A 121,896-nucleotide genomic window follows, 5' to 3' on the forward strand; every position below is an offset into this window, starting at 1 on the left:
CTGCTGAGGAAGAAAACTGAATAGTGGCTGAATGTAAAGGAAAATGTGGTCAGTGTATACATCAGAAGCCTCATAGCAACTGCAGGTATCATTACAGAGAACAAGTTTGTTACCTTGGAAATGGCAGTATTCCTACCAGCTGCACTTCGGTGCCTTGAAGAGCTAATTATTATTCTCTTATTTATTTGGGGAACAAATGTGAGAGGAGTCATGAGAGTTACTTGTTTGAATCAAATCTGTTCAGTGGCCGGAAATTAAATGGTCAACTTGTCAGAAGTGAAACTATTCAATTTTTGGTTCAGTGACCAAAATGAAAAGAAAAAGAAAGAAAAAGAGATCAGCTAACATGAAAGGAGAAGTACTGGGGGGTTTAACAGACGCCAAAAATTAAAATATCAATTCGATCAATATGAAAATCTTCAGTGAACACAGAAAAATTAGATAAAGAATATTGTTCAAGCAGGAAGGTCTCATTCCATTTTCTGATTATTCAGTTAACTTCTTTTTTTCCCTTTTCATAGTCAGTTTCAAAATTGAAATACTTTTCCAAAGCGAAAATCAGAAATTTGCATTGAAACTGCAAAGTATTTCACATTCTTCACCAGTTTCTACTCAGAGACATTGTCCATTTTTGTCCTCCTCACAAACCAATTATAAATGAATTTCTTACTCATTACAAACACGGCAATTCTAGATGAACAAATTATATAGTCCTGTCGGGGAACAACGCTATCATCTAAAAACCCTTCTGATGGGCTATCAGGAATGAGCAAATCAACAGTAGCAATTGGAAAACAGAAAAATATTTGCCAGAAGGTTTTGTTCTTGATACCATCCAGAACAATGCTCTTCATGCTGCCATCTCTGGGGGCTAGAGACAGAATTATCACTCTACAAAGATATCTAATGTTGGCGTTTAAGCAGACACCCTTTCTTTCAAAAATACTAGAAAGGTGTTTTCACAGAACTTGATAGTAATGACTCTGTGACCTGACACCCCACAGAGAAGCCTGCTTGCTGCAGCACTTGCTGGGCAGTGCTTTGTAAGACCTAGATCTTTGTATGGGTCAGTGGTGCTGTCTGGTTTCTTTCTGCAGTTCACGGTATTGAAAATCATTTCACCCTTTGTCCAGATGAATGTGTCTAATTCTGGAAGGAGGCTTGTTTTCTCTAGCAGCATATTTCCCCTGTGAGATAGGAACGCTGGAAGGTTATTCTGGCCTGGAAACTGCCACTTGTTTAGTCAGAAAGATAAATATTATCTATATTTCTTGTTCTTTCCTATCTATTGTATTGTCCTGGAGAGCAGTGGGAAAAGTGGAACCAAATGGCAGAGACCTTGCCAAGCCCTGTGACGTGATGAATGACTTCTCACATCCCAGGGCCTGACACGGGGAGAGGCTACAGAGGGTTGTGCTGCTGTTTTCGGATGTTAAAAGGCTGATCACCTGCTCATTGCTCACATTTATCACACAGAGAAAGCTCTCAGGGACAGGACACACACAGCAAACCCAGTGCTGCCATGAAGTATTCCTTTTCAATAGTATGGCCAATATACATAGAAAACTGGTTTTCAGCCTGCATCAGCTAATTGTGTCCTTGGTGACTCACTTATGATTTTTGTACCAGACGTGTTGAATGCTGAGGCCAGAACGTCTCTCTCAATTATGGAAAGATAATCCCAGGTTTCTCTAAGCTTTCTGAACAGTGAGTGTTATGCATTCTTTTTCCCCTCTTCCTTCCTTCCCCTCCACTATGATGCAAATGTTCAAGGTCTCCCCATATTTCCAGAGAGCATCCAACATCTGCTGCCTGTGGGCAACCACCACAAAAATCTCTTCCAACCCAAGCTGAGGCTGGGAACTGGAGAGGAATGAAGGATGTGTGGCTACAAGGAATAATGTGTCAGAGCTGGTGAGCAGATCTCCTTCATGTTTGCGCATCCTAATGCTTCTGCAAAAGAAGTGAGTGTGGCAATAGCTTCCCCTAGACCTGGAAGGCTGGAATTGTTAATAAGACTTCTCATTGCCAGGTATACCCCGAGGTACTTGTCACCCTGGGGCATGAATGGACAGGTGTGGGGCACCAAAGCAATGGTGCAGTTCAGAGAAACCTGCAGTACACATCATATTATGAAGGAGGCCAATGTAGAAGTCTAGAGGGGTGGAGATTTTTTTATTTCTATTTTTATAGAAGGTAAAGGGTGAAGCTTGCACCTGAGTGGAGATGGATTTGATGCCTGCTGTCACTTCAGGCTCTCACAGATAACAGACATGAGCTGGAAAAGCTCCACTGATTTTTTGCCCTGAGATGATGCTTGTGAAAATCCCACAACCAATATTAGTATCAAAGTGCCTAGTCAGAAGGTGGGAACCGCCTGCTTTGTTCCCAGGTCCCCACCAGGATGGAAAGTCTGCCAAGAGAAACTTTACAAAGACCTTGGTAAAACAGCCTCTGCTTTGCAGTAAGCCATTGGAAGTTTATGAGTTCCTCACCTGCCACACAGCCTTTACAGACCCCTCTTGTTTTCCATGTTAATGCACAGAATCATAGAATCATAGAATAGCTCGAGTTGGAAGGCACACACAAGGATCAGAGCCCAACTCCTGGCTCCACACAGGACCGTCCAGAATTCAAACCCTACGTCTGAGGGTGTTGTCCAAATGCTCCCTGAACTCCAGCAGCTCGGGACTGTGACCTCTGTCCTATGGGATGGGTCAGAGGGGTTTCTGCCCATGGAATGCCATCACCTTTTGATTTGGCACAGCCCAAATTGCACTAACGGTGTGATGCACTCTTGGGCTTTCATTTTCCAGCGAAGGGTGAATGGATACGACAGCAGGCTTGACAAGAAGGAATCAGGAAAGAACATCCCAAGGCCTCTTCCACAAGCAATCTATTCTTGGGCCTTGACGGATGTTAAAAGTTGCATTGTAAGAGTTTGTGTTTATCCCAATGGCCACTCACAACTTGGGAAAAAAAAAAAAAAGAAGGGAATGACACAAATATTCCAGAAACACGTTTGCACTCTATGCACTTTTTATGCCAGATGAAAAGGCAGGAAATGTTAACACAAAGAAAGGAAGCATGTTAAAAAGACTGAAACTTTCATCACAGACTATTGAAATTCTCAAACCAAGGACTACTAGGAAAGGTTGCTTGTTCTCAGAGGTAAGACAGTGCTGTTTCCTTTCCTCTTTATGCAGCAAAGATTCATGACAAATCCAAACCACAGCTGTAGAGCAGGAGGCAAAAAGCTAATGAAGCTTGTGCCAGAACACATCTCTGTTGTATCATCAGGTCTGTCATCAGATGGAAAATCATACCTCCATTAGTCCATGTTCAAATACTGTGTTATTGCGCTGTATTGAAGTGTGACATTATGTCACAGGCAGCGGTCTTTAAAAATCCAGATCAACAGAGCAGTGAGGAAAATTAGAAATGTTGACGGTCAACAGTCATACTCTGTTCTACCTGATGAACCAGCATGGCTTGGGTAAAATGCTCATTGCAAAAAGATTAGAGGAAGGAGCTACATGTCATCACAACACAGTAATCTACTTACACACTGCTTACTGGTCCACTTAGGTCCTGAAGTTTTATATCTTGCTACATGTACAAATATACACGTAATATAAATGTGTGATATAATGTAATGTACATATGCATATATAAAATTACAGCTACTTGTTATTTATAGAAAAAGTAGCTTTTAAAAATAATCTACTTAAAAGCTGTTGTCACAGACAAATTTTAGCAATGTATTCCATAGATGAACTGTATGTATTCAAAATCACATCCTTCAAACTTGAAGAAAGTACATGCAATATTCCCAGATTGATTTTTAATGCACAGTCTGCCCCATGCAGACCAATAACACCAGCAATGCCATTTCTGTCCTGCAGTCAGATGTCACCTGGCAAATGTGGGTCAGGCCAGCACACTGTGCTGACTGCAATTGCTGTTATTTGGGGCAATCAACTCTCCTTTGCAGGGATAGCAGCCCCCCGATGGGGGCAGAAAGGGTTTAAGCAGAGATTACATCTCCTGTGAATTTGCAAGAAGGATTCATGGAGGCCTTTGTGGGCCATTACCTCCATTTATAAATCCCATGTCTGACCGTATCTATGGTTGAGCCATCTGCTGGCTGCTTATCTGGCCCAGGAATGAGAATGATGGCAGCTGATCCCATTAAAATGTAACGTCTTCCCCAGGAAAATACCTCGATTTTGTCTCCCTTTTTCTTTCAAGGTTCCCATCCCTCATCAACTTGTGGTCAAGAGATCTTCAGAGCAGAACTCTATAAAACTTTCGTGTTCATGTCACTTTAACTCTGGGACTGGACAAGAGCTTCGGAAATAGAACCTATTGTCTGAGGTCAAGATTTAAATAAATAAGGTTCAGATCTGACATATTCAAACTGCAGACTGTAGAGAACAGACCGCGTTATTCAGAAGTCATTCCTGCTTCTACAAACTCCGGTTTGAGCAAGAAGATCCTAAACAGAATGGAAAGCAGCTGGGATGAACTCTTTGGGCACTGGGGGATGAAGGTTTTTCTCTGAGTGCCCCAGAAGAAAAATTTGATGGGTTACGAAACCTTTACACCACTGCAGAATTTTGCTAAAGACCCAGTAGGAAAGAATGGACTTGAACGCCCAGCATCTGTCCCATTCTTGATAACTCCCTTGCTGTTGTTATCAATTGCTAGCCTCAGGGTTTTAATTTAAGCATCCTTTAAGAGTTAACTGTACTCCTATGAACAGAACTTTCTACACAGCTCAGTAATTTGGAACAAAATATTAATGAAAGTATCCATTCTTACAAACATGATTGCAAGGTGTAAGTAGATGAGACCAATGTTTTTTGAGGTAATATCCAGCAGAAGTTTCTAAGAACTGACATAATTCACAGAATGATGCTGGAAAGCCTTCACCAAAACATGCTCTTCCCTTACCAGTGCACATCACATTCTCCACACATTTTACTACTAGTGGCTGACAGAAAAGCTTTGTACACTGTGGCATAACTGATAGAGAAGATACCATAACAAAGTGCCTGGACCTTCCTGACAATCCTATTTCTCTGTTCCTCAAGCAGCATCACTTTTACTCTCCTGTTATTTGCTCTCACCCCCTCCCTCATCTCAGATTCCAACACATGCTTTTTATTTTTTCCTAGTCTGAACAGTCAGATTTTACCATGCAGATACCCACCAGACCAAGCTGGTACCAGGAATAACGATACTCCCAATGAAAACAGGCATTGAGTCACAACCTGTATTTCTTAAATACAGGGCTAAGTAACAAAGGTGCACTTGGCTACACTTTAAACAATTTCTTATCAGTGCTGGACGAGTGTGTAATTACCACTCAAAATAGTTGAAAACTTCTTTTCTTTTTTTGCAACCTATCAAAGCAGTGGTTCCACACAATATACAGTGTGTCCAAGAATAGTAACAGCCATTGATGGGAACTGATAACATTTGGGGACTGAAGGTTAATCAGTTCTGGAAAAAAAAAAAAGGAACAATGGAGAGTGAAATAGGAACTGAAGTCTCATTAAAGAAAACTATTTTAAGGCTAGAATTATGAGTGTTGACATCAATCATGGGAAAAGAGTTCAAAGTTGTTCCTAAAAGATCTAAATAAGAAGCCTTGAGAAAAAAAGCTTGTTTTCTGCCCTGTTTGCAGTGACAGCAAAACCTTTCTTTTTGAGAGAGAGATAAGGAAAAATACTGTGTGAAGGATCTCTTTGCACTGTTTTAAACCCTACCAATATGAACGTTTATTTTAAGTTATCTGTGATGGAGGGCAGTGAGGATTCAGTGTTCAGTCAGGCTGATCCTTCTGCATGTGTTTCCTTTGTGTATTTCCAAGGCACAAATCTGCCTGCAAACTGTGGGATGCGCTCACAGCACCGAGGGCAAATTGGTGTGAGTAACCAAAACTGAGCACAGATTGAAAAGAAACACACACACAAAAAAGAAACTTGCAGGAAGATTTTGGACTTGTAATTATTATTATTATTATTATTTTCTTAAAGGAATGGCATTCTGCTCTGTAGATTGCAGTGGGAAGCCGGGGAGAAAGTGGGATCACTTCAGAACTATGAGCAAGCCCTGATGCAGCCCAGATCTGAGCACACCAACACCACTTGGCTGGAAGGGAGCTGAGCAGGTGCCTGAGTTAAACAAGTGCACAGTTTGTCAGTTTGGATTTGAGCAAGTGCATAAGTGCTTCACCAGCTCAAGCACTTAATTAGATTTGGGGGAAAAAAGCCAATTCAAAGTATAAAAGGCTGTCGAAAGCAATAAAACTGTTTACCAATTTCAAATTGGCCCTGTATGTAAAGAGCATATTTATGTGCAGCATAGTTCTGTTCCCATTCAGTCAGTGTGTGTTTAAATATTTAGTGACCGCGGGAAGAGGGCCAAACTGGGAGCAGTTTTAGGGGTTAGGGGTGAAGTGCTAAATCCCAAAGTATCCAATTTACCAATGCAAAGTAGGGAATACCATTGTCCTCACTTTACTTATGAGGTTCAGTGTCACAGGGAAGTGAAGTGCTGGAGCCAGCGTGCCAGAGAAGCAGCTTGGAGAAGCTCCGTTCTCAGCCGATGCCCACATGTCCCCACGGGGAGCTTTCCTCTCATGGGCACAGGGCAGCACGAGGGACTGCTGGGCAGACGGATGTGAGCCAGTGTCACAGCTCTGTGTGCAAACACATTAACAGAACGCTGTGAGCTGATTTGCGTTTGGTATTTCTTCTTCTCCAGCCCTTGAGATAAGGTTTCACCCAATTCACTCATCTCTGAATTCGGTGCTCGTGGGTTCTGCTGTTACCGAGGGAAGAAGCAGCCAGTGCAGAACAGCCCTGCTGGATCCTGTGCTCGGAATGTGCTCTCTGCACAGGTGGGTTTCCATTGCACATCTGTACATCTCCCTTTGTCCTGTGCTCCCTTACTGCGTTCGCAACTCCACCTCACAAGTCTGCCTTTAAAGCCTGGTGTTTCGAACAGTAAATGCTGAAGCAGTGCAGAGTGGGATTTGCCAGTAACATTACGCTGCATGACAAACAGCCCAGATTACGCCGGATTGTTTTTTCGGGTTATAATTTCATTTATTTTATTGGTGCTACTTTTAACACCGATAATTGTTTCGAGATATTCAGACGAGACGTTTCAAAGTATCTACCGGAATAGGTGTGCTTGCTCAAGGGTGCATCACCGCGCCGCACGGAGCCAGCGGGCACTGCCTCTGCCTTTGTTTTGGCACAGCCAAGTGTTCCATCAATGCACGGGATGACAAAACAAGCTCCCATGACAGGCTGTGAGCAGGGCGGGCTCAGGGCAGGGTATACCCACACATTGTGATGCACGAAAGCATTAGCGCCAAGTTCAGCCCGAGCTCTGCGTGCCCAGGATGGGGCCGTTCCCCCGCGCCGGGCTTCGGCTTGTCTCCCGGCGCAGCGCGGTTCTGTCGCTTAAGCCTCTGAGCCGCGGTATGAAAAATGCAGAGCTTAAAGCTGAGGGAAATTCGGGACTGTTTTGTTTTTTTTCGCTCTCGAGTCGGGGGCGGGCGGGTTGGATGCAGTGCGATCGGTCCGAGAGAGGATACGGGGCTCTGAGGGGAAACCGAGCGCGACGGTCACGGAATTTACGTACGGGAATCGTTAAAAAAAAAAGATAGCGACACTTTTATAAAAAGTTTCATATGGATTTTGTAAGAACTGCGTTGTTAAAGGCTACACAAACACTTCAGCGCTCCTAATCCGGTGAGGGGTGTGTGACGTTCGTTCTCCCGTCCTTACAATAGGAACGAAATCCATCAGAACATCCGCATCCCTCCAAGATTCTCTGATTTGCTTTAAACTTAAATTCTAAGTCGGAACGCATCAAAGGCAGCAGTTCGACTCCATCCATAGCCAGGGACCGCCTAAGGTGTCTTAACTCTGAGCAGGACGCTTTCAATAAATATTTACTTTTTTTTCTGGCTTTTTATTGTTTATTACAAATCAGCGCTTATTACGTAGCATCGCAAAACCTCGAGCGGACGCAAAGAGGGGAGAAGGATCCGCCAGTACACCTTGAAGCGGCCATGAATTAGAAACGTTCCTCACCCGAAAGTTTGCCTTACGAAGAGGCGGCGGTGGGGCTCTGTCGTTTCTCCTCACCTCGGGGTGCCCACAGAGAGCGGCTGTCGCGGCGTTACCCGCCCGACCCTCTCTCCCCCTCCCCCCCGCCGCCACCTGTGAGCGCGGCTTCCGCATCCCCCGGGCACGGCCAACTCCGGGCATCGCGGGCGGCACCGCGCACCCCATCGGGACGCGTTCCTCGGCTCCCGAAGCGGGGACGGACGGGCACCAACTTCGGAGCGTCGGGATCCGCCGCCGGCTACGCAGACCGGAGGACGGAGGGAGCTGCGGACGCCGCGGGTGTCCCCCGGGGGATGCTCGCAAGCTTTCAACGCGCGGCCGCCACTTACCGTGGTACTCCTGGCCGGGCACGTAGGCGGCGGGGTTGCCGGCGATGTGGAGGGCGATGAGCACCTCGCCCTGCTCGCCGTCCCCCTCCAGCTCGCCGTGGTGGGTGCAGAGGAAGAAGAAGGGCGAGAAGCGGGCTCGGGGGGTGGCCGCACGTCCCGCCGCCAGCAGGGCTCCCAGCGCGGCCAGCAGGCAGGGCCAGCCCCCGGGGACGCCCCGCCGCCGCTCCATGCTGCTGCCGCCGGCGCCGCTGGGGCATCCAGGGCACGGCGGGGCCGCCGCGCCGCTCCGCTCCTCTCCGCTCCCCGCGGGACGGGACGAGACGCGACGGGACGGGACGGGACGCAGGGCGGGACGGACGGGACGGGGCGGGACGGGGCGGGCGCTGCCCCCCGCCGAGCCCGCGGAAGTTCGGGGAGCGCGGAGCGGCGCGGAGAGGAGCGGAGCGAGGTAAGGGCGACCGCGGCCCTTCCGCGCCCGCAGAAGGCTGCGTTGCCCCGAGCGGCTCCGCCGTCCCCGTCTACCGCTGCCGGGGTGCGGGGCTCGGAGCCGGGAGCGCGAGGGTTGGGAATAATTTATTTCCCCCGGTGTCGGGGTGGGAGGGAGGGGAAGGTCCCTCCTCCTCCTCCACCTCTTTCTCCTCCTCCGCCGCCGCCGCCCGCTCCTCCCGCTCCTCGCTCTGCGCGCCGGGGTGCGGTGATGCCTCTGCGGAGCCGTGGGCTGCCGACCCAGCGCTGTCGCTGCCCTTTGTCTGTCGCCCGTCCCTGCCTCCGGGTCCCCGCTCCGGCCCCTGGCGCTGCTCTCGGGTCCCTGCTCTGCTCCTGCCGCCGATCCTGCCCCAGTTGCCGCCCCGGCACCTGAGTCCCTGTGCCCCCGTCCCGCTTCTCCAACCTGTGTCTCTCTGCCTCTATCCCTGTCCAGCATCCCCAGTCCCCGTCCTACAGCCCAGTCCGTGTGCACACAGCCCAGCTCTCTTCCTTTTGCCCCTAGCCCTCCTCCCTAGTCCCTGCCCCTCTCTCTGCCTCTGCCCCTCTCCCTGCCCCAGCCCTGTCCGTGATAGATGTGCGCCCAGTTGGTTTGTCCTTAGACGTTCTTCCCACACATACACAGAGTTCTTCAGGTCAGGAGGGGCAGTGTGAGGGCCCACAGGGAGGGCAGGTTCCCAGGAGAGCAGTTCAGCCCCCAGGGAGGTGTGCCCAGGCCCCACACCTCAGGAAGAGGAGCGAACACAGGGCGGACTGCAGGGGGAATGAGCAGCTGGACACGAAATGCTGGCAAGAGGAATAATTCATACAAATGTACATTTTTAATTGAGCAGGGCTAGCAGAGGGACTGCAGTATGAGGAGACAGGAGCAGACCTACCAGTCTGTAAGGTGTGTGCCACACTGCTGCTGGATGCCAACTGGTGTCCAGGACAGCGCAGGCAAGCACCAGTGACATGATGCAAGTGGAAAGCAGAGCGTACCTGCCAGCATTTTGTCAAGTGCAGAACTGGCACGGGCCAGGGGCTCCCTCCTGGATCCGTGTTAGTGCCAGAGGGAAAGGTTCCCTCCGCAGAGGCGTGAGCCACATGGCAGCTGCCCTTCATTGGTGCAGCCTGCCAGGCTGGCCCATCTCCACGCCGCTGATGGGAGCCCGCGTGGGGCCCTGGGGACATCCTCACCATCTGTCCGAGCTGTCTCTGCCACTGGCTGTGCACCAAGCTGAGCTCAACACCACCGTCAGAACTTCGCTGCAGTTTTCCTTCTCAGTCTTTGGTGGGGATGGAGCGAGGCCGTGTCCCGCATTGTCCTGGATGGGGGAAGCACGGGGACAGACTCCCCGTGAAGACGCAGAGGCACAGCGGTGCAGGGGGCATCCAGCTCCAGCTGGCGGCTGTCCCAGGCCACTGCCTTGGAAACAGAGCTGCTCGTCAGTCTGGCTCCGACTTTTCCCTTTTAGCTCCTTTATTTATTTTTCAGCTTCGGGCATTTGTTTGTTTTGGATATATATTTTTTTTAACATTTGTGCCTCCTTCATAAATTTTAGTGCTAATAGAAGTGATGGACTAACATAATTTGCTCACGCCAGAATCTCAAACAGGCATAAGCTGTTCAGGCTCCCTCCAGAACTGCCCTGGGGGAATGTTTGCCCCATGCTTTCCCACCCCCCCACCTCTCCCACTAAGTGCCCACTCGCCATCCACAGAGCTCGGGGTCTGCAGGCACAGCCAGCCCCATTATTTCATAATGAAGGAAGTGGCAGGGGAAGGGGCGATTGCCTCCCACCACTGCCAGAGTGCTCCCCAGCTGCCAGCAATGCCTTCATTTATTTTTCCTCCAAGAGATAACTCTCTAAGTAAGTTTGGGAGCATGGGAGTATCTAATCAGCCAGGGGATTTCTCTGGAAATCTCACTGAAGTTGTTGGGGTTTGGATATGCCCTGTGGTGATGAATTGTAGGCTTTTTTTCTTTGTTTCCAATGGTTTAGTAGACAGTATTGTCAGTGCAGCTGGGCACTAAAAGCTGTGTTTGTTGCTTACAAGCAAAGGGGAAACTCAGCAAAGCAATGTGGGCAAGGCAAGGTCTCTGCTTGGAAGCCTCATGTTCTGCCTTAATCACCTCCCTCCTCCACTTCTGTACCTTAGCACCTTTCTCTCTCTGTCCTTTCTCCTTTGTTTTTACTGTTCCTGCAGACATCTCACCTCTTCTTTGAAGGTCACAGCCTGTGCCCAGTCTGTGGAGAGACCCCGGAGTGCTAATACTGAAGGGGACAGGACACAAATGGCTATCTGGGTCCTCCAGCCACCGGCAGCAGTGTGACTGATACATAGACCAGCCATGATCCCTGCCTTCCTGAACCCTCGTCATCAAAGAGTGCTTCCGAAAACTGCCCTGTAAGTTTCAGGTTCATTTTCATCTAGAATAGTGGTGCCCATCAACAAAACATGGGGATGAGGAGCATTGCAAGAACTGCAACATTACAATTACACGTTCCTACAACAGCAGGGACACCCTTGCTGAATAAACTTTCAGGTAAGCCAAGGCTGTGCCCAACCCCTGTGCTCCAGAGGAAAGGAAGGAAAAGAAACACCATGAGCCCAGTTCTCCCAAAACGCCTCCAAAATGTCCCTTGCATGGAGCTCTTGAGCCCTTCAGCAAATCCCCTCAGGGGATTCTGTCCCCTGCACTGGGTCAGTGTGGTACCTGCCTACTGAAGATAAGGCATTCATGCAATGCCTTTGGCCAATATTTCCCATTCATCCTTCTCCTGATGACACAAGATTAAAATATTATTATTGTTCATAATAGTACAGTCTCTTTAAGAAAAGCGATTTTCTTAAATTTCTTAAGCTCACTTCATTCAGAGAGAGAGCTTGCACCCCAAAAGCAGAATGGCAAAGCTAACGGCAGAGAAGCTGCTTTATTAGTAGGGCCACAAGCAGTCCCTTTGCAAGGGTCAGGATAGGCTCAGGAATAGTTCAGCAACACTCAGCAATAAGGAGTTCTGTCAGAGCTCTCTGTATCTGGAAAAGTTTTCATGGGAGAACATAGAAGAACACTTGTCACTGCTGTGTGGAAAGTCCTGATACAACACTCCAGCTTTTAAAAACAACTTTCTATGACTGCCCAAGGTTTCTTCATGATTGGCTTAGAATGGCAGAGACCACTAGGCTGCAAGTGGCACTTGTTCACTGTGGTACAGCATGTAACATTTAAGAACAACAAGTTGAGGCATCGTTGTTTTTGTTTTTTTTTTTTTAATGCTAATAAAGATGGTCAGGTGGAATTTTCAAAGTGAGAGCTTTCCACCAAATGCTTTTCCTTTGCACTCATCCAAGCAAGCAGCTGTCTTGCTGTGTGCCTCTCCTCCTGGCCATTGGGCAGACTCAGAGAGCTGACCTGCTCTTTTTGCTGCTTGGAAGGTTTTGCTGAAGAAAGGAGTACTGATTGCTGAAGGAGCATGATGTGATGGATGTGCAGAAGAAAGCCTTGTAGCTGATACAGTTGATGATCTGTTCACAAGCACTTTTCTTTGAAGAAGTACTGTTGTGTTACTGGAGGCAGTGGTTCCCTTGGGCCGGCTGGCCCCACAGCGCTTGTTCCCGACCTTATGGAGCACAGGGCTGAGCCTGGCTGTGCAGCAGCGACTCCTCTGGACATGGGAAATGCGACGTGTTCAGCAAATGCATGCAGCCAGATTGAGCCACTGGCTCTGTGTCTCATCCCACTCCTCTTGTCTCAAGTATAGGCAGGAAAATTGTGAACCACTGATCCAAGAGATGGAACACTTCCCCTACAAGGACAGTTGGGAGCTGGAGTTGTTCAGCCTGGAGAAGAAAAGTCTCTGGGGAGACCTGAGAGTGGCCTTTCATTATCCATAGGGAGACTGTAAGAAAGAAGGGACCACAGTCTTCAGTCGGGTTGGTTGTGACAGGACAAGGAGAAATGGTTTCAAATCAGAAGAGGGCAGATTTAGATTGGATGTAAGGAAGAAGTATTTTACAGTAAGAGTGATGAGGCAATGGAACAGGTTGCCCAGAGAGGTTGTGGATGCCCTGTCCTTGGAGAATTCAAGATCAGGCTGGGCAGGGCTATGAGCACCTGCTGTAGCTGTAGGTGTCCCTGATCATTGCAGGGGGGTTGAATCAGTTGATCTTTAATGGCCCCTTCAAACTAAACCGATTCCATGGTTCCATGATTCTTGGATTAAACCATCAAAACAGTCTGGGAAGTTCTTCCCCAATCACCCCAAGGGTCCCTGTATCAGGGAACTCAAGTGGGAGGATGAATCCAACAGTGCCAAAACCAAAACCCAAACCCTTCTCTTCCGTCAGAAGTGTTGAAGCTTCAGTGAAGTTGGGCCTCAGTGCATCTGCCTCATGAACGCTGGACAGAAGCATTAGAAGTAATTAGTAGCTAATTGATCTTGTCCCTTCTTTCAAAACAAAGTCTTCTGTTCATGAAGTCTCCTCATTTTCTCCTATTTATGCAGGCACTGCCACAGTGACTTACCAGAGGAGCCTGGAGCTTTGGACTTGGCCATGCCACGTAACCCCTTGGGATGAATTCCTTTTTTGTGCACACTGCTGGTCATAGCTGCGTAATAATGCAGCCTTGCCTCGCCACTTGCATGAACTTTGCTCTTAAGTAGAGCCCAAGCCATTTCTAAACAAAGGCCTAAATGTGAAATTACAGTCAACTTCCATGCCTATGTTATTACGAGATTTTCATTTTTCTAGGGTATGAACAATAGCAGCTATTTGGCTGCGCTGTTTTCCCGGGTGCTGGCACAATATGCATCTTCTGTAAACTGACATCTCATGATTTTGTCTGAAAATAGAATATTTAACTGCACATTTTATTCTCTCATAGTGAGTTTCATTCAAATGGTCTTAAACTTGTATTTCTTCATTGCTTATTAACTTTAATGAGGTATGAATATAAAAGAGAATATTAAAAGGGTTTTCTTTTTCAAAAAGGCATTTCTTTACCAACAGTGTTGACGTTATCGAGTAGGTGTGTCTAAGCCCTTAAATTTATTATTGATCTTATAGTCATTAAATAAAGAATGAGATTAAAAAAACCTTAGGCAACTAGGATTAACAGCTTTCTATTGTTTGGATTAATAACACAATTTAAGTGTGAATACTTTAGAAGTGTAGGAAGCCTTTATGCTTCCACACCTTACGCATTTTATTTATTTATATGAAATTAAAGATTTAAATCTCCTACAGCAAATAAACTACGCCCATGCTTAGAAAACAAGATACTGTGAGGGATTGTGAGCTTGGGATTATTCTGAGTATCTATTATGCAGAAAAATAAAAATTTCTGAAGGCAAATACACAGCAGTCATTACAAGTCTTGTTTTTATATATTCCTAACGTTGGTGTATTTTCTTTTAATGAATTATTTTGGGTGCAACACAAGCACAGGAATATCCTTCTTTCTGTGTCTGATCCACTGAACCAATGTGCCTTATTAACAATGCATGAGGAGCTTACCTAAATATATTTAAGGAAATTCAACTTGACTCTCGTTATTTACAATTCTAATGTTCAATCTTGCTTTGGAAATCTGATTTTCAGTGTACATTAAATAAACGTGTTTTATATGAAGAGGCATCTCCTTCAACAAACATTCATGGCTATTGTTTCCTACTGTATGTTTGCTGATCTGGATTTCTGTGAAGAAATGCTGGATATTTACATGTGTTACTGAAGTTTCCAAGGCTTTCATTAACTTGCAAATATTTATCGTGGGTAGTCTTTATCTGAAGAATTTTTTAAATGTCAGTGGCCACAAAAGAAACCCTCAGTCCATTTTACAACCTGATTTATGTCTCTGCTTTTCTCTTCTAACCTGAATAACCCCAAAGGCCCAAGGTACACATGGCTAACAGAGCAGGTCAAATTTAACCGTTTGCTTTGCAAAGGAAAGCAGTAAATCCTAAGGAAGTCCATAAAAGATACTCCTTCTGCTTTATCAAATGATCACCAAACTTGCAAAGACCTGGAAACACCCAATACTGTTGGTTTTGAGGATTTGCTCTTATCACTTCTGCATTTAAAACTTATCTAAAATACACAGTGCACATGGTTAAATGTCAGTGTAGCTGTGCATGGAAATCCAACATCCAACACTTTTATCTAGGAGACACCACTGCAGTTTGTGAGCCCACAGACGCACTGCAAGAATGAACTTTGTTTGCCAAGTGTCGACCACAAAACTTTCTAGGCTGCAGGTGCAAATACAATCCAAGCAAAATATAAACTATGATTTGCATCAAAGCCATTTAAAATGCCCACAGATTTACGGAAAACCAGAGAATAAGTAGGCAGTCCCAGTGATAGGGTGGTGCAGGAGTAGAGTGCTCCCAGGCAGCAGTTTGGGTGCAGGTTGCATCCCGCTGCCCATCACCTCCATGCTCCCTGACCTGCAGGACTGCATGGGATATGCATCAAGATGTCAAACCTCTGCTCCTTATGTGGGACCTGGTCACCAGAACCATCAAGTGCTCTCATTCGTTTTTTTCAGCACACTGAGCCAGTGTGAGCAGGACAACTGGAGAGGAGTTAATGTGATGGATGCCCTCAGTGATTGCGTTACTGCATTCATGCACCAAAAACAGTCTCAGTTTTGGTTAAAGAGCATCTTTTGTTGATGAGATGAGATAAAGGCAGCAGAGCTACAAAATACTATTTGGGCTGGGGTACATCCCCACAGGATGGCTGAGGAACTTGGGGCAGCTGAGCACCCCCATCAATGAGCTCAATGAGCCTGACCTATGAATGGGACTACCGGGCAAAAAGCCACCTCTGTCACAGCTTCAGGCACCTCTGCAAACCAGGCACACGTGAGTCCATGCCCAAAGGTCACAATACGCAGGTGTAATAACACATGGGAAGTGAGGAGACTGAAATGGGGGTGAACAAATGGGAATAGAAAGAAATTGGGTGCTAATGTCTTTTTTCTTCCTGGCACTCTTCACTTGTGGAAAAAAATCTTGTCAGAATTGCACTGCTTTCACTTACTTGTAAATTGTCAGATTTCTTGTTTTTCAGAGTGAGCCATATCCAATATATATGGCAATACTGTAAAATATGGGGCCTGAACTCAATGTCAACATGAATGCAGTTAAGATGTTAGGAATGGTATCTCCACTTCAGTTTTGACCCACAAAATGATTTTTTCAATCAAAATAAGACTTAAAAAATCAGACTTGGTGGTTAATTTTAAAAAAGGTTTTAATTTGTATTAGCAGCAAAGCATTAAGATAAGCCAGAATATTATACAATAAGCAGATATTTTTTTATTATTCCAAATCCTTCACTAGAAGTCTAAAATTCATCACTTATGAGTCAAATATTCCTCCCAGCTCCCTGTAAGAAGGTCACAGAGAGATTGCTTAGAGTGGTTGTCAACAAGAATCTGTTGTATAATAAGAAGTAGAAATGAGACCATAGGATTTTCTTCGTCAAGAGGGATCATTCTACAGCTGAGGAACAGTCTGGTCACTGGGAGGAAAGTATTGGGCTCCTATCCCTGCCCCTTGCTTTTCTTAGGGAGGTTGGTCCCTCCACATCTCAATGTCCCTACATTGATCATATCAACTGGCCCACAACTTTATTAAGTTAGGTATTAAGCTCCCTTTACAGTAAACACTATTATATGATCCCAGTAAAACCATGAGTCTACTTTACCAGCTTTTAAGCCCAAAGGTGCTTCTGGCATCATCTCAGTGTCTCATGCCATGGATCATAGGGCTCCACCAGGGAAGTTTTTTGCAGCTCAAACCTTTCAGCCAAGGCATAACCTCATTTTACAAGGTCTTGAAGATTTCCAGTGCCAGAAAATCCATTGCTCTTTATTCAGCATGATGTAATGGCATTTTTAAAACCACTTGACCCAAATAAAATATTTTCATTTTTCATACAATTGTATTTCCCTTCTCTTTGTTGGACTCTGTTCCACCAATTTAGGTATTAGATTCAAGTCAAGGCAGAGGAAATGTCCCTCTGAAGGCACATGATCTATCAAGTTTCCTATCACCTCTCGCTTCAGTAAGCTGAATAAACCAACTTCTGTGAGCTCACTGCACGGTAGTAGAAGCACTCCACAGAGAGTGACATCGCCAGCAGACATGAGTCCTCCTTGCTCTCGTATGAGATGATGCACAACGGTGTGAAAAGGTGCCAGGTTCCTAAAACTGAGTAGGCTTTCGGAGGGCTGCCATGGAGAGGAGGGGATGAATCTGAGAAACCTACAAATTAAAACATCTTGCTGGGTCACCATGTATGGACTTACAGCATGTTTGAAGATTTCTGATGGGTGTTCATGAAGACTGAACAAATACTAGTTTGTACATGCAAAGGTTTACTTGTGTTTACTGACCGGGACATTTCTTCTTCTTCCTCAGAATTCATCTGAAACCCCCAGGATGCCCCAGCCCTGCACAGGGGACCTCAGTGTCTCCAGTTCTGCCCCACTGCTCGTGTGCTCTCTTAGGAACTTCTGCAAATCGATGTGCCAGTCCCAGATTGCTTTTTTCCATGGTAATTCCTTCTACAATAAAAACACACAAGTACCTATGAGTGTGTGTAGAGTCTCTGCATTAAAGCACAAGGCCCAATGAGAAGGAAGCATCTGACCAAACTGTACCCAGGAACATCCGTACACAAAGAACATGAATGAAAACACCCAGTGGGCTTTCAGATCCATTTAGGGTCTTCAAGGCAATGAGAGAAGAATCTGAGGCATCTCTCAGCTTCCAGGTGAGGTGAATGGAGGAGTTTTTCCTGACAAAATATCAGTGCTCCAAAACCTGTGCTTCCTGCCCCTTGGGAAAAGGGAGCCTGAGTGACCTGAGGCAAAGCTTGATGTCATTCTGCCCTGGCTCATGTGACTGTACTGTCATGTTGGCTGCTGTAACCATGATCGTCCCTCCTAACACTTCAGCTGTTTAGAAGTAGTTCTCAGATTTAGTCGTTTTTCTCTTCAGAATCCTGTCTGGAAAGACATGGGATACAAGAGCCTGTGCCACCAGCGTCTGCCTCCAGAGGGACCAGAGCCTTTATCAGCTGATGGAAGGGGCTTGGGGCACAATGCCTAGCAACACCTGGCATCCCTATAATCTGTCTAATTCCTCAGCCTTCCCCTCACTCATCCTTCCGAGGAGATAACAGGATGGGTGTTATCTCTGTGAGCTGTGCACACATGCTGATGGCAGTGCTGGAAATCCCAGGTTTCCAGGCAGGCTCTCCCTCCCTGCCGCAGGCTGTGCCACCCTCCTCACGCCAGGCCCAGCTTTGTGCTTTGCAGGCAAACCTCACAGACCCACCTGTTCCTCACAGACCCGCCTGTACCTCGGGCCACCTCTGCCTCCCAGCCATCCCAGGAGAAGGTATGGGAGTGTGTGCTCTGCAGGCCCCAGGCAGCCCTGTTGGCCATCAGCAGCCTGGCATGAAATCAAAGGATGTTTGTCCAGTGTTCTGAGAGCCTCAACTGGAAGAAGATGTAGAAATGCAAAGTGCAGGATTCTTTTTTCCTTGGCAAATAGCCTAGAAAAGTAACAAAAAGAGGCAGAAATGCCAAAAAGCAAACCACCTACTGTTGTCTCCTGGAGATAAAGCAGAACATTGTTCCAAGGAGCAGAATGCTGCTGTCATTTCTTGTGGAAGTGGAGATAGCGTCACCGGGTCCTGGGCAGGGGGAGGAGGGAGAAAAATGAACAGCTCAAGTGAACCTCTTGCAGGGAAGTTAAGGTAGTGCATTTACTGCAGAATTATGTGACATCGTGCATTTAGAGAAATCACGGCTGTGTGGAGTGAACACAGACATGGAGACATTTGCGACATTCACTGGGTACAATAGTTTGTTGTAGATTATTACTCCCACTCCTGAGGAGAGTTCTTCTCCACATGAGTCATAAGGACCATGCCCATCTATGTTGCTATGGCCCATAGCACCCTACTGTCCATTATCTATTATTGTCTATTATCTTCCCCCACACAAAAAATGCCGACTTTCCAGTGTATGATTTCTGACATTCAGCAAATGCAACGAGGACAGAACACCAAGCACAGGGCTCGGTCACTGCACTGCTTCCACTCTGCCAGTCTTTGCTGCTAAGAGTCCTTGGAGTACAATGGTAGCTTTTAAGCTAGATCCCTCTGTTTGATTTAGTATCAGTCTGTGTTTGCTAAAGCCAAGCCCCTTCTCTAATGAAATTAACACCAGGCTCAGAAAACGTGACTTTTTGTGTGGATAATTGCATGCGTACAACGCTCTGTTTCTCCCTGTTCTGTAGATTATTGGGAAACAAGACATAATCTTGTGGCAAGAAGTGTAAAAATTTCCTCCGGGCTCTACCAGAGCTGCTGACACAAACCTGACAGAGGCACCTGCAGTGGCTCTGCCCCATCCGTCCACACACCAATGCTCCAACTTCCCTCCAAAGTCTGAAGCAGAAGCAATTCAGCACCCGCCTCTTTGCTGCTCCACTCTTGTGCCTCAGCTCGAGCTGACTGGGGCACACATTTCATTCTGCTTACACTATTAGAGCGGCAGTAACCTCTGGCAGGCAGGTGGGAGACAGCTCTATCTGAAACCGCTGCAGCTCTTTGCTTCACTGCGCACAAACTGAAGCCCTGAGGAGCTGAAGCTCCATTTGCAACCATAGGAAGCTCGGGAAAGTCAGCAGTTCACCTTTCTGTGGTTCTTTGGGGAAAGAACAAAGAAAACAACAGATGTAATACAGCAGTGTTCTTAGGGAACTGTATCTTGGAGATCACATACGCAATAACTCACTGGTCAGTAATGGAAACTATCAGTGGTATCTTTATTCACCAGTCAGCAGTCAAATCCCCTTAATGGCTGCTTCCCAGACACAACCAACACTTTATTTCTTCACATTTTCACTCATTTCACCCACTGAGAGCACATTACCCAGCCGCCTCCATGCTGCTGGGTAGAGGGTGCTCCCAGGTGGCAGAGGAGCACTGCATTTCATTTCTGCCCTCTGTTACAGTGACACACAAAAAGAAACCATTGACAAATTGTATTTTTCCTACAGGCTACTAGCTGTGCGAAGGATCAAAGGCAAAGTGCCTTTTCACAACTCTAGGTGCTTTAGAAAAGTAATAAATAACAGCAGTGTTGAGGCTGTGTACAGACTCTGTATCCAGAGACAAAGCATTTTGCAAGCGCAGGTAAAAATGCTTGTCATATTTTATACAAAGGGGAACATAGAATCCAACTAATAGGTAATATTTTCCCTTCTATGTGCACAATATGTTGGAACAAAATCTGTTTTAACAATATTGCATTTAGCTCAGCTCTGCACCATGCACTCAGATGTGTGGTTCCAAAGCTTTTTGCCACTGCAAGCAGGAGGGAGGCATGGTGCTGCCTGCTGCAAGCAGGATGCCTGGGCTTGGGGCTATGACTTCAGACACACTGAAGCACTCATACATTGATCAACCATGTCCTACCAAAAGCATTCACTGTTTGATGCATCCAACCTCTGTAAGCCACAATTTAGGCTGAAACACTGGGGCTACACACCTGGAGCAGGATTGCACATCTTGGGCATGGATTGCAGCAGCATGGCAGCTTTTCCTTCCCATTTTGCACTGACCAAAATATATGGATGAGTGGGAATGTGGCAGGGAGCATCAGCCTCTGTAAATATGTGTGTCAGAGGTGCTCCCAACGGGCCTCACATACAGGGTGGTGACACTGGAACTGGTACAGAGAACTTGAGGCTGTGGGAGAAATCAGAGGTGCTGACTTTGTTCTTTGTTTGAAATTGCATTTTTGCCACTCTGATTAGATTAAACTGCACTGCATCTCATTAACAATTCAGGTGTTGTCTGTGTCTTCAGAGAAGGAAACGTGAGATGACAGACTATTTAACAAGTTCATTTTGAGCACAAAGTGTGTTTAAGGCAGGAAAAAAATAATACTTCATGCAAAACTTGGGTTCGTGTAATTGCAGCTCTGACTGCTTCTAAGATGAAAAGCCCCTTTCTTAATTCAAGGCAAATGTAGCAGAAATAATGTTTAGAAAAGAGGTGCAGGTAGGTACACACCAGGGAGTACAATTTTAATATCCTGAGTACGAGATTTCTTAAATCTGTGTCTGACCCTGCATTAACACACTTGGTTACATTTCATCTGCCACATTTATCTTTGTCAGTTTCTTTTTCCCCTACTAGTTGTCTGCCTGTGCTCATGTTAAACTTTCTGGCTGATGCTCCTGTCCATTTCAAGACATTGTGGAATCTCAGCACCGACCCATTGGGTGAGGTCTGGTTATGTCCTTCTTCGGCAGATCCTCCTTAGCAGCTGGTGGCACAGATTCCAGATATTTGCCCTGAAAATAAGCAATGCAATCAGCAGTTCAGCAGTTCATTAATCAAGAGCACAGGAGGTAATTCTGGAAGTTCTGAATGTGTGCTCAGTGCAGATTTACACCTGATGCTATGGCTGTGTCTCAGTGTGGAGTCAGAAAGATCCAGATCATTCCCAGTCTGTAGGCTGGGTGGCGGGGATGTTCGTCAGCCCTTCCAATGCAACCTAAAACTTTTGTTTGAAGGGCAATATGCATAGAAGATCTTATAGAAACATAGAATCTTTGGGGTTCAGAGGGAGCTTTAAAGGTCATCTCGTCCAACTCCCCTGCTAGTGATCAGGGACACCTACAGCTGGATCAGGTTGCTCAGAGCCCTGTCCATCCTGATGATGAATGTCTCCAAGGACCCCTGTCCCAGGATCCTTGGGCATCCACCACCTCTCTGGGCAACCTGTTCCAGTGCCTTACCACCCTTAATGTAAAAACTTCTTCAAATCCAATCTAAATCTAAGTTATGATGGGATGTAACTGAAAGGAACATGGGATAAGGCTCCCAAGCATCTTGTTCTGAAATACTTGTGTGAATATCCATTAGTGCAGCTCCATGGGCACCCACCTCTCTACTGAGACTTGGAGCTGGTGGGAAAGCCCCAGCTTGCCTGACCTTTCCTGAGCGTTGATTTATCCAAAATAGAAGGTGCTGTCAGAAAGGATGGACATCAGGAAGGAAATGAGGAGAAGTGGCACGGTGTCAGGCTGGAGCTTTCATTCAAAAGTCCCCAAAACACCCCAGACTGCATCCCAACAGTGTGGCCAAACCAAGAGTTCATTGCCCAGGCCACCTCTTGGAGGTCTGAGGGGTCCACCATGTCTGGCACCCTTGGTTGCGTCCATGCCTCCTCCAAGTCTGGAGGCCCTGGCAGAAACTTCTTGGAAAGCTGAACAACAGCTGACTGGCCACTGTGTTTCCTGAGGGTCAAGGGTTCTGTGCTGTTTGCTGTCTTACCTACCTCCTGATTCAATGTTTTGTAAATTTAGCTCTCTCCCTCTTCAGTGTGTGGATGAAGACACTTATAGATGTTATTTATTCCAATAGCGAGAAATGACTTGATAATTTATGGGTTGTAAACCCAAAGTTGTACAGGTTTTTACCTCAGGAGAGAATAAATCCACGTCTCATTTCAACACATTTTAGACAATGTGCTCCTTTTTAATGGCTTCCTTTGATTTTACTCTGAGATATGTAGACACTTCCTCACAGGATTTTCATAGGGGAGCTTCATGCTGTTCTGTCAGGTTGCATATTTTCCCCCTGAATTTCTTACAGAAGATCACGCTTATTTGAATTACAAAGATGTTAACATTGTGTTGTCAATGTGAATAAGGAGTTTAGGCAAAGATTTTATTTTGATTAAGAAACAGAAGTGTTGGAGAATAATGATTGCAATAGCAATAAGAAATGCATGGATGTTTAAAATGAATCAGAACATATTTATTTATTTACACATGTTGAAATTAGAGTACGATTCTAGCCCCAGATAAAAGAATTTTTGCATACAGCTGCTAAGTCTGGTTGAGATGATGTGCGTGCAGTTTTGTGCCCTGAGAGGAATATGTAACTATAACAGATACATATTGGTATGTGGCATGAGGAATTTTTAGGCAATCACATTTGACGTTACAGTTCAAGGATGGAAAAGATTTATTGATCTGTGAGTTAAACAGTGACCTTGGTTTTACCTCTTGTTAGTGCTTTGTAGGTTGCATTCAAAAATTGTACAGTAGTGAATCCTTAGGCTCAGATAAATGTAAATCGTCCCCTTGATATGTCACAAAGGAGAAAAAACACTGCAGGAGATGCTCAGTTCTACAAGCTGTTTAATTTAGAGGACATTTTCGTGTCTTCTGCACAGATGGGGATCAGTTTTGTGGGATTCCTCCATCTCCTCTTTTCTGATGATTTTCATCTATCGTGACCTCCCTGGCCAATATTTGTAAGCAGTGACTGAAGTCGTGAGCTAATGCCACCTAAATACACAGTATGGCAAATGGGACAGGACAGGCTTTTGTGTCCCTGGGCCCAGCCTCACACCCCTGAGGTAACTATTAAACTCGTGGCAAACAGAACTTTGATCCCGTCTGTATTTTCAAACGATTGGCAACTGCAGATCTTTTCAAGTAAGACACTTGAAAAGTGACACAGGCATTCGTTGTGTCAACACAGAAGGTGTCCAGTGCAAGGTTTAGAGGAGCAAACAGCAGTGAGGAGCGGCACCAGAAGCCGTGGGGCCTCTGCCTGGCACGTCGAAACCTTCATTTTGCAAACGAACAGGACATTCACTCAGCATCAGTGCTACTGCCTAGCAAGAGAAGGCAGCTGTGGTCAGGGAAAAAGTGGATGTGTAAAAGGATAAAAACATGCACTGCTGATAGCGCAGCAGGATCTTCAGAAGGTGAGCGGCTCCTGCTGCTGTCTCGCAGACCCAGCAGCACAGCTCCTTATGAGACACGGCTGAAGGGAATGCCGCCGTGTGGTGTCCAGGAGGCCTCAGAACAGGGAGGCCCTGATGGGGGCCACTCTGCAGGACAGAGGCCTAACCTGGGGATGGGCCAACGTGGCACCAGGATGGGGTCAGAGCACTCTGGCTTCTCCCTGGCAGGGGGTCCATCTGCAGGAGACAAGGCAAGATGAGAAATGCCAGAGGATAAGCAGCCTAAAAGCAGCTTAGAGGCTGAGCACTCACCAACAAATAGACCTCCAGCTCATCTCAGCTTCAGCAGCTCGGCTTAAAGTACTGTTAGAAAAACAAAACAAAATAACACCAAAAAGAGCCTTTGTAGCACAGCTCAGAACCCATTTATTCCTTCATTTGCAAAATACTTCTCCCTGGTTTACATATGTTGGCTTATCAGCTTCTCTGGATGCTAAGAGCATTGGGGTGGACCAGGAAATTGTTTCCTCACTGAGCTGCTGCTAGGAGCTATGTCCTGAGATTCCTGCACCAGATGCTGTGAAACTAATGGTAAGAGACCAGTTGGTAAGAGACCAACTCTCTGATGTTTGCTTAACATAAGCCAGCAGTGTGCACTTGCAGCCCTGAACGCCAGCAGTATCCTGGGCTGCAAAAAAAGAGGGGTGGCCAGCAGGGACAGGGAGGTGATTGTCTCCCCCTACTCTGCCCTTGTGAAGTCCCATCTGGAGTACTGCGTCCACGCTTAGGGTCCCCACAGAAAAGATGTAGAGCTGTTGGAGAGGGTCCAGAGGAGGGCCATAAAGATGACTGGAAGGCTGGAGCAACTCCCCTATGAAAATAGGCTTAAGGAGCCAGGCTTGTTCATTCTGGAGAAGAGCAGGCTGTAGGGACACCCTATTATGACCTTCCAATACTGAATGGGAGATTATAAACACGAGGAAAATCAATTTCTAACATGGGTAGATAGTAATAGGACAAGAGGGAATTGTTTAAAACTTTAAAAAAGGAGATTTAGATTAGGTGTCAGAGGAAATTTTTCAATGAGGGAATGGTGAGATGCTGGCACAGGTTGCCCAGAGAGGCTGTGGATGCCCCATCCCTGAAGGTGTTTAAGGCCAGACTGGATGCAGCGCTGGGCAGCCTGATCTAGTGCTTGATCTAGCAGCTGACAACCCTCCCTGTGGCAGATTAGCTGAAACCTGATGATCCTTGAGGTCCCTTCCAACTTAAACCATTCTATCATTCTATGATTCTCACGCATATGTGAATGTGGGGAAATTTGGGGAAAATGAGCAAAGTGCAAGAGCCCACCTGCCACGAAGAAAGCTCCTGCTCACAGCAACTTTTCACCAAAACAAAAAATAGATGGGGTGGTTTGGTGAACATCCCATCTTGCTTTCTGATCTGTACCTGTTGTGTGCCCCTGTGCTTCCACGCAGCTGCCTGGGGCTGAGGGCTGTGAAGTGTCCTGAGCAACCAAGAAATGCCATTCAGGTAATGAACATTGTTATTCAGCAGCAGAACCTTAGGCTGCTCCTAAAGGACTGAAGTGAGCAAGTATGGATAAATATAAGGTATGGATGGGCAGGGAGATGAGCAGCAGAATCAAGGCTTTCCCTCAATCTGTCTTGCTGAGTTAACCTATGTTCTGAGGCTGGGGAGGTGAACAGCCTGGATGTGCACAACTGCAGTCCCAGCATGTGCAGCCCGAGTGGTTCATTCATTTGCAGTTGTACCTAATTAAAGAAATTCTTCCTCTATTTTCATTATAGAAATAATTCCTAACCACGTGCTGGAATAAAATTACATTTCTTCCACTAATACAATTTTGCAGTGTGTAATCATACAGCTCTTGTATTTTCAGTGTAAGATGTACCACACAGGGACGTGTCTCACGACTGCATAAATTCAGAGCTCTAAATATTTCATGCAAGTTGTAAAATAACATAGTGCAATCAAAATGTATACCATATCGGGAAGGGTTGGGCTAAGGTGTGAAGATGATGAAAACTCATCTGTTTGCTTGGAACTGTCAGCTGGGAGTTACTTGTCTACAGTTCCAGAGACCGCTCCAATAATTTATGAGTGCTTTTCCTTGCCACCCCCCCACCCTACCAGAGATGCGGTCATTTTTGCACCTACAACACTGGGCTGGATTTCTGCCTCTGGGGTGTCTCAGAGCAGAGACCAGCACCCTGCAGAAGATGGCCCCAAGACCTGACAGGGGATGCCCCGATCACTGCTGAAGTACAACCAGTGGCTGGAAATAATAACCAAGTCACCACGAAGTAAGAACCCTCTTATTTGTAGTGATAAAAAAATATCTGCGGATGGGCAGGTATCTGTAGAGGCAATCTGCAAAGAAATAGCAGGTGAAAGCTCAGCATGCTGGCTAGGCGGCTTCCTAATAGCTTCTGTGTATCACCTAGCAAACGGATATCTACAGCAGTGTCGCTTATTGGCGATGGCTGATAATGGGATTACTGCTCCCACATCCAAGAAGCGTGGCATCCCAAATAGCATCATTTCATGCTGATGGAAAGACATTATTATCGTGTCCTGACTTCGTGTACTGCTCAACCGGTTATCTATGCAGGACTCAGTGTGGAGCTCTGAGACTTTATAGGGTATTATCATGTTATATGAAATTCATGCTGCCGCAGCTATAAATCAAGAGGATGCCTCGTTTGGTGGCTGGTTCTCCTTGGAACACTATCTCTAAGCAGAGGCTCTGTTCTCTGAAAGATTAGAGTGTGATTTTAAAAAAAAAAATGTTGTCAATTAATTTAATGCTCATGAAAAGGGCAGGTTTAATATCTTTGGCATTTGCACAGCACTGTTTGTTACAGCCTAAGCTTCTGCACAGCACCTTAAGAAAATACCCCAAGCCTGACCAGAGAGTGCCCCCTTTCCATGGATAAGAGGATAGTTATGTCACACTTTTAAAATAGTATTTCCACCTACTGACACTATCCAGGAGAGCACAAACTGTGGCAGAGGCCAAGTGCAAGGAATATCAGTCTACAAGGGGCTGCATATATTCAGGATGGGGTTTTAAGGGTGGTCAGGCTGATCCAATGGCTCGTAGGTACCAAAGAACACTCTGCCAGTCCTCACCCTGCTCCCCTGTCCTTGCTCAAAGGCAGATCAGAGAACTCCTCTCCGCTTTTGTCAGTCATGGTGCTCATCAGCCCTTCTTGCCTTGGGGGAAGGTAAATAGCTCCCCAGATCTTTAGCTGGGTTAGCTTTTGGCTCCCAGAGGGTAAGACCTACTATGAAAGTGGTAGAAAGCAAATGAGGGAAATGTATATCCTAGGGAGAGGGAACCCACTAGCAAGAGGAGATGACTCACCACGTCTCACGGAGTTGAGCCCTTTCCTGGTGGATTAGCTTGGAAATGCTCACGTGGGGTTCTCTCTTCAGCCCTGCACAGCCCACATACACCAGGACTGCTAAGTCCACAGGTGCCCAGAAGAGTTGATATTCCCAGGCACAGTGTACTTATTAGGGTGGCTCTTGTCTGAGACCTTCTCAAGCATTTTCTCACCAGCAAGAGTAACTACTGCATTTGTTGGGCACAAGAGTGTTGGCTTACCCTTGATGGAACAACAGTAGCTGGAAGAAAAATGTCACCTTGGGAACAAAGAGTTGTTAAAACACTGCTAGGTTCAAAAGCAGGAGTAATGGAAGCTGAATAGCAAAGCTGAAAACCAGAGCTTTGGTCAGCTTTGTGCAGCTGATCTGAGCCCTCCAGTCAGCCCCATTTAGAGCCCCAGCTTGAGCCATCTCTGCTGGGCTGCTGACAACGGATATTTCAACAAATCTCTCGCCTCCTTTTGCTGACAGGAAGCTGTATTTCTTACAGGACCAACTGAACCAGGGCACACAAAGCAGATTGGGGTCAAACATTAAGACATATCTTTATAAATTCATCCCTAATTAAGCTGCAAAAAGGTCAAATTTGAAGATCAAGCTACAGAGGGGAGCTCTTGTATCATTAAAATTAGGTGTATATATGAACCCCTCCTAAACCACCAGAGTCAGATGAACCCTTTGGATCTGCCCCTCAAGCGCTGCTAATTCTCATCATTCCAGAAACTTATAATGAGAAATCAAAGCTAAAATCCCAGCAACAAGAACTAATTCATACAATGACCAAACACGCTTAGTAGCCAACCCTACTAGGCCTGAGTTAGGCTGCAGCAGCAGGTTTTTCTACAGTCTTTTCACCTGTGCTGCTGGTTCATTTCTTCATGAAGAAATGGTATTAAATTGATGAGGTAAACTTCTGCATCTCCTCAGGCTCTCCATTTTACCTGCATTTTAAAAAATAAACAAGAGGGAAAGTAGCATGTTTGACTTGAAAACTTAGCATCCATCCTTCATGTGCTTTTTCTTGGGACTCCCAGCAAATAAAAAGAGAAGGAGCAGTGAGATGCACTGGGGAGAATGTTAAGGGCACTGTAAGTTAACAAGCATGCAGCTTGTGAGAAAAAAGCAGCCGTCAGACTGGCAGAGTTTATCATTTAGGATTCACTTTGTGCACGCAGGGAGAAGGAAAAGTTCTCCAGCACCTATAACAGAAGGATGGTACTTTATCATCCTTTGGAAAATCACAGAGAGCTTTGAAGGTGTACAAAAAAGTAATGATTTAACAACAAAGTTCTGTTGGTTGCCCATTGCGTCTTTTAAATGCCCACTGACTATAAAGGCTTGTAATATTTCAGTAGGTTATTGCCTCTGAGAGGTGTTGCCACTTCAGTATACATTTTTTAATTGTTCAAAAGCCTATGATGCTAAAGATTTGCTTTCTTCTTCCTGAAATAATGCCTGAGACTCCAGTGAGGGAGGGAACATACAGCGCATGCTGCTTATGAATAAAAGATGTTTGCAGCTAGGCAATCTAGAGTGTTCTTCTCTTAGGGGATTAATGCTATTCATCAGAAATTATTTTAAAGAATAGTTTTTAGAAGAGAAATATTCTTGCTTGAGTGATGGTGAGGATGCTGCAGAGGGGAGAAGGGGAGGGAACCGGGGCATTGAGCATCACCATGGCTATGGGAGGGCTCAGTGCTGCTCCTCACCTTGGGGCAACTCTTCGGATCACAGCATCCTTCTGGTGGTTTCCACCAGCTCTGTGCCCTGCACAATCCAATGGTTATCCCTGCTCCCACTTTTAGACACTTCCTCCTTGCTCCAAACCTAAACCATGGCTACCAGGCTCCTGTTGGGCAAATCATCATCCGTGCCCTCAACCTTGTCACCGTCATTGTGCTGCCAGCTCTCCAGGTCACCATGACCATGGGCACCATCTATGCCTGGAACAGACTGAAGAAACACAGCATCTTCTGCATCAGGTTGAATATTATGGAAGATTTCTCCCCAGAAAGAGCGGTGGAGCATTGGGACAGGCTGCCCAAGGAGGTGCTGGAGTCACCGTCCTTAGAGGTGTTCAAGAAAAGAGTAGTTATCACACTTAGGAACAGGGGTTAGAAGGCATGGTGGGTGAAGGCTGCACTAGATGACCTAAGTGGTCTTTTCCAACCCCAACTTGTACAAAGTTTGACACTCTGGGTGTGAGAGAGTGTCTCCCTGAGGCCTGCCAAGCCCTGGGATTTGTCCTCCTCACTGCCCAGCTCCACGTGCAGCCTCAGTCACTGTCTCTGATTCTTAGCACCAATTGCAAGGCAAGCAGTGAGCCAGGTGTCATGAGAGATGTCTTACGGGACTCATGGGTGATGGTCTTGTGCAGATCAGAGGTAGAGAAGTGTGAAATTGCTCTGCTGAAGTGTAAGCCTGTGACTGGCACCCAGAGTGCTTCTGCACACGCATCTGAAATAGTGGCAGTCAAGACGCTGAGAAGGGGAACGTGGTGCATATGCTGCAGAGGAGCTGTGAGCAGCATAGCCACTGCTTCTGACCACCTGCAGGACCATGCCACACCTGCAGCCACGCCATCATATCTGCACCCATGCTGTTGTCACATTATAGAAGCCACAAGCTCTCTAAGCGTGGCAGGACTGCATCACTCAGGCTGGGCGCCTGCAGGAAGAACAAAGGCTGAGCCACGTTCCAGGAAGCACCAACACATACGTGCTCTGCCCTTGAGCATGGCTACGTCTGTAAAGGACAGACACTATCTCTGTCCCTCTTCTCAGAGCCACAGCCTTGGTAGCACAACCAGGTGCAACCTATTAAAAGGTTTCTCCTTCCTGGAGAGTGTTTGCGAGTGATCAACCAGGAATTGCTCTGTACGCAGTGAGAAGACAGGGAGATCCCTGTGTGCCCATGAGTTTTAAGGATAAAACTCCAGGCATTGCCTCCTTATCCTACAGTCCTCATAACAAAACATTTTTTTTTCTTTCAAGAATGTATGTACATGGGTTGCTCCAAAAGTAATGCCTCCTATTTATTTCCATAGAAACTACAACAAAGACCACAATAATTCTATTTGATAGAGCAAATTCTTAGCTACAAAACACTATTTGTCAACATAGTCATCACCATCAGCTGTGCATTTTCACTAGTGATAAACAAGAGCCTGCATGTCATGCATGCCACTGTCACTGCTGCTGAAAGGCACCAGCCACCATCTCACTATGCTCAAATCCACCGGTTGGTCTTCATAAAAGATCAGCAAGAGCCACTGAATGTCAGCGAGGCATTCAACGACATACCTTTGCTCCATCTGCACTTCCATGTCAGACTCCATTCTGTCAGACTGCCCCTCTGCTGCCATCTGTCACACGGCAACAAGATGCAGTGGAATATTGGTGAGAAGGCTCAGCCTCTCCTGCCATATCATGAACATCTGCCTCTGACATCGTGGGCCAATGTAACAAAGTAGAAGGCATTACTTTCAGAGCAGCCCCTATGCATATAAGTAAATGCATATGTAATTTTATAGGATATTTGGATCTCAGGCCGCTGTGAACAAATGCAGCTTGTGAAGAGTCACAAAGTCCATCAGTATAAAAAGCACAGCCCCAAAATGAGAGGGAAAATGAAAAATGCTCCCATTTCTTTAATGCTGTGGCTCTGCCTGTGGTGTTCGTAAGCAGGGGACTGCAATTACAGTTTAAGCATTTTATTGCAGGAAAAGCATCAACACGTGTGCTGTATTTTCTGGCTCCTAAACAGCGAAGTAAACGTACATAAAATTGTGAGGTGATGTATAATACATGAAATGAAGACATTTTGATTCATGCAGCAAAATGAAACACATGCAAATTATTGGTAGTCTATATGGAATGAAGTTTCATTCCACATAACTTTATGTGCCTGCACAGAGAATCTGTAATCCCACAAAGGAGCACTTCGTCACCTGTAATGAATGAGGGGTTTTAAAATGAGAAACCTGTTAAGGTTTAAGCCAATATGTATCTAATACCTCTAATATATGGAGACTAAAAATAACACCAGAATACACGTGGTATCCAAATGAAAGCATCACATTTGTGCTTAAGGAATTAAGCATCCAGCAAACACTTAACTTCCCCAGAAATACCTTGCTTTAAATTCCATATTTTCCTCTGCCACATTTTTCATTCAAAAGCCTGTGTGAGCTTTTGTACTGTTGCCAGGCTTATTCTGTGTGTATGTACAGGTTCTTGCCATGGAGATGTGTCCCTGACATGGAGGCATCCAGTATAGGAAATGACACGCAATGCCTTATTCTTCTGGTTTAATTAATGCTCTGACAACTTGGCAATGTGGCTGCAGCAAAGAAAAGGTCTCTGCAGGAAACTGCAGGTTCTGAGCAATAAGAAAACTGTCAGAATTTTACTATATATCTATAGTAACATATCAAACATCCAAAGATTTCTGGAAGGCATCTGTAGAAAAGAATTTGAAAGAGAAAAGGTTAGCAGAAAAATGATGCTCCTTAACCTACTAAAAATAAAAGAGTTACTTTCCCAGCAGCTGAAGTTGGAGCTCTTAAAGCAGCCTACATGGACTTACTCATTCCATGCAGAAATTCCCATTTGTAATGAGCGAGGACCGTTAGGTGCAGCCTACAAAGGGTTATCCCGAACCCCACTGAAGCAATTTTCTCCCGCCATTTAAACAAGCTGAACGAAGAATGGGTCTGTCTCACAGTGATCCGGATCCCCACGACCTGCTGGATTCACTATGTTGGGCAGCAACTGAGACGCCAGCCTGAAGGAGGCTGCAACAGCAGCCACAACTCTGGATCATCATGGCTCCATGCCTCACCAAGAGCATGATTCAAAATTCACGGCCTTACCATCCTCTGTCAGCTCCCTCTCTTTCCCAGGATAGAATATTGCAAAGGAAATAGCACACCAGGCACAGCACCACCCGACTTCCTCCAGTATCCCCATCTCTTTGGCTGTGCATGCACAGACACAGGGCTCTGTTCTGATGGATGTGCTGTTCTCAGTCGCTGACGGACAACAGCTGTCCGTGCTCATGCACTTAATTGCCTTCAGCACCAAAGATTCATGAAGTTGTGCTGCACACTTAAGTAGCTTTCTGTAATTGGGACTTAGGGGACTTTTATTTTAGTGAACAGATTAATTTATTTCTGCGAATGCTTCCCAAGTGAACCAGGCAGGCTTGTCTCCTCACAGGTCTGACTTCTGAAGAAGGGGCGTAGGAGAAAGTAAAAGGCTGCCACCAAAAGTATTCATTCTGCATGAAAAATATCTACAGGAGAGGACGTGGATGCTATTCAGTGTTACAGCTGCCACGAGCAGCAGTGGCTATAATGAAGATTACCTGATTTTTTTCCATATAATAAACTCACTACCTTCTCAGAATTTTTCAAAAGATTAACAGTTTTTCCTATAATGGGTGTGACAGCCTGAGCAGAATGTCTATCTCAAGGGTAAAGGAACTTCAGCAAGACTTGGCTAATTGTATGATGGAAAACTAAACCTGGTGTCTTCTTTTTTGATACTGATACAAAAAATGTTGTGATTGTTTCACTGAAAACCTCTGCATTCCCATACTTTGGAGAAGGTATTGGAGATGAGACTGGGAGGAGCAAAAAGAATTGAGTCTACAGCTGGGTTATGCACGGACCATCTAGACAGAAACACAAATGAGTCTGTGCTCATTTTAAATGTGGGTGGTGAGTGGTGGAGGGATGGCTGAGGAGAACACTTTGCAGAAAACTGACAAGCTTTTTTCTTTTTTTTTTTTTAATGCATCCTTAGGGAATAATCAAAAATTGCATGGGAAACATTGCTGTGGGATAATGGGATGGGCATTCCTCCAGGTGTCTGCAATTCAGAACTGCTGGAGCTGCAGGGGAGTATCATCATAGGTCCCCTTTGAAGATCATAGAACCATGGAATCAGTTCAGTGGGAAGGGATCTTTAAATTTCATCCAGACCAACTCCCCTGCAATGAACAGGGACCCCTACAGCTAGAGCAGGTGCTCAGAGACCCATGAAGCCAACCTTCAGTGTCTCCAGAGATGGGGCATCCACCACCTCTCTGGACAACCTGTTCCGGAGCCTCACCACTGATGAATGAAAGGTTACTCCTTGCTAAGCTCTTTCCAGCCAGGATTTAGAAATATCTGTATGAAAACTCTCATTGCCTGTCTGAAGGCAGATGAAGTGCACAGCCGTTGCACTCCCAGTTCATGAGCACCAGAAAAGCCAGCTAGCAAAGCTCTGTTATCCAGCCCTACTGGTCCTACCTTATTCCCAGTACCTTCATCTGAACTCAAATATCTAAACATCTTCTGAATTTATATACTTACATACTTCCCTGAGCAAGAATCAAAAGCAAAGGAAGTATTTGTGCATTAAAAATCCTATTCTGCTGAAAATCCATGTGTGCCAGGAAAGCAGAACATATGTACTGAATGCATTTCTGAGTGCATTCAGAGAGAAGTGCACTTTTGCTTTGCTGCTCATGACAAATCACATTCTACACTAGGCTGGGTCTTGTTGCCATTTTTCATCAACATTTCATCAAAATCCAACAAACTTGTAAAACAAACATCAACAAGACAACCAGCTGCATAGTCATCATGGCACGATGTGCTTAATCAAATTTTGGAAAAAACAACATTGCTGAAGCCAAACACCTGCTCTAGTCAACTCTAGTTGTCTCTAGTCAACACTCGTGAACACCCACACAAGTGTTGGCAGGACAAGGGACATTATGAGACAACAGGATGCTCCAACAACGTGCACCCACGGCACAGACAGCCCACTGCAGGCTGCCCACTTTGCTAGCTCAGTGGATGCTTTGAACCAAGTGGAAGAAGAGTTAGGGACACTTTCTGGTACTCTGGACTGCCCTTTTCTCTGTTCTACTCTTCCACTGGTTCCTCTGATCAGCTCTAAGAAAGCTGCTCTCTTGCTCAGTTCGAGGGAAAAGGGGTTATTTATTTACAGAGGAGGAGGCAACAAAGTACAATCCATTACAACATCTCAAACATTAAATCCACCTATGCTACTTTGGGCATGAAGCTGTTTCTCAAAGATGACCTTGCTATTGGACAGTGAATTACTTGCTTAACCTAAACAGCATGGAAACAGGAATGGGCACAGGCTGACTCAACAAATCACCTTGGTCTTACTTGTAAGCTTCTTAATACTAGAAGCCCAAATATTTACAAATACGTGGCTTTTCAAATGTATAGCTGATATATTGCCAATGTCCAACAACAAGCAGTATGATATGCAACTTCTTGTTCCAGCAGAAACTGCCACTGACGTTGAGAAACCAGAAGGTACCGTCACATCAGCAGCATTAAATCCTGGATGGAAGAAATCTTCTGTTTCCAAACCGGGCAGACTGAAGCACATAGCATGCCTAACTCCAGGCAATCCCTAGCAACCTGCTGTTCCTTGCTCTTCTGTGCTACCTCTGCCAATGGAGGTGCAGAGGGAATATCTAATCCTGCGATATTCAACCGTCCGCGTGTTGCTTACAGGTCACAGACATGTAATATCTCCTACGTTCCTGCTGGGAATCCCATCCTTCACACTATTTTCCTGGCATGGCTGTCTGCTCCAGTTAGAAGGAAGCAAGGAGCGCCTGAATGGGCTTGGCAAATCTACTTGGATACTGGAAAAATTTCACCAAGGAAAAAATGGATCTATGCTCACATATGTAAATCATGGTGTATAGCAGCACCAGATGTCAGAAAATGTTCAAGTAACCAATTCACTTCTTTTAACTAACAAAAAATCAGAGAACAGCCACAGGGATTATTATGGTCAGCGCAGGGAGCTCTGGGAGAAGCAGAACAAATTTCCTTCATACTAAATGAGGATGCACTCTTACAAGACTCTTTTAAAAAGAAAATCTCTATTCTATTGGTATGAAAATGCAGCTGTTGATGAAGTCGGGTATTTAAGGGCACGAATACCTCTGCAGCTTTGTGATAGGTACAATTCTTTCCCCATTACTTTCTTCTTCTAAAAATAAGACGCAGCTCCAGTGGATGTGTGGACCAGGCACTACATATAGGTACTCTGAATTTATAATCTTTGAAGTATTTTAATACTTTTTGAATGGCAAACTATTAAAAAAAATCCTGGTATTCTTTAAATAAATTCTCCTGCACTGAAGTACTGAGGATTTCTCTTGCTCTGCATCTTTTGCAAGCTCTCAAATTCACTCGTAGGACCAGTGCAATTCTAGTCCTGGGGAGGCTGAAGCCCAAGACTTCACCCGTGAAAAGGTCTTAAACTGAAATATTGCTAGGGTACATAACAGGACACTCAGCAGTAATTTATAAACTCATTGATATGGATATATAGAGGTATTTCTAGTTTGTTAGAACAAATTCCACTATCCATCATCAGCATAGTTATAGCCCACATCCATCATCCACACCTCAGTCACCTTGCTCATTCTCATTCTGCTGATTCAGTTTTAAGTTTTATATCACTTGATAGAAATCTTTCAAAAAGGTCACAAAATTGCATTTAGTGAAAGGACAGCAGTTCCAGGTAAGGGATCCCCAGTAACTACTCCTTCTCCAGGTAACTGTTTAGTCCAATTAACTACACCCCACAGCTATCTGTAGCCTCAGCCTCCAGATTTACACTGGTAATGATCATCATGCTAGCGAGGAAGAAATCGCACTACAAAACATATCTGCAGCATTACATTTCCTCAGCGCCCATTTTCTAAGGCCCATACTTTGTGTCACCCATTCTCTGTGTCCCAAAAAAGGGGTTTAGTAGTTCTGACTGTCTGATCTTCTATCTGGGATTAATGGGATTGCAGATAAGGTTGGACAACCAAATGAACACACTCGCTGCAATGCTAATGGAACATCTTTCCAGCAGCAACCCAAACCAGAACTTACTGTGATCGGTTTTGTTCCACACTCAAACATCTGCAAAGGCACATCAGTTCTGAAACAGCATGTTTAGTACTTTCCATGTACATTGCCTGTGTGTTGCCTAGCACCTAGAAATTAAGTCCTCAACTGGTTCTGCTCTTGATCTCTTTTTAAAAAAGATATGGGAACAATGAAGAAGAAACATCACTTACCTATACATGTGGGCTGATTTATAACATCCAACTGAATTTTAACATCAAAACAATGCTGTGCATTTCATTAAGTGCTATTACAAGCACTTACATGTGTTTATGGATTCACATAGTTAAAAATACTAAGATTTTGGAATTGATTTAACCATACAACATTGACTTGGGGTCAACTTGCTTTTATATCAGAGCAAAAGACCATTATGTTTGTTTTTTCTTTTTTGTTTGAAGCCTTTGACTTTTGCGTCTTCTATCAATGTACATCATCAACAGCATTAAAAACATTCCTGAAATGATCAGGCATTAGTCCAAGTGGTAAAAATCCTTCTGGTGGGATATTAGATATAAACATTGCACGACTCCGAGATGACAAAGCTTTTTTATGCATCCTTATACTCACCCAGGATGCATTCCATGTTCTCCTTGTATTCTGTTTGCACGCATTCTCTAGAACTATTTGATTATTTCTGATATTTTTATGCAGGGTAGTTTGAAGTGTTATACTATTCAGAACTTGCTGTTGGTAGTAAAACTTTCCAAAGAAGTGCTTCTTAGAAGACTGACTTGGTAGGTGCTTTGGTTTTCAGCCGTGCTGGCGACCATTGAGCAGGACCTTCATAAGCTGGCACTGTCCTTCTCCAGCAGTACAGCCCCATCTCCCTTTGTTGAAAGCTGTAAAAAAAGGTCAGTTGCAGAATTTTCAAAATGTTGTGACTTGAGTGTTGTAGGACTTCATAAATTAGTATCAATCACATTATGTTTCACATATCCAAGTGTAATCCACATCAGATATCTGGAAAAGCTATGATGCATGGCTGTTTCTCTGCGTGGGCTAGTGTAGATGTAACAGCTCAAACTTCCTTCGTCAATTTTCAGCCCTTGGTAGTCAGGCCAAGCACAAGCACAAGAGCTGAGCTGAGACCATCACAAGCTCCAAAAAAAGAAGGAGCTGTAAAGTTTAGTCCCAAGAACAATTTGCATACATTTTTATTAGTAAAAATAAAAGTAGGCAATAAACATTTTGAAACAGGTCATGTATTTGCATCCATTTATTTCAGCAAGGGTGACAAATGTTGCCACCTCATGGACAGGTGCAGGGTTTGAAGTAGCTCAGCAGTCGGAAGGAAAACGGATCACACAGATGACTCATTGCTGCCCTTTCACATTCTCCCGAGGAGGGAAATGACAGCTTGGCCAGAAGGATGCTTCTGTTGCTTAGATTCACCTGGAACTCCTTCATCTGAGTCCAAATCCAGAAGCAGAAGCCTGGCTATACATTCACAATTGGAAAAAAAAAAATAAATAGAAAGAGCTACACACGTTCAGGGTATTTGACCATCTCCAATATCAAGACAAACATGTAGTTTTCTTTTTAGAAATCCATAGTGGTCAACACACGACGTAGCTGGTCTTAAACTATTAAAGAGTCAAAGGCAAGCATTAAGGAACAAAATTCCCAAATAACAGGCTGTGGGGCCCTGAGTCTTCGAGATGGTGAAAAAAGCTTTAGATTTATGAAGACAATAATCCTTAAGAGGGCCAGTGGATTTCAGTACTCTACAGAGGTAACACCAGCTGGGACTCCTCTGCTTGTAAATTGGAGACAAATATAGTTTCACTATATGTTTCCAAAATCAAAGCTTTATGCTGTTACAGAATTACATTGATTATTCTTTATTACACCTTGCTTGGGCAACCACTACAGGAATACTTTGTCAACTGCTGAACCTCTCCCTTTCCGATGGAACGGCAGCTGTGCCACACTTCTCTATAGGACAGGCAGTGTTACAAAAACCACCACAGTGTGCATCTTAAATTATATTCTTTAAAACAGTATTATAATTAGCACTCCACAGAATTGGAGCTTAAAGGGAATGTAAAATGTTGAAGAAAAAAAAAACCTTTCAAGTTCAACATCACGTTAGAATTTCATGAATCAACGAGTTTTTAAAAGCAAGTATCATAAAAATAGATTCATAGTCAACATTTATGAGTGGTCTGAAAAAGGACAGTATGATGATTAATTGGGAGTTCCCAATCACTGTGATCTCCGTATAACAGTGTAACACTCTGCCTACGAATGACTGAAGAGAAAGCATTTATACCAGCTTGATTTTAAATATTTTGCTTTTATTTATTGTATTTCACTGCTCCACTCTTCTAAAATGGTAGCCTCAGGAAAAGCTACTTTGGCAGGCAATTGGAAAGATTCCTGTGGAGAGGAAGTGAAAAGACTGGGCATACAAACAAGGGCTGCTGCCATGTTCAAAGCACTGGGGAGAGTTCATAGAGCAAAATGCAGTCCTAAGTAAATGGGTTTCAGGCAATTTCAGTGTTAAGATAACATCATTAAGAGTAGAACAGATTGTGCTCAAACCCTGCTGTTTATAATTAACACATTGCTTCCAAATACTCCAGGGTCCCCGGTAAATAGTCTTCTGCTCAGATCTACCCAGACCAATCAGAATATTTTCATCAGAATCCATGCTGGGCCAGCACCTGTTTGGACAAATCCAAGAGAGCCAAAATACTCCTCATTCTGGCCAGCTAAGTAGAGAGATGAACACAGCTTGCCTTAGTCATTGTCACAGTGTCCATATGGCTGTGAAGCTTGTTTTCACAAGAAATCGTACAAGTACTTTATTATGTCGAAGTTCACAGTCCTATAAACAAAAACACAGTATATTTGAGCAAGCATCGTAACAGTGCTAAGACTTCAACCTGCTTGGAGACAGATATGTGAGACACAGCACTATCAAAATCAAGGAATATCTCCAAATAAAAGCCATTGAGATTTAATTTTTAACTTAATTTTTAATTAAGTTCCTAGCTTCTATTTATTCAAGTTTTGTTAAGTTTGAAAAAAATAAAGCAGCTTTCTAGCAACAACTGATTCTTATTCCAGTCATTAAGCAGCAAAAATATCTAAGTAAATGCATTTTCATATGGTAAATATGATATTCCTGTTGGCGATGCAAAGTTGCAGCCTTTTATGCTATTGAATGTTTTGTTCATTTTCCAAACCACCTGTTTTACCATGTACTACATAACTCCTTCATCTCCACTCATTTGCAGTCTGTGTTCTTTCAGTCTTGACACTAGTTGACCCATATTGGTAGCTAAATTTGAAAAATCCGAGAACACTACTCAATAGGATAGAAGATTTTAATGTATACTTTTATACTTCAATAGCAGGCAGAATGAACAGCAGTAAAATAAAACATATAATTATTTTTTTTGTCTTCAAACTCATTCTGTCATGCATCTAACACTCAGACTTTGAGATTTACTGCCTGAACAAATAACACAAATTACTGCATATAATGGCAAGGATAAAATTAAAAGTTTTTTTGGTTTTTGTGTTTTTAAGTATTCAACGATTCAAAAATAACTGTTCTCAATGCTAAGTGAGATTAACTGTCTGAATGTCTTATTTTCTAGGCTGCAATCATTTAATATTCTCTACTCACACACTGTTCTGTAACCCACTTTTCAAGAAGTTTTTATAGAACAACACGTTGAGAAGAGAAAAAGTTCAGAAATCCCCATGATACCTAATAAGATATAAGGTGTTGGAGTCTACCTAATAATCCAATGGCAAAACTGAAGGAAATTAAATGCCACTGTTAGATTCATATTACCTTATGTTGCTCAATAAAAATGCTAGTTATAAAGCAGAAACAAACTGCATTGTAACAAACATCAACCTTATTAGCTAACTGGAACTCAGCCACTGTCATAAGAACAAGATCATTAGAGACTATATGAAAAGCTTCATGACGTTCTATGAACATTAAGTCATTCTTACTTCAGCTACAGAAAGATTATGAACTTGAGTTTGAGATCTGTTTATCAGAAATGAAAAGTTTCTTAAAAAGAAATGCCTCAACTGACTTGAACTGAAAATGTAAATACTACATAGTAAAAAGCATGGGAATTTATCTGCAAAGGCTGAACGTATGTAACAGAACAGAGAGAGACATGGAGCTCTATAGTATTAAACTGAAAGACCCTGGATTGGAAGAGGTTACCACACTAAAAGCCACCTGAAAGTCAACTAAGTTTGCTACTCTTTTTCAAAAGCAGGTGTGTTTTGGCTTAAAAAAAAAAAAAAAAAAGCTGACTCCATTCTTGCTCTAGATAAATAAATAGATAAATAAATAAATGCTGAATACCTTGAATAGGGGTGGGGAGAGGAAGAAGAGAGCACAATTGCCTGCCCTACTCTCTTGCAGAAATAAGTTTGTCCAGCAGCAACATTGAAATGCTAACAAGGATGAGATCTTTGAGGGTTTTGATGACTAAAGTTATTTTAGTGCTACTGTAGTAACGGAGATGAAAGAATCAGGAGACAGTCTGCTTACTCAAACTGTACTGTGGTTGAAATGCCAAAGTAGTTCCATTTCTTCCACTTCTTCCATTTGTGGTTAAAAACTACAGGCAGCTGCAACGTTAGAGCACAGCTAGCCAATGATCATACATTCAGCCTTTAGCAAGTCTCATCAAGACAAGGGAGAAACCCATTTATTGTGGCTTCATGAAACTTTTAATCTCAACTATGTCTTTTTTAAGGATATAATAAAGACAGTGGGTTGGAAAAAAACTCAAAAATGTGTAACAAAGGAATAATCACAGAAAAAAACAAAACAGGATTAAAGAAAAGTCCAACTTTAAAATGTCAGATCACTTAAATGGACCTATTTGTGCAGCTTATACACATTCCCAAATTACTTGGGGGTGGGGAGGGAATTGCTGACTTCTTCATAACTTGTATGAAGAATCAGTCAGGATACATGCATGCACATCTGACCTAAAGGCCAGAGCAATGTGCTGTGCACTGAGGTTTGAAGTGACAACTTCTCTATCAACTTTCTCTGTTAAACATGAGCTGCATAGCCCAAGTTTTGGTCCTGTTTTCTCTCCACCTGTACTGTATGGCAACTCTAATGGAGTCCACAAATGTTCAAAGGATGTTGAAGTTGTAGGCGAAGGCCATCGTTTCAAGTGTCTGAATTTGAGAACTCATAGTACAGAGTTTAGAACTGGTTTCTGTACTCATAGTAAGTCAGAGCAGAAGCAAGAGCATGGGGATGTCTGCACACAGTGATCCATGTTGCTAAACAGATGGTCTGCTGTACTTGGTACCAGTGGGAGCTTTTTCAGGGCATCATTCACATGTGACTTTATTGCGGGGAACAGCAAATTGATGTAGCAAAGCCCTGGAGATGCTAGCAGTTATGGCCCAGCCAGGTCTGAACAAGATGAAGTTTTGCTTCACTGTGCCTGTGTGGTTCACTGACCGGACTATCAGACATTTCGTAGCTCAAGGAATCAACTTGTGTACTGAGGATAGGGGATATAGTCTGAAACACAGATTCCTCTGAAGTCCCATATTACAGAGGAGAGGTGGCCTTCATAACCTTTTCCTTTTTGCCACGTCATTCCTGGGCTCTGGTCTGGCTACATATTCTTTTACCAAGACCTGCTAATTGAGCTGGCTGCAGCAACATGTGTGAGGTAATACTGTTTGGATTTCATGTCAGTGAGACATCAGTTGGATCGCTGCCTATATATTGCATGCAGTTTTGTCTGTAATTTATCACCATCTCTCCTGATGCATCTGGAACTGCTCTCCAACTCCCAGACTGAAGGCTTTGAAGGAACAGGTAATTACTACCTTTGACGTATTTACACTGAATTACTGAATTAGTCTGTATTAACTACAGAAGACAGACAACATGGAAGATTTCTTATAAAGTAGGCAGCTTTTGTATAAGTTGTAAAATAACACTTCTGAGAATTAAATATCAGTTTGGACTTTAATACCATAACGTGTCTCTGGTAATAAAATGGATTGCTGTTTTAGATCAGTATATTCACAGGAAGTTCCTGACTTTCATTAAACACAGAGACAGTATGTTACTATGACACACTAAAGCAGTTCCCTGGCCTACTCCTGTCACTCTAAGATAGCTGTTTTTCAAAACAGGATTGAAACTTATCTCAAGTTCAACACCTCCTGTAGATAAGACTCATTCACTCATTCTTCAAAGATATCCACAGATACCCATTCTGATCTGCAGAGAGCTAACATAAAGACTGGGAAAAATACAGGTTTTAAGTCCCATTCAGACTGGCACATATAACACTAAGGGTCTCTAGAAGGCTCACCGGGCAATAGCTCTGATGAAGTCCAGAGATACGGTACATTTGTATCGGGGTCCATCAAGCTGGTCATTGTTGCCAACCACGGACAACAACTGGAGAGTCACAAGGGAGGTGATCTGCAAACAAGAAACATCAGTAATATTAATCATTTTTGCTAACATGAAGAGCAGTGGCAATCTTTTTTTTTCCTATTTGTCATCAGTGTGTCTTCCCAAGTTACAATATTCTCATACTTCAGAAAGTTACTCTTAGTTTCTCACTGATTTTCACATAGTCCTGGAACTAGAAAACTCAGGAATGTTTGTACATTTTCTCTATGACATTTTCAGCACAGGCAGTGAGGCATACAAGCTAAATCCTTCAAATCAAAGTTATTCTGGAGTTCCGATCAGAGAGAGGAAGATCTTGGGGGAGAATAACAGGCATGAAGTGAACATCTTCCAAATCTCTGCCTGACAGCCAGGACAGACTTTGATTCTCTTTCCTTTGTATCTGAAGACCTCCTCATCAATTTTCACACTCGAAGTTGAATTTTCTTGTTCCAGCTCATACCACATTTTGAACAGATGGTTAGTATCACTCTATTCCAGCTAAAAGAAAGGAATTCAAAGGTCAGAAAGAAAATGCCTGAAGACCACGTGCTTAAAATAAGTAATGCCTGAAAGGACAGAAATTTGCCTATAACAACTCATGCAGTGCCTTGGCAGAGCTGCCGATTATTGCAGCGGTACAGCAATGTACCAGCATATTTGTCACTGTCTTCTTCTTCCCAGGGATGACTGCAGTATCACCGAAGTGCAGTCAAAGGACGTCAGCACTGAATGCAGTCAGGCTATTCTGCCTCAGGAAAGAATCCTGCAGTGATTCTGCTGCCGCCCTGCCACCACCCCTGGGAAAGAAATAGGTAAAAGCAGAGAACGAGAAAATATTTCCCTAGCCTTTGCAAAAGATGCTGCTGACAACTCAGTGCAACAAGAATTGGTATCTCAGCACAGCCCTACTTTTCAGAAAACAAACAAGCAATCACCACCACAAAACAAAAGGCTATGATCTGCTTCTGTGTAAAGATAATACAGTAAGGAATATCTGAAGCATGAACGTATTGAGAAAGAGCATCAATTCAAAACTTTAAGGAAGCATGTGCTATAAAAGATAGCAAGTATCAGAATCAATTAAAAAAAACCCAAACTCAGTAATAACCCCACTTTTCCACTGGAAGTGAACTTTGTCTTCAAAAGTGTGCCAAAACTTGCAGGAGGTACAAATTTCCCTCATGTGGACATGATATGAAAAAATGACACTTGTGGAGAATAGAAAAAAATACAAGCATCAAGAGTGAGGCAATCTTTTACATGAGTTTGTGCTTAACTTTCTTTATATGGCATTAGGCAACAGTAATTAGGATGTCATCTTTCTGTAAGGTATTTGGAGTCTGGTTAAGGAACACAGGCCTCTCTCTGCTCACCAAGACAAAGACTTAATTCAGCTCAGTAAATCACATTAAAGAGAAGCAGATGATTTACAAATTATTAGTGCTGAAAGCTTAAGAAAACTGAACTTGCTATAGTGTACATGGCTCAAAACACAGATCATTAATCATTTTGGACTTGTCGTTGAATAGTAACCTATCTCAAACTTGTTATGTGTTTGTTTTCTTAGAATACTCATGAGTTTGAAAGCATATTTTTCTACACTCTTCATCCAACAAAGTCTTTATTAGCTAGTGAAGAAACACAATGTAGTAGTCTGCTGTTGCAATTACTGTTTTACATCCCAGTGCCCTATTACTGCCTAATCACTTCTGTGATATGCACTTGCAGCTGGCCTCATGTTCAGGAATTACCAGTGAAGGAACTGCAGAAGGCCCCTCAAAGCTTCCAGTGAGCCCAGCAAAAGCCTAGAGATAGCTTGGAGCTATTGCAGTTTTGTGAGATGCAATAGTGACTTTGCTGCTGCATTGCAAATGTTCCAGCCATGATTTAATAGCAAATCATAATTGATTTTTTTCCAACTATCACCAAATGCCACATATGTAACATAAGGTCAGCAGTATAAAATTCCTCACTGAAGGCTGACACTAGAAATCCAAAAGCGTCAGACTACAGGAGAAGTTTCATTAATGTTTCAGACCCAATACTACCAGACACAAGGTTTTTGATCATGTCAGAATTAGTTAGTAAGCAAGCCACATTCTACTCATTTCTTTGAAAAGTCCTCCACTTATTTAGCTTAATAAAAATGTCATCATAGTGAATGTCTGAACACTGAGCTCCGTAGTTGAGACTGCTTAAAAAGGAAGAAGTAGACAGAATTGCTGTTTTCAATTCATGCATGTTTTTAATTAATTCAGGTAGGAAACAGCTCTCTCCCTGAAGGGGCTCAGAACTGACAAAAACAGAGTCCATATCTCAGGGAAGCAGCCCTGGGATCAGGCCACCTACAGAAAGTCAAAGGTTACATTCCAGAATTCCTAACTTGCGAGTCTTCAGAGTAGAATTCAAGACCTAGCTAGATATCTGCTCCGTACATGGAGACAGGCAGAGATCTCAGGAGGACACATGCAAGAGCCTCCATGTGGTTCTGTGGGCAGCAGCCCAGAGCTCTGTTTGCACAGCTTTCTCAACAGGTTCAGGAAAAATCAAAACCAAGGGTTTTATGAGGGTTCTGTCACACAGCAATAACTTTTTTTGGTTTGCTTGTTTCCTGTTTTATACAAATACAACACAACACCTCCATGGATAGGCCAGCGACAGAACGGGGTGATGCACACTTCTGGCAGTAAGCTGTTTTGTCAGAAGATTCAGTTTTGCTACAACTGGAATTAAGTCCCTGAAGCATTTTGCACTCAACCCATCTATCTAGATCTGATTCATAGGAAAGATGACTTTCTTCATCAGTTATTATATCATCTAGGTCACAGAAGGCTCGATTTTCCCTCACATTAGGGATTTGGGCTCCCTTAGCTGAGCATCTGGAACTTACCTGGGGCATGGGTAACTTCAGAGGTAATCTATTCTTAAATGAAGAAATGTCATCATATTTGGAAAAAATAAAAGAGTAATTATACTTCTTAGCACAAAGAAGTGTTCAAAGCTTTTTTTTTTTTTTTTCCCTCCTTAAACACTGTGCATTCAGTGGCTGCATTTCATTGTCACAAAAGCTGGAAAAAAACATCTGGCAAGAAGAGCCTAGCAACTAGCCAGAAGAATTGTGTGGGTGACATAAAAGAAGAATATTTACTGAGAATCTTCTGAACAAAGGAAATTACAGTTGGGAGAAATATTTTAAAGCTATTCATAAAATTAAAGTTCTATGTGGCAATAATTTAACACCAGCAAAAGCTAATAAGTAAATGGAATTTTCTACAAGAGGAACAAGAAAATTTAAAGAAAAGTTAACGGAAAGAGAAAAAAGAATAGGTGTCATTTTTATGTTCTAAAATAAACCAGGACCGAGCTTTCTTCGGAATGCATTTATGTGAGAAACCTGCTGCTGAAAGCCTGGCTGCAAGGTGGGAATACCCACACATACATGGCCAGTTGTTGCTGCAGTGACCCCTCAGAATGCTTCTGAAGATTCGCTGGTCAGAGACAGACATGGAGAAACCTCTGGAAAAAACACAGAGTCACCCACCAGCCATCCTTAAAGGCTGCCTTTTTCCTATCAGCCTGAGCTAACAGACGGCCTTGCATCATTCCCCCAGAGAAACAAAGGCAGGCTTTGTTAGCATGCTGCTGCGAGGGGGCAAGAAGAATTCCAGAAGTGAAAGCTGTCCATGGGGAAAGGCCAGGCTCTTCCCATCGACACGGCATGCCTGAAAGCACTGACAGAGGTGCAGAACACAACTGAATTCAGAACAGAGGTACAGGCACACAAAGGTTTGGTTTGGTTCCGTAACAACAGACTACCTCAGGAAGAAGTCTGGATAAATCGTGTGGCATATCTTGAAGTTAATGGATAAAACTAAAGTGAGAAAATGATGTTGACTGCTATAAGAGATGTGACTGAAGTATCACCAAGTGGAACACTCTAAACTGGACTAGACAAAATTCTATTGAAAAATACTGCTTTAGGAACCAATCTCAAACTGGCAGAGATGTACTGGATGATCTACAGGGTATTTTTCATCTCCACAGTCTACAATTTCTAATTACCTTGCTGTACTATTAACCACAACTCTTAAGTCTCGGTTACTTTCTGAAACTGACAGCTTTAACCTATTTTATGATTCTGAACCTCAAACCAGTCAAGGTATTAAGAACTTCCATAATTTAAGCTATAATACTCAAACAAGAGTACTGTATTATTTCACAATCATTAAAATCTATATGCACCCATGTACTCTGCAGTACCGCCACCACACAGCTCTCAAAGCACAAATCAGCTTGTGCACTTGTTCAAACCCCACTGCTGCTTGTAGTTCAACTCAGGCACACGATAAAGCTGCAGCTGCTCAGCAAGACAGTCTGAAAACCAGATGCTATTTAGAAAGCACCTTTCAGTCAGCATGACTGCAGAACCAGTCTCCTGGAGCTGAATTCAATGACCCCAGCACGAATTACGTGAGCAGAAAAAACAACCACTCAAAATGATTTCAATTAAAATTATATCCAGAGTATGTTCAGTGTGCCAGCCCTGGTAGGAAAGCCAACAAAAGGGAAGTTAACGATAGAAATAGCAATTAGATATATTTAAGCCAGCAACTGATCAAAACTGTTGTTATAAAAATTATTAAAAGTAAATCAATATTTTTCTGAATGCTTACACTTTAACAGACAGTTAAATACTTTGTAAAGTATTTTGTCAAATTTTCCATTGGTAGCGAGTCAAAGTTTCCATTCTCAGTAGCACTCCAATATTTCTAACTACACCATACCATTCTTGCCTTATTCTTTACCCTGTCAAACTTCTTACAGCCTTTAAGTGTACAGTTAAAGGTTCACTACTATAAGCTTCGGTTGTCATCTTTGTCTCAGCTTAAATTATTCCTTCTCTCTTTCAACCATCTTCTGAATGTAACCCTAATGTTTCTGGCCAAAGCCAGAGAGATATCCCAGACATGGCTCCAGGGGAGGAACACTGTTGTCTTCCCACTGGTAACACACAGGGTGTCTCAACAAGATGCTGCAGTGCATGGCAGATATATTTGTCCCTGCTGTGCAACTGTAAGGTATCCAATCCCCTTTAGAAGCCCTTTTTTTCTTTTTTTCTACGAATACTTGTGCTGTTAAGTTCCCCCCCCCCATATCAGTTATTTTTGCATTGCTTTTCATATTCTTCTGTTGACTCTATACATCACACCACATACATTTTAAGTAATCTCTGCACATATCATCAATGGGTTGACAGTACTTTACAGAAGACTTTCTCAGATGGAGCAATCAGATCACTGGCACTGATAATTAACCTGAACAAGACAAAAATGGTGGCAAATTCCAGATGTGACAGCACAATTGTCACTAAATGTTCAACAAGTGAGCTCAGACCACTTTGTTACTTCTAAAATCTTATGCTGCTTAGGCTTGCTGTTTTTTTTTGTGGTTTTTTTTTTTAACTTTTTATTTTTATACCCATTTAAGAATTGTAAAATATTTGCTTTCTCAATATGCTTAGCTGTTACCAGGTTGCACTTTTGACAGCATGGCAGGCAGGGAGATTTGCATCATATTCTCTTTTAAAAACTATCACGCAATCTCCCTACAATTCTACTTTCAGCTTTCAATCTTAAGTATTTCCTGGATCATGATCATGCTGTGTTATTGAAACCATTAGGTCACAGCATTTTTTTCATGAGTGCACTATGTTTTATCATAAAAGCAAGAAACATTTTCTCTCTAACACAATGACTCCCATAGAAGACTTTTCCAGAATCCTAGGAAATTTGCTTCGGGTTCTTAACTCATTTCATTCAGGACCAATTTACATGAGCACAGTGCTTTTAGTCAAATCTTTGGCACTTGTTATTCTGCATCTCTGTATTATGGTCATCTCTGACTTCATTTATAGATTTAAACAAGTTACACTTTTGGCTCTTTCTTTGGCCATTGTCCCATTGGTAGCTCAGTCCTTCACTAAGACAGACAAAACTTTCAACAGTTCTTACACTTTTAAAAAGATGATCCTTCTGTTTTCAGCAAAAATGTTTACTTACTCTTGAATTTTATGCTGCTCAGCCCACTAGTTTGTACCATACCATCTTAAACGTCTTTCAGGAACATCTTCAAGTAGAAAACTTTCTTAAGCCCATGGTGTAGAATCTTGAATGTTTACATTACAAAATTCCTTCAGTTTCCGTTATATGGGTCATAACCACCATTCCCATATGGTATTTTTCCCACTGTATAAACAATGTGTATCACTTGCCTTGTTGTACTCTGTCTAACTTTGCGTCCCACTTACGCTAAATATTTGACAAAACGTGCTGCTGATCTCATAGGCTGATTCAAGGCGTAAGTGTGAATCTTTCACTTTTTTTCCTTCTCCCCTCCTCCCGTCCTGTAAATCACTCACCTTTCAGACCATTTCAGCATACTAGAAGCTTTCTATTTCTACTACACTCCTGTAAATCAGCTTCCTTGATGGCTTTTCTCTTCAATCACAAGTAAAGCCTATGTATTTTTTTCCTTCAAGAAGACATCCTTACCTTTCCCTAGAATTTATATTCTTTTTTATAATCAATTCTCTTCAAATCTGTCATCTACATCTTTTTGTTTGGTGACTATTTAATTTATAGAATCACAGAATGGCTCAGATACCTGCAAATCTTGAGTCATCAGCGCAGCATCCTTTCATCTCTCCTTTACCATATTCCCACCCGTACTTTCTCATTATCTCTAGCCTTCACATCTTCACTTTCAAAAATCATTAAAAAAAAATCCACAACTTTTTAAAATGCAGTGAAAACAAGGCTCCTGTTTAATGGATACTGAAACAAGGTTCAGTAAACACCCCAGGAAAATAAAAAGGCAAGATAAAAAAGTAAGCAACAAAAGCACAGGAGGTGGCATTTCTTCAAATATGCAGTTAGTCTGTGGCACACCTGGCCACTGGAAGTTCAGTGAGGTGATACAGGGTTTTATGAAGTTAAGAAAGTAGCTTAATACAATCCATACAACCATGGGCTGTTAAACACAAAGACTGTCAAATCTGCAGCAAACAGCTGAGCCACACAGAGTGAGAAGCTGTAATGTATGCCAGACAAATTCATCCTATGTTTGCCAGTTGTATATTCTTCCCTACATGTCTGATATGAACTAGTAGCTGTTAAGACACATTCACCAGAGGTTATATAATAAATCAATAAATATCAACAAAATCTGATCTTCTACATCCTATTACTCTGTATTTCCCCTTCACCCTTCTCTTGGGTCTCCACATGAACTTTCTCAATATTAATCACCCTATTTTCTCCACAGCCTGCAGTCTGGGGAAAAAAGTAAAAATAAAATTTGCTTCTTCCTACCAGCTTCCAGAGAAGTGTCAGATATCTCAAAAGCAGTGAGAGCATTTGTCTTGCCCACTATAATTGTCACAATAACAGAACTTTCTGAAAGCAATTCAATGATTCATTTATTCATTTTTGAACTATTCTTAGATGGTTCTCCAGAATTATAAATGAATTTATTCTCCATTATTTTTACTTGGTAGATAAATTTGGAGAAAGATCCTTTTTCTCTTAGAACATTTACTTTAGCATTAATTCAGTGTGCAGAAGGAGAAAGAGAACAATAGAAGGCAATTCACAACGATGTTAAAGTACTTTGTCATCTACCCCGAGAGGCACGCTAAAAATTTGCTTAAATAATTTTATCTCAAAATACATTTCTGTACCCGAGGATATATGTAAATTTCTTTAGAAATTTGCTAGTCTTGGAACAGACTGCAGTTTATTTTGATCCTCCAAAATGCTGAAAAACAAGAGTTGAATGTACTTAAAATCTGCTGGATGCACACACGTTTGAATCATTCCATAACAACCTGGGGAAAGTAGTCCTAACCACAGGGTCTACAGAGACAAGTTGTAGACAGATGATTCAAAAGTACTTGCCTTTCTCTTTTGAATTTTAAAATCAGAGCAAACCAAGATGGTAAAGGGTCAAAAGAACACTTGGGGAATGATGCTTACAGTTCTTTTAATTACTTAAGTCAGGCAGCTTCACAACATGGACGCCAAGCAAAGGCTGGCTATTTTTCAAGGCACAGGCAATGTGGAAGTATCTGTCTGCCTCTCTGTAACCCCACCATCCCAGATTCATTTCCGCAGAGCTCTTACATTCCAAGTGTTTTTCCAGAAGCATTTAAAAAGCTATATTTACAAACATAAGTATGTACACACACACACACACACACACACAGACTGTTTCCCTGAAGAGAACTTTTAATGAAAAAGATACTGAGCACACAATCTTAAATCCTAAACTCCAGTGACTTTTCACCTAGTTGTTAAAATCCCTTATTTACAGCACCTCTGTCCAACAATGGCAGCTGTCTAGATAATGCAAGACAAGTTGGATCCAGAACAGAAGAGACTAACCTTAAACATGTTGTCAAATATGTGTGATAGTGACATGACGTGATACTCATGTTTTAGAAGGCCCCTAAATTTTTAATACTGCCTTCTCAGCAAAATGTAGAGCTGTGTACAACTGCTGACCTTTTACTGCTGTTGGCTTTGAAAAAATAACAGAAGCAATGAGGATTTCTGACTTGAACCAAAAATCAGCACTCACTGATTCACAATGCTGTGAACAGAACTCATGAAATTAAAGGGTAATTCCCATAATGAGATATTTGGGGGCATCTTCTGAGACAAAATTACCTTGCTTTCTCTAAGAAAAAGATTTTCAAAGCCTGTTAACTGCAGTCTATTTTTTTTATGATTATGATAATTAAGTGTTAAAAGAATATTGATCCAAAGCTTATATAAGGAAAAAAGATTTTAAGAATTTTTAATTAAAACAACTGCTCCAGGAAGATTTGACCTAAATACTTCTGAAATACAAAAAACAGACATTTTATCCACAAGGCTAGATAAATGGTAACGTTTACAGTTGTCTGAAGTAGGAGTTTGCTCTGAAAAAATGACAATTTAAAGAAATTTATTTTGTATCTTGGGATTACTAAAATCAAATCTAAAATTGTGTTTACTGGTAAAAATCATAGAATGGACCCAAGATCATCAAGTTCCAACACCACTGCCACCTCCAGATCTGGTACTAGACCAGGCTGCTCATGGCCCCGTCCAACCTTGAAAAAATGTTTCTCCTTGGTTTCTTTCTCATATATGGTTTGTTTCTAACAAGCCCCTCTCCCTTGTCTGCAACCTGCCCTCAAATACATACCACGTGTAAGAGCTCAGTGTCTTTAAAGAACTGCCCACAATAACCTATTGTATCCCAACTACTCAAGAGAAGCACTGCATACACTCGAAATTAACAGTACATACATCTCCACACATTTCAGTGGTTCTATAATAGAAACAGATAGCAATAGAAATAAAAATAGAAATAAATTGTATCACTGAAGTATACAAATACCTCATCCTGGTAAAAATGATCTCTTCTGTTGCAGTGTGCTGTCTCTTGAAAGGAGCAGCAATGCATGCTTAGGAAAGTGTACAATACAACTGTAAGCAAGAGAAATTCTACAACATACACTCCTGGGTAATCTCCATTTCGAGGACGTAAGTAATTACATACAAAATTATTCACACATACGGATCTGATCTGTTGAAATACGGCACTTCATTTTGTTCTCGCATTGTAGAACTGAAGCTAAAAAGATTGCTAAACTGGGAAATTAATGAACCTAATCAACACATTGCAGGAGAAAATGATGATAAGGTTGCATATACTAGGATGAAGACCATCACTCAGTAAGTCAATCATCCTAATTGCTTGAAAAATAACGAAACCCTACTGTAACAGCACAGAAACTAATGGCTGTAATCAACAATAAGAAAATTTTGCTTTGTTTTTTATAAAAATTGATAAGTATGCAGCAAATTTACACTACAATAGTGACTGTGATTTTGTAACATCCATTTGTATTCATCATCCTACAGAAAGTAAAGCTTCCAGTCATCCATGAATTGATGTCATGAAATATTAAAAATTTAACTTCAGTGATCCTTTAAATACCTTTCAGATACAATTGCAAAATATATCTATAAATATCCTTAAGCTTCTTGGATAGAGAACCCTTAAAAGTGGGCACAAGTACTAGCGTTGCATCTTTTATTCAGTTGTACTGTTTCATCAGATAAAGAGCATGAAACATCACCTGTCAGCACAGCGCATCATCTCTTAGCAATTAATTTGAAAGGAAATAGACTGTTCTGCAAACACAACACTGTTTTTGTATGCAGTTTCCATCACAACTGTTAAATTTGCTAGTTACACAGTGTATCACTTAGCTTTCCCAACCTGGGAAAAAATAGCTTCTAACACATTTGGCAAGCACACATGTCAGGTAGAGAAGTTCACAGTCAACCAAGAAAACAGATGAAGTAGTATGCTGTAAATCTGCTAACTATACAGGGTAAAGAATTTAACTCAGTTTTATCTACAGACAAGTAATAAAATGGGAAGAAAATATCCAGGTTGGGATAGAAGAAGAGACAAACTTTGTATCAAGTACTGTTACACTTCAAGTAATCTCTTGAAATTGCTCTTTGAATTGCTCTTGGGAGCAGTGTGTGCATTCCATCTAAATACTGCAAAAGGAAAGTATGGTGTAAGGGCAGTATGCAGCTAATTAGTATTTGTCCTGCCCTTCCAGGATACAAAGATGATACTATTTAGACTGACAGAAACACTCAAAGATACAACCCTCCTTCATAACTTAAAGCATCTTGCTATAAAGTTTGGATTAAAATTGGTGTAGCTAGTGAACACTGACTATATGGCTCCTATATCATTTTATCATCATTTACGGAGCACTGATGTGATGCACAATGCAATTTCTATATGTAGACCAGAAAAGGATTAATGCACAGAAAAACCAGCACAGGACATCCCACTTTAGTTTCAGAGGAATAAAACGCAATCAAAAAAAATGCAAGTCTCAAGTTTCCATGACTAATTAACATTGATTTTTTCAGTTGATGGCTGTGCCACTCATGGTGGTTTTTTATTAATCATTGTGTCAAGACTTTTTTGTAACGTTCAGTGATAGTAAATATGATTTTTGAATGTTATCACCATAAAGAAGGTTATACCCCAGAAAGTATCACGTTGATCACTAAACCAAAAAAAATCCATGCAAGAGATTAATGAAAAGATGGACGCAAAAGTGCAGGAAAGAATCAAACAGTGAGTGAAATCTTTCCATTTTATGGATGAAAGTCACTCTCCCCCTATCTACAGAGGGAGATATAGACTTTATCTACACATATAGCCTATCTCTCTCTATTCTGTCTACTGCAACGAGAAAAACAGGAGAAAAATGAAACCAAAGCAATAAGAGGGGAAGCTGGTATGATTTGGTAAAGGCAATATAAGTGTCTGATGAAAAGTTCCTTGTTGTTCCATTGACTGTGCTATATCTTGAAGACTTTTCCACTCCTTGAAGGTTTTTCACAGAAGCTTTACATAATGGATAAATAAGTCCCAAAGCTATCTTCTGGAATCTCTTTAGTGAGAAGAAATAACTATCCCTCCTGTACCTTTTAACCTGTCCATACAAGAACTACCACTGCAGTCAACAAATGTTTGTAACAAAGAATGGTATCAAAGAATCGGTGGATCAGGGAGCTTTTAGCCTGGTTTTAGCCTGCTGCTTTTCAGTAGGGGAAACTCAAGCAGCAGAGATGAATTGTCGTCTAGGGCTGAAAGCACTCAACTCGAAGGCCTTCCCCTCTGTCACTGAAAACTCAGACTTGCTCTGCCTGAAGTTCTTGACATGCCCAAGATGATTCATTAAAACAGACCACTGGTGGGAACTCGTTATCAGATCGGGACAACCAAACTGTTCCTTCCGAGGTGCCTGGCAGGCTGCACCCTCTTTAATGGTTATACTTGATTTTACTACAAGAAGTAGCAACCTGAGAAGTGACAGTGGAGACTTCCTTCAAAGTCAACAAGTTACTGTTAAAACTACATCCCCAGTATGCAAGGACATCTTTGTGCCTGCATATCTGGTCTGGCAGAGGCACTACACATCATTAACATGGCTGATTTTATCTGCAAAGCGTACTGAGACCTCCTCACCCCAAGAATAATTTAAAGCTACCAACTTCGGAAACTGCACTTCAAAGAATTTCGCACTAAAAAATAAAACAGAATTAATGTTCATAAAAGAAAGACTTTTCTGTCCCTAAAATGATTCCCAATTTATTTTATAACAGAGAAATTATGCAATACGAATGCTACCATGGTAACGACTCACTTTATTCAACAAGAGAAAAAATAATTATCCCAAACCTGTGCATCATGCAAGCACATGCAGTAAATTTAGTGCTGTCCTTTCCCTCCTTGCTATTTTTCCTCTTGCAAAGAGAGACAGATTTTGAATTTATACATTATAGCAAGCCAGGCACCATTTTACTTGTTCCTCCCACTTCTTTGTATATTTTACACCTCTTGAGGGCACGATGTGAAGGACCCACTTACTTACAAAAAGAAAAAGGGATTAATGAATCAGAAATGCTCTTCCCCCTCCTGAGTTAAGTACAGAAGACTCCTATGTAAATGCTTCATGCATTTAAGAAAAAGTGAAGCCCTAAGGCTAGCACAGCACATGCTTAGTATTCACTCAGTATACCGAAACAGGAACCTTACATTTATAGTAAACCAAAAGTTATTAATCTCCAAACATAAATACAATCTGATTTTACTGTTTGGTTCAAATATTCTTTGTGATATTATGGTCTTGACCACATTGTTACATTTTATATACAAGGGGCCATAATATTTTCAGAAGAACAGCATGGATAGAAGCCATACAAATCCAATTACTCTCAATAGAAGTTGTATAGCTAAATCCCTGTGCTTGCCTTTGACATTTTGGAAGCAGTGGGGGAGGTTTTACAAGCAGCGAATGTATTATCCAAAACTCAGTTTTCTCTAAAGAAAAATAAAATAGATAGATGTAGGCATATTCAGATATCAACAAATATTTATGTGACTGTCAGTAAAACCACATTTCCAGCAAAGCAAATGATTTCCTCAGAACTCTACCAAAAATAACAGCATTATCCTGCAACCTGCACAATAAAGCTAAACGCATGTGTGTATTAGTTGGATAAATTATTCTTATTTTACCTCCAGTTTTGATCTTTTTATTTCATTTGCAGTGGATCTGCCTAACAAAATGCTCAGGAATTAATTGAATCTTGTGCTCACAATTAGATGACAACCAAAACAAAGTGTTTGGGATGTATTCAATTTATGTTTTCAAATGTTACCTTAAAGAAGAGACTTGGAAGTGCTGTTCAAAAAAATGATCTTGTTTGCCATGGACCTTCATCACCTTATTTTTCTTAACCATTCCAACAAACTTAACAGTAAAAACAAAAGTACTCTCACCCAACTTCAGCAATTGGTAGATTTCTTCCATTACTGGGGACAATTCATGTTTAAGCACATTCACACACACATGCTGAGAAAAATTTTATTTTAATATGCTGCCTTCATGGAGCTGGAGCTCTCCAAACCATCCAAATACAACTTATTTTGATACACTGAAATGTAAGCTGTCATGGTATATCTTTTGTAAATACACACACACACAACTAAATGTGATTAACACTCCTTATGAAGTTCTTAAGGAAAGGAAAATTCCAATAGTTCTACTAGTAGAACTCACAATTTCATGTAAAAGAGACCACTCTTAGCTACAGACAAATGCCTCCTCTCTTCCCCAAATCTCTCCAGATTAGTAAAAGGATCTCACGTGGTGAGTATAGTATGTAGGTGCTTTTTCCACCTTAAAAGACATTAAAACAAAACCAGTAAGTGTGCATGTTTTAAATGTAATTTAACAATTAAATCACAAGAACGTTATAACTTGAAAAGAAGTACAAATGCTTCATTTTACAGTAACGTAATTTCTGGTACTTTTTGTATGGATACATTTTCCTGTTCAAAAATAATTCACACAAGCACAGCGGAGATGACTTCTTCTTCTGTTAAGTAGGAGCATTAAAACAAACAGACAAAAACAAAACAAACCTCACAGGAAGGTTCAGCCTGCGCAGCCCACGCTACGCAGCGTTTAGAAGTTTTAAATAAAACTTGTTCTATTTCAAGTTAATTATAACTATAGAAATCCTCAAAGACTGGAATAATAACCATGTTTTTTTTTGTTTTAACCTGCAATGGATGACAAAGCTGATACTTCATACTAAACTACTGCCAATAGAAGACATTGCTAGATATAGCAATATTCTGCAGCAGGATGTTGAAAGCCTTACAATCTGTCTAAAAAGACGTCTACAAAAACATTAGCATGTTTTAAAAATACACATAATCTACTGGGACAATATCTGAAACGGTAGCTTCTCTGGACAGATGCTCTCCACAAAGCTGCCTTTGAATTTTGCAGCTATACAAAGCTGTGATTTCTAGGCTACAGAACTTCAGTGTATTAAAACGCTTAACGTAATAAAATATAAGTGATACAATGTTTCATGTTTGAACTGAATTAAATAAGAAACTGTTCTTCAAAGATAAAAACTTATATCCATAAGCCTTCGCCAACGCACAAGGCTCAAATTTCACTCCCCAGACCATGGCACTTACAACTTCAGCTACTTCTATCCCCTCACAACCCCTTCCTGTTTCTCATTACAGCACTTGGCACACCACACACCTTCTGTTCCCCAGATGCACATGGGTGAAAACATTCCACACCGCATGGCTGAGTCTGGGTTAGCTCCTGGTGGATGGCCAGCACCAGCTCAAACTGGAAAACCACTGAACAGAAGGCAGTGGTCACCACCCTTCATTACATTTGTTGGACTTTAATGCCTTTGAAACATTCAACTTTCCATCCGTTTTAGTCAGAACCAGATAAGCTAAAAAAGGCGTGGAGGATGTAAACAGACTGAAAGATGTGTCAGATATGCAATGGATGCTACTCAGGAAACCAGGCTAGGAGAAGCTTAAGAAATAAGCAGCCCTCTGAAAAGCTGATACTGTGAAGATATGGAGTAGACACTGGTACGTAATCACATTCAAACATACTACAGACTTCTGGTGGGGGTGGAAAGGAACACGGCCAGAGTTTTATCTTCAACAGCTTAGGAAGTACTTCAGTTTTACAGATAAAACAAAAACAGTTGGAAGTAGAAGTACAGCAATTCATTAATGAAACACGTATATCCTTTATTTTAAAAATAAATAAATTCAGATATAAACCAAAACCTTCTTCCAAAGAAAAAAAAAATTTGGAAAACTGGAACAAGTACAAGATTCCTAAGCAGTTTCCTCCAACCAAACCTTCCCGGTGGTCCCCACAAGCAGTTGCTCTTTGAGGGGATCATGGATGAAGCACGGGCAGTAGATGTTAATGTATGCAGGATGACCCACTTCACAAATCAACTGTTAGTTGTTCATTCAGAAATGTAATTTCCATTCAGTTGTCTGATGAAAGAATACCTGACAGTAAGATCTTTCATAGGCTAGGTTATAACCATTATCTAGGCTCAGGGCTTAGATTTTAGTCTCTAAGTGGCAATTTTTTCCATGTGGTAAGCCCTGCCCAAGGGGAATCCCCCGTCCCCCTGCTTGGGGGCTGGCCCATCACCAACTGCAGCCTAGGCTACAATTACCAGTGGCAGAATGCAGCCGATTCAAGCTAGCATGATTAATTTAACCAAAAAGAAAACCACAAGCAGAGAGAAATGGATTAAAAACCAACAAAACCCTACACACTCATGGTCTTATCTTAGACTTGCCTTGTTAACATTCCCCTTTTTTGAGCCACAGTATTTGAAGCACTCCCTGGGCACTGCCCAATGCTGACACTATAACCTAGTGCCTTCCCAGTCTCCAGCACAACCCAAGGCTGAATTCAGGTATTGTTCCTCCCATCACAAAGCAACTGAAAGAAAGCCACTGCCAGGTTCCCAGAAAGCTGGGGAAATGCTTAACTGAATTTAACCCTTAGTGTTCCCTGTAAGCAGCAACACAAAATCCCCTGGGCTAGAGCTACAGACAACATCAATAATTTCCAACTTCCATGTAACTGCTACATGCTACATTTGGAAATACCATTAGACAGGGGCACACAGCAAGGAAATAGTGTTATGAAATAGTTCCATTTTCTTCAGTGAGACCAGATGTTAAAATTTTCCTGCAATGATCTAGTAGCAGAATCAGAGATATAATATGGTTTATTTACTACACATTTTCTGTGTTTTCCTCTAACCAATAAATGTATTTAACTTTCAAATTTGCTCTCTAGATTCTCTGTAATGGGAAAATCCAATAATATTATTTAGATCCGACAAAGGAAAAAGCTAAGACAAAGGAAAATATATGCAAAGTACTGATGGGAATGACTGACAAACCTTATTTAATCAAGAGGTTAGACTTGCAGAAGTAAAACAGTATTAGCTTATATCAGGTCATCCAAATCTTCAACATACCAATGAAATTATTACTTATCTAAATATGAAGTCAGCTACTCAGTAATGATTATTGCAGACATTATGCTATAACATTGCTATATTTTCATCTGAAATCTTAAGTCTGTCACCTTTACTTCAATATGAAATTAAATAACTTCAAAAAAGATGGCATGCTTCAAAATAAATTTAACAATTTTCTGTATGGATTCTTATACTCTTCCTTAACTTCTATAGTTTAAGTCTGAGTTGCATAATCTTTTTTCAGTACTGCCACTTCACGTCACATTCCCTGCGCCCTTATAAAGTTGATGAGGTTGATAACTGTGTGTCGTTTTATACAACGTACTCAGCCATGCTTATACAGCAAGCACCTACAGATAAAACAGAAAAAAATAAATATATTTTCAATGCATTATAAAATAATTGAAGCAAATTATTTGCCCATCTTTTCAAAAACCAGAAAATGTCGTTTTCCAAAGGGTTCCACTAATGAGCAGAGAATCATCTCAACACGTCTATCAGTGACCTCAAATACAGAGTTGCTCTACATTAAAGTTATGTCTTGGATGTATGTGTGAGCACATGCTTGGAAAGTTGGGCTAGTTCCAGTACTTCTCTAGGACAGTGCTCAGCTGTAATCACTGCAAAACAAACAAAAAAGAAAAAAGAAAAAACACCAACAAACAGATGAAAAATACGTGGCCAAACTTCTATGCCCCTGATTTCCAACTGCAACTTCTTTCTATTTAAAACATATTAGGGTTTATCATCAAAATGAGCAGTTTTTCTCTTACTACCTATATACCATGAAGGTGACAGTGGTTGACAGTTGTGATGACGCATCTCCATATCACATCTCTAAATACTTATTTTTCTCGTTTATGCATATTTTTGGGTTTTTTGTTTTCCTAAAAGAATATTACTCACAAGATATTTCCCAACGTAATCTGTTGGAAAAGTTGTAAAACTAGTTTTTTAATATTTGGTTATAAAATAAAATTAATTTAAAACAAATTACACCTCTGAGTTTCAGCATTTTTATTCACGTGAATACGACTATAAGCAAGACTATCAACTGATGCAATAGATTCTTTATATAAATAGAACTTCTATAGGTAATACAGATAAGGGCATTGTTCCATTCAGGATGCAGAGGGAGTTAAATCATAAAATATTCAGTTTTAATTAAGATTACCGTATCAAAGGCAAGACTTAATGCAGAACTGAAGTAAGGATGAAGGTTAATGCCTATTCTATCAAGAATTTACATAAATTATGTTTCAGTAGTACACTAGAAGGCTTATATTGTCAATTTTTACCATGTGATATCATAGAAATCCAACACAGAATCCTTTTCTCAAGTTTATTTACGAATGCTTTGTTCACTGAAATTTCAAACAGCTCAAGTAGTAGGACAATCCACTGAAACGTCAGGAGAGAGTATTACACACTCCAACATCTCCAGCACGTTGGCTGTTTTTTGGGGATTTTTTTTTTTAAACAGTACTCAAAGATAGGCTTCACCTCATCTCATTTCATTACTCCTACTTAGACCTCCTTTGGACTTCAAAATGAACCCTTTCTTGCTACTTGAAAGCTAAAAATGCTTTTAGACATTTTCATCATCCCCCAGTAGCTATTTAGCCAAATTAGTATAGGGATCATCCCTCTTGATCTGAGCATCGCCAAGCACACAGATAACTAAATGTAATAATTACGCACGTTCATTTCCTTTAATCTTTCTTCACAAGTCATTCCCTTCTAGCCTTTAATTTTTACCACTCTTCGTGCCTACATCTTCTTTCAAGTGTTAGAATCTTCCAATTATTTTCTCTGAACAGCTTTGTATTGGGCCATTTCCACTTAAGTATGCTAGTCTGAATTTGTGAATTTATTCTCATTTTTTTCACTAGAATATGTAGGTTGTTCTTTTTGATAAAACATCACACTCAACTTCCCTTCTCTGTTCACAATGAACAACCACAGAAAAAAAATTACCTGTACCAAAAACTAGCGTCTCAGCTTATTAAAAATATTATAAACATAAGTGCCTAAGAAATTGAAATTGTTTACATTACTCGTTTCTGTCTTTGGCTATTATTTTCCAGACTACATTCTGTCAGATTTCAGGTACCATTAACTTTGAGAAATTGATCTGAAACATCTTTGGCTCCTGGAGTACAAATAACCAATCTTCTTTCTTTGCATTTGTTTCTGCAGACACTCTAGCTACAAATAGAGTTAACTGCATAAAGACTTTAAGGATTATTTATGTCCTGTATTTGTTATTCCTACCATGTTTTCTTACATTTCTTCATGACCACCCCAAAACACTGAGTTATCCTTAGTGCCCGAGCACAACACAAAGTTACAAAGGCTTCCTTTGAGTCAGACAGATTTGCTCTCATCTGTCTGAAGTGCAGCTCCATGAAGTAAACTCCAGACTGTGTGTAGGCTATTTTAGCTTATTTTTAAATGTAGTTTACGATGATATGATATTGGTTTAAATATGGTTATATAATGACAGAAGTAATTTTAGGGGATTTTTTTTCTCCTAAGCAGAAACTGCCTTGTTAATTCCCCACCTGTACCTCTTTACTTTTCCCAGTCATTAATATATAGTCTAATTCTCATTGTGACCACACAGTAAATATGCTATAAAAAGCCAAACTGGTCAAATCACAGTTCATACACTAGTTTTTTTTTTTTTTTTACTGCCCACAATAAGACTAAAACTGTTGAGATCTTGATGCTTTTTATCTTTTATAGGAGGAGGGAAGGAAAAAGCACGTCAAGGATGCGCTCATCAACAGACCAGCCAACTTTGCAAGAACCCGTCAGTCACTACATTCCTTCATCCTTCCCCTTTACTACTTCTCTTGGTTGACCAATGCATTTTATGCCACAGAATCTCACACTGCTAAGAGTGAGTCAATAAAGAAAAGATTTTTCAGGTTAAAATGAAGCACAGAGAGATTACACTGTTGATGTCACTGCTATACCTGTTCAGTGAATCAGAACAGCTTCCATCACCCATCCTTCTAGACTGTCAGTCTAGCATCTTTCAGAAGTACTACAGTCACACAAATTATTAAAAAGCTTTTCAATACACTATCAGTGTTACACATCCATTAGAGGTCACTTCAGGCTAGAAAATATCTGTTGCAAAACATCCTCCTATGCGATTTACTGGTAATAAATAAAAAAGGCTGGAAAAGATAATTTTGTATCAACAGTCTTCAGTCCTATTCTCATATCTCTGCAGTAATCCATTAAGTCAAACTCTTTACTCTCTGTATCAACTACTGAAATTTATTTTATTATATATTATTAATCAGTGCATCTTTTGACTTTCATGCTTCTTGCCTGGATATCTAGAACCAAGTGCCCTCTTGCTCATTTGGTCTAGGTCACACATGGTCCTCAATTATTAAACTGAATCAACAGGGATCTCTCTTTCTATGTCTTTTATTAAAACCCCCAGTCAGCACTCTCCCTGGTCTTTATTTTTAAAAACTTGATTTGCATTACACTTTAAGAAATATGTATGGACAGGAACAGGCGGGAAAAAAAATTACATATGTAAAATATTACATATGTAATATTTTATATACATATACATTTTATATACATGTAATTTATTTTTATATACATATTACATATATAATATTACATTTTACATATGTAAAACATTACATATGCACAGACACACCTGTCAGTATTCTACAGGAATTGTTACAAAGAGCTGGCCACAGGTCCTGCTTGAAATGGAAACGTATATTAGCTTGTAATCATATTTAGAATTGAGTATCACTTATAATAGAAGAGATAACAATTTGAAGACTAAAATACAGAATTTTTGGTACTGGGATACTTTCTCTCCACAAGGCTGGCTGCAGGGTAACTGAAGTTCACCAGATTCAAGTAAAATTGTCCCATCACGTTAGTGAAACGTGCTTGCAGACAAGCATCTACATTCTGCTCATCTAGAATATATCTTGAAGTATTTCAATTTTAATTTCCATTGTTAAACTGTGCCTTAAAATCCCCTCTAAATAAGCTAAGTCATGTTTTGAAATTTTACCTCTAAAGCACCTTCTGAACTCATATCTGTTTTTTTTCCAATTCTTCTACAAGCTCCTCATGCAGAGGTTATACCCAGTCTCCTCATATATCAAAATGAAAGAAGAAAATCCTACCTTGTCATATTTGGCTTTCTCATGTGAAAAAAGATCACTATTGATGTTTTCCACAAGACAATAAGCTGTGCTACAGTTGCTGTTACTGAAACATGGTTCAAAGATGTATGGTTCACACAAACTCAAGGATGGAAAATGACAGATCATCATCACAGAATTCTGCAGAGTAAGTGTCTACCAGGAAAATCCTAGCATTAAAAAGACAGAATATAAGCCCTTGTTCTTTGAGATAAATCAAAAGCAGTTCTGCAAACTGAAGGCTGGCACTAGGCTGCCAGCCAAGTAACCTATATATCCCCAAGTATACTACAGTATAATCAGACAACTCAATCCACAGGAGTGATGAAATGAATGGTAGGGTATAAAAATCAACTGTTTTTCCTGCTCTGCAAAAGTTTTGACAAGGAACATGACAACCAAGAAGGTGCATTTGGTGGTAAGTTTTGGATTGTTTTATGAGTAATTCAGGATACTCGAGAAAAAGAACTTACTAGCCAATATGAGTAATACTTCTTAGTCCTCAGAGGTGGAATAACTTTAAGACAGCTTCAAATGTAAATAATTACTCTGTAGCCATGTAGCTTATGAAGTAAAATTGGTATCTCAAGGATGCATGTCACTGCAATCTAATAAACATAAAAAACTGTCAAAATCAGAGAACTTTCAGAAGACCACATCTACAACAGGGTGCATGAGATGATGTTCTCTGTATGACCATTTCTCTCCACTATTATTAACTCACACCATTGACTAGCTTAGATATATGTGTGTACTACGAAAAGTACAATGAAGACAAATCTGATTTTGCTTCCATCCTCCATTCTCCTTCACCTTTTGAGAAATGGATGCACAAGATATCAGGACAGAGACCGTGCGTAGTTCCTATTGTATCTTTTTATATCTGGCACCAATATCAGCTTTTAGAATAACACTTTCGTAGCAGATTCATTTGTTAATTAGCCAAGTCATGGGCATTTTTTCTTAAAAACAAAAAAAAACCCCACTTTTATGGAATCAAACTTCTGCAAGTCTAAGCTACGTCAGGACATTTTAGCTTATCTTATGACTCCTCCACATTTTAAAAAGCAGTATTTGTAATGTTCTTTTGGAACATATACTTTTCCTATTTTTTAGATTTACATGTACCCTGTTGTCAGTCTTCCACATTGCTTCCCGCATCTATTTGTCAATTTTCATTTCCATAGATGGAGAAGAGGGATTATGTCAATTCTTAACCACTCTTTGTCTGTCAAGAGGCATTTTTTTTTGTCAAGTTTCATATTTTGAAATCCTGCCTTTCAAATTAACTGCAACGTAGCTGCTGTTGCATTTATTGAAGATGCTGTGTCAAGCCACACTATTCCACATCAAATGAATAGAAAGCAGCAGAGGGTCCTTGCAGGAGGAGGAGGAGGAGGAGGGATGTCAAGTAGAAAGTCACTGGCTTGAACTGACTGCAGCTGGCAGGGCAGAAACAGTACAAGTATCCACTGAAGTGATCCAACATATTCTTTAATACATCATTTTGCTACCTTGCACTCTAACAGTGTACAAGTACACAGCCTTGGTACCTTCCTTGCAATCAAAAATGTAAAGAGTTCTCCTGGTACAGATACAGTGCTACAGGTTTATTTCACATGTGATATGAAAGAAACCCCTAGTGAAATGACAGATGAGGGGTAAGAACCTAAAAGATAATATAATCTAGAAAGGGAGATGTAATAGCACATGAAGCAGGAGGACAGAGACCTTATCAGAACCATTCTGAGGAAAGTACCAGTAAAAAGAAGGTAAGTTTACAGTCAACTTCTCTGCTAGTGACTGTGAATCATTTTTGTGCCATTTATGTGTAATTATATTCAGTTATAATCATTACTGTATGTGCAGAAAAGTACAAGTCCCATGTATAAGTTAAGGCTTGAAAAATGAAGACCATGTCAGAATATCTGTGCCCTTACAACCCTGCTGAGGGAAGTGCCAAAGAAGAAGTAAAGCTATTTAGGCAAAAAAGACAACGGCAGTACAAAGTAAGAGAGGTAAAACTGGCCTTGGGTAGTCTTCAACTCAGAAAGTTATAGTCACAAGGGCAGTGTAGAAACCGGGACATTATGCTGCGATTTGACCCGAGTCCCGTTCTAGTCTTGACACTGTATTTCACTGAACTAGGTTCCATACAGATTCTCAGTAAGGAGATGGCTCCTTTTCCCAGTTTGTGATGCACATCAGCAGAGAAATCACCCAAGTTATTTTTAAAAAAACAGAACAACAAAATTTATGAATAGTGTTTATGATGTCACCTGGGTGTTCAACAGTCCCATACCACACAAGAGATTTGCAAGAGAAGCAATAAACTCTACCTTCACTCTCCAATTTACTTTATCTCAGTGTTGCATCCTAAGTCATTTTGACGAATAGCTGGTAATTCTGGAACACATTATGTGCATACAGTAAACAGTTAAAGGAAAGTGATTAGAAAACTTATCATACACAAGCTGTTTTTAGCTATGTATGTTATCAAGCGAGGTTGTGCAGTATTTGCTTAATTAATCTTTGCTGTCTTAACAGATGAACCAGATGTACCATTATGTTCTTTGTTCTCCCCTAAAGAGGAGATGAGCCGATTATTTATCTCCAAACAATAGGAGTTCATGTACCACAGTGAAGATTTTTTTTTTTTAATCTGGGAGGCAATCACTAACAAGCTTCAGCTGCAACTGCCTGATGTAAACACAGTGTGAGTTTGTTCCTGGAGTATTAAATGATTTTCCATTAAGTACATGAAACCAATTTCTAAATAAGCATGTGAAGAAAGAGAGGGAAAGGAAGAAGTCTGGAAGGAGACAAACTCTGCTCTGACTTTCATGTATTCACATTTACTTCTTTTATACACTAACACGTTTGCATAGATAAGTCAAAGTTTCAAACTTCAAATGCTGTTTACAAATAATGCACTGATAAAACAAAAGTTAAAGAAACCACTGGTTGATGCAAGAAATGTTTTACACCATACCATATATGATGCGAAGGCACATAGGGAACACAGGGCTGCAAAAATTGCTAACAGATTCAGAGAATTTAAAATTCTTCACCACTGTTCTAGCAACTTGGTGCATCTATCTCAAAAATCACACTTTTTATTTGATCATATTTGAAAAGTACAAATTTATTGCAAACAAATTTTAAAGAGCATTATATATAGCTGATTTATGAGAGTCAGGAAATTCTTACAGAGATGCTACTAAAATAATAAAAAAATAGAACAAATACAGCTAGAAAGCTTTGCGTTTTTTTTCCTAACTAAAAGCACTGGCACAGCATATTTAGAAATTCCATTCACCTTCCTCAGTCTCAATCATATCTGAAGTCCTCCTTCTCTCCCTCCCTCCCAGTAGGCTCTCTTGTCATAACTAGGATTTCTTCTGTTAAACTAGTTTTCAATAACTCACAACAATTTGCCTTTGTTACATACATTTATCCGTGCCTGAAAAAACAGCTGAAATGCAAACCTGGACACTATTACCAGAAGCCCTTTGGAGAAATAAGTTTTCTACCTAAATTACTGAGAAGAAAGAATTCAAGTAGAACAGAACAGAGTTTGGTCAAGAAAATACTTTAAGAAAGCCTCCCAGGAAACTGTAAAGCTTCATTAACATGGACAGTGATAGGACAAGGGGGAATAGTTTTAAACTGAGACAGGGGAGATTTAGGTTAGATATTAGGAGGAAGTTTTTCACACAGAGGGTGGTGACGCACTGGAACAGGTTGCCCAGGGAGGCTGTGGATGCCCCATCCCTGGAGGCATTCAAGGCCAGGCTGGATGTGGCTCTGGGCAGCCTGGTCTGGTGGTTGGCGACCTGCACATAGCAGGGGGTTGAAACTGGATGAGCATTGTGGTCCTTTTCAACCCAGTCATTCTATGATTCTATGACAGGTCAGACAACACAGCGTAGCTCAAACATCAGTTTCTCTACAAGACCTTTTCTGTATCAACTAAAACTAGAAGGAATGAAGCACCAGGAATACATTCATTTTTATTCACAGCCATGCTGATGCTTCAAGAATAGTCAGCTACTTGGTTAAAAGTCATGTTTTTTCTTTCACTTCTGAAAAAAAAGCAGGCTTTCTCAAGCTGCCACAGCCAGCACTGAAGTGCTAACCTATGTTCCCATGCTATGCACCACAAATTCCCATTTAAAGCTGTGAATTTCCATCAGATCAGTTTGGTGACCAGTAATAGAAAAACTGAGTTATTTATTACCTCTTATCACCATCTTTCCAAATCTACTAAAAATTAACAGAGTACTGACCAATAGATTACTAAACTTTCTAATCAATAGATATAACAAAACAAGGAACGTGATGCATAATACACCTACAAAATAAGGTATGTGGTAAGATCAAATGCAACATTAATATTACAAAGACATAGAAAATACAGCTGCAATTTTGCCAGCAGCTAAGCAAGCTGTTCTAACAATCTTTATTAGGTATTGGTAGTCATGACATCACTGCACAGAAAAAGCTACTTTACAGGCCCATATGGACAAGATGCCTACAGGGGTTGCACAACTTGAAGAGACTGAATGTACACAGAACTGTTAGTGATGTTATATAAAATAATACTCATATGTGTGGACCTTCACAGACGCTGCAAGAAGAAGGGAAGTTTATTTGTAACAGTAATGAAAATTACCAGTAACAATAACTACCCCAGAGTGTAGAGTTTATGTTCAATCATCCTATCTGTGGCACACTGGGAAGCAAAAGTCTTCAGAATGATCAGACGGGCAACTATACTGTGCACAATATGTATTTTTAACCAAACCTTTTCCTCTGGAAATGCACACATCTTAGCAGTGAATGCTTCAGACAGGTCGGATGTAAAACGTTCCCATGAGCAGTCCCTGCAACAGCAAGGAAGGCTGGAACACTGTGCAGGAACTGCTGACTGAGCAAAGATAGAGAGTAATTCTTCTTCTGCCAAGAGTTCTCAAGTGTAGAATGGAAAGCAGAGTATTTTCAAGTTTTAACACAATCTGAGCTATGCAGATGCAATTACACTTTTTTCAACTGAGAAACACTAAGATGACAGCACTCTTTCTCAAAGTTGCCTCATCAAGAGGATCCAACATAATGTTTGAGTTAGCACTATGACCAGGATAGGAGTATCTGATGTCTGAGAAAGGCCATGCCAAAAAGCAAACTCCCTATCAAATAAGTAGGTAACTAAACCAGAATGCTTACTATCGTCTTGGCATCTGAATTTTACCATAGCTGGAAACAACAACAACAAAGTAGTACTTTAAATATCAAACTATCATATGAAATAGCGAGATATAAAGTACGCTGCTAGCAAAACACAGGCAAATAAATCTTGTAGGTAAATTGCCATAAACTGTTCCAGTTGACATACGCCAATATTAGTTATTCCTTAATCTACTCCATGATGGGCAGTCAAGAAAGGAAGGAAAAAGAAAACAAACCTGACCATATTCTATGCTCCAAGAAAGGGTATTTTAATCAAGGGAAATTACATTCCTCTGGCTCCTTCCAGCTGGGAGCATTCTATATACATCAGGGGTTTTATGTATTTCTAATAGATCTGTATCAGATTGCTACTTAACACATGACTCTAAATCTTAGAGCTGTAGACTTATTCCACCTTCAGATAAAATCACTTGCTCTGTAACCAGCATTACTTGGAATTGCATTTATGGGTTTGCCAGATTGGAAAATGTTAATTTTTAACCTTCAATCCAAATTCTTACATATATATATATTAGTTTAAGAGTTTGTGGATCTCTTAAGGAAATTCAAATGCTTTTCTTGGATCCAGCATTAAACAGATCAGAAACATCTTTAAATGAAATGCAGGCTGTGGAGTATAAGATAGCAGATCCATCATTATATATCTACAGAGAGAAACAGCCTTCGTGAAAATTTCATTTTCCAAATGCACAGTGACTAGAAATTAATTCTAACCAAATTAATTCTACATATATTAGTATTGGGTATATATAATAATGTTTTCATATATAGGTATATTACATATGGATATATCTGAATTATAACTATTTAAATAAAAATGTAAGCATAAAATAGATCTATTTTAAAATAACCTAACAGTCTTTAATGCATTATAGTGAAATGCAGACAGAAGTGAAGTTACCTATCAGCATGTTTCGGCCATTACTACATTCAGAGATCAGTTACTGCATCTCTCTGCATAGGCCTCTCTCCAAATGTTCTGGATGTGTTACTATTTATGAAGTATGCAAAAGTGAGCAAGACAAAGGAGATGGTTCAATTTCAGAGAATAAAAGCAACAGCACAACTCAAATACAAGTAGATCTAGGCAATCTTTTTAATGAAAAACATATTTCACAATAAGGTGGACAGTTGGTCTAGATAGTAGAGGACTTCTCCAGCCTTAATGATTCTATCATTCTAAAAAAATAAAAGCAAAATAAAAGATATAGAAAACAGGACATGTGAAAAACAGCTGAGAGAATTAATATGAAGAAGCAACTGAAAAATCACTTTGGTAGAGGCAGAAGTACTGGTGGATTTTGGCTAGCAATTCACAGTGTAAACCATAACAAGAAAAACACCTACTTGTGATACTAAATGAACAACACCTATCTACTTCAATGTAAACAGAGCTGCTTCAATTTAAATAAATATTGATAATTCCTGTTTAACGTTCCATGCACACTCTTAACAAGAGAAGACTGTATTTCTGTCTAAATAATAGTAGTCTAAAATGAAATACTATCCTTCTACAAACCAGACTGAACAGACCTGTGCAACATGCACTTGTGGTACATATCATAAACTTTCCTGGTATCCATCCACCCTGTAGCAATTACATTTGGCCACAATGCAGATTTGCAGCTCTGCACAGTGGGTGCATGTGGACCCAAATCATAGTCCTGGTGGTTCCCCAGGGCTGCAAAGGCGAGCTGCTAGGAAACATCAACCAGCTTACCCAGATATGTGATTTTGCTGCTATTGTAGGATACAGACTGCACACCACATCACTGCACTGGCTGAACATTTTTCATTTTTTCCCCCACGACAACATGCTCCACCAAGCCATACAGCAATTAGAACATCAACTGTGCAAACTCCGACTGAGGCACAAGTCATGTTGGTAGTATCATCTTTCATCTGTTAAATTCTTACCCAAAAGTGCATCTGAAGAAAAACAGTTGGAGAGTGTGTCCTCTGAAATGGTTACAGAAATCACTGATTTAACTTCTCTTATCTCTTGATCAGAAAACAAGCAAAGTCAACCAAATTGGTGATACGTAACAGCAACACAAAACATGTTAAAAAGCAATATCATGATAAATTAGAACTGCTAAAATAACAACAAAAAGGATATTCTGAAGAAGACTTATATTCACATATGTTCCAATATCAGTTGTCTAAAAACCTCACCTTCGCTTCCTCTCAAACAATTCCTCACAAGATATGTAAAAATGTTAATTGAAAATAGCACAGAAAAAGAAAGAAAAACCAGAAGAATGTTCAACCTTTAAAAATGGCAATGGAAACAATTTTCATTTGCAGAAGTGTAAATTTGTATCTTTTTGTTTTTCCTGGTGCTGTCTGCTCTGCTAATTAGCGAGGCCAGGGGGAGCAAATCAAATTTTATAACCCAATTCATATAACCCAATTCCAGTAAGAATCAACTGTAAAGATCACACAGCTAAAAGACACACATTAACTTTCTGTTTGAAAAAGTACAAGATTGTTCAGTGGCTAATATTATTCACGTTACTAACATTAGAAGGTAAAAGTTGCATTAAGATTGAAATTTCAAAGTTGAAATTCTGTTTTGTGAAAATGAAGCATTTTTAATAAACCCAACCATTGCGCAGAACATTGAAATTTTTTCCGCTCAAGGAAAGCTTCATTTGGAAAACCTAATAGCCACAATTTTGGTATGAATAGAAATTATGTGCGGAAACAAGAAGCAATAAGAAACATCAAGAAATCAGCAGCATGGCAGATCTTAAAGCAGCTGCCAGTGCTTGAATCCTGACTGAGATCGTTGATCAACTTTAAAGTCAAGGCATGCTATTTTCTGATAGCACATGGGAAGAATTCACAAACATTTGGTTCATGTACAGCCTTTTGGTCTTCAAATGAAAGAGCACAAAAGTAAAGCTGAATCAGTTAAAGAGACTGATGTTTGATTTCCAGCTTTTTAAAACTTCTGTACAATAATTATTTACCTATTTTATACACAAGTAAGAAGAAGAAAACCTTGTGGCAATCTAATAGCCTAAAATATAGGTGCTGTAAGGTAATTAAGCTCCCAAATAATTACTTGGAAAACTATTTGGAAACTAGTTCAGAATAGTAAAATAAATAAATAAATAATCAGTGAAACATGAAGTATTTTAAGCAATTTGAGTTGAAGTACAATTCAACTACTTCAAAATCTTTTAGAATTCTGCTCTATTTTATTCTACATTAGAAATGAATTTTAGACTAAAATTTAATGCAAAACTTGTTCCTAGAGACAAAGAAGTTACAATACTTCATTTTGGTATCAACAAATTTAATTTCAACCTGTTTGCCGTAACCTAATTACAATTCAACAGAACCCTTCTAACATATCTTTACAGTTTAAACTGCATATTTTAAGAATATTACTATAACAACTCCTTGACAACACTGCCATCTAGTGTTGAGTTATTTCATACTTTCAAATGAAACAACTGTTTAAAATCACTGCTGCCTGGCTTCAAATATTTAATGAAAGAGAAAGAAAGGCTTAATGCAAGAAGTACCTATATGGCCAACAACAGTAGACAGAACACAAGTGAAACCAACCCAAACATTAGTTGGATTGTATCCTATTTTATTCAACTCTGTAACAGCCTTATAAGACACCTATTCACTTCTTATTGAACTAACCCCAGTTCTATCGTTGTTGATCAACATTCATCACTAACTGAGATAATGTCTTTGTGTCTTTGTATTAAGTTTCAGCTTCAATGCTGTGTCTTAAATCAATAGATACACTGCACTGAATGCAGCAAACAATAACAGCTGAGGTATAGAAGTCACAACTGTTTCTCTATGCGATGCCATTAGACTGACCAACAAACTTCCCAGTACAGTGAGTTAAAGAACCCACGCACTTATAGAAAAGCAATTTATCTCAAGCCACCTCTGACATTTCAGCCAGAAGAAAAAATAGTGAACAGATACTGTTGTCCAAAATTAGACATTTTTACTGACATTAGTATCACTGAATTACTTCTGTTCCAAATAAACTCCACGTAGCTACAAAGCTGAAGCCAGCCAAAGACCGGACCAGCGTGCTTCAACAACCTTTGATGCCCCTTCATATAAACACCTTATCATTATCAACAAATACACGTACCAGTGATTAAATAAAGCACTGTAATTCACTTGGTCTTGCATTTCTTAATTTTAAAATGTGTATTATTTGTGGTGGATTGTTCTGCAAATATGAGAGATGAACTTCACCAACCTAAACATGTGAGAACACTGAACAGTGATGATTAAAACTGCAGAACTGGTTAAGTATCTCAAGCTTATTTCCTAGAACTCTGCATGAAAACAAACATCATTTAAGCAATCCCTGATTTGAAACTTAACAATTAGATGTAGAAAATATTTCTAAGTAAAAGTCAATAAATATTTCTAAGTAAAAGTCAATTGGAAAGCAAGAAAGCAGCGGAAAGGGAGATCTTCTAAGGTGTACATGGAAGCTCTAAGAATCAAGCTGACATTAAAGAATAGATATTTACAACTGATAAATGCAGAGCTTTAGAGCGACCAGAGAGAATCCTACGCTTACTGCATTTCACTCAGTGCTATAGTTATGCTGCCACCTAGTGAAATGGGAAACCGACTCGACTCTGAAAAACAAAGTTGGTCCAAATGAAAAATATCATTCCTATGACATATGTATGCCACAGCAGGTACTTTTCACCTTCAGAGACCTTGCTCCTCCCTCTGCTCTTTCTTGACTACTGCAACTTCAATAACACATTATCGGTGACTAATTCTGTCAGTAAGATAGAGAACATTTACACACTTAAATTGAAACGCAAGAAGGCTAGCAGACTTCAGTGAGAATTCAACAAGCTAACCAACACAGATAACATTCCATAATCAAGAAATATAGTAGCTGTTATAAAGTTTCAGATCATTACACAGATAAAAGCTTGTATTCATAGCTACTAATATAAATAAATACTACCACAAGACTTCAACTTAAATTAATAACGTGCTTATTTTTCCATTATATTCCATTAAAATAGCAACTTAAAGAACCAACAAAACACCTCCACACACATACCAGTGTGAAGCCTTTTCAAAAATTCCACAGACAATGTACAGGAAATAAAAGCAAGCACATATGTACTCACCTGGGAAAATATATTTGCAGTTGGAGCAACTCTGTTGTCCACAATGCTATACAATATTGCTAATAATCTGTCCAGAGGAAACGGCTTTGGTCCAAGGAGGTGATTGCTGGTCTGAAAAACAAACAGGAGTTTTTAATCCAGGAGATTTTTCCCAGAGTATCACAAGATGCTATTCTTGTAATTTTCAGTCTCTAGGGAGGCATAATCACTCACAGTAGTCTTATATATATATATGGCTTCACATATATTATGGAAAACACCGAATAGATGCTTTCCAATCAATAAAAAAATGCAGACAGAAAGCTCTAGTTAACATGGCAAGAGTTCAAACTGCACAATAAATGGGGAACATTTTGAGCTCTAACAGAGGATCTGATGCCAAATTTCGTGTCATTGGATTTACAGACTGACTTGTCCTGTTAAATTACCTTGTCTGGTCTGCAGATTAAAGAGGAAAGACCAGATTTTCTGACAAGGTACAAATAGCTTTCTTCAGTTTATCAATGGGAAGACACATTAGACTTCTTCAAAGCTAACAATTTTTAGCTAGTGAAAAATGAAAATGTCCAGATTTATTCTATTGCCTACAGCCTGTAATCCACAATTACCTGAAAAGTACTGCACATAACAGTAGTTTTTAAAAATCTGCAGGAAATGTTTCTTAAATGTATTTTTTGGGCATTTTCCCTACAGAAAACAAATGTTTTACTAGATAGCTTCATTTTGAAAATGTTTAAAAAGAGGAGATTCTGCTGAAGTATCACCATATCTGCTTTGACTCATTTAAGCTAATCTCTTCCTCTCTCAGACCTAACACTACTTCTCTGTCCCACTATTCCAATGGCAGTTGTATTAGCTTCTTATGAAAGCCAGCTGCAAATCAGAAATCCTAATACTATAAAAAACAAATAGGCCACATCACATTAATTTTATATCACACACAACAGCTTTACTTCTTATCATGCTTTTGTACAAAACAGACTGAATATTATCAATTAAATGACTACAGAAAAAAATCATTAGATGTTTCAGAACAAGAATTCTTCATCTTAAATGCCATCTTAAACCACTCTAATAGGCAGCCTTATGGTGTTCAACATGACTATAGTACATCAGCAGAGTAGATCTTGTATAGTTTAATAGAGATCACCTGATTCTCTACTATTAAGTCTGATCACATTTTCATGGGTTTGAGTCATAGCTTTTACTTTAGTCACTTCCAATGAAGAACACGGATGTGTGGGCACAAGGGCACTGTAATTGCTTGCTCTATGTTCCATATAGGTCCTTCAATGGAGTAAAAACTTGCTGTAAGACCAGGAAATACACTGGCTCCTGTGAATACTATACTGAAACAACAGATTACATTCTGCCCTAAAACAACTGATTCTGTAAGTTCTTAATTTTAGAAAATCATCAATAGCTGAAATCTTCTGGCTATTTAAGATTTTCTAAAATTACGAACTTCTCTAGAACATCAATAATGTTTCCAGATTTAAATTTCGTGGATTCAGAATGGGCATCAACCAGCAATGTTGATGACAAGTAGATGAAGTGATGTAAAGAATATTCCTGTGAACACAATAGAGTTGAGGCAGAGTTGAGGCTCACATACAAAAATATACAACTAGAGCAAAAGATTCTTTAATAGTTATTGATAACTAAAGGAACAGGCAGGGACTTTCTGCTGCCAGAAGGTAAGTTCAGCACAAATATTTACACATTTTAAAGTCTGCTTTGAAAAGAGTTAGTGACCAAGTAAATGCACAGGGGATCAACTACATATTCCTGTAGACCTGTTTTACTAGACTCTGAATTATTCTAGTCATTCAAAATCTATGTAAAGGGAAAAAAACAGCATAGAAGATTTAAAACATAGTTTTCCCTTTTTTCTCTGCTTCTCTTGTGGTACTTCTTTTAATCTATACCAACAGACAAGGTAGCAGTGCTACAAAAACACAGCATAGATAGATTCTTGAATTTCACTTCATTTATATTAGTCTATCAAATCGCAAGATGGTTGAGGCCGGAAGGCACTTCTGGATGTGCCTGGAAGTTATTCAATCAAACCCCCTCACTCCCTCAATTCAACAAGTGTCATTTGCTCATAGATATAGATATAGATATATGCATATATATATACATATATGACTAAAGCTTCATTACTGCTAGCCTCAGAGAACTGACTTTTTGAACTCAGAATCTACCAAACTTCAGGCAAAGAACAACAGCAAGCCATGCAGAAATATAAAGCAGAACCAACTTGCAGACCCCACTGATTTTCACATAGTTGTTACAAGAACACACAAAATAGCTCTGATGAGTTCTTCACCAACAACCAAATATCATTGGATAAATCCATGAGGACAAAAACTCATCACAGCTACTAAATTTACATACATAACTAAGCCACTTTCATTCATTAGGCACAATGACAAAACTATGATTTTGTTTTATTATTTTATTTAATAATTAATTAATTAAATATCTTATTTAATTTATAAATATTTTATTATTTATTATATTATATGTTTTCAAAAAAACAGCAGATAATACACTTGCTTTTAAGAAAGTCATTTAAACACATACCTTTCCTATCTTTCATAAGCACCTATACCTATATTTTAAGAAACTTAATGAACAGCATTCATCTTTGAAGCAGACCAACATGAACCGCTGTATTAATTTAAGCATCAGACTCAAATTCTCTATCCATTCATCTATTCTCGTAAGTTTCTAAACTGCTCTACTCTTTACATAGCAAAGTAGAAAACTTTAAGAATAGGATTCACCTTCCTGATTTGAAGACCTAAATTTAATAGTCTGCACCGCTGCACTCACCAGAGATCCACCTGATAGAGTCAGAATGACCCTCCTGCAGATGCCCAGGTAATGGTTGGTAAATCACTCTATGCAGTGACTAGATTCCCTCCTAGCTACTCAAAAGCTTTGCTGGCTACTGTACTGAATTACATTTAAATTTATGTGCAAATTGAATAGACTGCAAAGCACCTGTCATACGAGGATGCTGAGAGCTGAACTGCTTAACCTTGAGAGGAAAAGGTTTGTGGGGATGTTATCAGTGCGCAGATAGATAGGGCTTCAGGAGGTCTCAATTCAAATCCCTCCTGCTCAGAGCAGGGTCAGCTGTGAGACCAAACAGGTTAATCAGGACTACATCAGCACAGTCTTGTAAACCTCAAAGGATACAGAGTGCACTCTGCCTCTACAGGAAGACAGTGACACTTCTTGACTGTCACTATAGGGAAAAGTCTTTCCCTTACACCTGGTACAAACATCTTCTTTCAGCTTATGCCCAGTGTTTCTCACTCAGGTACAGACAGGCCTTCCCTCAGCCTCCCCTCACAGGACAAGTGCTCCAGCCCTTGACCAGCATGGGGATGAACTTGGCCAACTCACTGATATGTCCCATACTGGAGATGGGGCAGAACTCAACACAGTTTCAGATGTGGCCCAAGGACTGCTAAGCAGGGATTCACTTCCCATGACTTCAGCTGCCAAATTAAAGCCATTACGTTTTCTCCTAAGAGCTGCTACCAGACAAAGTGATAGACACTTTAGGCACTGCAGACTACAGCGAATTCAAAATAAAACACAGAAACAAATTCCCGATTTGCAGCATGAAGTTTTTTTCTCAAGTATTTTTTAAGTAAGCCATTTTACAAAAAGGAAAAATACAGTTTATACAGAACTGGATAATACGAAATTCTCTCCACACATGCAGTACTGTCAGGAATACAGAGTTGTATTCATGACCCAGATTGTCAAAAGTTCTGATAAAAGGAAACAAGTGTTTTCCTTAAGTGTGTATTTCATTCTCTCTACTTTGACATTCAGTTTCCTTTTTTGTAGCATACGTTGATCTATTCTTACTAGCAAAGCAGACAAGATTAAAGAGGAATTTCAGAAGAGTTTGTTTAAAAATGCTTCTGGAAAAGGACATCACACAAATATACCAACAGCACCTCTGTGGCATTAGATTTTAGAAAAGTAATTTCTTCAGCAGAACAAAAGAACACTTCCAATACATGCTTTAGCTTCAAAAATCCAGGAGGTGTCCCTAAAGCTATCTCTTCGCTAACAAAGAAAGACGTAATATCAGAAACATGTCATCAAAACCGTACTAAAACCATCTATACAGATAGGCCCAATTCCTCTAACACAGCACCACAGAATCACAGAACCCCGGATTGGAAGGGATCTCAAGGATCACAAATCTCCAAGCCCCCTGCCACATGCAGGGCCACCAACCTCCCCATTTAATACCAGACCAGGCTGCCCAGAGCCCCATCCAATCTGGCCTTGAACACCTTCAGGGTCAGGGCACCCACAACCCCTCTGGACAGCCTGTTCCAGCACCTCACCACTCTCTCTGTAAAGAACTTCCCCCTGACACCCAACCTAAATCTTCCCTCCCTCAACTTAAAACCATTTCCCCTCGTCCTGCAGTTATCAACCCTTTCAAAGAGTTGATTCCCCTCCTGTTTGTAGACTCCCTTTAGGTATTGAAATGCTGCAGTGAGGTCACCCCGCAGCCTTCTTTTCTCCAGGCTGAACAAGCCCAGCTCTCTCAGCCTGTCCTCATAGAGCAGGTGCTCCTTGATCATCTTCGTGGCTCTCCTCTGGACCCTCTGTCCCTCCTCTGGACAGCTCCCTGTCTTTCTTGTACTGGAGGCTCCATAACTGGACACATACTCCAGATGGGGCCTTATAAGAGCGGAGTAGAAGGGGACGATCACCTCCCTGTCCCTGCTGGCCACCCCTCTTCTGGCACCCTCAAAATAAATAGATAAAATAAAAAAAAGATAAAATAGAAGATATGAACTGCACACCATCTCAACCTTCTGCTTCTCAGCAACAGTTCCATGAAGCATATTCTCCAATATCAACAAGAAGAAGTCAACAAACATACAATAACTATTAAAATGTGTACACCCCAAGTAGCTAGCAAGCACAATCAGCATACAGTAATTCCTGAAGTTGCATTTAGCATACAGTTACTTCACAAGTCTGTTTTTTTCACATTATCATCCTTCTGCTTTAACAGATTTGAATTTTCAAATTTAAGAAATGGTTTCTTCTGGAAAAGCCAGGAGAGTTAAATAAAATGAAGTGCTCCTTCTAGAACTCACACTTTACTGGACTTCTTTGGCAGAAATAAATTCCTGTAAGAGTAGGAACAGTTCAGAAATTCTTCCAAACAGAAGATAGACAAGAATAAGATTTATGAAGATCTTCTGGAATGAACTGAGGCAAAATACTGCATAAAAGAGCACTTGCAAAAACCCAAGGGAACCCTCATATTGTTTCACAAAGAAAGATATCTTCCACATTCAAAATAATAATTTATGAATTTTTAGAGCTATCAAATCTACATGCCCTTGCCTAGGGGTTTAAAAAACACCAGGTTGGATGTGGCTCTGGCAGCCTGATCTGGTGGTTGGTGATTCTGCACATAGAAGGGGGTTGAAATTAGATGATCATTGTGGTCTTTTTCAACCCAGGCCATTCTGTGATCCTATGATTCTCTTCCCCAGTTGTCACTGTGTGTGCTTGTGCAGTTTCATAGTCCCAGCGTTTAAATGACCTAAGCCTTTCAGAACTTCACAACTCCAAATCCCATACTCACATGCCAACATTTCAAGAACAAGAATGAGGATTAGAAGCATTCTTACATAGTAAAAGCTTAACCCAAACTGAATTACCTGTACAGTAAGGTGAAAACTCTTAACCTCAATTGGCTGAACTTTCAACCTTTATTATCATATGCTAACAGATGGAACTATACCTCTCACTGTTTTGAGCAGAAAGTATTGTTAAATTTCCCTCACTGTTATACAACTGAAGTATCATGGGGTGTATGCTAGAAATTAAAAAAATTAATAATAACAAATAAATTCTAGGTTAAAGTCAAGGTACCCTCCAACAAAATAAAACAACCACCAATACATCTGATCACTTCTAAAAGCAAACTCCTGCAAAAGTAGCTCCACCAGGAAAAATCTCACTTAACTAGAAAAAACATTGTTCCAGATCAACCATGTGAAGAAACCCAACAAATTCTGCTCTTATCTGCAACAAGGTAAATGAAGGCAATTTTTTCCCCTCACGGGGAATTCAAAAGATTTACTTTTCTAATTAGAAAGCAATGCCTTCAGATTTTAAGCCTGGCTGTACCTAAACATTTAAGGCAGGATTTATTTCACCTAATGTTAGCTTCCTGCCAAGTGGGTATGTACAGCCAAACTAGTTTCCTAAGCTCCCATTATAGCCAGTAGAAATCTAATCAATATAGTTTATGGTGCAATTTATCCAATTCAATACAGAACCTACTTTAGCATCAGATGAATCTTGCACTGCACTCCAATGCCCACATTAACTGGCTGTGCACTGTCTATAGGAGACTAGTTTAAATGCAGCATCGCCCTGGATTTAAGCGAATGTGAACTCTAAATATGATGTTAGACAAGTTTTTCTAAGCAAAGGTACATAAGCACATACAATTGGTGTGAAAAACACAAGCAAGTCAGCCCCTACTTGTAACACTGCATATGTAATCCTTTATTCCTGTATTTCCATTTCCTTCACTGTAAAATCAAATACATAAGGTTACATCTAGGTCACTGCATCTCTGTGCAGTATTTATAAAAGTCAGAGGGCAGTAAAAGAAATGCTGGTCTAGAAGATCCCTGTGGGACCTGAAGTCCTCTTCTCTGCTATTGCAAGTACAGTGCCTGAAAAAGTTTCAAAACCAGACTCTGGCCTACAACCAGTTAGAATTTCTGGCATCAACTGTCAGGAGTGAAAGGGCCCTTCTACTTGTCCACTACAAAGAAAACCAGAGCTCTTAGAGAAGGAAAAGACCTCCTGAAATGCTACAGAGTTCTGTCGTATTAATTATTCCCCAAGACATATTTCAGTTTCTTGCATGCAATCAGTTTAATGTAACATAGCAGATATCTTCTGTTCAGTACATTTGATGTACAGGGTTACAAAGTTTTAATTCCCTTCAAAGTAATATTAATTTTTAATACAACAAAGGTAGAAGATGAGATCTTTCGCAAATTTGGGCTGTCCTGATAATGAAACTTACTTACAGGTGGGCAACAAAGCAAGCTCATTTAAATGCACACATCTAATCACACTTTCTGAACAACAGCCCAAAGCTTCAGCAGTAGGCTAAAGGGAAAACCAAGAAAACTAGAACTAATCTAATAAAGACTAAAAAGAAAAAAAATAACTGAAATCTTAAACTTTTGGGCCATTAATTTTGCTTACATAACTACATGGATCTTGTCAGTTACCCTCATTTACTTCTATTTCCTCAGTAGCTCTTCCTATTCTGTTTTTGTACCTACATGATAATATTTAATTTCCACGAAAATGTAAATAGACTACAGGGCAGAGACTGTGCCTGCATGGTCTGATGCTGCAGGAACAGTAACAAAATGAAATAAATTCATCATTAACGGAAGTACTTCTGAGCACTAAGAAGTAAATTCAGATATAAGTGCATTTAACAATTAAACAGAAGTACAAGCTCTACAGCACAGTTAAGGTGACTGTGACCTCTATATTCTATCACCCCATCTCTTATTTTCCCCTTTTTTTCCAAATTCCTAGCTGTTCTCATCTCCCTAGTTGTTCCCATCTCATCACTAAGGCTGAAAATCCTATTGCTGAGAGAATAAAACAAAACACCGCTCCTGCAGAGGCTGCAGGAAGAACATTCTAGTCTAAGGCACAGCAATTATTTCTCCACTCTCTCTCTTCTGAAAATGATTTATCAACTAATTAACATGTGGATGTATTTCAAGAAGATAACAGTCCTTAAAATAATCACATGCTCCAAAATATCTCTAGAGTTCACGTGCCAGAGAGAAGAGGTATGACATCTTGAATATGTGTCCTGTACACATAGACTTAAGAATTCCTACATATGCTTAGTTATCTACTTAAAGGTGCCATAGTTGAAGTAAAATTAAAAATCAAATTTTCACAAGTATAATCAGCACCACTACAGAAATAGGTGGGACTCTAATCTCCTGCAGGGCCAAACAAAAAATGAGGGCAGGTTCAGAAGGAAGGGTTATTTAAGCTAAGAAATTATCAAATCAAATTTTTCACCCACACTGCTTGTGGCACAGAAAAGGAAGGGCATAACGATGATTTCCACATGGATTTAGTCTACCCACACTGCTCCTGATTTTATGGTTCATCTAAAAGCAACTCAACAGTTTACAAATGTTAATTTGATTTTTCCTCTTAGATTACATCTACAAATACACATACAGGTACTTGCTTTCCAAGTACATCAAGCATCTGTCAGTAAAAACTGATACAGCTTCACCAAAATCAGTTATGTTTGGATACTTATAACTATGACAAGTTTAGTTAATAGTCTGATGGAATAATTACCTTTTTTTGGTTAATGGATTCTTTCTATGTAAAAAACAGACAGAACTGCAAAGTTCTCAAGCCTCAACATACAAATTTAAAGTCCTTATATCTTAAACATAACTAGGAATTGAAGTGATTTGATTTTCAAAATCATTTGTTACTTTAATGCGCTCAACAGAAATTGTGAAACCTGGCTCTTCTATACATGCTATCTTTATTTATGATATTGAGTGCACCCTCAGCAAGTTTGCTGATGACACCAAGCTGATAGAACAAAAAGAAGAGATGCCATCCAGAGGGACCTGGAAAAGCTTGAAAAGTGGGCACATAAGCACCTAATGAGGTTCAATAGGGCCAGGTGCACGGTGCTGTACCTGGGTCTGAGCAATCCCAGATGTGTGCAGACTTGGAGAAGAACTCATTCAGGCAAGTCCTGCGGAGAAGGACTCAGGGATGCTGGTGGACAAAAAGCTGGACATGAGCCAGCAGTGTATCTCTGCAGCCTGGAAGGCCAACTACCCTGGGCCAAAAGAGGGGTGGCCGGCAGGGAGGGAACTTTCCCCTCTGCTCTGCCCTCTTGAGGCCGCTTCTGGAGTACAGCATCGAGGCCTAGGACCTCCAGCACAAGGATGTGGAGCTGCTGGACATGTCCAGAAGAGGGCTACAAAGTTGCTCACCGGGCTGGAGCGCCTTCCTACAAAGAAAAGCTGAGGGAGCTGGGCTTGTTTAGCTCGGAGAATGCTCCAGTGAGACCTCGCTGAAGCCCTCTGGTACTTGAGGGGAGCTTATAAGCAGGAAGGAGACACATTTTTTGCTCGGTCTGATAGTGAAAGCTATAAACTAGAAGAAGGGAGATCTACATTTTTGCTCAGAGGGTGGCATCCCTGGATGTACTGAAAGCCAGGCTGGATGAGGATCCAGCTCCAGTCTGAGCTGGTGGGTGACAACTCCGCTCACAGCACAGAGGTTGGAACCAGATTATCTTTAAGATTCCTTTCAACCCAAGCCAATCTATGATGACCTTTATATAGTTTTATTGAGCACATTCAGCTATAAAAAAAGATACAGAGGACAAATTTACAGTACAATAAATTCTCATGAAATAAAAATGTATGCATCATACAGAAATGTATATAATGTAAAATAAATGCATCAATAACTTATTTCAAGTAATGCCTGTTTCTACAGTGAAGAATACAGGATAACACAAAGTATGAACGTATGAAATCAGTAGTGCAGTAGTAAGAAAATCTTTGTTCCCAAGCTCAGCTTTGAAAGATAAAATAGATACCTTTTCATGTTTCTTCATGAAGTTGGTCTTCTTAATTTTCCCATGATGCTGTAAAACAATGGACAAGAGCAAACACGATAAGCAAATTATTTTCTGCTCTTCTTACTGCAGTGACAAAATTAAATGAATCAGAAAGAATCATGCACCCTGTCTGGCAGTATGCTAGTACAGTTCTGCTTTTTATTACACCTCCAGTCTATATATCTCTGATGCTGCTAAGTAATTCTTATTAGAACTCCTAAAATCACACTTAGCTCTTGCCACATTGTGTCCCAAGTGGTATCCGTTTCTGTGTGAGTACAACAAGACATGAACCTCAGACCTGATTTTCAGTTAGTTTTTAGTATTGTTTAAATTGAAACAATTAACCATTCATATAGATACATTTTTTTTTAAATTAAAGAATATTTTAAAAGCAACTTAATTTTCATTTAATCTTCACAAAGCATTTGAACTTCCACGTAATTAACAGCATCACTGCTCATTATTACTTCACTGTTCTATCGGACTTTTAATAAACCAGAATCCCACAGATCACAACTGTATGTAGCCTAGCACATCTACTAGTAGAGCAGATTAGCACCCCAATGCCCACGCTTTTGTTTGCATCCCTTTTGCTTTCTGGCAGTCATTAGTTAACTACTCAAAAAAATAGTTTTCTGTGATCTACTTGCAATCTCATTACAGCCCCATCAAAACCATGTTCTGTTTCCACTTTCAGTATGAATCAAGGACACACAGCTTGAAGGCACACCCAAAAAGTTTTACTGGGCTTTGAGATGCACCTGTTTCTGAATTTTGCCCCAGCACCTTATGAATTGCTAATTGCTATCTGATGATACTTGCAGTAAGTACAGCAGCCTCTGTTTCACCCAATTCTTGGGGAAAATATTTAATGTCACTGACTGAAATGCCTACACTGTTTGTGCTTCAAAAACCTTAGAAGTTCACATTGCATTTACTGTGGGAAAGTTCAGTATGGTTCATACGCAAGAGTGGAAATCAACTTCAGAAATGATAAAAAAAGAGATAGGAAAAAATTACATTGAGAAGGCTGTTCAGTGAACACGAGCAAGAAAGATGTCACACATTAGCTAACATGCCTTACTTGACTTGATTCCTGTAGGCTTTCTTGTTTGAGTTCCAGGACTAACATAGAAAAATGTGGTCAACATAATTTGTTTAGAAAATAAAGCACTTACTATGAAACTGCTTGGTCAAGCAAAATAACAAAAGAGATAAAGATAATCCGTCAGTCAGTGCTTATTACAAGCACACCTACACCCTTATAAAGGACTAGACAGAAAGGTGAAAAGTCTTCAGTACCAGAAACATGAAACTCATTTTAACTATTAATATAACAGCATATCATTCACTAGGAACTGCAGTAAACGCCAAAACGTGTGTTCACAATTCTCATTTGAGAAGAAAAGCATATTCTTAAAGACTTCTCCTCATGTTCTTACTTTTTTTCTCCAGTTGCTCACCCTTACCTACCATGAATACCACATATTCATGAACACATGCACATGTTGATAAATATCTCACACACACAAAGAAAATTCAACTGTCAAAAAGTTTTAAACCAGGACAATCATTACTGCTGAAAATTGGATTCCTGCGTAAGAAAAAAAAGCAAAACCCTTTACCTTAAGAAAGAATCTCTTATCTGTCCTAACAGGATTGTAGGAGGCAAGATAAGCAGCGATTAGAAGAAATTTGGAGTAGTAAGGAAGTTCCACATGTGTGTGTGCAGAAAGTCCTGTAAAAGAAACAATTGAGAGCAGATTTCAGTGACGTATAAACCTCCACAGACTTCAAATTACAGTGGTTTGTATTCTCCTGTTTCAATATTGTAGTCTATATGATTTCCTTCTCTGCAGCTGTACTCCTGTAAGCAAAGTATGGCTTCTTCTGACAAAGCTGTTACCATGGATATAAAGTCAGGGAAGGGCAAGGAATGCTGTCATGAAGCTACACAAAATACACATCCTGAACTCTTTACAGACTTTTCTGAGAAGCAGTATTTAAAAATCAGCAATTCAAAAACCACTGAAGAGTGATCTCCTTAAAAATAATTCAAGGATACTTTCCGTCAAGGACCCCGTTCCAGCAAACAGAACCAATGAACAGACATTCCAGACTCTGGAGGACACAGCTCAGTACGGAACTGAGCTGCCATGCCACCAGAACTGGTGCTGCATCTTTGAGCAACAGTTCAGCATCTCACCGTTTTTAGCTACTCTTCTATTTTCTATAAAAAGGAAAATGTTCTCGAGACTTCAAACTTAATACATTTGACCTAGTGTGCTACATAATATACTTCATTTATGTAAGAGTCTTATGTACTACAAGCACAAGTAGTACGGTCTACTGAGTATTTTTCTTCCTTCCCTTGAATGCACTTTATAATTGTTGTTTCTTGCTCTTTAAAGCACTACTACCTTTATGACTTAACTCAGAAACATCAGCAAACAAAGATGAAGGAATTAAAAATGTTTAAAGGTTGAGAATCAGAGCTCAGAGTGTGATGAGAAGCACCGTAGATAACAGCTAGTAATTCCTTTTCAGGTAGTCAGAAAATCACAGCAATTTAGCTTTAATTTACAAATGAGAATGTTCTCTACTGCATACTCATTACATGGAACAACAACAACAAAATCAATCGCATACAGAGAGTTCAGTTTATAAAAGAAGTGTCTGTTTCTACAACTGATATGCTAGTGTTGCATCATGCACTACTTCCTAATTACAACCACAGTAAAATTTAATATTTTTAAGCATTTTATATTATTAAATTACATTAAGCTGTTGGTAAACAGCATTTGATGGCCATAGGACACCTGTTTTGCTTAGGAATGTGGTAAACCAGTACAGTGCAACAGGTATAATACTGACATCACTCCACAGATGATTCTGCACTTGGCATGCATAGGTTTACAGTTAGGAGAGGTGAGCCATTTCCTCATGCATTGTTAGATGGAGAAATACTGATGTAATGAAATTTGCTTATATCCCAAATAGCACCATAGGAAAAATTACTCCAAGGATATATGAAAGGGGAAAAAATAGTGAGAGTCCTCTGTAGAAAGTCTTTTCAAAGAAAACATAACTTCCCTGAACTGTAACTGAACATTAGGTATCCTCGTCCACATTAATTCCAGTCACACTTTGACAGGTAAGACTGATCAATCAGAAGAGAAAATGTTTTACATTACAAGCTTCTGCACAGTTACTGTATTTGGCACCTTTAATCTGCCCAGGTTCTTCTTCTTCACACTGTAATCGCTCCCACTGTGAGCTAAAAGACAGAAAATGCAACAGAAATTAATATCTGTTATTCCCATGTAAAATCCTCTCTTAGGGAAAAAAAAAAACAAAAAAACAAACATATACCAAGTAAGTAATTTAATTACATGACTTTAGCTAGGCCAGAGTAGAAGAATAATTATAAATATCAAGTCTTACTATCTGGAATATAGGTTTCAATAATAATACAAACAATAGTAATAATAACAATAATAATAATGAACATAATTTTACATTAAGGTGTAAAAGTAAAATTGAGTACAAGCTGATTATAAAATATTTGTTCTTTTCCATTCAATTACTACAGCATATTATGTCTTAAAACAAAGCAAAATTTAATGAAGAACTGATAGCTTTGATTTTTTATTATTCTTGTTTTGCTTAACTGTGTTTATCCTAACAAGAACAACACTATAATTACTTCACACTGGAGTTTTGAAGTCTGTGTGAAAAGAAGTTGATACTATTCTTCTCTGAAAAGCTTTGTAAAATCAAAAAGAACATTTTGACAGTGAAAAGTAATGTCTGCAAGTAGGTGTTTTACTTAATAGTGAAATCCTCACCTTAAAGCTTCCCCTAAGGCACAATATTATTAGCACGTCATGATTTCAGACTATCACTTAGTATACTACAAACAATAACATTTTATTCAAGTATCAAAGTATCACTGCATTTTTAAAGATCCTCATGATCCTTCCCTCAGCTGAAAACCTGTCTAATTTATTATCACATATTAGGTTTATCAGCCATGAGCCATTAAAACTTACAAAAATAGCTTAATGAGCACTGATGTAACACTCAAATCATAATGAACATTCAACCAAATTATTAACCCAATACTTCATACACTGTCTGCCTCAGAGGTAGAAAAAAGTTTCATTTTCATCTTGGTTCAGGCAGTACAACAGCATATAACAAAATTCCACTGCTGTAACTTAAAATTAGAAGAAAACTCAGGAGTAATTACAGTTCTATGGCCAGAAAAATTAATATGGTTATTTTTATTCCTCAAGTGCTTACAGTTATGCAGAAGTAAATCCTAGAACTATTATGCAAAAAGCTGAAATTTATAATAAAAAATGGCAAAATTCAAATTTATAATAAAATAAAATAGTAAAGAGGGAAAAAAAAGTTATTTGGGAACCATTAATAACCTACTTTACATCATCATGTTAGATTACACACTAATTAGAAAGGACCATTAGAGAATACAAAAAGTTAAGATTGTGAGTAGACTGTAACAAAGATCAATACTGAGTATGAATACACATTTGAGGCAAACAAAGTAATTAATGACCCGCTGTACAGCTAAGTCTAGCTCATACAGAGGGAAACCTCTGTTTCAAGGAAAGATCACTTTTCCAAGCCATTTAGCCAAGACTTCTACTGCTCACCCAAGTTCTGTTACCAGAATACTCTATGGCCTCAGTGACATTCATTGAAGAAGAAATCATTATGTATCAGTACAAAGAAATCAAGCACTAATTATTTATCCCTACTTACATGGGTGTAATATCAGAATCACAAATCAAAAGGATAGAGAAGACATTAAGACTGAGCCAACAGCTATTATTAAAAAACGAGCATCAGGGTCCTTTTTCCAGCAGCCTCTTGTCAAATAAACAAAGAATCTCAAACTATACCAACCTAAGTTCAGTGCATGAGCAGTACAGCAAATTTTAACATTGTCAAAAACAATAATCTTATATAAGGAATGTTGTGCCCTTGGATAAAAAAAAAAAAAAACAAGGGTCAGAAAGCACAGCAAATATACATAAATCTAGCGAGTAAACAAAGCTGAAGGACACCGATGTTCAAAACCTGCAGCAGTAACTGTGTCTGTATGTGATGGATTCCCACGCTTGACACTTCCACTTGTGGCAACGCTGATCTGCACGACCACCACAGAAATTCAAACTACAACCCATTTCTGCTAGTTCACCCACTACATGCTACTTATCACTTATACTTCATATGCTACACGTATCAATTTATTCAGAAGATCTCTCCTAAGGTATCTTATTTTTAACATTATATGTCAAGGAAGAAATGCAGGTTAAAAAGTAAAGATTCTATCTAGCAAAAAAGAAACACTGCTGATGAGAGTTTATTGAGACAAAGAAAATATTTACAAAGAAAGCTTATTAAATACAAAACCAGAAAAAGAAACCACAGAAGGTTACCTGGATACTTCCCGGAGGTAAACTGTCTGCATTGCCTTCTTCAAATGAGGTTCAATATTTTTCCAGAGTTTACGAGTGTCGCGTTCTTTTGCTGCACCAAGCCAAAATAAACTACGTTAAATTTTTACCTCATGGAACACAAACCATATCTACAGCATCTGAACATCACAGGCAGAACACAATCATAGAATCACTCAGCTCAGAAAAGACCTTAAAGATAATTGAGTCCAACCACAATCTAACCATACTACCCTAACAACCCTCTGCTAAATCATGTCCCTGAGCACCACATCCAATGGTTTTTAAACACATCCAGGGATGGTGACTCAACCACCTCTCTGAGGAGCCTATTCCAGTGCTTAAAAACCCTTTCTGTGAAGTGTTTCCTGACATCCAACCTAAACTTACCCTGGCACAGCTTAAGGCCATTTCCCTCATCCAGTCACCAGTAAGAAGACACCATCCCTGCTCTCGCTGTAAGCACCTTTCAGATATTGAAAGAGAGCAATAAGTTCTCCCCTCAGCCTTCTTTTCCCCAGACTGAACAGCCCCAGTTCCTTCAGTCTCTCGTCGTAGGGCACATTCTCCAAGCCCTTCACAAGCCTTGCTGCTCTTCTTTGGACCTGCTCCAGCACTTCACTGTCCTTTCTGCACTGAGGTGCCCAACTGAACACAGTACTCAAGGTGAGGCCTCATTAGTGCTGAGTACAGGGGTAGGATCAGTCTAACATTCTGATTCTAAATGCTGCCTTACAGTCATGCATTTGCATACTACAATGCAAGGCTGTTTCTCTGTGGTTATTCTGATGAACTCTGGGACAGTTTGACAGAACCTCTGCTTTTATCTTCTTCAGAGTTTTGATAGAGAAATGACTTTTGTCACTGCTTTGTAGAAGTACTGCTGCTTGAGAGACGAGAAAGTTGTACAGGGGAGTAGCCAGTTTTCAAAGGATTTCCCTCTCATTTTCTCAAAACATCACTATCAGAAACTTTAATCTGCTTCTATTGCAAATGTTACCTACTGGGTGCAACTGGCCTAAGTGATACTGCTGTGACCAGAAAAATTAACAAAGTGAGGATCAAAACAGTCTTCCAGAAAGTCAACAGGAAGACATACGCACTGTCCTGTAGGCACTCAAATCAATGACAGAAGCTTACCTTCTTTTCTGACCACTGGTTCGCAGTATTTAGAAAAATTGAGTGCTGCCTACAGAAAGTAAAAAGTACAACACATTAAGAAGGTATCATACATTTGATCTACCTACAGAGTAGAGAACATCGCATAATTCATTAGTTTTATAATCAAAAACAATTATTTCAGTCAATAATTACGCTGTTTTATTCCCAAATGTTCCACTGTGAAGTGTCACAACATTTTTGCAGATTAAATATAAACTGAAATAATCAGCTTGGTTGGCAGCAAAATCTGTTTTCTGTATTCAAAGGCTGTAATCTTTAATTTTTTTAATACTAAACACTATAAATAGAATTTTAAAAAAAATATTAAACTTCCAATTCAAAAATGAGTAATGGAAGTAAACTATAGTGTAGATGTAGTTCAGTATGTTCAGAAGTAAGCAACGTGTACTTAAAACAGACAAGCAGAAATTATCTGTAAAAACTGTCCTAACAGAACGTGGGACTTTTCACAAGGATCTTATCTCAATCTTTTCATAAATGGTCAAATAAATAGCACACAGAATATTGTAAAACTACCATCTTCACAACTCACTCTCCTCTTGTCCTACTGAATCTTTCTAAATCTCTCTGCTAATATACAGAACTCAAGGCAGTATCTTCAACACATAAGTTTAATATAATTCCAGAATATGTTCCTAATAATCAAGCATAATAACACATGTATTTCCAGGTTATGCTAGGCACTATGAAGTGGTTCATAAGATACTGAGAATCATAGAATCAATGAAGTTGGAAAAGACCTCCAAGATCGTGTAGCCCAACCGCCTACCTACCACCAATGTTTCTGCATTTAATGTACCACATCTAAATGATTCTTGAACATCTCCAGGGACAGAAGACTCAAACAGCTCCCTGGGCAGCCTGTTCAGTGCTTCACCACTCTTTCTGAGAAGTTTTCCTTAATATCCAGCCTGAACCTCCTCTGGTGCAACTTGAGGACATTCCTTCTACTCCTATTACTTTTTATACAGAAGAAGAGGCCAACCCCCACCTCACCACCACCTCTGTTCAGACAGGTGTAGAGAGCCTTAAGGTCTCCTCTGAAGCCTGCATTTCTCCAGACTAAACAATCCCAGATCCCTCAGCTGCTTCTTGTAAGACTTGTGCTCCAGACCCATCAACAGCTTCACTGTCCTTTTCTAGACATGCTCCCAGACCTTCATGTCTTCCTTGTATGAGGGACTCAAAACTGAACACAGCACTTGAGGCATGGCCTCACCAGAGCCAAGTAGAGGGATGACAGCCAGCCTTCTCAGTTTTGTCATTCACCTGCCAACTTGCTGAGGGTAAACTCTGCTCCATAGTTCAGATTATTAATCACAGAATCATAGAATCACAAAGTTGGAAAGGACCTAGAAGACCACCTAGGCCAACCATCATGAAGATGTTTAACAAGGCTGGACCCTGAGAGGTCTCCAGCTAGACTTTGCACCGTTTATTACCCTCGAGTGCGCTCAGCCACTCTGTCAGTTTTTGATCCACCTCAATCTCTGCTCATCCAGCCCTTATATTGACACTTGTCTATGAGGACACAATGGGGGACAGCTCCAAAGGCCTCACTGATGTGCACAAAGACAACATGCACTGCTCCCCCTACACCCATCAGGCTGGTTGTTCCATCACAGCAGCTTATCAGGTTGCTCAGGCATGTCCTCCCCTTGGTAAATCCATGCTATTGCAAAAAACTTCCTGCGCCGCCCGGGAATCGAACCCGGGTCGCAAGAATGGGAATCTTGCATGATACCACTACACCAGCGGCGCTGCTGCTGGCCCTGCAGAACTATGCCTGATGGAGAGACAATCTCAACTAAATAGAAAGCTTCTAAACGTAACACACAAGTTCACTTGAAACTTAGACATATTTTCCTGTTGGAAACAAGTGGAACATTCTGATCACCTCACTGGCAAAATCTGTTCATTGTTTGTAACCACTGACCACAACACGCTTTTGAAATTTCAATGGGTTCTCTCTACAAGAAAAATTTCCTTGTATACAGTAACTATATTTACTATATAATAACTGTTATAAACAATAACAACTCAGCTAAAAATTGGCATTGCTTTTCAGCTTTACCTATGTAAAGGTCACCATCAACCACGTGTATTTTTTTTTTTTAGTTTATTTTTACTGTTTGCTCTTACATTCCCTAATTTATACCTGGTTAAAACTCCTTTTACCAAATACCTTCAACATATTTCCACTTTCTCATATGTTATTATATTACAAGAACTTTTAACTTACCTATTTTTAATTCCAACAGAAGGACAATGAAAATATCTGTCAATTTTAACTCCTCTAGACCTTTGATTCAAATTAATATGCTATGTTTATGTAACACTGCAGAGCTCTAGCTTGCTGTTGCTACTTAACAACTTAGGTACCTTAAAATCCTCCGTAGGAAGCAAATCAATGGGAAATTTTACACTACTGAAAAACACAAGAAGTTGTTTCAAATTTTAATTTAAATTTCCCATACTGATGAAGTATTAACAACTTTGGGTGACAAGTTACACTTAATAAACATAGGAAACCATAGAACTTGCAGCCAGACATGCAATGTTTATCTAAGATCATTCACTTGAAGTTTTCTTTCATGCACTGAAAGTAACTGTCTCGTGTTGTACTGAATATTCTGAATTGTTCAGGAAACAAATAGAACAGAATCTATTAAGGACAACAGAAGTCCACAATAGCAGTGTGCAAAGTTCAAATCCACATTACTACATACAAAAAGAATCTGAAGAGTAAGGAATCTTGAAAGAGTAAAATCATAACCACTACTAAAAAAAACCACTGTTATACCTAAGTCTGTAACAGACTTCTCCAGGAACTGCTGGATTTGCAACAACTGCTTCTACCACACTTAGCAGACCTAGGAGATACACCTCTGTATCTCAACAGGTGAAAATATTTGGTTTAGTCCTCTCAGCCACTCTGATATTGTAGAATTGTTTGAGCAGAAGTGAGATCAAGAAAAGTTCCATGCTGGCTGAATCACAAACATACCAAATTCCTTTAATGCAGTTTTTGTCCTCACTGTGACTGTGGTTGTATACTGTGTAATTCAAGAAACCTTTTGCAGCCATCAGAACCTTTTGTCACACACAACTTTAGGAAAACTACATTCTGTGCTAACACATCTCTTTGCCATATTCAACAGTAAATCTAGACTTGCCACAGTTTCTCAGGAAAACATACAAATAAACAAAGAACAACAATAAGAACAACAACAACACCACCACCAAAAGAGCTTGTCTCACCAGATGCTGAAGTTCTTTGAGGTCCCTACAGACCATGTAGAAGACGCCAAGCAGAATATTTATATATGCAGAATAGAAATCCGCAGAATATTCTGGAGGATGATTCTGGGACAAGATCTTCTGCAGGTGTCCTATTTAAACATAGGTAAGTTTGGCTTATCTAAAAATAGCTTTAAAAACTGAACACGTTTTAAATTAAGCAGAAAAATAGTTCTCATTAAAAACAAATACTACCAAAAAAATCAAAGTAATGAAAGAACTAGCAAGTATAACGGATCAAAATGTTGTTTTCCGATGTTCTGTTAAGAGGAGTATTTTAGAGCTCGTGTGAATATAGCCTTCTGCCTTCCAGTGGCTAACATGCTTTTCAGATTCAGAAAAAGGCATATTGGTAAACGATTTTTATCATATTTGCACAGTTTTTGACAAAGTGTTATTTAATCCCCAAAAAGCAAATTCAAGAATTATATTACCTATGCTGTAATCAGGAAAATACAAGATGAATGGCTCAAAGCATCCAGTATTTGGACGAAACATTTCCCATACTATTTCACTAAGCAAGATAACTGTCACATTTCTGTCAGTCTACAAGAAGGGAAAAAAAAAAAAGTAGCAGATGAACAGAAAAAAAACAGCATATTATAACACCAATGAAAAAAATACCATGACACTTCTATTCAAAATAATAAGCAAACAAAAATGAAAATTACAGTTTAATACAAACCACTACCATAACAAAGCTTCAGCTAGTCTAGTCAAGAGTGTCAAATATTTGAAGATTTTCATCTTTACCTCTTGTCATTTCATTGACATGTATGCTTTCTGGGGTTACAGAGATTCAGTACTAGACAATATCAACTTCAATCCATTCATTTGTTTGCAGAATTAAAGCAGCAATTTATATCAGTAATCAAACCCAGCCTTTCAGAACAGATAGGAAGGATTAAGAAGCGAAAGAAAGCTCAGATCTCTTTAAAACCAAGCTGCTACTTTATTTTAAAGGTCAGGTGGTGAGCAGGAACAGAAGATTTTCGACAATTGCCCTTCTTTCCTTCTGTTACATCACAGCGCTTCAATGCAGTTCTAAGTATATTCTAAGAATGCTGAAGTCTTATAGTTTAAACTCCTAGACAATGCCTACAGAAAAAAAGCCATCAAGAGCTCCATCGAAACCCCTACTGATACATGATGTTTAACATGAGTTATGAATGACTCGAGAAGTTTAAGTGCTATTCCCCTTCTCTGAAATTCCCACTTCTTGCTGAAGTGCTGGCCACCAGCACTCTTTATTGTTTCTTCTTTTTCTATTTGTATTCATCTATTTCCTTTTAATTAGCCCACCTTCCTACAGTTTTCTTCCCCAAACCTCTTTCCTTTCCCAGACCTCCCACCATTTTAGCTAAGAAAAAAGCTAAGGTATTTCCATTTCTGTTCCTGACAGACCTTCCAATATGAGAAACCCAAGTCCTTTCTATCATAATCCATACAGAAATCAAGCATTCCACTCTTCACACGATGCCCTGTTCCACAAAATCTGACTGATAATGAAGAATCTTGCCTCCTAAGCATGAAAGTCAACGATGAAACAACTTTGCCCCATGACAGTCATCAGCCTGCACATGAGTTTAACACCATCTCAGTTCAGAATACAGAAACTAGGATATCAGCATTAGGAAAGGCTAGCAAACTTATCTGGAAACCACTTTTGATCTTGAAGATGCTGCTTTAGCATTTAAAAAAAAACATATGCTTTTTTGATTCCTGAGCAGTAGGGGCTACACTTCCCTCCTTTATTGTCAGTTTGTTTCTCCTTAAGGGCAGCAAACTCTACAACATGGGCAAAACAGACAAGAAGGGCCAGAAAAATCAGCTGCCAAGATTAAAAACACAGCTCTGAATGAGACTTCATTCAGTAAAAAGTGAAATCAGTGTCACCAGAAGATTACTGACTATCATATACAAGTTCTTGAGGTATAAAAAAAAAAAAAAAAGTCCTCTATTTAGTTGTTCAGACATCCCAAAATAACACCATTTGCTAGTTTTGTTTTCTGTTTATTTCCAGAGAATACACCATCTTTACTTCTTCCAAGGGACAAGCCTACATAATTCAGAAGTGAAAGAAGATATGGAGCTTAACTTCAAATCAGAAACATACTATGGTGTGATTAGAGAAGAAATGTAAAAACCTTCTGCCAATATCAAGCATGTTCTCAGCTGCTGAGCTGAGCAGGTCCAGCCACAAGCATATGGTTCATACTATTCTGAAAAAGCCATCAAGAAATGGCCTGAAGTTTTGTGTGGAAGAAAACTGAGGAAAACAAACATTTCTTGACTGCAAATTCATGCTTCTGATACTGAATTCACTCTATTTGATTGAGCTCTCTGAGTCAGCCTGATTCAGATGTAAACTTTGGATCCCCACATTAACATTCACAAACGCTAGAAGGATTTTTTTTTTTTTAACTTATCTATTGCTGATGCAAAGTATGTAGTATGTAGGAACTGTGTTGAACTTATGCCTAATAGATCACAGTCTTCCTTTTTTGCTTTTTTTTTTTTTTTGTAGTTATTACAGGACTTTAAATGAAGTGCAGAAAAAATTCACATTCTTCCTAAAAATAAAAACATTCAAGAAAAGGCCGCTACATATCTGGCATCAGCATCCCTGTCAGAAGGTATTATTAAACTTTACTTTTTTTTGTTTATATTGAAGGATAAGATAGACCTGCAAGCATTTAAATTCTGGTTTACTTTCTGGTTTTGACCTCTGCCAGCTGCTTATTTTTTAGAAACCAAACAGACAGACAAACCAACCAACCTGCAGCTTTTCTAAGGAATCACTTTTCATGATGAGCCTGGACAGACCTATCTCATGTGCGGTTATCCTGAATGTAGGAATCATATGCTATTTTTTTCCTTGAGATACTCACCAATTCTTGAAGCCTAAGAAATGCTGGCAGGACATTTGCTTCCATTTCCCTTAGCTGTTCTGCTCGATCCAGTACCTTTAATAAAATAGTGATCTCATTACACAGAAAACAGTAACCTGAACTCTCATGCTGACTTGAAATCTGCTCTCAGCTGCTGGAGACACATTTCACCAATTGCTCTCAGACAAGAGGAAACTAAGCAGGAAGTTATGTTAAGAAGGGAACATCAGAGATATCATTGCTTCAGGTGTGCTTCCAGAAAGCTCAAGCAGCTCTGCCTTCCAAACAAAAGACATAATTCCCAGAAAATCACAGTATCACCAAGGTTGAAAAAGACCTATAAGATCATCCAGTTCAACCATCCACCTATCAGCAATAGTTCTCACTAAACCATATTCCTCAACACAACATCCAAACGTTCCTTGAAAGCTACATTTTTATACCTAAGGGTAGCAAGAATTAAGAAGTACATACATAAATCAAGAAATCTGTAATATTTATAATCTCTGAAATCTCAATTTTCTCCAGAATTATTCTTCTATTAAAGACTGGGTATTACTTCAACTGTACATTAACACACTTACTGTAGGAGAGTTGTCTTTTACCAGTATTAATTTATGTCTCCAAAATAATTAAGAGCTACCACTTAATATCTTCAAGTAGCTAACATCTGGAGTTCATACAACTGAATTTTGAGAGAAACTTTTCTTACTATATTTTGTAGCCCAGATGTTTACAGGATTTAACCGTATTTATGCAAACCCTGTGTAATAATAACAGCTATGCTGTTTATATATAGCTTATACAAGGAACACCAAACAACTGGACGTTTGAGCCTGTACGGAAAAATCAGGAGCATAAAAACATTTGTGGACATCTTTCAGAAAGAAAAAGAAAAAAAAAACAACTTATTCCACTCTTTCCTGTTAAGATTCTAAGAAGAAAAAAAAAAAAATCATGTATTTTGTATTCTATTCACTACTCACAATAAAAACATAAGCTCTGAAGTTCTTTACTTCCTCTGAATTACTACTACGTTGAAAGAGAAACTATCGGTCTCTGGAAAACTGCATTAGTCTATTCTTTAACCACATCAAAATATTAAAACATCTATTGGTTCTGTTGTTCACAGTAAGAAAAGTAATTCTACATGGACAACCAAAGAACATGTTATGAAAAGGGTATTTAAAAAAAAAAACTGAAAAAAATGTGGGATTATCTCTGAAATAATAGTTCAAGATTCTTGGGACTATTATAGTTTTAAATAAACTGTAACACAACATGATTTTATATTGACATCTGAATTTCGTTCATATAATAACCAGCTTCAAGGATGAGAACAGCTGATTAGGTTTACACAGAATTGCTTGAAAGTATTTTTCCTAATGAAACACTCTTTGCTAGGCCTAGTAACAGGCAATACCGAATACGAAGCTTAAACTCTTAAGTAGATCTTAGTTTTCCCCTGAATGAGAAACAAAGCAGAGTTTTTATTCACAACACGCAAAATATACTGCAACGCTGGGCTGTGGAACATGTCATGTGTGTCATGGAAACTGCCAACACAGGCCTATAAACCTACATTTACTCTATTATTTATTTTAATGCAAATTTGTCATGTTTTTTTAAACCAAAAAGTATATTTTCCCAATGACTGTTGAGCAACAATAAAACTGCAGATTCTTGCTTCTGTATAGCGCCAAATACTACAGGTGTACAAATGAATAGAAGTTAAATCCGTTCTATTTTTTTCATATAGTTACAAAGAATAAATTCTCTTTTTTTCCTGAGTAATCACAAGCACACAGCACCCATGCTGGAGTTAACAGAAGCATTTAGAATCCTTTGATTAAGAGTAAACATTTATCTTAATTCACTCTGAATTAATTAGGCTGAAACATTAGATTATTTAATTCGAAAAGGAAATAGTTCATGTTACCAGCACACTGGTCTTCCATCAGTCTCAATTTAAACCATTCTATCACAAACCCAGATGACACAGTTTAATATACATGAATTGATTTCCTGCGTTCCTGTCTGTTCCCATGCAGAACAGAACTGAAATACTAATACTTAGTTCTTCTGATTCAGCAACTATTTACCTGAAACAATGGAAACTTCCTAATTATTTAATGCTCTGCTTTCTGTAACTATTGTTCAGGAACATTCTGATTTCCAGATCAATAATAATTTTAATATAACACTTGATGCATTCTTTACTGATGCAGAATAGGATTTTTAATTCAAATATTCAATTGAAAAGAAGTACAGATTTATTATATGTTTTGTGAAGCTTCCCATCACTTTAGTGCTAAATCCTGTTTTTATGGAATTGTTGAAAGATGTCAATACCACTTTTTTTTAATCTGTATATTAAATTGAATTATCTATAAGTAGTTTATTATATATTTTAAGTATTGGCTTGGAGCTGTTTGATTTTTTTTTTCTCCAATTTTTGGAGAGTAAATTTTATCAACTTCATGAGTTTCATCAGTTAGCATTGCTTCCCCTAAACATAATATGAAGTTCTTAAACATGTTTTTACATCCATTAAAAGAATACTCAACCATAACCTGTGAAACAGTGTGGAATTTTCTGCGTAGTTCTAGACTTCTTGTTTGACTACAAAAAAGCAAAGCAGTGTGCCCTTCAACTGGTCTGAGAAATACGCAGTGATAATCCCAGCTGATCAGACTTCCAATCTTGAGTCACTCTCATGTTTTCTTCAATAATAAATTTGACCTCATTTAACAAATTATTTAATTTGTTTGGCTGAAGGAGCTGGGATTGTTCAGTCTGGAGAAGAGGAGGCTCAGGGGAGACCTAATTGCACTCTACAACTTCCTGAAGGGAGGTTGTGGTGCAAAAGGGTCTGGCCTCTTCTCCCAGGCAAATAGTAGGACCCGAGGAAATGGCAAGAAGTTATACCAGAGGAGGTTTAGGTTGGCTATTAGGAGAAACTTTTTCTCTCAGAGGGTGGTCAGGCACTGGAATGGCCTGCCCAGGGAGGTGGTGGAGTCGCCATCCCTGGCAGTGTTCAAGAGGCTCCTGGATGAGGAGCTACGAGAGATGGTTTAGTAGCTTGTGGCACTGATAGGAATGGGAGGGTGGTTGGACTGGATGATCTTGCAGGTCCTTTCCAACCTTGTGATTCTGTGATTCTGTAATTCTTAATACTATGCTGAAAATTCAGTCCATGTATGTTGTGGGTTTACTAAGTATGCATGTATACACTTACACATCACTATACTAAGAGAATTTATTCAACTAAGTGAACTAGGAAAAGTTTTGAGTCTGCATCCTCTCTGTAGAGCTCTTGCACGCTTCATATTTATTTCAATATTCGTCTGTTGACACAATCAATGCTGTTAATGTTTACTACTTGATGTAGCTAGTTTAGCACAGTACCAGTGTTCTAGTCCTACACTGATTCAATCATACTTGTGATTTAAGTTCTCCTATTTTCTTCTGCAGACTGCTTGTTTCTTCCAAGCTTACTTATGTATGTCATCAAATCTTTCACTGCAGGATATTTCTGACATCTCAATGTTAAAACCTCAGTTCTTGTCTCCAAGGGCAACAATATAAAGACGTAAGATTCTTACATTTACAGAGGAAATTGTACATTTTAATTCCTTAGTATGACTTCTGACTTAAGTCTATGATAGCCAGCAATTGTTGTGTGCACCACAATGCACTTCCCCCCTGCTTCCTACTTTTGCCTCTTCATTTGTGAAATTACCTTCTTCACAGAGAAGTACCTGAGTGTGACTTAAGAACTGTGAAACAAATATAGCCTCTCTATATTATAAGCGACTTAATTATACAGTATAATTTACGGCAATTACTTACTATGTTAAACAGCTTTGTGAATAAAAAACTTCAAAAATATGAAAAATACACTTTCACCTGCAGACAGTAAGCCAGCTGGAAAAAAAATCTATTTGGTATCAACAGATTGTGAACAAGGTACAAAACAGAATTTTGTGAAAACTGTTCTAATACATACATTGCACATACAGGTTATTGACAGCACCTGGATCCACAGAAGCAACACAAAACCTAAGCCCTAAAAATAAACTACTTACAACATATACTGTTTGATCTTGAAGATTTTGACTCACGAGAGCTTGTTTAAACAGACGCACAAAGTCATTGAAGGTATCACAAGGCACGGGAGAAGCTCGTTTTGTTTCAGAAGAACCATTTTGCAGCTGGATGAGAATTTCTTCTAGAAGAAGTCGTGAAGTAAAGCATTCCACACAGTTCACAAACACATGAGGAAGCTGGAGGGGATAAAAATATCCAACTTCATTTCTATACTGTATTTATAGTGCTTTTTCAATATACATACTCCAAAATCAAGTTTCCCTTCCATATGAAGCAGTGAAAGAAACCAAACACTGCCAACAGAATAGAGAGCATAAACAAATAAATAAAACCTCGCTGTAGACAAATCATTACTAAAGTATCTAATCAAACTATCACATGTCTTAAGGTGATGAGAGGTCTGACAAATCCTCACACAAAACACGTGGTGTGCCTTCTAATTAGGTTTTAAAATTTCTCTTTTGAGAGCAAAACATAGGAAGAACACCAAATAGCATTTTGATCAAAGAAAAGACAATCACAACACATTACAGTCTCGTAAAATAACCCATTACAAACTGGGTGGCATGAACTTCTCAAACTTATAAAAAAAGTAATCTAGGAGCACACACTTCAAAGAAATTACGCAATGCTTTTGGCACTCTGCATACAAACGGCCCGAAGATAAAGTGCAAGATTCTACATAAAACATGTGATAAGCCTGTTTGTGTAGAATATTCTGCACAAATCTGATAAATGTGCATATATATTTATGTGATTATTTATATGGCATTAACCAATTCCAAATCAAGATGATTTTACTTAGAAAGCAGGAATTCTTTATGTGAATTTTGTTTGTATATTCCTGAAAAAAAATTGTTGATTCCAATTAGTTACATAATTCACTTATAGCTAGCCATCCAGCCACAACACCATTACAAACATTACTCAAGGTACTCAGTTCCTCCAAAATTTTGAAATAAATAGTCTAAAGAAGTGGTTTTCTTATGTTAGAAACAACAAATAGCATACATTAAAAACCACAGTAAAGCAATATGATTCACCAGGAGAGGTTTAGGTTGGATATCAGGAAGAACTTCGTTACAGAAAGGGCTGTTAAACACTGGAATGGGCTCCCCAGAGAGAGGTGGTTGAGTCACCATCCCTGAATGTGTTTAAAAGCCATTTGGATGTGGTGCTCAGGGACATGATTTAGCAGAGGGTTGTTATAGTTAGCATAGTATGGTTAGGTTGCAGTTGGATTCAATGATCTTTAACGTCTTTTCCAACCTGAGCAATTCTATGATTCTGTGACGCACATCAAGCTGTGTTTGGAGGATCTAGAAAAACCACAATAATTAGCCTATGCAACACTGCTTCAAGATTTAAGATCTATTTTTCAAGATTTTCAAAATTTTCAAGATTTAAGACTGTATTTTCTAAAGTAAAGATCTTCCTGCATCTACAAGCAGGATGACCAGAATAAAGCAAATATGCTACAATGAATACAATGTTCTCCTTCAATCTGCAGAAGTATCAGAACAAATGGCAGCAGCCTTGTACTCAACTAGTGATTTTCATTATTTTATTGACTTATTTTTTTTCTTTTTTAGATTTCCAGCAAGTGTATGGCTTGTACCTTTGCTCAGAACGCTAACGACTGCACAGTAAGTTCAAACTTATGGGACTACATTTAAAGAGATTATGCACACCCAACTGAACATAACTGCAATTAGTTTGTCAACAAAAAGCAAAATTCTACTTTGGCAAAATCTTCTTACTGTTGCTCATTTGCTCTCACGGCTGCACCAGCACTTGGCCCCCAACATTTTAGGCTAGGAACATCTTTGCAATACATGCCCACAAAGATCGCTGGGACATTTGGGTATCACCAAAATTACATTTGTGAAGCTTCCATAAATCGTCTTTTTTTTTTTTTTTTTTTTTAATATCCAAATAAACTATTAAAGGAGAATTACAAGATAGAAAAAAGGTTCTCTGCATTACATAAGCAATGCCTTGTCACTGAGAGGCTATTGCAGGATAAGTCCTTTCCGGAGAGAGGAAGAAGATAGGCTGCTCTTTCTTCCTTTTTTAAACTTTTCTAAGAAAAATTATTATTCTATAAATTATATATTATTATGTACTATTTCACACTAATTGGGGGATGAGGGGGGGATGAGTGAGTCAAGGCAGAAATAGCTGAAGAAACAAATCACTCTGGGAAAACAGACAAACAGCAGAGGGATTATGTTTTCATCAGTCCTCCATCACAAAGTTCTAAATTCAGAATCAACAAACTCACCTGTAATGTGTTTAGAAGAGTCTTCATCACATAGGTCTTTCCACTAGATGTATGTCCATAGATAAAGATGGACGGAAAACTCAACTGCTGACGCTAGGGAGAAAGACATGTTTGAAAAGAAAAGGGTTGCTCTTTTGATACCTCTTCTGCTTTGTACTGTTGTTTCCTTGTTTTCAACAGAGGATTTACCACTGAAGTGTGTCCACAAAAAAAGTTAACTTCGAAACTGAGGTATAAAGTATAAAATACACCAATTACCATGAAACAAAACTCGATCACATTGATACCATGATCACTGAAATGCTAAGAGGATAAGTCCCAAGAATCAAAAGTCACATAAAGCTACCTGTGAAACTGCTGTAGCGTGAGGGCACATTTTTCATGAAAGACAATTTAAATAGGAGCAAATAAGAAGAAAAACAGTAGACTCTTAATTCAAACTGATTAAATAACGAACAAAATTCTGGCAAGGGTAAACTGGTAACCTTTACATTGCCATAACTTCTACAAATAGAAGATGCTTTTCATCAGCACTACAAAATCTTATGGACAACAATGGAACTACCAAGAATCACGTACCTAAAATTCAGACTCACAGATACAACAGTTGCAAATAGAATTTCTATACAGTCACTTAAAAAAAAAAAAGCACCCCGGAACTTAAGACCAGGGAGAAAGACAGACTTTGTTCCATTTTTGGAACAAAGTTAATACCACGAACTATCATGGAGAAACAAGGCTACATAGACAGTAAGATACTAATAGCTGACTAAAGAAACAAGATGTACCCAAACTACATTCATAATTACATCACAAAAACTCTACTTTTACTCCAAAATAACAAAACATCATTTTTCCACTCAAATACACAACATAGAAAGCACCACCTCTCCAAATATCGACAGCAACATGGACACTTGCGATTCTCGACAAGGCACCAAACTTTCCAAGCAAAGGAGAGTAGCTGGTGGATAAGCTGGGTGTTCAAGAATAGGCATTTTGAAGTTCCTGTGGTCAGGATTCTAAACATGAACGTCCCTCCTGAGATGTGGAGACGAGAAATAAGGTGATCTGGAAAATAAAAAGTTTTATTATGATTTGCTGTCACATACATAAAGGAGAAAAATAAGCCAGAATTTCTATTACACCTAAATAGATATTCTAATTCTGGGCAACGATATGAAGACAGCTGCTCCAAAAGAAATGCCTCCTATTTCATTTGTCCCACAACATCAGAGGCAGATGTTGGTGGTATGGTGGTAAATTCCCGACAATATTCCATTACATTTTGTTGCTGTGTGACAGATGGCAAAAGAGAAGCAGTCTAACAAAATGGTATCTGATGTTGAAGTGCAGATGAAGCAAAGGTGAATTCCTTTATGAGGAAAGAAATGAACCTGTTGATATTCAGACACTTGCTGAATGTCTAGGTGTTAACACAATGGAAGCTGGACCACGTGGGCGACATTTTCCTAGCAACAATGCCATCACAGTAGCTGTGAAACAGTGGTCGTCTCTGCTGGAGCAGATTTTTACACGTGGCATGCAGGCTCTTGTTCATCGCTGGCAGAAACCAAAAGCTAGTGGTGGTGACTACATTGAATAAACAGTGTTTTGTAGCTGAGGATTTGCTCTATCAAGCATCATCATTGTGCTCTTTTTCAGTATTCACTGAAACGAAAAAGAAGCATTACTTTTGGAGCAGTCACATTCTATGCAGGGCTGAAAGACCTCTTTAAAATTGGGTTTTACTACATAAGGCATTATATGGCCATTTTCACATAAGGCAGATTCCAAAATTTCAAAGAAAAATGGAAGTATGCAATATATCAGCAAATTGCTATAATGAAGAATTATCACATTTAACTAACTGGAGAAACACATATTTTGGTCTGTTTTTATACACATTTAAAAGTAACAAGGTAATAAAATGAGAAAAGCAGATTAGTCACAGATGATCGCCTCCCTGGACAGCCAATAAGTTAGGATCTGCAAGTAACAGAGAACAGGCAGGGCATAAGGAAAGATGATAAAATAATAGCTCTTCAGATATTAACATGAAAGCACAGCAAACTAAGCCTTAAAGCAGCAGTAACAAGTTTGTGCCTGTTGCCCTTTGTTCTGTAACTGAACACTATGTCTACATACATTTGAGACTTTTTTCCTTGTTTTACTTTGCCTTCAGTATTTTCAACGTCTCAGCATTTCAAATTACGTTTAAGTAAGCGCATCAGATCTAACAAGGACTACTCAAAAAAACTACTTTTGAATCAACCTGAAAAACAGAGAAGTCCATAATTGCAAGTATGAGAAACTCAAGTAACGCAGCTATAGAAAAAAAGTGTGTGATTGTACATGGTTGTCTCCTGCACCAATTTAAGAGTCTTCAAAATTGAATGAAGATTTTTAGAAAAGAATAGCTTAAAGTTTCTCACTACAAATGAAATAAATATCAAAGATGGAAGGAAAACATTCAGCCTCCACAGCAGGGGACAAACACAAAGCTTTGGAAAGGTCTGAAAGGCATGTGGTGTGAATGTAAGGTCTGCTCTGCAGTGACTGCACTACCCGGGGCTCAGCACAGTGCCTTGTGCACATCTGAAGCCATTTGAGATGCAGAACAGCTTAAATCTGCTGACAGCATCCTATCTGCCAGCCCATGAAGATGCTTTTCAACCACGTTACCTTATGGCAAACATATTTAAAAGGAAGGAAAAATTTGCATGTCTACTGACTATATGCAGGCATCTAGTTCTTCAGCAGGATCTCATTCTAGAGTCCACATGAAAAAGGACATTTGGTGCAAAGCTTTCAAACTTAATTCAGACTAAATGGCAATGTTGGCATCACCAGCCCAAGCTCGAACTCAGGACGTTCCCAAACTGTGCTGGAGGCGGTACGCGTGGCTGCGATCAGGGCAGGAGCAGCACTGACCTTCAGGGTGAGCCTGGTGAAGTTGCAGAAGGCACCACTCAAGCCAGACGGCACGGGAGGATCTGACACACAGGCAGGATGCCTCTCAGCTCACTGCTTCCAGAATACCTACCCCTCGCACGCCTTTCTACACTTGACACCAAAACTGAGCTCATAGCGCCGCTCTCCCCCCGCCCCACAGAGGCTCACAGAGGCGTCCCACCCGCCGCGCCTGGGGGGCTGAAGGCGGAGCCCGGCTCCGGAGGGCAGGTCGGGACAGGAGCAGCAGGGACCCCATGCTCCCCAGCGCCATGTCCTCGCCTCGCTTCGCCTCGCCGCCCCGCGGCAAGCGCTCACCCCCGTTCCCGCCTGGTCCCCCCTCACCTCGCTCCGCTCCGGCGCCCACACCTCCCGGCCACCGCTGGCCAGCCGGCTCCCGCGGCCGCTTTCTGCACATGCGCACCACCCGGCTGGTCCTCCGTCCTACTGCAGTGCGCAGGCGCGGAGACTGCACGCATGCGCCGTAGCCACGTGACGCTCACTGCCGTCAGTGCGTCCCTGGCAGCGCGGGAAAAGGCAGGATGGGGCGGCGGAGAAAGGTTTGTGTGCGGAGCCTTCTGTCACCGGGGTAGAATGGAATAGCTCAGTTGGAAGGGAGCTTCAGTGATTATCAAATCCAGCTGTTTCTTCAGGACTAGCCAGAAGTTGAAGATTATCAATGAAGACATTCTCTATTTGGATATGCCTTCTGATCGCTGACAGACATGGGGCGTTAGCCTCCTCACTAGGAAGCCTGTGGCCACCCTCACAGTATAAAAACTTTTCCTGTTATCCACTCGACCTCCCCAGCGCAGTTTTGTGTGCCATTCCACCATGTTCTGACATCAGTTTCCAAGGGGTAGATCTTGGCACCTCTCTCTGCAGTGACACCATCATAGCTGTGAAACGGTGATCACCTCTGCTGGTGCAGATACTTACAAGCACAGCACGCAGGCTCTTGTTCATAGCTGGTGAAAATGCATAGCTAATGGTGGTTACTATGGAAAAGTAGTGTCATGTAGCTGAGAATTTGCTCAATCAGTGTTACTGTCTTCCTTGTATTTGTTGTCATTTCCACAGAAATAAATAGGAGGCGTTACTTTTGGAGGCAGCTGCGTATATGCAGCCCAAGATGATTCCTCTTCAGTGTGGCCCAGACAAGCCAGAAGGTTGAACGCTCATGCTTTAGAGGCATTGATGGCTCAGGCTGCAGACCCTCCCAGGGTCACTAAAGCACCTGTAAATCCTTATTGCTTCGAAGTGGAGATTCTCATTCTCACTGTTCCATCACTGCTTACATTCATTTTCCTAGGACTTGGGTGGTTATGCAGTGAGCTAGCTCAGGGAACAAGTCCAGCTGAAATTAACACAAAGCAAAAAAACAGTTACTTTTGAATAGCCTCACTTCTACAACTCTAGTTAGTAATTGAGTGACCAATGTGGTCTTAGCTACTCTGGTACTTAGCTTCTAATCTAGAATTCAGACAAAATACCCAGTAGTGACACTGTTTATAGATCCACGTGTCACCATTATTATCACGACATAGTAAATGAAAATATATCCCTTTTCCAGCAGTTTAAAATTACTAAGAATATCTACGTTGATTGAAATCTGATGCTTGGTTTTTTCAGGTGTGACTTGTGAAAAGTAAGATAGAATCCTGGACTTGTATATGTGCAGATAAAAAACTATTACAGAAGATGATTGAACAGTTCTGTCCAGTTTTTCAGGCGCATCAGCGTCCATATATCCCTGCTTTGATTTAGTAAGCAAGATACTTTATACCTGTCATTTAGGTCAAAATCTGTAAGTATCAGCTGCTAGAGATAGGATTCATGCATTAGTACCAGGCTGGTTATGTGTAGCGTAATTTGTTTCAGTGTACATTTTTTATTACATTTTACACTGATGTTGCCACTGAACATGCATTTCTGTAAAAGAGAAAGCAAACGGTAGGCTGAGATTTGAAACTTAAATCTAACAGCAGAAGATAGTCTTTTCTCGTTGCGTTCATGCTCAGATATTTAACTTTTTTTTTTTTTTTTTGAGTATCAATGTGATTTTCAGTACAAGTAGTAGTTAGTTTCCTTTTAAGTTTTCTTACCATAGTTCTTGTTCATCAAAATATCTTTTTTTTAAGAATAGGATACTCAGTGATTTCATTCAAATCCCTGGGATTCCTTATTTGTCGAATTTATAAACGTGAATTACAGGATTAGATTGTTTAACATGTAAATACATGGAACTGCATATAGAACACATACATATTCTGTGTGGCCTCTGTATAATACAATATAGAGAGTATTATGAGTCTAAACAATGTGCAGAATTTTCTTCTTCATTTCTCTCAGTCTTTCCAGGATATATTTTACCAGTAATACTGTTGTACATTATGCCATTGAGACTGTATCTGGATTATTACCTAGCAGTCTCTTCCTATTCAGAAAAGTCATTTCAAGCTGATAGAGGTGCAGAAAAGGGCTCCCATAAAGAGCAGGAAGATAAGAAATTATTGCCCTGGAAAGACATTCACTTGAAAGGATAGTTAAAGTGGTGTAAGGAATTACTGTAACCATATGTTCCCTGCTTTGCTAGGACAGTGTTATCATCCTCTTCAACACAAGCCATCCATTTGATTTAAATCCCCAGATAGAGACTATTTAAAGTATTAACTGGGTGATTTTTCGAGGTAGATGAAGGGATCTCAAGTGATTCACTGTACACACCAACATACAGAAACTAAGCTTAAATAATGAAAGGGAAAAGGTATCTACAATAGCTTCTAAAGTGATTTCAGTTTAATCTGCTGAAGGATATCTGACACATCCTAAAGAAGGACGGGATTTGAACTTTGATGAAGAACAGATATCAAAGAGAGGAGAAGAGGTGTTTACATTAAAGGGTCAGTATGGAAATTGTGACATCTTTTATGACCACTTAGAGTAAGAAATTTTCAAACATCTTTCCCAATATTGTGAGTGAGAAAATGAAGTGATGCTGAGTCACACTCTCAGTTATTTAAGAACGAAGTTGTGAACGTTGTTTGTTGGAGCAGAAAGGTTTATTTGACTGAAGTTTCTTTCATTCATATGAGCAAGTATCACAAAAATGAAATAGATATTGATTAGTTGCCATTAGAATTTGTAGAAGTCTTGCCAGAAATACCCCTTCAACTGTTTTAAACAGCATCAGAGCTATCTTGCAAGTGCAGTGCTGCAATGAGAAGGATCATTAGCTTCAGTATAATACATAGTAAAAGCAGACTCCTTAATTTCTCCCCAGATGGAAACCTGCCATTCCATGTAATATAGATTTACACGCGTGTTATTTTAAAAAGTGAATAATTTAAATACATTTTTAATGAATGTATGAAGATAAGAAGTAGGTTGGACCAAATAACTTTGGTCTGGCTGAAGCACACCTACTCTGCTGCAGGTTATTCTAGTGGAAGTGGCTGCATAACCAGCTGCACAAACATGACCAAGTTCCTAATAAAGCAGTTTGAGCACATTTTAAATACCAAGCAGAAGCCTAAAAATTATTATTTCCTGTTAAATGAAATTATATACAGGTAGATAAATTTGTGCACAAGTTCACATCCCATTTGTAACTACGAGTTATTAGGCACCTTCAAGGAATCAGCTCACCTCCTCATTCTCCTGATATCAAAACTAGGAAGATGAGGTGTTGTTACGCTACACAGACTGTAGTAGAAGATTTAGACCAAAGAGCTTCGAGTTACATCCAAAGAAATAGTCCCTGGAGACAACTTTTTGGGATGTAGATTACAAGAGTGCAATATTTTTCCTGCACATCTCATCCTGTGTACAACGCTGTGGTGGCCAGGCCCAACAGGCACCATATCCATGCCAGGGGGCAACGCAAACGGTGGCATGGCTGTGCTCACAGCTGGTAGAGGTTCATTTGCACTGGTACAGCTGAGGATCTGATCCATAATTGCTCATTAAGTTTGCTAAAGATAGACAAAGATGAATGCTTTACAATCTAATCGCTAGTGATTATAATCACCGACAGTGGATTTTCAAGCAATTAGCAGTAATTAAGCTCTCATTTATAACTCATTAATATGAAAAACAGTAATTCCATGGATGAAGTACTCCCATAGTATCTAAGGAAAAGTATTTTGCAGGCAGAAATATATGATGAACTATCTGGAGCTTCAGATCACCAAAAGAGATTTGATCGATGTATCATCGTAGCCAAACACTGCTGAAATTTCAGCTGGTTGCTCAGGCAGAAATCACTTGCACACTACCATGATTGTTTACTGAGACTCCAGGTCCCAGGGGGGACAATCTGGTAAAGAATGAGAGTAAATATCTTTCTTCAAACTGCCAATAAGAAAAATCAATTCACTGGTTTTACTTTAAAGTTACGTTTTCATTAATTCTCTATTCAAATAATGTTTGCTTTCCAATTTATTTTTCTGGGAAAATGGTACCAACCTCTCCAAATAAATTAGCGTGTTAATATATACATTCCTTTACAGAAGTATGTAGCAGCTCACAGCAATGTACTCTCCATACTCATGGAGAATGCTTTACTAAGAGCACATTGCTGAGTTTTTTAAGTTTCATAATAGTCTTCATAAAGCAAGAGGGCCAAAGGACATCGATGTCTTGACACAAGCTTAATCAAAACCTTTTATGTATCGTTACGTACTCGGGTTCTGAAAGCTATACTAAAGTGATATCGCTTCCAGTTGAAGTCAGTCCTATCTGGCAATTGTTGATTTACTTACCTTAATGCCTGGAGATAATCTGAATGAATTCTAAAAAACAACCTTGTTAGAAATATTTTACTTCAGAAAGAAATTAACATTCTCTACTTCTAAGATGAGACATGGAGAAAGATGTGACTTGTATGCACCAACAGCAAGGGCAGACACTTGGATTAACAAGGAATTAACGAGAAACAAAAGACATGGATCGTGGCTGGGAGAGTAGCTAATGGCTACTGTTACTACGTAAGCATTTCTGATATGCAAAAGCTGTCATCATGATGTTTCATGGGTCGTCTGAACCAAAACTATGCATCGGATTCTTACTGCTCAAATCTGCAGTTACACTTAGATGTGCTGGGCTAGGAATGGGCAGCCCGGCGTCATGGAATGAAATGAGGTTTTAACTAGTGTACCACTGTGGATGGTTTACACAAGGGCTTTATTAAAGACCACTTAATTCTTTGATTAATTCCATAGTTAAATCCACTATTAAAACTTTCCCTCAGTTTTAGGGACCTTCTAGATCGCAGTGTAAGTTAAAGGAAACTTTGTTTCCTCTTATATTAAACTTTCCACAGTGCTGAGAAACACACTGCATTTATCTTCGTCCATACCCTGAGGCACCGGTGAGCAAAGGCTGCTAACAGCACTGGCTGGCAGCATTAGGGAGCGCTCTGCAGAAGGATGTGCCGCCAGGAGGCGATCTCTGCAGGCACAGTGTGTGATGCAGGATTAGCGTTAGCAAGGAATATAGTCTGCTGGGAGAGATTTTGGTTCCTTGGATGGGGAGTGTAACCGCTGAACCATTCACTGTGAGCCTGATGCTGTTTTATAGTTACAGCCATATCATGCTCAACTTCTATCCTGTTTTGGCTTTTGGTTTGGTTTGTTTGTTTTGGAGTTTTTTTGTTGGTGGGCTCTTTTTGTTTGTTTGTTTTGTTTTGTTGCTTGTTTCCAGTAAGTTATGAGGCAGATCCAAACGCATTCTTGTAGAATTGAAAATGATTTTAATCTTTAAATAGAAAACCAAATAAATATCTACACTGCAGGAGGAATCAGCAACTGAGTCATCACATTTGTGGACTAAACATAATATCACAATTTTAATCTATAATAGTAAAAGAACAGCTAAATGTTGCCCTGGCAGATAGACTGCTTACTGAGACTAATAAGAAATCCTATCTCCTTCTCAGCTTGAGCTGTTTCTTCAGCTTATTTTCCATGGACATACATCTGTCTCAGTCTCACGTCAGCTTTCCAGCAAAATAAATTTGGCATTTAACTAAGTGCCAAGCAGAAAAATTCTGTGCTAACAATTTTTAATAATCGTAATTAATTATTGATTACTGTTAATGACAGTAGGCAAAAATTGATTTGCTGTTTGTACTGAGCTGAAGTAATTTACTTGTCAAATGGAAGTGATTAACCAGTAAGACTAACAGCAATTATGTAATAATCTCCCATTTCTAATTTACTATATTAATGAAAAGATCTCTGTTTGGTAAGTGGTAAATCAAGGAAAGAAATGCAAGATAGATTTAGGTAGTAGATCTTTCATCATATTTATCACTGGGATGTGGTTTCTTTCATCTATGATAAATAATACATGAATTGGGGATAATGCTATGCTAACCTTGGTAGGTAAGGATTTTTTACCTTACAATATCCTTTGGGTAGCAGTAAATGACCATTTAGGACTGACCTCTTTCTTCTTCATTTTTTCAGCTAATTGTCAGTATTTATAACAGCTGTAGTTTTTTGGCAAAGCATTCAAGCACTATACCTACACAACTTGTCTTTTATGTAAAGACAAACCTGTGCTGCCATTGAGAATTTACACACTTATAGATGTTATTTATTTTTTTTTTTACTGACTGGTATTTAAAAATCAGTTCTGAAACCCCACAGAGCACGTCAGTGACATCTTGTGCCGAGCATCTGATTCCACCTTCATGCCTTTCCCTGTTTGCAGGTTTGGCACTTGCTTACTCCTTAGTATATGGCTTCATGCCTGAAGATCACAATCAGCTGGTTAGCTTTGGTGGCTCTTCCCACCTTCTCCCAAGAAGTTGTAATCATAGAGTAGCAGAAGCCTAATTATTGCATTTTTTTTCCTCTTCTTTGATACATAGCATAGCAAAAAGTATAAAGGAGGAACTGGAAAGAGACACCTCTGCCAGTATTTACTAAAATATGCTCCCAGTACAAAAGCATTGATTGGAAGGACAGTGTTGTTTGACACCATGAACTGCTCACAGCTGCAGGCAATATTTCCCATTGGAGAGTGAGAAGATGTATGTGGTGATAGGCTACGTATGTGAAAATGATTCGCTGAATGCAGGTGTAATTGCAGAGTAAGATCCAAGATGCTGCCTGGGTTACCAGTGACCAGCAGGAAGATGTTGCCCACAGAAATTCAAGAGAGGTAGAGATCATGAAATTTAAGAAATCTAGTTTAGACCCTTTTAACTCAATGTGATGTTTATTCTCTAGAGATTGAGGTGAGAGAGAGAGACTGTGAATTTTAGTTTCATACAAAAAGGATCGTGTGGAAGAGAGAAGGTTGGTATCACTGAACTAAGGCAGAGATAGGAGCTGTATTTGTCCTTGAGAAGATAAGAAGATTTAAAAGAAAAGATGTCTGACAGTACTTTATCAGGAACCTTCTGAGCTATGAGTAAGAACGGTTTTCATCTCAGGAACATCTCAGCTGATGATTTTAAATTTTGAGAACACGGTAATAGTTTCCTCTATGAAATTAATGAAGCTGCCAAAACCTGCCTTTCTGTCAATACGTATTCTGCTGATATCTCTTTTATTTGTTTATATCTGCCAAGATATTGCTTGCTCTGAACTCTGTTTCATTCTGAAAATATCAAAGTCAAAATGGTGTAAACCCACATCAATTGTATATGAAAGTAAGTGTTGATCTCCATGCTAGTCCAGCTTAATTCAGAATCCAATATGTCAAAGTTCTTAATTTTAAGTTCTCGTTGTCAAGACTGCTATAGAAATACAATCCAGCTGCATCAGGCATGGATCTGGGCTTGGAGGAAACGTATGCCTCATGTATGTCCTGAATGACTGTAGTATTCTGGAGACTTCTCCAGAAGTCTTACAGGTTTCACATGCTTGTTTTTAGTACTTCTCATGGAAGCTAGCAATGAGAAAGATCTTTGCAGCTTTTCCCTTTGCCATCCTCCTGCAAAAGATGTATAGCAATGGCAGGCATCCTATGCTCTGCTAAGCCTGCTACATATATTCTAATGTTCAAATTACTAGCTGAATAGCACAAGTGCCCAGAGGGGAATAGGCCCATGACAGCAATGGGCCACAAAGGAGGAGGAGGCCTGGGGGGCTCTTAGCAGTAGCAGACAAAAATGTTCTGAGGCACAAAGTGGTAGCTTGCTGAGTGTGAACTCTGGGCAGAGTGGTGAAACAGGACTGTAGTGCAGAGTCTGAAGGTGTGAGTAGAACAAAGGGAATAAGAGTGCAGTAATTGCTAGGATAGGTAAGAGTTCCCACCCTCTGGCACTCCTGCCATCTGCATGGTTTTTCTTGCTTCGGAGCTTAACAGCAATGGTAACGATGTGGTCCCTCCATTTCAGAAATATATGTTATGTTTAATTTATATGTCTAGAAAATGAGGTACAGGGAGATATCACAACTCTTAAAACAGTAAGGACTAAGTATATAATGTTGCATGCAAGATATAAGTAATAATCTCCCTTTGTAAGGGAAAAGGGATTTAAACAAAGAACATGAATTCATTTCTGAAATACTGACAGCAGTATCTTAAGAAATGGGTGCCCAGTGTTTTGTCTTGTGGAGTGGAATTACCTTGGCCTGCATAGAAAATATACAATATAGTTAATGTATGTAAGTAACAAAATTTCTCTTTTAAAAAACATATTTTCTTTAAAACTTGGGGGAAAAAAAGAGAGCATAAAGCAAATGGGTTGGACATACATGCCATAAAATGAGCCCAGGACTCACAGCAATGACAGTCATGGTTGTCAGTGCCATAAAAGGAATTAAAAAGCTGCACAGGTCAACCAAGTGAGATACTCAAAGCTGTCCTTTGGGTTGCTGGAAGGCATTGCTTCTTTGTGAAATCACCCCCAAAATCTTCTAGCCTGCCAAACCATTATTTGGCCTGAATTTGATCCAAATTGCCAAATATTTTTGTTATTGTTTATCACACTGTAATCATTTTGTTAATAGTTGAAATAAGTCAGCTTCACCTAAGAGCCCTTCTAAGAGCTGCTTTGAAGAGCCAGTTTCAAATCCTTCGTCTTACTGATCACGAGTTTCAGTGGTTAAAGTGAAACAACAGTCAAAGGGTATCACAGCATGCTGAAGGAGTATGGTGAGACACAGCTGTTTGTCGTGGGATGTTTCATGTGCCAGTTTGACCATAGGTGACAGCTGTAGCTACATGTTTTCCTTTAACATTAAGATTCTTAATGTAAGAAATGTAATTAGCTTTTTACTTCAGGAAGTACATACCTCGACATCTAGTAAAACAGTTTGTAACACTCTATAAAAAAAATGCAAGAGATGCAAGGGAAATGTGCAAAGGAGTGGCATACCATCCTGCAGAGTGCTGTTACTACATTATGAGGCATGCTGGAATTCAGGGTGAAGTAATATGTGAGAATGGACTAAATCTTGACATTCCCAGGACTTCAGAGACAAGTACGAACAGAAGGTGTGATATGTCATGTGTTTCTATAATTGCAGATATAACTCATTTTGATGACAGCTCAGATAGTGGCAGTAAAATAGCCTCGATCTAGAAAATGTTAATTCTGTAATATTCAAACAAGTGATTCGGCCAGATTCTAGGAGACATATCTCAGTCATTTGCACAGAAGAAAGCTGAAATACATCATCTTTCTGAAAGGGCAAACAGTAGAACAGTCAGTCCTGTTTGTATGCCACACTTCCCCCAGTGGCCAATGACCTGAGTTCCACAGCTCAATGGCAGCAAAGTTGGCTCAGCTTCTTATCTATGCCAAGTGCCAGCGTCTGAGTGTGGTGAGCGCTGCTGTGCCTGAGGATCAGCAAGGCTTAAACCTCTCTGCAGAAGTTAGCTACCAACGTGGTGTACATCCACTGATGCTGTAAGCTCACTGTCTGGGCTTCCCAAAGCAGATTTCCGTGCTATTGCGCCTGTAGGCCAACAAGATACAAATACACTGAAGCTACTCTGCCAAAGTTTTTTTTTTTGTTTTTAGATTTCCTTCACAGTAAGTATCAGGTCAGCTTATGAATAAGTCTATCTCACCTATCCTACAATTAAACTGAAAATCTGTAACTTAATAAACTTTTGATCAATTCTTTTATTTAAGAGTTATCTTCAAACATTTGGTCGATTGTGTTGACAGTTTGATATGACTTCTGTATTCTAGCACATTGCAGAATTCATAAAACTAGATTTACAAGTTTAATGGTAACCAAATCATATACAATTGCTTTTTGTAGCCTCCAGTGAGTCAGACTTGGTCACATGGTCAATGATATGGTTTTGGTTGTGTTAGAATTTACAACAAACCTTTTTTCTGCATCTCTGTGTTTATTTATTCAGCAAATTTGACTTCACATGCTGAGCTCTCACAACAGAAGCAGTAAAATGTGGAAAAACATTTGGATTTTCTTAAACACTTCCTTTTGGTGCTCTAAGAATCAGAAATATGTACGTTCTAGTAAGTATATATTTGCTATAGCTGAATGATCTTGATTACTAGAGTTGTAGTAGTTTTTACCATGCAATTTATGTTCAGTTTTGCTCACTCCTCTCTCTTATGGTCCTCCAGATTCTGTGATCCTTCACAGCTAGTGCTGTGGCATTAAAATAGCAAGGATAATCTTATCAGAGAACATGGTTTATACACATGGAAATGAACTTAAATTTTGCTATATGAGTTTTGTAATTCTTTTAGGAAAATGCAATTCAGAGGAGTGCTGCAGCAATCTGCTGTTCTGTTATGCTAGTACTGTTGCACTGAATGAGGGAGGAAACAGACTCAATTGTGCTAAATTACTGTGTGCTTTTTTACCACCAAATAATCAGCACTGAGGTGTGGATTTAAAAAAAAAAAAAAAAAAAAAAAAAAAAGATTTAAATGTATTTGTGGCACTTATCTGTGACATCCCAGAAGAAATGAGTTCTCAGAAAAGCATAAACACAGACCAGGTACCTTAAATGATTTGTATTGTGCGCCCTGACTTACACACAGTTCAAATCATCTTATATCACTGATATCACTGCACCCTATGTGCAAACTGTGAATTATGATTTCATCTTTTGCGCACTTTCTGACTTCAGCCCAGCATTTACCAATATATCTGAGAGACGTCTGACACGTTTTGCCTATCAGTAGATACCCATTTCTCTGCTGCTTGTGTTTTAAAGAGCTGCCTTATGTATTACTTAAATTATAATACTGCATGCTGAAATGTTCCCTCAAGCGATAGGTAACTGAGGAGACAATCTGGGAAGCAGTGAGATGCAGATGCTGCTCTTAATATGCCAATCAATTTCCTACTGGCCTCTTTATTCAAAAGCTGATTTTAAAACATAGATTTATCTCACAACACCGAGAAATCTGTATTAAATGCAAAGAGCATGCAGACAGTCAACAGTAAATAAACAGATTTCATAGCCCTGCGCAAATTAGGTGCATGCAGCCACGTACTGCTATCTGTTTTCATCCTCTGTCATGCAACAAATGCATTAAAAGTAGCTTGTGAGTCTAGGAACTGTTTGTTTTTTTTTTCTTCACCCTTCCTGCCTGAGCACATGATGCTGTTAGGGCAAAGGCTTGTGTTTCTGCACTGGGTGAAACTGGACGGGTGCTGTGGCAGTGAAAATGAAGCTGCTTGGACTGCTCACCACATGGGCTACAGTACTGGGAAGTTAGAGCCTGCTACTCAACTTCACAGGGATAAGTCAGGAAATAAAAAAATAAGGGCTTTATAGTCAGTACAGATTGCGGGTACAATTCTACTCTATATGCACAGCTATTGATGCAGGATGAGCATGTGCCACAAGGAAACCTCCTTAGAACAACTGACAGGATTATAAGTATCTACATATTCCCAAAGGTAGGAAAAGGTTAAAAGGAAGAGGAGGCCCTGCTTTGTGCCTGCTGGCTGTAGTGTGTGTTGGCATAGATCAGGAGGCAGGAATGAAGCTGTTAGCTGGGGCTGGTCCAGTTTTGGAGTCTATTCCTTAGCCATCGAGTGTAAAAACCTTCTGAAAATCCACGAGAATTGAGAAAGTCAGGAAGGAGCCCAAAAGAGAAGAGAATGAAAACAGAGTTATTCAGGTTACAAAGGCATCCTAATGTCCCTGTGCTAAAATCATTTCAGGGCCCACAGATGCACATCACGCATAGCAGCTGGGAAAGACCAGTCCCAATTTCATCATGCATGTAGGCTGTTTTCCCATTCTCTGGGGCAGGTGCTGGTTTGCCCTTTGTACTGCCTCACTGCCACACACATCGCTTCCTTTGGAACAGTTTGCAACTTCCAGGCTATGGTCACTCCATCCTCTGTAACTCATAAGGCAAGGAATCCATGTCTTTAGCTCCAGAAAAGTGAAGGAACTTTGCTCAGCCTTTGTTAGTGTTGTCTTAAATAGATGACTTTTATCACAGAAGTGGGCTTTCATTCAAGAAAGCACTTTTGCTTTCTACTGCATATTTAAAACAAATACAGATTTATTGCTTTAATATTAAATTAGTTTCAGAGCTCTCGTTGTTATCCTGGAGCCATGTTTCACTTTGAGAACACCACACTGAAGTAGAAAGCTACTTCCAAGTCAGTACTGAAAGCTAATATTTCATCCCAGTTACATTTATGCAGGGAGAGGAAAGAACCTTTCCAATGTCTTGTGGTTTTGTTGTTGGTTTTGCTTTTGCTTTTGTATCGTTTACATTGCAGTCAGGCCCCTGATAGCCCCCTTAGCAACTGCTGTATTTCCAGGCTAACACTGAGGTCACCATTAAAAAACCCAGATGGACAGGAGGCAATGTGCCACTGTTTGGAGTTGCCCCAAGCCCTCCTCAAACCCGCAGCACTGAGCTCAGCTCACACCAGTCAGAAAAACTGACTCAGCCCGGATCACTCCAGGGCCTTGTGTGCTACTCATCTGTCTGCAAAATGACAGCACTCACCTCCCATCAATGGGGAACAGTCTGCCTCGACTCTGGGATCTGCTCAGCCTGTTCCAGGCTCCTTCATGTTCCTTTCTCCTTGTCCTAGAGCTTCCTCTCAGGAAATCTGACTACAGATAAGCAACTGAGCAGCCATATGCTTCATTTTTAGTGAATGAAGTGAGATCTATTCACATATTTAGTGTAAAGCATATGCCTAAATGCCACCAGAATATCTACATCTTTGCAGAATTGAACAGCCTGCACTGGAACAAACTTGGAAAATGTGATCAGCCTGAACTGATGAGCATCACCCTGTATTTGAACCATAGTAGTTTCAAATGCACTGGTGAACTCACAGTGTAACTCTTATGCATGTTTGATTTAATTACCACATGTGATGGCCTCAGAAAAAGCATCTAATTTTTTAATGTACCATATCAGTTGCCAAACCTCATGTAAAGGAAGCCAGTGGGAGGTATCTGCACTCTAAGGAAGATGAATGCACGTACCTTCACTGTACCACTTAGGCTGTAACTAATGCCAGACATTCCTGCAAAGGTAAGGGCTCTGATAAAAGCTCATAAAGCTCCTTACTGATGGCAAAAATAGGAGCCTAAAATTTATGCTCAGCCTGTCTTCCTTACAAATGCGGGTTTTAACAGAATCAAAGTCAACACGGAGGACCAGTGAATTCTGGGGCAGACAGACAAACATGAGCTGCTCAGTGCTGTCTTTCTGAACTCACCAGAGCTTGTACTACTGTTTCCATTAAGTATCAATGCTGTTTTTAAAAATAATTAGCTATCCTCTTTGGGTTTGGAGGTTTCTTTGTTTGTTTGGAGGGTCAGGGCTGTAGTAAGTGTCCTACAAGAGCCTAAGACTATTTGTTAGCAGTGTGCCATCTCCTCTCCTCCCATCCATCCAATGAGGTGCTTGGGATTCCCCATCTCCACGGCAGGCTACTCTGGGCTCCCACCCTCCTTGGTTTTGGCTCATTTTGCAATGGCTTAAAAGAGGGAACTATTACTTAAGATGATGATTTAGCATTAATATGAGAAGGATCTTTGAAAACTGTGTCATTTACATCATGTACTGCATCCCAAAATCCCACACCATTGTCTAGATTTACCCATCCATCCTCACAGACTTGGACTGGGCACACCAGAGAAGGCAGTCATTAACAGTGCAAAGATTTAATTTCATGACAAAATACTTCCATTTTTCTCCATCTCCTTTGAGACTTGCCTGCACACTCCTTTAGCTCCAGGTTTTGTTGTCCACTGTGTGTCAGTGCATCCACTCCAGCCTCTGGAGAAGCATAGAAAGCACTAAATGCCAAATACAATTAAAATGAATTGAAAAGCAAAAGGTAAGAGACAAGACCAACTGTTCTCACCTAACGGTGTGCCTGATTTCTTTCCTATGCCTGTTTCCTTTATTACATGAGCACACCTCTTAGCAGGCATAGCAAAGGGAATCATTTTCTGTGTGCACAGCTTAGACCACACCTGGAAGCAAAAATTTTTTAGTCTATCTTAAGAACGGGCAGTTATTAGAATAGGCAGTTCCAGTGTCTCTTACAGCCCATGGGCACCAAGAGCAGGCTTTAATGTCCCTGTCTCCTTGCTGAGAGCCAGCTGTCCTGATGCTCTTGGTGGCCCTAGAAGAGAGTTGGTCGCAACTGTGGGACCCCATAGCCTGTCTGCAACAAGTCCTGATTTCTGCAGCTTCCTCACTTCTTTCAGTTCAGGGGCTTGAGCCCCAGCATGCAGCCACTCAACCAGACTTCTGTGCATGACAGTGGCACTTGGGAGCTGAATTGTTGTTACCAAACCCGGTTGCACTCAAATGAGGGAAGTTCCGATGAATGGTACACGTGCTGAAATAGTCAAAGGAGGAAGGATTTTCCTATGAAGCAAAGTACACTTTAGCTGAATAAGTTTGCCTCACAAAAAAAAACCACAAAAAACAAAACAACGTTATCACACAGCAACGTGAGTAAAATAATTGAGGTATTCTGTACTTTCTAGATAAGCTTTCTAGCCAGAAGAGCATAGACCGACTAATCCTTAGTACGGCTTTCTAATTTCTTGAGTCTGAGGTAACACATAAGTGACCAGTTAACCTCCAGCAGCTGCAGGATCTGACTGCAGGCATCCCAGTCCATGTGCCTGCCTGCCCACGGGCCCTTCCCTTCCTGCTTCCAACCTCAGCCTCCAGGATGGAGCCCAACCTCCCAGCCCCAGACACACCGATGGTCCTATCTGAGCCTTCCTGCAAAGCAGGAAGGAACTGGTGGTAGTTTGGCCAGAAGGATGCTGTCTTCACCTGCACGTCTGCAGCTGTGGAAAGCACTCTGGGAACCCAAAAAAGCAAGTGAGCCTGAGAGCAGTCATCTGCTTGCTTGTCACCACAGGGATGAGGTGTACATCTTCAGCAATTTTTTTACAGGGATCGTGTTATCCAGATCATCTCTGTAACAGAAACCTTGGCTACTTTCCATTCCACTCACAGCAAGAGGTCTTCACCAGGCTCAGCAGATTATAATTCACAAATCTTTGCAGCCACTGCTAAGCAGCAGTAGCCCATTCTTTCGGATATACTGTTAGCATCACAGAACAAAAAGCACGGAGAACATGATCAGAAATCAGAACGGGTAGGTATGGCAAGAATATTTAATAGCCATTTTAAGTTCTTCTTAATCCAACTTTCATGCTTGAATTTACAAAGAGTCCATGATACAAGGTTGTGTTTTTCTTATCTGCATGTTATCAAATGCAGCTGGAAGGGCCCCAACACCATTAGATTTTAGAAAGTCTCAAAAATCTGAAGAAATTTTTAGATTTCACCCAAGTCCTCAAGCAATTCAGGTTCCCTATGAGTAGCAGGGATGCTGCCACAATGCTTACTGCCTGTAAGCTTTTTGTGTTTGCATTCTTTCTGTGACACATGTGAATGAAGTTGCTCTGAGTATGATAAATTAATACTTACTCAAATCTCCTGTCCCCTTTCCCTTACCTCCTAGCATTTTGTTCCCTGTAGCAATAAATGGCTTCTCACTCTTTCTTCAGTTTCTTTTAAGCTAAACATAAAAACCAGCACAAAGTTTCCAGATCCACGTCTGGAATCAAAGAGGTTTTCAAGTCTTTGAATATCGGCACCAACTCCTGCCAAATACACGGCAGCTCAGGAACTCCAGCTGAAAGTATTCTGCAAGTATTTACCAAGCAGTGCAGCCGAACCAGCTTTACTATGTGCTTGAAATGAGCACTGCCAGTGCCCCTTCTTTGTCAGGATTTTGGCATATACGATCACTTCTTGAGTGCAGCATTCCATGTGTTCCCACACCATGAGATCAGGAAGGTAATATTTTTAGGTGACTGGCAACTGATAGTGCACCAGA

General features: G+C 40.0%; 2 protein-coding genes, 1 long non-coding RNA gene and 1 other non-coding gene across 7 annotated transcripts in view; 1 reads left to right on the plus strand and 3 right to left on the minus strand.

The window, feature by feature from the left end:
* RELN (reelin) overlaps positions 1–8,711 on the minus strand; it is a 270,856-nt gene extending 262,145 nt beyond the window's left edge. Inside the window, exon 1 of the mRNA XM_042872293.1 lies at positions 8,483–8,711. Coding sequence (XP_042728227.1) covers positions 8,483–8,711 — 229 coding nt within the window. The remainder of the gene's footprint in view (positions 1–8,482) is intronic.
* A 145-nt stretch (positions 8,712–8,856) lies between these two features.
* On the plus strand, positions 8,857–14,578 carry LOC122180778. Of its 2 annotated transcripts, none has more exons than XR_006179225.1 (3): positions 8,857–8,930; positions 11,156–11,356; positions 13,456–14,578. It is a non-coding gene; the product is annotated as an uncharacterized LOC122180778 (long non-coding RNA). The 2 variants fall into 2 exon arrangements; XR_006179224.1 differs by having other exon boundaries at positions 8,863–8,930; positions 11,178–11,356.
* Positions 14,579–36,880: 22,302 nt separating this feature from the next.
* On the minus strand, positions 36,881–106,014 carry ORC5 (origin recognition complex subunit 5). 3 transcript variants are annotated; one of them, XM_042872865.1, is made up of 16 exons: positions 105,929–106,014; positions 103,519–103,702; positions 102,632–102,724; positions 100,326–100,523; positions 96,238–96,312; positions 93,781–93,892; positions 93,308–93,438; positions 90,005–90,053; positions 88,847–88,937; positions 86,603–86,655; positions 85,004–85,116; positions 83,355–83,402; positions 73,643–73,753; positions 42,456–42,568; positions 38,859–38,947; positions 36,881–36,956 (listed from the first exon to the last, which is right to left on the minus strand). In XM_042872865.1, the coding sequence occupies exons 2-15, from the start codon at positions 103,627–103,629 to the stop codon at positions 38,902–38,904; spliced, it is 1,344 nt and encodes a 447-aa protein (XP_042728799.1). In that variant the 5' UTR covers positions 103,630–103,702; positions 105,929–106,014; the 3' UTR covers positions 36,881–36,956; positions 38,859–38,901. The 3 variants fall into 3 exon arrangements, with proteins under 3 accessions (XP_042728799.1, XP_042728800.1, XP_042728798.1); XM_042872866.1 differs by lacking the exon at positions 36,881–36,956 and having other exon boundaries at positions 38,394–38,947; positions 100,362–100,523; XM_042872864.1 differs by lacking the exon at positions 36,881–36,956 and having other exon boundaries at positions 38,394–38,947.
* On the minus strand, positions 91,737–91,807 carry TRNAG-CCC. The gene has a single exon. It is a non-coding gene; the product is annotated as a tRNA-Gly (tRNA).
* Positions 106,015–121,896: the final 15,882 nt, after the last annotated feature.

This window comes from Lagopus leucura, unplaced genomic scaffold, assembly GCF_019238085.1.
Source record: "Lagopus leucura isolate 7727_CA_CO unplaced genomic scaffold, USGS_WTPT01 Super-Scaffold_100008, whole genome shotgun sequence".
NCBI classification, from domain to species: Eukaryota; Metazoa; Chordata; class Aves; order Galliformes; family Phasianidae; genus Lagopus; species Lagopus leucura.

Bases quoted from the DNA above. Each gene is read 5' to 3' on its own strand.
- ORC5 (XM_042872865.1), bottom strand. From the start codon at position 103,629: ATGCCTATTCTTGAACACCCAGCTTATCCACCAGCTACTCTCCTTTGC. The intron at 96,313-100,325 runs GTAAGTAGTTTA...ATTTTATTAAAG, and splicing joins AAGATCAAACAGTATATGTT to GTACTGGATCGAGCAGAACA. The intron at 93,893-96,237 runs GTGAGTATCTCA...CCCTTCTTGTAG, and splicing joins TTCTTAGGCTTCAAGAATTG to ACTGACAGAAATGTGACAGT.